The sequence below is a fragment of the Lampetra planeri genome, chromosome 1 (genome assembly GCF_965212315.1).
Source record: "Lampetra planeri chromosome 1, kcLamPlan1.2.h2, whole genome shotgun sequence".
NCBI lineage: Eukaryota > Metazoa > Chordata > Hyperoartia > Petromyzontiformes > Petromyzontidae > Lampetra > Lampetra planeri.
Window position 1 is genome coordinate 33,862,707 of NC_136107.1, and position 144,179 is coordinate 34,006,885.

General features: G+C 43.7%; 2 protein-coding genes and 1 long non-coding RNA gene across 3 annotated transcripts in view; all 3 read left to right on the forward strand.

The window, feature by feature from the left end:
- The first annotated feature begins 18,309 nt into the window (after positions 1–18,309).
- LOC144721564 (uncharacterized) lies at positions 18,310–83,893 on the forward strand. The gene is made up of 44 exons (XM_078599282.1): positions 18,310–18,349; positions 21,481–21,543; positions 21,685–21,707; positions 23,165–23,177; positions 23,651–23,684; positions 24,835–24,922; positions 27,448–27,594; positions 29,373–29,569; positions 30,701–30,789; positions 31,675–31,790; positions 35,280–35,423; positions 38,110–38,327; positions 39,509–39,713; positions 40,931–41,086; positions 42,177–42,382; positions 44,930–45,018; positions 46,096–46,205; positions 46,778–46,927; positions 47,932–48,140; positions 49,270–49,358; positions 49,458–49,582; positions 50,861–50,998; positions 51,968–52,182; positions 52,532–52,614; positions 54,644–54,768; positions 55,956–56,077; positions 56,803–56,935; positions 59,687–59,902; positions 60,888–61,055; positions 61,331–61,468; positions 62,229–62,290; positions 63,564–63,678; positions 64,638–64,714; positions 65,162–65,291; positions 67,022–67,206; positions 68,567–68,657; positions 70,172–70,328; positions 71,796–71,980; positions 75,699–75,848; positions 76,662–76,792; positions 77,041–77,183; positions 78,769–78,866; positions 79,285–79,477; positions 81,354–83,893. Exons 2-44 carry the CDS (start codon positions 21,483–21,485, stop codon positions 81,431–81,433), a joined length of 5,604 nt encoding a protein of 1,867 aa, XP_078455408.1. The 5' UTR covers positions 18,310–18,349; positions 21,481–21,482; the 3' UTR covers positions 81,434–83,893.
- Positions 83,894–92,256: 8,363 nt separating this feature from the next.
- Positions 92,257–99,444, forward strand: LOC144721572 (uncharacterized). Its single transcript, XR_013585926.1, has 3 exons — positions 92,257–92,373; positions 98,211–98,295; positions 99,371–99,444. It is a non-coding gene; the product is annotated as an uncharacterized LOC144721572 (long non-coding RNA).
- A 1,844-nt stretch (positions 99,445–101,288) lies between these two features.
- Positions 101,289–144,179, forward strand: part of LOC144717597 (uncharacterized) — a 47,711-nt gene continuing 4,820 nt past the window's right edge. The window contains exons 1-45 of the mRNA XM_078593130.1: positions 101,289–101,306; positions 101,712–101,721; positions 103,207–103,231; positions 103,396–103,483; positions 105,166–105,312; positions 106,287–106,480; positions 107,766–107,854; positions 107,974–108,101; positions 108,887–109,039; positions 109,407–109,612; positions 110,308–110,396; positions 110,516–110,643; positions 111,428–111,580; positions 111,836–112,041; positions 112,660–112,748; positions 112,869–112,996; positions 113,695–113,847; positions 114,222–114,427; positions 115,119–115,207; positions 115,672–115,799; positions 116,455–116,607; positions 117,389–117,594; positions 118,490–118,575; positions 119,304–119,431; positions 120,066–120,200; positions 120,882–121,084; positions 121,790–121,884; positions 122,588–122,703; positions 124,446–124,567; positions 125,596–125,728; positions 126,517–126,729; positions 128,027–128,197; positions 129,465–129,605; positions 130,188–130,249; positions 131,678–131,792; positions 132,802–132,875; positions 133,444–133,570; positions 135,958–136,139; positions 136,835–136,925; positions 137,788–137,959; positions 138,558–138,742; positions 139,717–139,866; positions 140,145–140,275; positions 141,418–141,548; positions 142,808–142,905. Of these exons, the coding sequence (XP_078449256.1) occupies positions 101,289–101,306; positions 101,712–101,721; positions 103,207–103,231; positions 103,396–103,483; positions 105,166–105,312; positions 106,287–106,480; positions 107,766–107,854; positions 107,974–108,101; positions 108,887–109,039; positions 109,407–109,612; positions 110,308–110,396; positions 110,516–110,643; positions 111,428–111,580; positions 111,836–112,041; positions 112,660–112,748; positions 112,869–112,996; positions 113,695–113,847; positions 114,222–114,427; positions 115,119–115,207; positions 115,672–115,799; positions 116,455–116,607; positions 117,389–117,594; positions 118,490–118,575; positions 119,304–119,431; positions 120,066–120,200; positions 120,882–121,084; positions 121,790–121,884; positions 122,588–122,703; positions 124,446–124,567; positions 125,596–125,728; positions 126,517–126,729; positions 128,027–128,197; positions 129,465–129,605; positions 130,188–130,249; positions 131,678–131,792; positions 132,802–132,875; positions 133,444–133,570; positions 135,958–136,139; positions 136,835–136,925; positions 137,788–137,959; positions 138,558–138,742; positions 139,717–139,866; positions 140,145–140,275; positions 141,418–141,548; positions 142,808–142,905 (5,847 nt within the window). The remainder of the gene's footprint in view (positions 101,307–101,711; positions 101,722–103,206; positions 103,232–103,395; positions 103,484–105,165; positions 105,313–106,286; positions 106,481–107,765; positions 107,855–107,973; positions 108,102–108,886; positions 109,040–109,406; positions 109,613–110,307; positions 110,397–110,515; positions 110,644–111,427; positions 111,581–111,835; positions 112,042–112,659; positions 112,749–112,868; positions 112,997–113,694; positions 113,848–114,221; positions 114,428–115,118; positions 115,208–115,671; positions 115,800–116,454; positions 116,608–117,388; positions 117,595–118,489; positions 118,576–119,303; positions 119,432–120,065; positions 120,201–120,881; positions 121,085–121,789; positions 121,885–122,587; positions 122,704–124,445; positions 124,568–125,595; positions 125,729–126,516; positions 126,730–128,026; positions 128,198–129,464; positions 129,606–130,187; positions 130,250–131,677; positions 131,793–132,801; positions 132,876–133,443; positions 133,571–135,957; positions 136,140–136,834; positions 136,926–137,787; positions 137,960–138,557; positions 138,743–139,716; positions 139,867–140,144; positions 140,276–141,417; positions 141,549–142,807; positions 142,906–144,179) is intronic.

Here is a 144,179-nt window from a genome sequence, read left to right on the forward strand (position 1 = left end):
TGAATAGTCACGAGCATTATAAATTATTGCCGATTAATAAAAGTATATGGACGTGGGCAGGACTGCACGAGATGATGACCAATGAACGAGACTGGTGACGGAGTGGTAGTTGAAGGAGTGAACGCGAACGCGTGCAAGAGGACGACCACCGTGGAGATGGAGCGTGGAGGAGCCAGACGGATGGTAGCAGTACCGAACCGCGAAGAACGGCGATGGAGTGGGGAGGCCTTCATCCAGCAGTGGATAAACAACGACTGCCGACGAGCATTGCCAGCGTTATTAATCGGTTCGGGAAGATATAAGGGCGGAAACATGTCAGATCTGTCCTCGTCCACCACAGAATGCCTCTCGTTAACATTTATCATCAGTGATGCGCTCTCGATGCTGACGTCAGCATTTAAAGGATCCACGGGCAGAGGAGGGGGAGGAGGTATGAATCAGCGCTCACGCCGCCGCTCACCCTCGCCGCCGGCTCATCAGCATGTCATCGACAAACAGCACGAGAGACAGGGGAAACAGATAAGTCTTCCTCGGGGCACACGCAGGCTGCCTTGTTCCACCTCGCCCTGCTGCTCAAGTTGGCTGGGCTCGGTGACCAGATCCACCACTCCACCCGGCCACTCCCCCCCCCACTCGCGGAAGTTGATTGCGAAACGAAACAAATGTCTTCTTCTGCTTTTCGGGCTACGCGAGGAATGTCACTGGAATGAAAGAACCAGTGTGGCGGGGTCGGGCAGATGGTCTCGCAGATGGCATTGCAGGCAAAACACGGCAATAGATGTATGCGCACTGGTTCGACATGAACTGATAAACACCTTAGGTGCTTCATAATTAGTTCCTTTTTGGTTCGATCCTGGAGCTGAAATGTAATTCCTCGCAGCTCCGATGAGCACGGTTGACTACGTACGGTGCGAACGAAGTTCTACATACATACATTTTTTTATCGTAATGTAATACCCGTAAGCCAACATATAGCATTAAGCAGAGGTGTGGACTCGAGTCATGTGACTTGGACTCGAGTCAGACTCGAGTCATGAATTTGATGACTTGCGACTCGACTTGGACTTGCATAACAATGACTTTGTCCCACCTATGAGATGTGGACTCGAGTCATGTGACTTGGACTCGAGTCAGACTCGAGTCATGAATTTGATGACTTGCGACTCGACTTGGACTTGCATAACAATGACTTTGTCCCACCTCTGGCATTAAGCCATCGACATGTTTCGTTATTGGCTTCTTATTGTAATAGTGCGTGACATAATGCACCAGTAGAGTAATCGAATCATATCGATGGGCATACATGGTGTGTGTTTAGAATTAATGCTTTTCCATTCCTATATATTTAATATTTTACACAACAGTTGCTGGACACAGGCCCAAATGCCCAATAAACCAATCGGCCAGCAACAAACAGCACTATCCAGCAGTGTGACGTCATGCGATGTGACCCACCCGCCAGCCACTAGCAGGCGCTATACTCACAATGTGAGAAAACCCCAAAAAAGATTTGAATACTGGAATTTGGAACAGAAAAAAACATCGCGACAATTCTTTTGTATGGCCGTGCGGGTGAATAGTTAACAAGGGTGCAGCCACTGAGGGCATCGTGGGTGTCTGGAAACTCCCAGCAGTGGCGAATACCCCTTGAAAACCAAAACGTTGGTATTTTGTCGATCTTTACCAAACAATAAACATCGAATTACTATAGGTTTCTCCCTTTTTTCTGGCAACAAAACAGGTGTTGAGATGTTAAAACACCAAACTGAAACCTTTTACAAGGACTCATATCTGCATTTTGGCGTCCTCTGGTCTAACACCGTTTTGAGACTCGGCTCAAAAGAAATCTCTCTCTGGTGTGGACCAATCAGAGTATGTTTTTAGTTGTTTTGTTTGCATTCTGACCACAAGTACTGTGGTTAATGCAGACATGATTCCTTGTAAAAGGTTTCAGTTTGGTGTTTTAACATCTTAACACCTTTACACTATGAGACCTCCTTTACCAGTGGCAAAATATAGTAGTAGGTTTTTACCCTTTTAAACTGGTACAAAAACTGACACCTTTATTCAAGGCATCATGTTTGCAATAACCACAACACAAGCAGTTAAAATGCAAACAAAAAGAAACAACTCTGATGATGATAATGATATGCACTGTCCTTGAAGTTTATTGGTTCACACCCGAGACAGCTTTTCTTAGAGCCTAGTCTCCATTGGTGTTGGCCCAGATGACGCCAAAAGGCGTACAACTCAAAGATAGCGCACTATCAGAGTATTCTGATAGTACAACTCAAAAACAGCGCACTATCAGAGTATTCTGATAGTGCGCTGTTTTTGAGTTGTACGCCTTTTGGCGTGATCTGGTCCAACACCAATGGAGACTAGGCTCTAAGAAAAGCTGTCTCGGGTGTGGACCAATCAACTTCAAGGACAGTGCATATCATTATCATTATCAGAGTTGTTTATTTTTGTTTGCATTTTGACTGCTTGTGTTGTGGTTATTGCAAACATGATGCCTTGTATAAAGGTGTCAGTTTTTGTATCAGTTGAAAGGTAAAAACCTATTACTATCTCAACACCTGTTTTGTTGCCAGAAAAAAGGGGAAAAACATATTCTCATATTTTGCTACTGGCAAAGGAGGTCCCATGAAATAAACATCGAATGTTTAGGGCCATACGTACGAAGCTTAACGCAGTAATAACCAGAAGCGGCCGCTGGATTCGAACCATGGAACCTCTGCAACAATCAGTGGCGAACGCGCTGCCACTAAGCCACGTCACCATCCATCCACGCTCGGACTCGTGACAATCTCGATCCCATTGCTTGCCATTGGTCACGACTGGCTCGCGCCATGCACACCGTGTTCACGCTTTTATTTAACTCACTCTGTCTGTTGATGTTGTATCTTCAGATCTTGTAACTCAATTTTAACCCACTTCCCAATGTGGTATCGACTGCGAACTTGGTACACTTATCCCATACTGATGACAATACTATATTCTATCATAAAAAATGTTTAAACGATCTTTTTACACGCTTTCTATTAACTCACTGTCTGTTGTTGTATCCTAAAATCTTGTAACGCAATTTTATCCCACTTCCCAATGTGGTAACGACTGCAAACTTGGTATACTTATGTCATACTGGTGACAATGCTAATTTATATCATTAAAATAAAAAAATATATATTTTTAAACAATCTTTTCATGTTATGTTTCGGCTTGGGTCTAATTGTCCACGCTCAACTGACGTTGGCTGTAAATCACCACGGCCCCCTTACGTTATGGCAAGCTTCGGGGCCACTTCCTGGAGTCGTGGAGTTCTGCCATCACGAGTACGGTACATTTCATTAAAGCGTGTTTAAAAAAAATATTTTTCAAATATTACTTCTATTTCACGGACTCGTTCCATCGCGCCCCAGCACCAATGACCAATATCGCCCGGTATGCGAGCCGATCTCGTCAAGATTTCTGCCAAGCACGCGACTTGTCACGATATAGACCCAACGTCATCAAGGTAGTACATGTAGATAATTTACCAAGCATAAAGCAGAGTCAATTTATACAGCACCTATAATAGCAAAACCCGGATTAATCGTCAGTTTAACACGCAGTAGGCTTTCGCGACCAATATCATCCATAAGAGGGTTTTTTTTATTATATTGCGTAAATATATGAATGTGTCGTTAAGGCCCGCCACCAGCCGACACAGCCAATTAGTAAGGGTTCTCACGTAAACAGGACGTGTTCTAGTTGGTTGTGTCGGGTGGTGGCGGGTTTTAACGAAACATTTATATATTTACGCGATATAACCCAAAAAACCCTCTTATGGATTAATTGTATTGGACATATTTTACTTAGTGTGTTTAGTGTAGTAAACTGATCATCATCATTAAACAAATTATTTGGTGATCCTTTGCTGGCAGTGGCTCACAAGTGCAAGTGACACAAACAAATCTCAACACATTCGTCAATAACATTGCATTATAAGTTAAATATATAACAGGTGACGTTTCGGGCAATGGCCCTTCTTGATGGCACATACACATCATTGAATGTGTTGTTGTTTTCATCATCGTCATCCGCCATGGTCAATCCACTGCTAGATGAAGGTCTCCCAAAAGCCGCCGCCACCCCTCGTGATGCTGCGATGTGACAGCTGTCCACGTGGCAACCAGCAGCACACGAGCTGATATCATAGCTCCCTCTCCTCGATGAAAGCGTTTCCCTTTTTTTTTCTCCGCTGCCACTCTCGACGTACACTGACACTGTCGTATCTTTGCAGTAAACCTCGACGGAATGTCTTGATGCATACCCGGAATCTGGTCACTGGACAACGCATGCCCGGTTGTCGGAGGTGGCTGCGATGATGAACGGCGGCGTTGGTGGTGGTTGGCCAAGGGAATGCAACGTGTTCCATTCGTGTGTTGTCACTCTGTGATCCCACCTATGTATGCACCAACCCGCACCGATCGGCGCTGGTGAAGTATGGTCTTCACGGCCCACACACAGCACGATGGAAGGCCCTCCTCATTCAGCGGTGGATTGACAAGAAGGCTGTATCTATACATTCGCTGGGTACCACGAAAAATTAAACACACTCGTCAATAATACTGTGGCATTAAAAGGGGGAAAACATTATTAGAGACACTTGTTGATAAAATTGTCTAAAAACTTTTCAGCGCAAGATCGTGTAAACTATGCTGATTCCGACTACCTTTACTTTTATAGCTTTTCGATGTCTTTTCAGATTGTACTATGTGGTGTTTTTCTGCATGGTTCAGTTGCTGGAGAAGCTCCCAAAACGTGGGAGAGGAACGTCGGACATGGTGCTGAACAACACGTGGTACAACCTGAAACTACATCCGAGAGCTAAACAACACAATACTTTATTGCTTGAGTCCAGATTCACTTATTGCGATAATTTAGCAGTTTAATATATATATCTCAACACAGTAGTTCTATTTGTTTATGCTTTATCACAATGCCTTGTCACATTGTGATATTAAACGAAACTATTGGATTTACCAGGTAAAGACCATTGGGCTAGGAGTTCTTTTTAAGAGGTGACCTGATCATACATGATAGCTGATGAAAGTGGCTTATATCATATGGTTCGAAATTATAGTCGCCAAATAAACTAAATGCACTTTTCTAAATGTGGAGGGGCAAAACCGGAGGACCCGGGGAAAAATCCATGCGACCATGGGGAGAGAGATCATGCGAACTAGAAATATATAAGCGTCAGGGTCAGGATCAAAACCATGCCCTCCTGCATAGCAGGCAAGCAAACAGGGGTAACATTTCGCCACCTAGGAATATTATTTCTGGTCATTGGTTTATACTGTTGTTTACTTGATTTGAAGCTTTCGTGACTGCAGGAATCCATACTCTTTGGTTCTTTCGGTAAAGTCACGTAGGTAGAAAAATAAAATAAATCACGACGTTTTCGGGAGCAACACAAGCGTCCGTCATCAGGTGGGAAAGATGATGGACGCTTGTGTTGCGCCCGAAACGTCGTGATTTATTTTATTTTATGCCTACGTGACCTTACCGAAAGAACCAAAGAGTATGTTGTTGACTCATCAGTATTTTTCAGCAACCTTGGTTATTCAATAGCTTAGCACTGACATTTTTTAAAATTGAAATTCTATTGTCAATCATGTGCGTTTTGCTGCTGGACCGTTTACATATTTTGTTAGATGGTGATTATTGTCGCTTCTGCATTGTCGTGTGGTGAGGCGAGTAGTGGACTAACAGGTTCAGCCGGTCCGACAATAAAAAAAACCGCATCATGCTTACTATCGGGTTCCTGTGGTCTCCTCTCCAAACATTCCAATGCAGGACCCTCCTGAAAAGGAGTCTTGAGACTCATTGCGGCTTTCTTGGGGACCAAAAGGGCATCCTTTCGATTGTAATTTTCTCCACGAATTCAAAATCCTGGTTGGTGGTCGACTCAGGCCAATCTTCTCGCTGCGGTCGATATTTTCGGCGCCTTCTCCTTTTGAGGAAGTGAGCAGTGGTCGTTTGATGATATACACACCCCGCCAATAACTACAGTACGTAGGATTTTCACCACTGGTTCGAGACCGTACACGGGAGATGATGACTGCCTCCAATACTCATTTGAGCTGATAAATAACAAGTGACTTTCTCTCCGGCCAAAACAACGAGCACCACGTGGGTGAAAGTAGACGGTGGTCGGCCTGTCCACGTGCAGCGACGGTGCAGCAGGCAAGGGGAGATGACATCGGGCCCCTTCATTGCCCAAACTAACAAAGCACAAGCAGCAATGTCCCTCTCTGACCTATTCATTTAAGTTTAACACGTACGCTTTCGCGACCAATATCATCCATAATAAAGTTTTTTTTTGGGTGAAATCGCGATTGATGTGGAATGAGTGAGGCCCTTTTCTCGAAAGTTCGCCTCCGATGTATAATGTTGTTGCTCCCTTTCATGGCCACAATGCAAACTGACGAATCAGATTGCGCGTGTTGCGATCGAAACGTCGTGATCTATTATGTTTTCTATCTACGTGACTTTACCGAAAGAACCAAAGAGAGTATGGTCTATTTGTTGTTGATTGTGCTTGTGCGCCTCTGCCAACGCAGCAGCAGCATCGGGAACTAATTTGTCACATTGAGAGCGCGTTGGTGTAATTGCTTCACTGCAGGGGTAATAGGTGCTGACCCCTTGAGCATGAGGCGCGTTGCTATCGCTCGTTCTCTCGGGGCTAACGAACGCTCACACTCTGCTGTGCTGCTCGCTTCCAGTCACGAGCAGCCGCCTTTGTGAAGACGGCAATGTCAGCTAGTTTTACACGAACTACAATTAGCAGTTTGCTAAGTTTAAAACGAGCAAGAAAATATGTTTTATTTTCCTCTATTGGGGGGCGAGGGTGGCAGGCTAAACCAGCACCTAAAAACCATCTGCTTATCCTGCAGGCAACCTGATCAGCACTATAGGAATGTGGACTCTACTTCTTTCATATATTGTGTTAAAATAGCAACAGGCTATAATTGTGTATATTTGATCTTATGAGGCATTCCAGGGGCATCGGGGTAGCTGAGTTCGGTCCGAGCGTGGAATGTGGAATTACCACCACATGACAAAAAGTGGGCAACGCCCAGGCACTTCGTTGAGGTGCTTAAGTCCTGTTGTCAGCACTTGCCTTTGTGAAACTGAACTTTATCAAGTGAAGCACCTTTCAATACATGGCTGATTTAGAAATCGGCAATATTATTTTAAGCAGGTGCAATTCGAACACGGAGAGTAAAATTATATTCGTAGCCATGGCTAACATCAGTACCTCCGATTAGCACGATTGACTACTTACGGTGTGAAAGTTCAACATACACATGTACATAGTAGCGAGTGATATCTGAATTGGTCCTAATCTCTCCCCTTCATCATCATCCCGCGGTTGACCAGCATGGTGAAGTATGGCCAAGCAATCCCAAAGACCGAACCAGTGTGGAGCAAGTGGGTTTTCAATCGGTTGTCAATGGCTTATTCAAATGACCTTGGATAATATGCGTTGAATATATATACATTTTTATTTTATTTAAAGCTTTCGTGACTGCAGGGATTCATATTCTTGGTTCTTTCGGTAAAGTCACGTAGAAGGGAAATAATAAAATAATAATAAAATAAAACAAAAAAATTCAAACGACGTTTCGACTGCAACACAAGCAATCATCATCAGGTGTGAAATCCACAGCAAGAAAATTTGAAAAAAGTGGCGGTTTCTTTAAAGAGTGATAATTAAAGAGTGATAATAAACTCATCCCATTCGCAAAAGACTGCAAAAAAGCACTTCAAATGTGTTTCTCCATATTAATTTGGCCACATTCGAGATCTGGCTTCATTCGTGCAACGATCATTACTCTTCGTGGCAGAGAGGAGGTGGAAATTGTGGACTCGTCATCACCTGTAGGGCTCTGAAAGGTAGCTTCATGATATCCACTTCCACGGACTGTTTTACACAACATGAAGGGTTGCATTGCTCTGCTCTGTGAGAGATCCGAATGCCCTCTTCGTGTCACGACACGATAATGCCGATAGCAGAATCGTGATAAAACTGTGCATCAATCACCAAAATGAAAATAACTAAGGAGGAACCTCATGAAAGTGACTTCTTCAGACTCAGTGTTGGTTTCATATGCTCAAATGTATCGCGAAATAGGCATTATCCTACTTGAGCATTTAATATCCGGCCTGTGGTTGAATTGAGGGGATTTAATCGCACCTTATCTACAAGCGATCCCCTGCGTATATTACAATCCCCTCTTATCTCTGCAATGATGTGTGCTTTCCAGACGAGCAGCTGGGGCTTACGTGAACACAAACGCCGTGGCTTGTGCTGCAGTGTGCAACCGTGCATTGTGTAATTGCGTGGTTTGCGGTAGAGGTCTATACATACAGCCCATCTGTCAAATCTACTGCTGTATTTTTGGGTCTCCACACCACAGCATGCACGTTACGTGGGTTATCTTACCGGTGTGGTTTGGTGAATGTGGAGAGAATACAGAGCAATGGATTTGGCTATCAACGATGCCGATTACCACTCGTTTATGGGCACGGTGGTCACCCATTATAGCACCATGCAGGCTCATACCCGCTTAGCTTCTTCGCGAATTGCTCTACTCAGCATAAAAGTACCTACTTGTTTTCGTGTATGAACACAAGCACTGATGACGAACGTGGCTGGGTGCGGGTGGCTGGCCAAACCAGTCAGCTCTTCTTCCCGTCCACTCTGCCCTGCGTACGGTTTTAATTCGTGCTTGCTGAAATCATGCAGCACTGGCCCCAAACATTGGGCGAGCCCTGGAATTTTATGTTTTGTTTCATGAAGCATCTGTATTATCGTAGCTGTCATAGGTTGTTGGCCACGGGCTTGTCTCTTACAACTCTATCACTAAATCGTGCGGTGAAAAAATGCAAACGGGCTGAGCTATGTGGCCATACAAGGAAATAACGTGGGTGTTTATGTTCACTGGCATTTAAAAAAGTGTTTGCATTACTTTAGTTTGTTTACCCAGATTTATTCTAATCGTGCTATCGGCGTCACTTCACGATACAGTGTCAATCCGGTACCCTTGCAAGGACGGTGTTACAGAATGGTCTACATAAGTGGATCGACCCCCTTAAAGTGACAATTGTATTCTTGCACACACCATGGTGCGCATATTTCCACACTCTCTGCTTGCGTGGCAGGTAATCCGATACTGTATTTTATAATCCTGAGAGCTGGATTCATATTGTGGTGGATTGAGACCAGCATTTCGCGAAACTTGAGAGCCCATCTTGTTTTTTGGCCGACTACCCACGATGCCAGCAGTGCTATCTCAAATGCTCTGACATGGTGGCCACTTGGCCACCAATGATTTCACTAGGACAGTCTCGAGGCACTTTTTCTAGTGTCCTATGAAATCAAGGGGGGAGGGGCTTCTACACAACCGACCAATGTGCTTGTCAGGAGAAGCAAACCATGGAGCATCTCCTGAGATCCCCTGTAGAACCGCAATGCCAACACCAGAGGCGGTGGCATGTGCAGAATATTGGGAAAAGACCATATAGTCGATGATGCAGGTTTTTTTGGGTTAGATCGCGTAGATATATAAATGTGTCGTTAAACCCCCTAGCACCCGACACAGCCAATTAGTAAGGGTTGTCACGTGAAAAGAGCATGCCAATTCGTTACTAGTGTAGTGTACTAAATCAGAAACACTAGTAGGAGGCGTTATCCCTCTCGTTTATTCCGGCTCTCACAGCCATAGGGGATAACTCCATACCGGGTCGGGAGAGCCAACATGCTTCCAGACCCACAGCTTGACGAGGCGAAGACCACGACGCCCCCAGCACGACGAGTCCCATTCCCGATGGCAGCAGGTCGACTGTGAGTCGGAGCTCGCCTTTTATTCTCTCCAGCGTGGCCAGACTCCGTCCTCGGCCACGCACCCCTCTGGATCCCCCAGAAGGCTTAGCCCACAGGTCCAACTGGTAGAGCGGGCTGCTATCCCTAATCCCATTGGCTATCAATCTCCCAGCGGCACGCGCTACAGTGACTCATTAAATGTCACTACACTAGTACAGCACTAACCGGTGTGTTGGACAGCCAAGTTACAACATTTACAATATTAGTACGACGTTTCTCCAGTAATTACAACTAGCTTCATCAGGCGACAGCCAGATTTTTTAAGAAGTCCTCCTGTTTTGTTCCTTAAATACAGGGTGCTTAAAAAAAAGTTAACACTTATATGGGACTATCGTTTTTAATGGAAAAATAACAGACAATACACCTTAACATGATAACAAATGTATCACAATAGCTTCAACAAGTCAAAGAGTCTCCACTTGTTCGCCATCATTGTCAACACATGCCTGAAATTTTTTTTAAGGTGGTCTCCAGAGCCCGGAGGCACATTTATTGTGGTATTGTTGCAAATTCTCTGAAGTGTTAACATATTTCTGAAACACCCTGTATATAGGTTGAACCATATAGGTTGGACAGGAGACATGACGAAAAAGAATATGTAACACATTATCCCATCAACATCATCACTGTTACGAAGATACAGTTGTATTTAGATGCTATGTAATTACAAATTGTGTTATATATCAAACTTGAGATATCTCGGCCTCGCTGTGCGCTGCGTTGCACCGCTAATCGAGTAGATAACCTTGCGTTCAATAAACCCTCGGAGCCAGGATGAACGTCCAACTCCAATCGTCATTTATTAATTGTAACAAGGTAAAACTGGTGAGAAAACACAGATACAGTATCTGTTATAATCCGGAAACATTAACACAATTAACACCACAGCATCAGAACATTGTCTTAGTTAACAACAGATCCTGGACAGACCTATAGATCCTGGACGGACCTATTGTTATCTAAGACAATGTTCTGATGCTGTGGTGTTAATTGTGTTGGTGTTTCCGGATTATAACAGATGCTGTATCTGTGTTTTCTCACCAGTTTTACCTTGTTACAATTAATAAATGACGATTGGAGTTGGACGTTCATCCTGGCTCCGAGGGTTTATTGAACGCAAGGTTATCTACTCGACTAGCGGTGCAACGCAGCGCACAGCGAGGCCGAGATAGTAAAAAGACAATGCTTATTAAGCTCCCACAATGGACAAGTGCGGCTGTGGTCTCACTGAGATGCGATGCGTGCCGCCATCTTGAATTATGAGTAAGATGGCCGATGCCCGCGTGGTTCACTGAAAATTTAACATCGTAACTTCCTGATCACGTGACAAAAATTAGCATAAAAAATCAGGAACTTCCTGTGTGCATATGCTCCACATCTGCCGTGAGGCAAGACATGAGACATATAATAAATCTCGCATATCTAAGTTGCGCTGAAATTCATAAACAAATCAGAACATACATTTTTTGGGCTTACAATAATAAGTAGCCAGAGAATATAGGGTAACTGAGAGCAGTGGACTTGCATTACATTTGTCACCGTTTCGATATTAAATCTTCTGGCATGTCAGTTGAAACGATGGTGAAGATTTTTCAAATGCTTTCGCCTTTGTCCACGCAGCAGTAGAAATGGGGACAACACAGTGGTTCGCACTGCAGGTCTCAATGCTGTAGGACAACGTGTGGTGGAGTATGCCCCCCCCCGCTTGCAACCTGTCTAGATAATGCGGGCTGGAGGCCTTTTCACCAGCAGAGGCGTGAGCAGGCAGTTGCCAGCCCATGAGTCGCAGTATTTGTTTCATTCTAAACTTCACTCGTGAAACATAGAAAGCCTTGAACTTTATACAGCTTAAACGTTGTAACAATTCATTAATGTGTTATTCATTCGAGTAATTTCGAGTAAGTTCAGTAATTAATTTGAGATCAATAAGTAAATGCTTTAGAATGTTTGCTCCATGGTCACTGACCTTCAATGGATGTAGATGACCTTCCACAGGTATAACATGTGTTCAACGTCAACACGGTAAAAATTAAGCTTTCATAATGGTATGCCATAGCGTGAGTTCATTTCTCAAGTATGAAAATTACCTCAACGATGGCCTGCATTTTTAAAAATCTATTATTGAAGCCCGGCATTCCGTTTGACCGTAAACTAAATAATAAGAGCCTTTTAGAAGGCCTGAATCAAAAAGTTACGTAAAGTGGCTTCCCCCCCCCCAGATGTGGGGGTAGAAAGTTTATCCAGCAGGTTTACAACAACTATCGACCCCCCAAAAAAAAATTATTGTGTAGGCATACATGCCTACACATCCTATATACCTTCGAGTCAGTAGTATCTACACATATGGAGGGGGGGGGGGGGATATCAGTGGAGCCGACGGGCAAGGCACAAACGCTAAGAATCTCTTCGCAGGAGTGAGAATAAGGCGGCCGTTAGACGCCGAAATTCTCGTAAAATAAATAGCAGCCAATGCATTACAACCAATTATCATTCATATGTTTCAGTAGGCAGTCCCGTTTCTCATGAAGCCGATTACCAGGTCAATACTACTGAGATTCTGGATTCAAATGCGGGTTTGAGCCACCTGTGATTAATATTGTTTTATACCGCTTGTTCACCCAGGAAAGCCGTCGCGAGTCTCGTTACTCTTTTCAGGAGGATCCTGCCAGGTTTTCGTAGTGGAGGGGGGGGGGTGTCGTTTGATATGTGTAATCCCAAATTAATAATTTTCGGGTATTTTTTTTTTACTTGGTAAATTTGGACCATGACGCCAGCACACAATGGCCTACCGTTGTGTATGAATTCATGGGCTTGTTAAGGTTTCACTGTGAAGCGGACGGATGCGTATATTTACTGTTTATACACCGGCAGTATTAATTACGGGGGCTGCCGTAAATTCGAACCGTGAACCCCTGCAACTGCAACAAGTTGCGAACTTGCAAATACTCGGCCATGAGGTGAAACCGGATTGACAAGTGTGTCGTGAGTTTATGATCTCAGCTGAGATGCCACTCTCTGTGCAACAATTCATTTTGTTTTGTCTATTTCATTCCAGCTCTGAAAAGTTTAAAATAGCTAAAATTTCGGAGGCCAACGGCCACCTTATTCTAACTCCTCAGATACTACTGGGTTGTACCTCAGAGTTCATTAGATGCAAAGATAAATGTAAACAACATTCTGTGAAGGTATATTACTCCCTAGTACTGATGCGCAGTACTCTTTAAAATGAGCAACACCTCTTTACCAGCAGCCCTGACCAAACCAAACCAACCAGACAGACAGACACTGAGACATGCCTAAATAGTGGAGGGGGGGGGGGCGTAGGCATATATGCCTACAAAATAAATTTGGACTCTATTGCCTGAATCAAAAAGTTATAGAAAGTGTGTCGGCATATCTACTTACAAAATAAATGTGGACTCTATTGCCTGAATCAAAAAGTTATAGAAAGTGTGTCGGTATATATGTCTACAGAATACATTTCTTTTTTTTGGGGGGGGGGGGGGAGGGGAGTTAACATTTTTTTGGGGATCGACAATTTCTGGAAACCTGTTGGATCAACTTTGTACCCCCACATCTGGGTGGAGCGGGGGGAGTCCACTTTCTATACCTTTTTGATTCAGGCCTTCTGAAGGCTCTTATAATTTACTTGACGGACTTTTATAATACATTGTTTGACTTCCTTTTGATGAATATTTCTCTGTCGAAGTGTATGGACGAAGGTGCACCCCTTCGTAATGTGGTTGGAAGAGGTAACTTGAGGGGATCTCAGAAAACGCTCTGCGATATCGGCTTCTGCCAGCTGTTCTCGAATCCAGGGCGATGCGCTATTCTGCGGGAGTGCTGCCAGCAATTAATTCTTGAATCTCTGTGTACTCATCCAGAGTCAGTGATATAATCTCCATCATTCCCGCGGCAGTTTTCTAATTTCCAGATCGCATAACCACTCTTGACTTCCTAGCAAGTGGTGGAGCTTCACCCGATCCTGCATACCGACGCCAACGCAAAGAGATTAGAGAGCGAGCACACCCTGAAAGGGAGTTTGTAAAGGGATTTTTGTGTCAATCACGTCTAATGGAGGGCGAGGGGGGGGTATAAATAGGCTGAGAGAACCATCCATTCTAAACCAGTCTTTCACCTTTGCACTGTATTAATTACACATAATACAACTTAATCTTCCAGTCCTTTGTTAGTTCCACTGCTGGATGATGAGTCAGTCTTGTAGGTTGCAGTGCGGGTTGGCGAAGGGCGTGGGGGCCGAGGAGTGGTGCGGATATCGCTCAACACCGATGTTTGCCATGGCCCAGAACGAAACTCACAGGTCGCCAGATTTAAAGTGCAGTGCGCTCACCACCAACACCACAACTCCACGCCCCTATCACGTAGAACAACGTTCCGTGAGAAAATCCAACAATTGATGATCGTATGGCATGTTGATAGATACGATGCATCGATTCACAACGCAGGCATATTCTTTCAATTCTGCTTCCATCTCACTACATCCCCCAGGAGCATTTAGTTCCATCGTCTCGTTCTTATTCGATTGATGGATAGTCATGCAATGAGCAATGCCTGCAGCAATCTCTTACATTTGATTTTAGTCATTTGGCTTCTGGCCAGTCGTGTGTGACCTTCAATTTGGATGACATTTGCACCTGATACGGGGTGCAGCCGTAGCACAGTCGGATGCACGCTGTATTATGAAAAGAGCTGCCGTGGATTTCCAAACACGTCCTATTTTTGAGGGAACTTGTCCTCGGAAATCTCTAAGGCACCCAGGGACATGGAAATCCCGGGTTTTGTCAGTTTAATAATAATATCCCGATTTAAAGCTTTCGTGACTGCAGGGATTCATCTTTTTGGTTCTTTCGGTAAAGTCACGTAGAAGGGAAATAATAGAATAATAATAATACATAATAAAATAATTCTCACGACGTTTCGGCCACAACGCAAGCAGCCGTCCTCAGGTGAAGAACAGGTCTGTCGGAAAGACAGCGTCTGAATTAGCACCACCAAGATTGGCAGCATATATTTAAGCTGGGTTAGAGGGGGAAGGGCGCCTTGACAAAGAAATTTGCATATCAAGAGGAATTTAGCATATTTGTGAAAAATGCAGATATGGGATTAGTCACTACTTTTGGAATGCGTAGGAGGTGGGGGGGGGTCTCAAAGTCATATTATGCCCGTGCATTATGTAGAGAGAGGTTCTCTGCAAGCCATCTGGCTACCATGAGAGATTCGTTCATGAGGCGCTCCACATATACAAACACAGAGACAATTTCAACTGAGAAGATGGATTCTGGCTCAGCAATCATTGGAAGGACGTAATAAACCATTTCGGATCTTAACTGATTGTGTTCACGTTTACGGTGACTTTCAGACCGCAGTCCACTCACTAGCATTGACTATATATCTTTTGTATTCTCCGCAGGGAATGGAGTCTTTTCTCCGCTGCAAGTCTCCTACCACCGCTCTTCCATTGACATATTTCGTTGCTTCCTCTTAGTACCTTTCACGCGACGGTCAATGGTATAGTGTATAGCAGATTGCATAATAATAAATAGTATAAAAGCGTAATGTTTAATATAATGTATAAGGTAATATATAGTATCGTAATTGTATAGTGAATATACAGCAGTGTGGTATACAGTAGGGTGGGTAGAATAATACATAGTGTAATATTACAATGTATAGTCTAAGGTGGTGTATAGTAATGCAGTATATAATTTAATGTTGGGTTTGTCTATGGCAGTATATAGTACGGGGTAGACCCGTGTGATGTAAGAAAAAAGTTTAGCTGGAGGCATATTATAATTTTTGCGACATAGAATTGTAATGTATGACTTACTGTTAGTAGCTCGGCTTATTGGAGAGTATATTTAGTAAATTGATGACACTGATGTAGTTTATATTTTAGTTTTTTACGTGGTGGTTTAGCTGCTGCAGCTCCTTACTATTAAAATTCCTTCCCTTTATTACTGCTAACCCTACTCCCTCCCTTTGATGCTGCTAATCCTACATAATGCACGGGCATAATATGACTTTGAGACCCCCCCCACCTCCTACTCATTCCACAAGTAGTGACTAATCCCATATCTGCATTTTCCATAAATATGCTAAATTCCTCTTGATATGCAAATTCCTTTATCAAGGCGCCCTTCCCCCCCTCCAACCCAGCTTAAATATACGCTGCCAAGCATGGTGGTGCTCATTCAGACGCTGTCTTTCCGACAGATCTGTTCTTCACCTGAGGACGGGTGCTTGCGTTGTAGCTGAAACGTCGTGAGAATTGTATTTTATTATGTTTAATTTTTATTATTTTATTATTTTCCTTCTACGTGACTTTACCGAAAGAACCAAGAAGAATAATATCCCGCTTAATATAATGATTTAACATGTAACTCTCTGCCTTCTTGCATTGTGAGTTATTCTTCTTCACATCATATGTCCCTGTGTTTTATACCGCAGACGTAGCAACCCTACCTTTGAAGTCTGCGACCTGAGTTTGATTCCTAGCCACGGCCAACATTAGTGGCAGGTGACGTCTGCACCTCCGATTAGCGTGGTTGGCTATGTACGGCGCTCAAAAAGTTCAACATACATAGTGTACATACATCTGAACTGGCCCTAACCCCCTCTAAACCTTAACCAATGCGTACTGACCGCCATAGTGAAGTGTCGTCAAACGGCCCCCACCACTGGCATGGCGTGGGGACGAATTCGTCCGGGAGTGGATTGAAAAATATTTGTAAAAAATATGAATATCTCTAGAGCTACTGTGTTTAAACAGTGGGCAATAGTTTTTGTTAACCTACCAACGGTTTAACTGGAGCACTGGTCGCAATAAGGTAATTGTATTTTAGCACTGTTAAGGCACTTCATTTAGAGTATTTGCGTATGGTATGTGACGATTACGATGCACGGCTCTAAATCCAATCACGCTGCTGCGTGGGTCGCGGTGGTCTTTGAGCGTCGTGTTGCATGGTGGGCGTGAGCCCCCACCGCCTCCCAGCGTTATTTCCAGAGTCAAGTACGGGATGAGCCAACCTTTAAGAAAGGTCACACTCGACTGGGATGGTGAAGTGTGATCGTACTTCAGCACACTGGTCACTGCAGTTTGGTGCAGGTGGGGAAGGCCCAGGACGGCCGTAGAAGTGCTTCTGAAAGCTCGCAATGCAGTGACTATCTTTGTTTGATGGCTAGCCGGAAGCCGCTGGAGTTTGCGAGATGGTTTATGCTCCTTGCCGATGTACCTTGCAACAGGTGAAAATACCTCCACTTTTTTCCACCACGCTGTCAGTGGTGTCATTGAGGTCTAATAGCAAATAATCGCATTTTTATTATAATTAATTCCTCCCTATTTCACTTCAATGACACCGCTGACAGCAAAGTAAAAACAAATCATCGATTGTACCTGATAAAATCACTGCGCAGGTTTTAGTTGTTGCTGCGGCGTAGCTCGCGTATGTCAACATATAAAACCAATTTGGATTCTCACAGGCATGACCTAAAACTCAGTAATTATATCAGGTACAATCAATGCAATTGGATTTGTTTTACTCGTCGATTTTACTTGTTAATGTTATGGCATTAGCGTATGCGCCGATGTGCCGTTTTGTGATCATAGTACCACAGATTTACCTCACTATATCTTTGGAATTTCTGGCCAGCTCAGGCTTCAGAGGTGAAGGACACATATTTATGTCAACGCGCCCTCATTGCAGTAGGTCATCTCTTAGGTAAAATCTCAATACTCACACAAGTGATGTAAAAATAGCATAGCAAGCAGGTGTTGAACAAACTCATCAAACCGTGATTTTCAGTCACGAGAACCAAAGCACACACACTGCATCTAATATCGTAAGATATTGCATTGTTAGCAGGGTTGAGACATGCATACCAGGATTTCGCAGTGGAGAAACGTAAACAGAAGCACACAATTTGCTGTACGTATATGTCCCCGTGTCTTTGCTGCCTATCTTCAATAATCAGCAGGAACTAGTGTGGTGCGCTATAAATAAATAACCACCATGACCTACACAGCGTGGAGATACCATCATTCAGCATTGCATCAATAACAGCGCTTTCCCTGTACTAATACACATTGAATATACTTGGTGGCTGTGGTCAACTTTTAATATAATCTAAGTTTAAAGCCTATTCTTTTCGCACAATGGCCAATATTCGTTTCCCCTGGCAGCTATGTAAAGGGGATATGCACAAGGATTTCGGTAATCTGCACTTTCAGGGCACGGCAGGTATTTAGCCGTGAATCTACACGATATTACATCAGCGGGAAGGGACAAGCCACACCTCAACATCTGCTCGTATCCGTGCATATTCCTATTCCGAGCACATAAATAGCAAGTCAGATGGGAGGCCCTTGACATACTGGGCAGGTGTGAACTGCAGGTAAGACGTCGCTGGACATGTCATGCTCATGATAGATTCACGTATTATTTTATTTGAGATAAGGGAAATGTGTAAGCATCTGTTTGCGTAATTGCAGGGCATTTCAAATGGTTTGTATTGATATGTTAGTTGCATATTTTGTCGATTTGACATGATCCATGACACCAGTATACTTTGTTTAACCATCATAATAAACAACTCCAGCAGTGTGCATTACACAGTTTCTCTTTGGCTGGGGCAACCTGGGTTACATTAACACATTTTTACATGCACAGAATATTTTACAACAGTTGAAAGTGAACTTATGTAGACAACATTGAATAACTATTTAAATCAAAAAGGCTAAGTAAGGAAAGTTAATTTCACGTGAAAAAAATACAAGAAAGATGATGAAATTTCTACAATTAAAAGTGCTTAGGCAGATGGAGGCAATTATGGGAAAACGCAACATGCGATGAAATGTCAACATTAGCTCTGTGTGGCTGGAAAGAATTCAAAAACGGGTCTAATAAAAAACCGATACAAAGAGTTATTGCCAAGTCTTTTCATGATTTTTTTAAAATTCAAACTTGGTCTATGGATTTCAAAAACAAAAAGGAAAAATACATTATATTTTCAAATAAAGAATAAACAATATGCTTTTAAAACATGCATTACAACAACAATGCATTTTTTAGTATTTCAAATAATATTTCGTATTAAAAAGCACGGGTACTAATTAAATATGTAACGACGCATCAATTCACTAATTAAAATAAACGTTTTCTGCTCTCGAAACATGCATCGAGTTATTCGTGCAAGGATCCATGATTTACGAGCGATGGGGATTCAATGCAATCGTTATACTAAATGTCAGAGGTGGGACAAAGTCATTGTTATGCAAGTCCAAGTCGAGTCGCAAGTCATCAAATTCATGACTCGAGTCTGACTCGAGTCCAAGTCACATGACTCGAGTCCACATCTCAGAGGTGGGACAAAGTCATTGTTATGCAAGTCCAAGTCGAGTCGCAAGTCATCAAATTCATGACTCGAGTCTGACTCGAGTCCAAGTCACATGACTCGAGTCCACACCTCTGCTAAATGTACGTGTACGCTAATTGAGGGGTATGAAAGTGGATGGACAAGTTAGAGCAGGAACAATGCCAGCAAGACGGGGAAAACCGAGACCTGAAAGTAATCGATATTTTTTAATCGAATTGGGATAACTTGTTTTTATCATCATACATGCTCTAGCCACTGCTGGAAAAAGCTCCCTTGAAGTTGTCACCGTCCCTCACGGTCTCGTGATGACACGGTCCATCTCACTCCTCCGCACGACCTGATCCCATCGCTGCATCTCTCCGTTGGTCGTACTTTCAAACGTGCCTCTCCTTCTTTGGCTGCACCCTGTCGCCAGTTTTGACCAACGGCCGTCATCTCTTCTGGAAATGTGTCCTGTGCAAGCTCTACTTACTTTCATCAAGAGGCAACATCACGCTATTTGAGCTTTCTCTGAAATTCTGAGCTTGCACCTCCCCTGCAGTTACTGCCCTATCCGTAACTACAGATTTTGCTCCTGCTGCAGAAACACTCAAAAAGAAATGTCACTCAAGTATAATCAGCCGTCTATTTATTCAAACCATAACTTGCCTTTTATTTGGAAGCAGGAGACACGTCTCGGTTCAATGTGTTTAGTTTATTGTCCTTCCCCTGCACCTCCGATTAGCACGGTTGGCTACATACGGTGCGAAAGAAGTTCAACTTACTAACATAAAACTCAAGGTTTTACAACATGGAATTATTTCTCTTTCTTGGCCACCACTTGCATTGTGTAATGTGGTTTACGTGTTTTATTTTTTACAATGGCTTCCCAATCATAATTATTATTGAAGGGAATTAATCTTGTGCAGCGTATTTCAACTTTAAATACTATTAACTACATCATAAACAAATTTCTTCGACAAAATATGATGGATCTTTACACGTGTTATCTTGTTTGCGAGTTGGATTTTTTTGGGAGGTCGTATACATTTTTACGAGTCATATTTAATTCTACAAAAAAACCCCATTAATCGAATAAACAAAAACAAAACTCAATAGCTCTGATGTTGTAATGTCATCTCAAAAACAAACGGTACCACCTGAAAACACACCAGCGAGCTATATAGGATAAGCATTAAAACTGATACAGTAGTTACAATAATTAAACAAGTTCATTGGAAACCTGGTATTTGTTAAACACTGGCACCAGGTCTCAAGTGCTGCACCTACTGGAGTTCCACATTTTTATACGTCATCACTAATATCATGCCTTCCATGCAATAATTCAGATAAGTATTCAGTTAGAAATCGATTGCAGACGAATTGTTCAGACACGATACATGATAGACAACATACACAACAAACCCGAAGAAACAAAATTTCACTGCTAAATTCTAGTTTGAGATGACTCTAGTTTGAAAACTTAATTTGAGTCATTCATCCCCTCTTTAGTTATCTGAATATAATATTTAATTCAGTTTTAAATTGATAAAATGTCAGTGCATTCATCATCATCATGGGTACACTTGTCCGCGACTTTGCTGCCAAATAACAAAGTTACGAAGAAAAACCCACTAAAGATGGTTGCAAAAAAGAAATGTTTCAAACATAAATGCAGTGGTGAACAGGAAGTTATGTGACCCTCTTGCTGGTCTGATTGAAGAGTACAAAATATGTCCCATGTACACGATTTAATTTTTTCTTCAGTGCTCAAAAGATTTGGCTATTATTACATTTAAAATGTCATGTTCTTTCTCACATTGTCACGAGGGCGTTCATACTCAAACATATTAGAGCTGTCTCGCATGGACTGCTGAATGTTTATGGGAAGATTTGGGCCCCTTCTGTCCACCCGTCGCTAGCTTCCGAAACTCTCTGCTCCTTCCTTCTTTTAAATTTCTAATCTCCTTAAAATGTTTCATTCCATTGTCTCTGCGTATCTTGCTTATCATAATCGCAACGAGGTTCCCCGTTGAAAGTCACTCGAGCCTTTGTTATCTTGGTTCTGTTTTTTTTAAATCTGTGCTGTAAAAAATATTTAAAAAATGAGAGAAAAAAAGAACGATTTTCAGTATCTATCTATATCTCTTTCTATCTCATGGGCCACGCAGGTATGGAGCGAAACGGCGCTTGGATGATCGCTCGGCTTCTGGTCGCCCTCTTGCTGCTGCAAGGTAAAGCTGACTCGGAAAAACAACAACAATTACAACAATGATAATAGTTACGAAATGAACAATTCCTGAATGGAATTGCTTATGGCTTGCGCGCGTACTAATTGTGAACCGTGTTACGCTTTGTTTTTTTTGCTTCAACAGGTCCCACTGGCATCACTGGGCAGGTATTCCACACTCTTAAGAATTTTGCAAAGTTCTTTTTAACGATCTGTCTTTTGAGTTGGGATGTCAACGCATGTTCTGATGCGTTAAAATGAAACGTATTACTTAATAAACAGTTGTATGTAATATAAATAGTTGCAAAAGACTACGGGAGGCATATGTTTAGCACCCCCCCCCGCCCCATTTCTTGCAAGATATGGTGAAATTGAGATGCAAAAACAAAGGGAGATGCACAGACAAACGTTTAAGTACAACAGTAGAATTGCCTCTAAGGGTCGAACTTGCAGTGTTTCCTACATATTAATTTATTCAATTGTGGTTATAGTATGAGAATACATTTGAGGTATGCTGTGCAATGTTTAGTGGTATGTTTTATGGTTTATCATGTCTGTCATGGCAATCACTAAACTACAGCACATACAATAATACAAACACGATCAGCAATAACACACCGCAATAACACATTGCTCAGCATTCCTCAGATATAATATAAGGACTATCTTAGCGTGTTGTGTAATATCCTTTAATTGAGCTCACAGTTAACCCCCTTCCCATCAAACTTTACTGTTAAATATCGCAAATTTTCGCACGTATCCCTCTAATGTATTACCGTGTGTGCATCTATGTGACCATTGTGTGTCTTGACCCTCTCACTCACCACCCTTGTGTTGACTATGTCTGGCTCTGAACATTTCTGTGTTTTCTGTGATGCTCGTGTATGGTCACGTCTCAGCGAGTGGGTGCGGAATCGTGTGGCTCAGTTTTTAAGACGTTGCATCGAGTGCCCTGTGGCATCGTTGGTTTACAGCAGTGGTGCTTAACCTTTGCTGCAGCTTGCAACCCCTTTGGTTGTCAGAAAGGGCATCTCGCACTCCCAGGGAGTGCGTGCGCCCCAAGTAAAAAAAAAACTGGTTGAGAGAATCGCAAGCTGCAGAGCGCAAATTTGTTTATGTATATTTTAGAATGTAAACCGCACCCTCTTGTGATGATGGGTTGTCCCCTTTTTTTCTGGCAACAAAACAGGTGTTAAGATGTTAAAACACCAAAATGAAACCTTTAACAAGGAATCATGTCTCCATTAACCACAATACTTGCGGCCAGAATGCATTGTCTTTGAAACCGATTGGTCCACACCAGAGATAGCTTTCTTTCGAGCCTAGTCTCAAACGGTGTACGCCTTTTGGCGTCCTCTGGGCTGAGTGCCATTTTTTCGAATTTGGTAAAAAAAAGCAACCTCAATATTTTACAAGCCGCAATTCTACGTGAATACGAGACGATGGTCCTGAATTAATAATGTGACGAAGCAGCAGTCCTTAAAGAGCTGCATGCGGCTCTGCAGCTGCAGATTTCCTACCCCTGAATTAGAACGCGTGCAGTGACTTGCTTTGCATTCCATGCAGTGTAGTGTTTTATAATCGCACAAACACACCTGATAGATTTTTTTTCTTATTGTTCACAGACTCCTGCCACTGGTAAGAGAACACATGTTGCAGTCGCATGTTTTTACGATGGATATTAAACAAACAAAAAACACTCGATTTAAAACTTTCGTGACTGCAGGGATTCATCTTCTTGGTTCTTTCGGTAAAGTCACGTAGAAGGGAAGTAATACAATTATAAAAATAAAACATAATTATTTTATTATGTTTTATTATTATTATTATTTTATTACTTCCCTTCTACGTGGTTATTTCGGTAAAGTCACGTAGAAGGGAAGTAATAAAATAATAAAAATAAAACATAATTATTTTATTATGTTTTATTTATTAAAACATTATTATTTTATTATGTTTTATTTTTATTATTTTATTACTTCCCTTCTACGTGACTTTACCGAAAGAACCAAGAAGAAAAAACACTGTGTCATTGCATGGCATTTTAGAGACCGCGTATTAACACTGGGATGTTTCTTGCGTCGTTTAATTTGTTTTGCCACGCTCAAAAGAAAAAGTCGACTGCAACCTCCCTGAGAACAACCCGTGAGTAAACCCTAAAGTGCCTCGTTCCAGGACACGCGTCAGCAAAAGCTACTTTGGGCAGTGCACGTTGTTTTGGGGATGCTGTCGTAGTGTAAATCGTTAGCACACTGGACCAGTTGAAACAACGAGCTTCTTTTAAATGGGTACACGCGTGGAGATGAGTCGAATGGCAGGCAGGTCGGGTGTGGTTGGGCATCGTGTGGTTTCGGCCGCCTCTTCCAAGACGTCTGGCCAGCGTGATGAAGTCTGCCAAACACCCTTCAGAGGGGGGCCTCTTATGAGCCATGATGCGTGTGACTACCCTTGGTGCAAAGGGAGTGCTCTCACCAATAACATCAGGTAAAACCAGCAGTACTCATTTACTGCTTCCGACTGTTCATGAGCTCCCAAATGGGTGAAACTGGAATTGAGCTGGTTTTTGTTTTGAAATCAAATTTGCGGTTAACATACGTTTGGAAGGCCAAATGAGCTGATGCGACTTAAATATATTGAAATATATTACGTGACATTACAGGTCAGAAGTACATTTATTTCATTATTTCACCATCAGTTTGAAGAAAGTAGTTATTATGCTTGTATAATTAAATTAGTGTACATTACAAAACTAAATCACAGAAATTAAAAAAAAAACATACATAGGTGGCAGGGTAGCTCAGTGGCTAGAGTGCTGAGCTGGCACTTTTGAAAACCTGGGTTGGAATCCAGGCAGCCATTTGTAGTTAAAACCGTCTTCTCAACTGATGGTCTCAGCCCAGTCACCAATGACTTAATGTGGATACATTCCAACCCTGAGAATGATTAAAAAGCAAACAAGCATGTATCTATCAGGGACATAAACATTATTGCTTTCATATGTACAGACTGTGGCACAGTGCTTCCTTCCCTCTGTGTGGATCAGATGTCACTTGAAGGGATCTCTGAACTAGCTCTGTGATAGCTACTTCCGTTCACCAATCTCTCACGTTAGGGGTTGCACTGCTGTGCGAGAGATCCAAAATTGATTCATGGTCTGACTCAGTGGCAAAATATGAATACATTTGGGGGGAAAAAACCCCCTCAAAAAATGTCTGTATGTTTACTGTAGGTTGGTCTATGCACATGGGAGACACTGGTCAAGTAATGTGCTGACACGTATGACTTTTTCCTCAAGGGCCCCTCTGGATACTGTCATCAATGGAGGCTCCATCACGGCAAATGTTCTGATGACATACACCCCAGGCCAGTTCGCCTGCCTGAATGTAAGAAAGCTATATTTTATTTTTTCTTGCAATTCTCCAAAGGTGCCTGATCGCATCAGGCATCAGAAGCAAAGCGGAGTTGAATTTGGCGGGTACTGTTTTGATTGGTTTGCTACAAGCATAGACTCAACTCTATATTTATTTGCCAATTTTCAATTTCATCGCTCTCATGAAACATCGTTTAAATGCACACAAATCACTCGCTTTTAGCTCTATTTACCAGGCATGTGTAGTGACAGTCTCAGAGACACTAAGAGTAGGAGGCGCTCTGTTTATTAACACGGCCTGCCAGTTAACATTTAGTAACTACGGTTCCCAGTCAGGACAGCTGGTAGACTGCCTGACTGGCGACGCCGAGATGGTGAAGACTCCAGCAGCACGACGGGGACCCCACTCCACACGACAGCCCCGAGCTCCCCTCCCGGGGCCCCTCCTATACTGCCAGCGTGGCCTGGCTCCGCCCCTGGCCACGCCCCCCTTCTGGAACCTACTAGCGGGTTCTTGGTGTGCCCCTTCCGTAACCTTTCCCCTAGATCCCTCTCGGGTCTATCACGTGACCTGCTGTCAGTCAGGGCTGCTGTAAGCTGCAGATCCCCTTCCCTGCCAGCAGCCAGCGCTATGCTACTTAGTGACCAATTCTTTGTCACTACACTTGTATGGATATATGCTATTGGTAAAGTGTTCGTTGCAACGTTTGGCTTATGAGAAGATTCGTTATATGTCTCATCTCCAATGGAGGACCCTTCTTGAGATGGCGTTATGGGATACATTGAGGCTTTTTTATATAAATACAGCAGTATAATCGTGTTACTATATATCTGGCACAACCTATAGGTCAATCGCAAGGGAAACTATAGAATTATTTTATTTGTGTTGTTTCCCTTCCGCCAATAGGCTCGACAAAAAATAAGGACAGGCAGTTTTGTTGAGAAGCCAGGCATGCCTGGATATCGTTTTGAAGGGATAATAGTAAAATAACAAGTGCATTAGCTTGCAAGTTGAAATCCGGAAAAAAATAGAACCCCCGTCACTGAAAGGCGTGAGGAGGCTTTCACCGAGCCTTGTATTTATGAAGAACTGTACATTAAATTACAACCAATTTGGTCATAGAGGGAGGGGGGTTACCATACTTCACCATGCTGGTCAGTGTGGATTGGTGTAATGAGGAACCAGAACCCATTCAGGTATCAGGAATCAAACTCAGGTAGCCGGGTTAATTGTGCTGTGCACTCACCACTGTACCAGCACTCTGCTCCAGGAAATGTGAGGCGAACAACGTTTATCATTGATCATACTGGCATTTTTCAATTCATAGACACCTGAATGGGAACAATGTGTTTACCCATTATTTGCTCAATCTTGTTATTATTGTGGCAAAAAAACTATTGTTCTGCCAGGATATAACATTAGGGAGGGGCCCAAAAAGAGAACGTTTAAAAAAAGAGACTTAAAAAAAAAGAAACACTTAAATGTATACCTACATCCTCATATTTAAGCCGTGTGAGTTGTTTAAATTGCAGTCTTTGTTTGACATCGCATGCAATGGGCTGTCATTAGACGCCCACACATGTCCCCCTCCTGGGCCCCCAGGCATATTTAGAAGCTGTGAGGCTGGTGTGGTTTTGGTTCCAGCTCGTCAAGGCGAATCGCCAGTGGAAAACCACTTGCTGTTTGTACTCTGCCAAACAACTGTGAACACATGTTACACTCTCTAAAGAAAATACCTAATTTGCACAAATGCTAGTTTTCTAATATCGACAAAAGTGCTTTCGTTATGCTTGAGTTGGCCTATTTGATGAAGTGATGAATTAATCACCAGAGGTGTGGACTCGAGTCATGTGACTTGGACTCGAGTCAGACTCGAGTCATGAATTTGATGACTTGCGACTCGACTTGGACTTGCATAACAATGACTTTGTCCCACCTATGAGATGTGGACTCGAGTCATGTGACTTGGACTCGAGTCAGACTCGAGTCATGAATTTGATGACTTGCGACTCGACTTGGACTTGCATAACAATGACTTTGTCCCACCTCTGTTAATCACTATACCAATTAGCGGGTTGACTACGCAACTAATTGGATAAGACACACAAAAAAATCTGTTTGCATGTGTGCCGCTGGGCGAGAGGCAGGGGAGTACGTGGAGGTGAGTGGCGTGAGATGAGTGGGGTAGGTAGGGGAGTCCGTGGAGGGGAGTAGAGTGAGATGAGAGGGGAGGTGTAGGGGAGTGCTTGGAAGGGAGTAGAGTGAGACGAGTGGGGGAGGTAGGGGAGTCCGTGGAGGAGAGTGAGATGAGAGGGACAAGGTAGGAGACCATGTTTGTTGGGAGGAGAGTGAGATGGGAGGGGAGAGGTAGGAGAGTGCGTGAAGACGAGGAGCGTGAGGCGCGATGAGAGGGGAGAGATAGGGGAATGCATTTGTGGTGAGAAGTGTGAGATGGTAGTGGAGAGACAGGCGAGAGTGGTGAGGCCATGGACGATCTTGAAGTAAAACCACCCTTGTTGTGATGTTTCTTTTCACAGGCAGCCACGCTGAACAAGATTAGTGCTGGCGAGCTAGCCATACTGTTTGATAGCAAATTCTGGAACAATGCATCGGTCGCAAAGGAAGTGACGCTCAAAGTGACTGATCTCCAAAAACTTGGGGATCTGTTGGCTGCGATCAAAGCGGTACGGATTCCCTTTCCACACCACAGCACAAGGAACATTACAGTCCGCGCCACCACCACTGTTAACATTCCATGACTTTTGATTTAAAGCTTTCGTGACTGCAGGGATTCATATTCTTGGTTCTTTCGGTAAAGTCACGTAGAAGGGAAAGAATAAAATAATACAAATGTATTATTTTTATTGTTGTTTCCCTTCTACGTGACTTTACCGAAAGAACCAAGAATATGAATCCCTGCAGTCACGAAAGTCACGTAGAAGGGAAATAATAAAATAATACAAATGTATTATTTTTATTGTTGTTTCCCTTCTACGTGACTTTATGAATTCCATGACTTGCTACAATTTCTAGTTGTGGTTCAAGAGTATATCTGCCTCTAGTGGCTGGAGAAGCAACTTGAAATATGAAAAAAGCATTGCATGCGGTTCGATGTTGCAACTGCATATTTTCTATAGATGTCACATATGCACCTAAACTTCAGTCTCCCACAGTTTGCTATGCTACGTTATACCGTATTAATCTATGTATCATTAAACCCTCATGCAGTCCATATTCATGAATTTTTTCCCGAAAATATCCAGTCAGTTGCACCCAAACACATCATATCTGCTTCGTAACTATTGCGCATGCCAATGAGTGAATTCCTGCAAACTCTGGGATCAGCTTGTTCTCCAGATTACAAGACATTCTGGAAAGTAAGAGACAAATAAAGCCAAAGATCCGCCCCCCCCCCTATAGCCTTGAACAGACTTGTGGGCTAAGTGCTCTTAACGAGCACCTATGAAGGTCGGTATGGCACACGAGGGGCTAACAGCTCCACGCCCGACCGCCTTTGTCTCCCGAGTGACGATGTGTGACATCACACCACGTGCTCATGTGAGGCTTGTCAACCCAGGGTCCTGTTCAGCAAATCGTCACCGATTTTGACCGTTGGCCAACTTGTATCTATGATATTTCATCTAGCCCACGTGAGAACCCAAGAGACCAGGATGAAGTCTAACTTGTTTTATTCCGTGTGTGTATGTTTAATTATCTGTGTTTGTACGTTTTATTCTGTGTGTGTACTTTTATTCCGTGTGTGTATGTTTTATTCTGTGTGTGTACTTTTATTCTGTGTGTGTTTTATTATGTGTGTATGTTTTATTCTGTGTATGTTTAATTATCTGTGTTTGTATGTTTTATTCTGTGTGTGTGTACTTTTATTCTGTGTGTTTTATTCCGTGTATTTTTTTATTCTGTCTGTGCATGTTTCATTCTCTGTGTCTGTATGTTTTATTCTGTGTGTTTTTATTCTGTGTGTATGTTTTTTTTCTGTGCGTGTATTTTTTATTCAGTGTGTATGTTTGTTTTATTCTGTGTGTATGTGTTATTCTCTGTGTGTTTTTATTCTGTGTGTATCATTCTGTGTGTATTTTTTTATACTGTATGTTTTTTTCTGTGTGTGTATATTTTATTCTCTGCTTGTATGTTTTATTCTGTGTGTATGTGTTATTCTGTGTGTTTTTTATTATGTGGACATGTTTCATTCTTATTATGTTTTATTTTTATTATTTTATTCTTCCCCTTCTACGTGACTTTACCAAAAGAACCAAGGAGATGAATCCCTGCAGTCACGAAAGCTTTAAATCGAAATGTTTCATTCTGTGTGTGTATGTTTTATTCCGTGTGTGTATTTTTATTCTCTCTGTGTGTGTTATTCTATGTTTGTGTGTATGTTTTATTCGGTGTGTGTGTCATTCTCTCTGTGTGTGTTATTCTGTGTGTGTCCGTTTGCACGCAGCCGTCGTTGGATGCGAACGTGACGGCGGCCATGATGGCTGTGGTGTGGCCCGTCTTGAACGCGTCCCTCGCGACGATGCCCGAGGCCAACGTGACTGACTGGTTCAAATTGCGACTCAGGCTTCTGCTGCCAGCCGTGACCGTCGCGCAGATTGCGGACATCCCCATCAACGTGTCCTGCGTTAACTTCACAGTCATGTGCGCGTTCACAAACACCCCCCGCGCCCACACCACTGCTGCCATTCGCCACGGCATTCTCGGTGAATGTGTTAACCCTAGAACAACAACGGCCTTTTTTAATTGTTAGAGTTGTTATTTCTTTATCAGTTCTTTTCTTGGATAATGAACATTGCTTTAAAAAAAGACATTGCCCCTCTGCTGTAAATAGTTCAAAGATCGGAAGCTTTGAACGTTTATGTTTCGAATGAAAACTTCGATGTGGATGTTTTCGTGAGAAATGTCGAGTGTTCGAGATACTGTTAGTCTCGACACTTTTAATTCCACGTCCAATCCCCAAGTGCTCCTCCCACCGCTGGGATTGTCACCTGTCCTGGTTTCCCCAGGATCATCCTCTTTATGAGGCAGCTTGTGGCTGTACATGAAACGTCCCATAATACATCGCTCAAGCCAATGCATGTGCGTGTATTTCTCCGCTCGATGTGGTGGCGTCACACGATACCATCACATCTATCCCTCTATTTAAGGAACGGAACAGGATGATTTCTCCTAGAATCTGGCTATCGCCTGATGATGCTAGTTGTAATTACTGGCGAAACGTGCTGTACTAGTAAGGAATTGGCATGTTCTGTTCACGTGACACACCTTACTAATAGGCTGTGTCGGGTGGTGGCGGGTTTAATGACATTCATATTGACGCGAACTAAGCCAAAAACGTGTATTATGGATGATATTGGTCGCGAAAGCCTGCATGTTAAACTCAAATTATCCATTTTATATTAGTCACATTGTTAAATCACGTAGTGGGCAGAAGAGGGCAGTGTAGCAAAATGTATTATTGTACTGTATGTATATGCTCTCGGCTGTCACCATTGACTAGTGTGGTGAAATCTGGTCACATAACCTCTGTGACCCACATGGCATGTTGAGGCCCTCCCCTAGCAGTGAATTGAGGCCCTCACCTAGCAGTGGATTGACACTCATGTACATGATTGCCTCGATAATCCACGCATAATCATTTACAAGTTAATATTCTTCTGAGGGGGAATTTAAGTAGGTGTTTTATTCCATACCATCATGTTGCAGGATGTGCATTTAATCTAAATGAATTTTTTCCTTTACGAATTTACTGGAATTTTTGTGTATGTCTAGATTTGGGTCTTTGAGCGCAGTCTACGACAATGTGTCCGACACTGTGAGACGAGCTGTGGTTGACAAGGTCAAAGTCTTCGTGAAGCAAGGTAAAATTAGTCGCTCGCATATTTTTTTGAAATGTATTCCGATACAGCAGAAACGGGACCATCCCACACTTCCCCCCGTGTAAGAAGTGTCTCACAGCGATATTCATGCGAAGAGCCATACGAAGCCATACGAGGCCTACCACACTTCGAATTATATTTATCCAACACTGCAGGCACCGTAATGATACCAACCACATAGTGTAAGATTATTTAAGAGAGAGACAACAAAAAATCCAGTGGGGACATAACGTAGTGTTAAACAAACATTAAACAAGCATTGAACGCTACACATACTGTAATGCATAGCAATTTGATCTGATTTTGTCTCCCATACATTCTGCTCTAGCGTTCACTTCCTATGTAAATATTGGACCAACGTGTTAAAAAAAAGTGATGACGTATGACCAAATAACCCCAATGGTTCTACACAGCATCAGAAGGCCCTCAATTGGAATGGCTCAGCCTACACCAGTCCACCCTCGATGCTACAGAGCTGAGCGACATTCGAGGGGAATATATATACTGTATACGACCGGGCAATACTCGGTTTATTATTTTATCATGCTCAGTCATTCCTGTCACTGCAAGGTCTTCTTGCAATGAGTCCATGTAAATGTGCTGCACGGGAGGCATGCTATTTATAATTGTATTTCATTTTGTTGAAATATTTGACCCGGATAATCCCGTATGTACCCACACGTGCTAATCGAAGGTACTCTGTATGATAAAATGTGGTCCGCCAAAGGTATTTGAAAGTCATATTCAGCTCCCAGTAAGAAATGTTTCCCTCCCCTGCAGTGAATAATGCATATAATCATGTACAATTATATCTGCGATGCCGATGCAATTATAACAATGTGGGGTTGTTTTTTACTTCTGTTTCAGATTCTTGTTGCAATGCTCCCTCCGACAGCAGAACTTTGCTTTCGTCCTACTTTGGGAATTACAGAAAAGATGCCACATATGCAGAGTTCCTTGAGGTGTTTTTACAGTTTAATGGTGTAAGTAATTTGTCCCATATTCTATCAATAAACACATTCACACAATATCTTTTTTTCATGTAATGAACCTCTAAGCCAAACACAACCGAGAATATAGCATACAGTTCGTTCGTTTCTCAATCCGCTTGTCCTGGTCGCGGCGACAGCATGTTGAGTAGAGAGGTCCAGACCTCCCTTTCCCTGGTGACGGACTCCAGCTCTTCCTGGGAAATTGCCAGGTCTTCCCAGGCCAGCTGAGCGACATAGTTCCACCAGCGTGTCCTGGACCGGCTCTGGGGTCGTCGCCCAGTGGGACGGGCTGCCCAATAGAGTTCCAGGGCGAGTCTATCGGAGGGCATCCTTACCTTGTGCCCGAACCGACTCAACTGGCTCCTCTCGGTCTGGAGGAGCAGCTGCACGACTCTGAGGCTCTCTTGGGTTACTAAGCTCCTCACCCGATTATGGAGATTGAGCCCGGAAACCCTGTGGAGAAACCTTATTTCGGCCCCTTGTACCCGTGATCTCATCCTCTTGGTCATTACTAAAAGCTCATGACCATAGGTGAGGGTGGGAATGTAGATCGACCTGTAAACCGAGAGCTTTGTTTGAGAACTCAGCTCCAACTTCACTACCACGGAACAGTACAGTACCCGCAAGACTGCGAATGCCGCACCGATCTGCCGGCCGATCTCCCACTCCCACTTACCATCAGGGCAACTGTTCCCCCCTCACCTGGAGAGAACAATCCACCATCTCCCGCGAGTGAACCATGACCTCAGATTCGGAGGTGCTGATCCTCATCCCAGCCGCTTCACACCTGGCATCAAACTGTCCAAGTGCCCGCTGGAGATGACAGACTGACGAGGCAAAGACAACATCATCTGCAAAAAGCAGCGACGTTACCTCCATGCCCCCGTGTTGAATACTCTCCATAGCTCGGCTGCACTTTGATATCTTGTCCATTAAAATCACAAACAGGAGTGGAGACAAGACGCACCCTTGGCGGAGTCCAACACAGCTCTTACTCGGGGAGTAGAAGGACCGGATAGCGCACAAAAGTGGCACCGGTACACCATACTCCCACAGCACCTCCCACAGGACATTGTGGGGTAATATGCTTTCTCCAAGTCTACAAAACAGAGCTAGACCAGAGAGACATACTCCCATGACCGCTCAAATATCTGTGAGAGGGAAAAGAGGTGGTCCATTGTTCCACGACCATGAGGGAATCCGCATTGTTCCTCCTGAATCTTAGACTCGACCACCAGGTGGAGCCTCCTCTCCAGCGCTCTGGCATAGGTTGAACCTGGGACGCTGAGGAGTGTGATTCCTCTATAGTTGGAACACACCCTCTGGTCCCCTTTTAGAAAATGGGAACCATGACCCCAGTTTGCCAGTCTAGAGGTAATGTACCCAGCTTCCATGCAACATTGAAGAGGCGTGTTAACCACGACACTCCTACACTGTCCAGCGCTTTCAACAACTCTGGGTGAATCTCGTCCATCCCAGCAGCTTTGCCACTACGAAGGCCCTTGACCACCGCAGTGACTTAATCAGCCGTAATCAATCAAGGGCTGCCTCCTGAAAGGAGGTCGTGTCCACCGAGTTGAGGAGCTCCTCTATAATGTTCCTTCCACCTCTAGACTATCTCCCAAGTTGAGGTCAATGTTACGCCACCCTTACTGAAAACTGCCTGGGCCACGTCCCGTCAACCCCTCCTAAGGCGTCTGATGGTTTGCCAGAACATCTTTGAGGCTGCCCAGTAGTCCCTCTCCATGGCCTCTCCAAACTCCTCCCACGCCCTGGCTTTCGCTTCAGCAACTGCTGCAGCTGCCGCCCTCTTGGCAAGTCGGTACCTCTCAATCGAGTTGAGATAACTTTTTCCGAGCTTAGCTCGGAAAGCCTCCTTCTCCAACTTGACAGCTTCTCTCACCATTGGTGTCCACCAGTGAGTCCTAGGGTTGCCGCTATGACAGGCACCAACTGTCTTCAGGCCACAGCTTTTCGCAGCTGCATCCACAATCGAGGTCCTGAACATCGTCCACTTGGACTCAATGTCCACGACCTCCCCTGGAGTGCAGGAGATTTTCCCCGGAGGTGGAAGGTGAAATCTTTATGCACTGGGTTTTCCACCAGCCGTTCCCAGACAACCCGCACTATTCGTTTGGGCCTTCCAAGTCTATCTGATCGTGCCTCACGCGTCAGATCCAACATACCATCAGGTAATGATCAGTTGACAGGTCTGCCTCTCTCTTCACCCGAGTTTTCAGAACATATGGCCTTAGGTCTGATGATACAACTATAAAGTCAATCATTAACCTTCGGGCCAAGGTGCTCTGGTATCAAGTACACTTATACGAGCATTCTTGTGTTCGAACATGGTGTTTGTTATTGACATTCCGTGACTAGCACAGAATTCCAATCAGATTTCACCATTTGGGTTCAGATCAGGGCGGCCATTTTTCCAAATCACGCCTCTCCAGGAATCTTCATCGGTTCCCACATGAGCATTGATGTCGCCCAGTAAGACTATGGAGTTGGTCGGCTGCACTCTGTTGAACACTGCATCCACCATCTACAAGAAGGCCGAATACTCGGAACTGCTGTTTGGTGCATAAGTACAGACAACAGTGAGAGTTTTCCTTTAAGAGACCAAGTCTCATTGAGGTGACCCTCTCCTCCACTGGGACAAACTACAGCTGAACAGCACCCAGCTGAGTATCCCCACACCCACCCAGGGTCTCTCACCAGGGGTTACTCCGGAAAAGGAGAGAAACCACCCCTGATCGAGAAGTTTGAGTCCAGTGCCAATGCTGTGTGTGCAGGTGAGACCAACTATATGTAGTTGGTACCTTTCCACCTCCTCCACCAGCCCTGGCTCCTTCCCCCCCATTGACGTGACATTCCACGTCCGAATAGCTAGTGTCCATCGCCAAGGTTCAGTCCATCTGAGATCATCCCTCTCCTTGTCATACTGGCATCGCAACCGCCCCTCACTCTTCGTCCTACAGATGGACCGTTATTTGTCTGGAACCTCCCCCCAGACCTGGTCGCCATTGGAGACCCTACTAGGAGTACAATGCTCCAGGCGACATAGCTCTGAGGGTCATTGGAACACACAAACCCCACCACTACGATAATGTTACAATCCTTTGGTGAGGTATAGCATACCGTTTTTTCTATAATAGCATTTTTTTAATTGAGTAGGATTTCACAGTTGTGCTGTTATGCTGTATATATCTCAGTGCTGGCATTGTGCCGAGTGTAGTCCGGCATGAGGTTCGACGTTTCGCTCCACATACTGAGAGTTTCCTCAAGAACGGAATGTTGAAGATGCATTTTGGAAGCATCTTAAGGCATTGATGAAGCTCCCAGAACATGTAGCGAAACAAGGACATCATGTTGAACATCACCTTGTACAAGTGCGACATACATTAGAGCGAACTTATTTTTACAACAATATTCTGAGGTGTCTCTGATATTGTCCATGGTGCGTGTAACGCTTTTCAGTTTGGTGTGGAGGATTTACTTACGACTGTACAAAATGCTGACTTTGCTGCCACGGACAAAGCTATACAATCCTTTGAAAGACTGAATATCGTCTTAACAAACATCACAGACCTCGAGATATTTGTGGATGAATTCAACATTAAGGTGAGCAGGGTACCTCTACAGTATTTTCAGAGTGAAACTAAACTATTTTTTTTATGTTACCAGGTAAGGCTCACTGAGCTATATAGCTCTTCTTCAGAAGTGACCTGGCCACAAATGATAGCTAAACTTAGTGGCTTATTATCTGGAAATGTATTGCAGTCAAATACTGTAAACGCATGTTTCTAAATGTGGAGTGAAAAAAATCCACGCGGCCACGGGGTGAACATGCAAACTTCATATATAGGAATTAGGGTCAAGATTGAACCCAAGACCTCCTGTATATCAGGCGAACTAGTTAACATCTCGCCACCATGTTGGAGGGAAGTTAGTTCAAATTCCTATAATGCAAATCTGTAAGCAACTTAAACAACAAAGTCCTTCTCAACAGTCAACTGCATAATTAATGCACATTTAAGATGACAGGCTTCCTACAGTCAGGGCAGGCTTAATGCCGGGGCTTTTGGGGCCTCAGCCTTGGAATTGAAGGAACCCCGCCCCCAATTATATGTTATATATGTGTGCTGCTTTCATATTGTAACACTATTATACGTTCTAATTTTGGATTCAAAGTCATAGCATGCATTTCTAACAAAGTTTGGGCCGAAATTATATCTGTACATTGAGTTAGATTTGCAATTCGGACATCAGATAAAAAAAACCAGCACTGAGTATCCATGGCACATAACAAGGTGGTATTTGCATCGGTTAATGGTGAAGTATTGGAAATGACGGCAGGAAACTCCTTTGACGGGAACACACTTCTTTTATTAAATCTTGACTTGAACGATACAACGCGTGGCCTCTCTTCTTCACAGTACGGTCACCATACAACGGTACAACTCGTGACCTCTTCTCTCCGCTCCACACTTCTCTCAACTCCCGTAGACTCTGTGCTGCTGGCTCTCTGTGCCTCGTGTAGACTCCGCGCCTCGGCTACACTCTTCTCTCGTCTCGTGTAGACTCTGCGCCTCGGCTACACTCTTTACTCGTCTCGTGTAGACTTTACACATCTGGCTACACACTCTTCAGTACCCGTCTCGTGTAGACCTTACATCTCCGGCTACACACTCTTCAGTACCTATCTCGTGTAGACCTTATACTCTCTCTGGCTACACCGTATGCATTACTCGGCTCGTGTAGACCTTACACTCTCTCTGGCTACACCATATGCATTACTCGGCTCGTGTAGACCTTACACTCTCTCTGGCTACACACTGTACATTACTCGGCTCGTGTAGACCTTTCTCTCTCTCTGGCTACACCTTGTACATTACTCTCCATTAATCTACATTACTCTCCCTTACTCTCCTCTCCGGGCTCTATCTCTGCACCTTCGTCTTCATTCCTAGATGGTTCCACTTCCTCCCTCTACTCCTCTGTGCATCACCTTATATATCCCTTCCTCCCGGGAGACGGAGCGGATGCGGACCTCAACGTCGGCACCGCTCCTCAGTTACCCAATCACCATGCGCTATCTCTACGATCCGTTTCTGCCCAGCGCGTGTTTCCACTCCTCGACCAATCACACCGCGCTGCCACCCGATCACTCCCTCTCAGCGCGTCACCGGCACACAGCCAATCAGCAGCACTACCCCCACCCGCGCTGACGCCTGCTCCTCCCCGTCAGCGCGCGTCACCACACACACACCCGTACATACGCGCTGGCACACGACGTATACCCCCAGCGCGTATCACCACTACAATGGTGGTGGTAAAACAGTCAGGCGAAGGATTTGAATAAATACAGAGGGTCCCCCACAAAAAAAAAACTATAACAGACCCAGGCCTCCATCAAACTGGATCTGTCTCAAAAGTAAGAGCTGAGGCAGAGCATGCTCTGACTATCTTATCCAGATATCCAAAAAGGGCGAGGCGACTTTATGACATCTAATGAGGTGGGGGTAGTGATATTTCCCTCGGTGGCATTAAAGAAAAAAACACCTTGTCTTTGTAACCTCCTGCAATCAGTAACTTTGTAACAAACAATCAGAGGCTACAGAGTAGAATGTAAGGGAGCCAGACGTAGGGTTGGCAGAACCCATTGTGTGATATTGATTTAGAAGCTTGGAACAGCTAAGGCTGTGAGATAACATATGCATTAATGAGGTGCAGAGGACAAGCCTCCCGTACAGAAACAGAGGGACTTTGGGAGTACTCAGGTTAACTGTCCTGGTCTCTTTAAGCAAATTAAACTTGAATTCTTCTTGGTTCTTTCGGTAAAGTCACGTAGAAGGGAAGTAATAAAATAATAAAAATAAAACACAATAAAATAATTCTCACGACGTTTCGGCCACAACGCAAGCAGCCGTCCTCAGGTGAAGAACAGAGTCTAACGACTCTGTCTTATCGACAGACATGTTCTTCACCTGAGGACGGCTGCTTGCGTTGTGGCCGAAACGTCGTGAGAATTATTTAATTGTGTTTTATTTGTATTATTTTATTACTTCCCTTCTACGTGACTTTACCGAAAGAACCAATAAGATGAATCCCTGCAGTCACGAAAGCTTTAAATCGAAATGTAAACTTGAATTATTCAGGGATGGGAACAATCAAAGAGGATTAGAAATCAATATGGCGTACATGGAATACGATGGTTTATTACAACTACACTCGACCGTCTCATGATGAAATAGCACAACTCGGATGTCTGTTTCTCTCATGCAATTGATGATTATTTGTATCACAGGCAGCGGGAAAGACGGTGCCTCAGGCTTATCAACAGTTTCTGATGAACTTAGCTTGTTCGAAGCTGTATACAAACCTGGACACGATGACCGATGCGAATGTGAGCAAGTGGTTCGTAAACAAGCTACCGCCACTATTTTTACCGGGCGTCACGACCAGGTGCCTGAGCCTCATTCGTAGCGTTGCGATCAAAATTCCATGCACGACTATGTCTACCATGTAAGTATCGCAGCACGAGCGGTGGTATTCCCACTAGCTTCCACATGCTCTGCTCTCAGTGTTGGACGAAGTGGGTTTACTAAGGTGTTTAATCTTATTATCATCATCAGCCACGACCAATTCACTGCTCAATGAAGGTCTCCCCAAAGCATTTCCTTAGCTCAAGGTCAGGCGATGTAACAAACCAACTAGCTTCTGTATGCAAGCTGATTTAACCGCTCCATCTCCTCGGAGAGTGTGCTCTCAGACGTGTTCCCTCCTTTTGCTGCCGATCCATTGTTAGTCTCGGCCATCATCACATCACGCGGTCTCCTGCCCAAGGCCACTTGCTTTTTGTTGCAGTCAATCATCTGTGCATTATCTGTAACCCATGTGTTCCACTTCATGCAATAGTAAGCATGCTTCTTTGCATAATCTTCAATGATTGTAAAATAAATATTCTAGTCAGATAAAAACTATTTACACGAATGCTGCTACGTTGTCAGAACAGCAGGGTGGATAAAAATACTCTTGTACTGCACTGTGTTCCAACGTTTAGGCTTCCTTAAAATGGTTTTGTAAATGTCATACTTAGTGTGTGTAAATATTATGTGTGCGTAATAGATGTGAATTGGAACTCAGATTTTTTAAAAAAGCTTATATTTCTACTGTTTGTGTAATTTGCATTTAGGTCAAAATTTATTATAAATAATATTAAATTCTGCATTTTATGTCTTTTAAATGTTTTGATTATTAAATGTTTAACACCTGGCCAGGTGGCTCAGCAGCAGAGCACGTGGCTCGCAATGAGAAGATGTGCGAGTTCAACTCCTGATTGGGGGTTGACTCAGCCCATCGTTTTCCCGGAGTATATAACAGTGGTTCTCTATAGGTAGAGCGGTCCCCACCATGGTAATGTGGATTTTCCACCACTTATTTAGAACTATGAACAGGGGACGAGCACTGCCTACATTTCCATTATGAGCACTAAATCACTGACTTTTAAATGTTTTACCAAGGTTAGTTTGATGTAAAAAAGTATGGATTTATTGTTTAATTACGTGACGTAGGCAACGTTGATTGAAATATGTATCTATAAATTATTGAGTGTTTTCTACTGTCAATGCAGGTCTATTAATGTTTGTGAATTTTCTGACAAACTAATGAAGTTGAATTGAACAGTTTATTTTATTTTATTCCAGATTGGGGAGTTTGAGCAAGTTATACAATAAATTAGATACAACCTTAAAGTCAGATATAACCACAGGCATCAAAGACTTTCTTCGTGCGAATTCAACTTGCTCGACTGCCATGACCAGCATCACCCTCTTTACCGATTACTTTGGAAACTTCAGTGAAAATATTATATATACAGAATTCTGTATCATATTTCCACCATTTAACGCTGTAAGTAATATATCTAACACCACACGTAAAACAAACAATTTCCATCATTGGAACCTCCTTTGCCAGTAGCAAAATATGATAATTGTTTTTTACCCTTTAATCTGGCAACAAAACTGACACTTTATTTTTACAAGGAGTCATGTTTGCATTGACCACAATACCTGAGGTCGGAATGCAAAGAAAAAACACAACTGATAATGTATGCACTGTCCTTGAAATTGATTGGTGTTTGCATTCCGACCGCAGGTATTGTGGTCAATGCAAACATGACTCCTTGTAAAAAAGGTGTCAGTTTTGTTGCCAGATAAAAGGGTAAAAAAAAATTATCAAACAATTATCATGCATAAGTATTTGCACATGAGTGCATTTGATGCCATAGTATAATACATTAGTGAAATGTATTTTTTCTATGTTGTAAAATGAGTAAAATAACAAATTCCAGACATTCTCAGTCCACCAATGGATTGAAGGCTTCCCCATGCCAAGTCGTTCATCAGAGTGCTTTTTTTTTACCATGATTCACCAGCAGTGCGAATTGGTGAAATGGGGGTTAATGGGGGGGATAAGGCTGGTCCTGATATTACTTGCAACTGATGATGTTAATAGCCATGGCCTGGAATCAAACTCGAGTCGCTGAGTGTCAGATTACCATTAACAAGACCACTGTCTTTAGCCCATCAAAAGCATCGGTGGCATCAAATAATATATTATCTTAAATCAGTACCATTCAATGGCAAAATAACTTGGAGATAAATTTAAACCATTTGTTTCTGTTCCAAAAAATTAGTTGCTTACTTCTGCAATACACTAAATGAGAGAAGTCTGTACCAACTATGGAATATGTAAAAAAAAAACACTTTTAATTATTTGTATAATACTATATATTGTTGAATTATTCCACGGTATGAATTTGTGATGTATTCTCAATTTTCAGATTATCCAAAAAATCTGAAATTTAGGCCTAGATAAGAAGTTTCGGATGGTACGAAAACATGCTAGCACAGGAAGTGATATCCTTACACTGACATCACTTCGTTGATTTTCCCACCAAGAGTGATGTCACGTGGCATCGTTTGATGACACTTGTGAGCACGAAGACATTTTTTATTCGTACAAAATGTAAACGATCTGAAAATCATAAAAAGACAGAATTTTTTAAAATTCTAAATTATATTTTTTTTTACCGAAACTCATTGCTTGCATGTGCGCGTGTGTAGGAAACGGTTCTGCCAAGGCTCACTCCTCTTCAGCTTGCCGGCTATAGTGCTACAAACAAAGTACTAAATAATGTGACTAAGTTGACGCCAATCTTTGCCAATCACCTCAACGACATCAACGCCATCAAGACGTTTATGATTGAGTTCAACAAGAAGGTGAGCACTACTATCAATCATTTAAGAGTGCACTGATCCAGCAATGCTTAAATGATAATTTATAATACATGTTTTAGCTGCCTGTGATTAAATTTGTTTCTCGGCTGTAGAGAGTTGGTAGTCTCAGGCCAGTCACGAATGACTGTGCAAATAAAAAAAAATACACTGAAATTAGCTTCTGCACATAATTCCAACTCTGATAATTAAAATATCGTGCTGACTATCACACATATATACCAATAGTGATCCCTGCAAGGACGGATATCTGTTCGTGGCTAAGAACATTTTTTGAGTAGAACTTGAAGTTTGAAGACCTTTTGTTATTTTAAATGTTAGCATGATTGTGCCATCAGCATCATGGCATGATAATGATCATCCATTCAGATCTCTCACAATGCAGTGCAATCGTTTGTGTTGGAGAATGGTCCACAGAAGTGGATATCACAGAGATACCCTGTGATCCCTGGTCCACAAAATAGAGGGCAGCACTTTCCCGGCCGTTCTGCACGTGAAAGTATTTATTCATCGCATGACAGTCAAACTGTTGTATTAATTATCTGAGCATGAATCTCTCAGAATTCAGGTCAAAACCAATTATGTTTTTGTTTTTTCGGTAAAGTCACGTAGATATTTTTTTTTTAAATAAATTCAATCACGACGTTTTGGAGGCAACACAAGCTTGTGTTGCCTCCAAAACGTCGTGATTTAGTTGTGTTGCCTCCTAAACGTCGTGATTTAATTTATTTTAATTTTATTTTTTACCCACGTGACTTTACCGACAATATCAAAGAGTATGGACCCGTGCAGTCAGGAAAACTTCAAATCTAGAATGTTTTTGTTGTTGTTGCGAAGTCATTGGTGACCGAGCTGAGACGATCAGCTTACTACACTTCAGAACCCAGTTTAATCACGGGCGGCTGCCTGGATTCGAAACCAGGACATCAGCAGTGGCAGCCCAGAGCTCTGACCACTCAGTCACTTGGTGAAGAAGTTCTAACCCACGCAGAGCCTCAAATTATCCATTTTAAACATGATTTCAAACATATCTGCAAATGCGTGTAAAGTAATTTACTTGGCATGTGTTTCACAGACAGCGGATAAGGAATTGCCTGAGGCATCTCGAGCTGTCCTGCTTCAAGGAGTCTGGGACAAGTTAATCCTTAATCTGCCAACAATGGCTGATTTAGAAGTGTCAGGGTGGTTTGGGAATCTGTCTTCAAGCATCTTGCCGGGCATCACAGCTGCAGATGTCGCCTCCATTCCTGTATCAATAAGCTGCCCGGCTTTCTCGAGAATGTGAGCAATATAACAGTGACATTCACACAATGTACTCATAATAATGGTAACAAAGGTCGGCGCACCTCGACTCGTGGAACTGAGGAAAAAATAATTACAATGAATCACTCTAAAATAAAAAAAAGTTACGTCTCTGGACATAACAAATCCAAGTATTTCTTAAACATCCATAAATCGTACATACAGTGTGTTGAACTTCTTTCGCACCGTACATAGCCATAAGCAGAGTCATTGCTCGCTTGAATCAATGCCGGTGAGCTGCCCATCTTACAGGCAAGGATCCTCGCTTTACGACATGGGTCCTCGTTTGACGCACAGGATATTTTTGAGATCGTGCTCGTCCATCTGCTGTTTATAGCCTGAGCCAGCGGTCGAAACTTCGCATTCACATGACGGGGGTGAGTCCATAGGACAACCGCTGTGTGGGGGGGGCTTCACCCCAAAGTAGTTCTTATTTTATCGACCGTGGAGAGAAAATAGGCTGAGTCACCCTCCAACTAGGATTTGAACTCGAAACCTTCCGACTGCAAGCTGCTCGCTCGACTGCGGAGCCACGTGACCGGGTTTGTGTAAATGTCTCAACGAAAATAGACAGGTGGACGTATTTCACAGTCATTGCATTGAGAAGGATGTAACTACGTATGAAGTTAAACGTGTATTGCATCGTGTGTGTGTGACTAATGGTGTTTTAAATTTGATGCGAGTTGCATGCAAGTTAAAGCTCACATTTAACCAGTTCTATTTTGTAAGTCAAGAATATTTATATGTTTATCTATGAACTGGTGACAAGCCTTGTCTGCTTTATCTCAGATTTAGCATCACACTCTTTCGAAAACTACAGGAGTATGGGGTTGTTTCAAATGTATTTGTATTCAATGTCAAGATATAACTTGCAGAATCCCAGCATACGATGTCAGAATCCCAGCATACGATGTCAGAATCCCACACTATGATGTTGAAATCCCAGAATATGACATCAGAATCCCAGGATAGGATGTCAGAAACCCAAGATACACATTATATAGGCACATATTATTTGGGTCTTTCAGTAAAGTCACGTTGATAGGATAAAAGAAAATAACCTATTTACGTGTCTTTACCGAAAGACCCCAAAAAAATCTGAATTCCTGCAGTCACGAATGCTTTAAGTCAAGATGTATAGGCACACGTTGCAAAATGAAACAGTTCACAATTATATCCCATAAAAATTGGGGATTCAAAAATAAAAAAATGTTGGCTTTTGCATTTTAAAGCCACATATATTCGAGTCTGCGTCCTTGGAGACCAGCAAAGGTGACATTTTTACCGCTCCTAATTGTGGGGGGTAAGGGCAGGTGTGGTATGAATTGACCATTTTGCTTTTTAATATGCAATCTAGAAATATGCAATATTGCTATATGATTTGAAGCTTTCGTGACCGCAGGAATTACTCTTTGGTTCTTTCGGCAAAGTCACGTAGAAATAAAATACATTCAATAATAAAATACGACGTTTCGATTGCAACACAAGCAATCGTCATCAGGTAGAAAACAAACCTAGTGAACTTAGAAATACAATGCAATCATCCAACACAGAGAGTCGGCTAACACAACAGTCAGCACCTTACCTGGTTGATTACGTTCACCCAAAGATTGCTAAATTTGAGAGGCAAAACATAGACACGGAGACACACAGACAGACACACAAGCAAAGAGAGACAACACAGAGACGCAACGCCTCTGTGTCGAGGCCTTAAATAGAACGTAATCACTATGAGACCTCCTTTACCAGTAACAAAATATAGTAATAGGTTTTTACCCTTTTATCTGGTACAAAAATGTACACCTTTATACAAGGGATCATGTTTGCAATAGCCACAACACAAGCAGTCAAAATGCAAACAAAAAGAAACAACTCTGATAATGATAATGACATGCATTGTCCTTGAAGTTGATTGGTCCACACCCGAGAAAGTGCTGGCTGTTGTGTTCACCGACTCTCTGTGTTGTATTGCATTGTATTTCTAAGTTCACTAGGTTTGCTTTCTACCTGGTGACGATTGCTTGTGTTGCAATGGAAACGTCGTATTCTATTATTTAATTTCTTTTATTTCTACGTGACTTTACCGAAAGAACCAAAGAATATTCCGACACTTTGCACTCCTATCGTTTTTTTTAATTGTTTGTTTGTGAAACTTTCTGACCGACCCCTACTGGATATATGTGAAAAAGAGCTTCATAGCTCATCAGATTCCTCCAGTATATATAACTAAAAATACAGATTCTGATTCTTATGGAAATTTTCATATGCTGATGGAAAAACATCCATTTCTCTCAAATGAATTTCATTTGCCCAAAATCTATATCCCTTCCAGAAGGTAATTAATCAGTTACTGAGTCATTTGTCAACGTGCTGTATATAGTTCAGTAAATACCAGGCTGAGCTTTAATTTAGTAACCAAGTATTTGTTTATTGATATGATATTGTGTCTACAGTCATTGCTAATGATTTGATGTTTTAATTTATTGATTGAATTTTGAAATAACGTTTTGTTCTTCCCTTTCTCAGAATCTCTGGTTTAAACGCAGTCTATGCCAAACTTAATGACACCATCAAAACAGCGGTGGTGACCAAAATCAAGGAATTTGTGAAATCATGTAAGGAAGTCACGTTTGAATTTTCACCACAAACTGTGCATGTGCGATAAGTAACTGCAAGGAACCATACTCTTTGTTTTTTTCGGTAAAGTCACGTAGGTGAAAAAAGGAAAACAAATAAATTTAAACACGACGTTTCGGAGGCAACACAAGCCTCCGTCTTCAGGTGGAACCGTCACAGCAAAAATTACTGTAACAGATTCTAGATTTGAAGCTTTCGTGACTGCAAGGAATCATATTCTTAGGTTTTTTCGGTAAAGTCACGTAGGTAAAACATCAAAATTAATGAAAATAAAATAAAATAAAAAACAAAAATCACGACGTTTCGGAGGCAACACAAGTCTCCGTCATCAGGTGGGACCGTCACAGCCGAATTAGCTGCATCTTGATGTTTTACCTACGTGACTTTACCGAAAAAACCTAAGAATATTACTGTAACAGGAGAAGGGAGCTCCAAGAGGCACGACCTTAAATACTGGTTAAGGGCAAGGGAGGAGGAGCCAGAATGGGCTGTGGGGAGGGGGGGTCCGAAACATTCCGCCTATTACAGTAATACGACGCTGTCACGTCGTTTAGCAAATACGTCGTCACTTTATGAATACCACTACCCGATGCTGGTCGCCTAAACACCACGCTAACGTCGCTGACGGCTTCGTCCGTCCTGTCTCGTTGTTCGTCACCTCTGGGCCTTCGCCTCCACCTACTTACCTGTAAATCGCTTCGATTGATGTCGTTTCGATATTGGTCGCCGCAACTTTCATGAATGCACGCCCGCCCCCCCCCCTGATGTAAACCGGTGGATTACTGAACTTATTTTCCACTGTTCACGTGAGCTGTGCTGGGGCTATGATGTATTGATAGGTTGGTAATTTGTACACATTCTTAACTTTTCCCAGTATTCTTGGGAACCATTGGCTAAAGTATGATCTTCAACTTGTAGTCAGCCAATCTCTCTGCCCTCATCCCTATGAAGAAAGGCCATTTATGAAAAGGCATTATCCGGTTGTATATTTTTGTATTATAAGGCAATGTTAATCATGTATGCCCTTAACATGTGTTTTATTTTTGCTTTAACAGCTGCTAGTTGCCCAATTGATAGCACCCAACTGATAACAGGGTACTTTATGGCATTCACGAAAAATATCACTTATGCCGAAATCGTTGATGTTTTACCATCATTTGACGCCGTAAGTATTGTAATCCCCACATTGAATCAGCATAAGAATCTGCTCAACATGACCATTTACATTTTTTAGCCAACCGTGCTAATCGGAGGTGTCTCATAAGCAGTCGGGCTCACTTGAATCAATGCTGGTGAACTGCCGATAATGTGAATAATGTGATGTCAGAGTTTTTCAGCAACATCATGGAACAAACAAAACAGGTGCCAACAAAACAAAGGGCAAAATAGAACGACAATTTTTTTTATAACATAATAAAATACATTGCGATCGAACACGTTACGTTCACACGTCCTCCACGAAAATGTTATCAGGTAGTACTGGGCGTTGTTGGGCATGATTTCCAACGATTTGCTCTACATTCTGGAAGCTTCCTCAAGAAATGAGCTTCCCTATGAAGCTTCCAGAATGTGGAGAAAAACGTCGGACACCGTGCCGAACAAACACGCGGTACAACCCGAAAACACGACGGGACGCGATACGACACAATCGTCAACTCCTATGCAGGTTTTGTACGTGATTTTGACAATGATTTATGTGCATTTGTTGTTGTGTGTGTGTGTGTTACGTTTTTTTAGGGACAAGTTTCCAGTTATCTCACTGTCGTGCAATTGGCCGATTACGCTGCCACAGACAATGTGCTGAATAACACAGCCATCCTGAATCGTGTCTTGTCCACAATTAACTACGATACACTTGGGCCATTTTTGGACGAGTTCAACGTGAAGGTATAAATGCGATGGCACCGCTGCATTGTACAAAGATGGGAAGCATGCACATTGTTCGGGGGTTAGGAAAGGAAAGAGTGTTTTTTTTTACTGGAGGAAAGATGAGGTATTTTTTTCTGTGAGAAAATGTGAATTTAAATATATAAAGTTTACAGCCCTGTGTCAATCCACTGCTGGATGAAGGCTTCTAGAAGCCTTGTAGGTCATGGCAGTTGATTGATCAGACATCACCACGATGGGCAGTTTGGGTTAGTGAAGGCATGGGGTGGTCCAGGATTGGTTTGATGTCATCCGCCTCCGTTGTTAGCCAACCGATTCATAGCGCAGTGCGCTAACCACTGCTCCAATGCTTCACCATGTTTGGGGTCAGAAGGGAGGAAAATAAACTTGCAACAACAGATGATGAAGAAACCTCTCTGGATAATGATGAAACTCAATAGGTGGAGGAGATTTGGAAGGTCTTGATTGAAACCTGGACTTGGTTAGGAGAAGAAAGCTCGCAGTGTGAAGACCGGAGGGAAGGGAGTTCCAGATATTTCGGAAAATTGCCCCTGAATTACCGTTTTGTCCCACGAGGCCATGGATATTCTTGGTTCTTTCGGTAAAGTCACGTAGAAAGGAAATAATAAAATAATATAAATAAAACATAATAAAATACAATTCTCACGACGTTTCGGCCACAACGCAAGCAGCCGTCCTCAGGTGAGCAACAGCGCTGTCGGAAAGACAGCGTCCTAAGTTCATTAGTTCATTAGGACGCTGTCTTTCCGACATCGCTGTTCTTCACCTGAGGACGGATGCTTGCGCTGTGACCGAAACGTCGTGAGAATTGTACCTTCTTATGTTAATTTTTTTAAATTTTATTTTATTATTTCCCTTCTACGTGACTTTACCGAAAGAACCAAGAATATGAATCCATGCAGTCACGAAAGCTTTAAATAGAGGCCATGGACATTACCAAAAATGACCACAAATAATGCAACCTGTGCCCATTTGTATCACAGGCAAATGGAAAGACGGTGCCCAAGGCTTCCCAAGATGTTCTGATGCAATATGCCTGGCTCATGTTGGGACCCACCCTGCCCACACTGTCCGACGAGGACGTGAGGAGGTGGTTTGTGGCCAGGCTCTCTCCACACGTCCTCCCAGGCACCAGCAACGTAGACGTGGACACAATCCCCGTGTCACTTTCCTGCCCGGCTTTCACTACCATGTGAGCATCACACGAGTGTTACATGAGCGTCACGTAAGCGTCACAGTGCAAATTATGGCATTCACACTGACAGCCAAGTCACGAGCTAAGGGCAGGACTTAGACATTTTTTTTTTTCAATATTAAACTTGTAAATGTACAGCACACTATAAGGTCACAATTAGGAGGAAGTTGCAAACACAATCATTTACATTAAGACAAATTGTGTTATCAGTGTAAATGCAAGTCGTTACACACTGCACCAACCTCCTGATTATTGAATTAATCTTCTTGGTTCTTTCGGTAAAGTCACGTAGAAGGGAAATAATAAAATAATAAAAATAAAACATAATAAAATAATTCTCAAGACGTTTCGGCCACAACGCAAGCAGCCGTCCTCAGGTGAAGATCAGGTCTGTCGGAAAGACAGCGTCTGCTTGCGTTGTGGCCGAAACGTCGTGATAATTATTTAATTATGTTTTATTTGTATTATTTTATTATTTCCCTTCTACGTGACTTTACCGAAAGAACCAAGAAGATGAATCCCTGCAGTCACGAAAGCTTTACATTGATATTCAATTAATCTCATGTTACATAGGGGGCGCTGAATATTCTATTCAATTACCCTTACCTAAATAACTAATCCTTTATTTACATGCCAGCAAAAGGCTTTCCTTGGTTTGAGCAGGGCCAATCTTAACTTACACCAGTCATAGACCAGTTATTAAGGATGGAATGTATTCGTATCACTAATTATTTTGTTAAGGGACAAATAGTTAACTCCTGCAGATATGTGAGTTAATGTTCTATTCTCAACTTGATGAGAGCTTTGAACTTCAGACCATATATCATAGTCCTTCCAGTGCGGTATGGGACATTGGGCAACACAGCTTCTCCGCAGATTTCAATCATCAAAATTAAAATGACCCTCCCACTCAAAAGATAAATGCTAACCAATGGACATGCGACGTACGACCGCGGGGATCCTCATGTCATTTCCGGTAGATGCCTGCATTTGTGCTTGGCGTGGGTTTGAAAGAACACATTCCCAGGTCAATCGGGACCACCCCAACTTGGCCGACAAGCAATAGCGCACAAAAAAAAATGCGATTCGTAATTTTTTTAACGAGACTTTTGTTTTACCCTTGCAGAGTTGGGAGCTTGAGTGCCGTCTATTCTCAACTCAACGAGACCGTTAAACCACAAATGGTTAGAAAGATCAAGAACTTTGTGAAGCCAGGTGGAGAACTCTGCGAACACACACGAATTCTTTTTGCGAAGAGCGGTTGTGTTTTCTGACTGATTTGTTTAATAAATCAATCATTCATTTATTCAACAGCTGTCGCCAGTTCCAAGTGCACACCTGCCATAACGAGCAGCAATCTGCTCACTGATTATTTTGGGAAATTCAGAGACAATGCCACGGATGCTGATTTCAAGGAAGTCTTCCCTTCATATGCTGCGGTAAAAATTCCTAACTTCAGGCATTGTAGTTTCAAACAACGGATATGCTCAGCCTTTGTATAATCTACCATTGTTAACAGTTCGTTACATGTTTTAAAAATTTCGATTTAAAGCTTTCGTGACTGCAGGGTTTTGTTTTCTTGGTTCTTTTGGTAAAGTCACGTAGAAGGGAAATAATAAAATAATAAAAATAAAACATAATAAAATCCCTCCCTGTAGAGGAGGGTTTACCGAAAGAACCAAGAAAATGAATCCCTGCAGTCACGAAAGCTTCAAATCGAAATTTAACCGCCTCTACGGGGAGGGATTTTATTATGTTTTATTTTTATTATTTCCCTTCTACGTGACTTTACCGAAAGAACCAAGAAAATGTTTTTAAAATGTTGCTTATTGCACAAGTACAATTGTAGCTTATAATATGATTTTCAGCTGCACGGAAATGGTCAAATATGAAAAAAAAACAACTGAAAAGTGTGCAACGAAGCATGTGGAATTAAATCGAGAGACAGAGGAAAATTAAAGTAGAAAACATACGCAGATGAATGATATCACCCAAACTATTCTTAAAAGCAAGTGGGCTTAATTATGTGGAGGCCGCGTGGGGAGACTTAGATAGGGCATGTTGCAAGAAGAGATGATGGACGATGGTCTAGGAATAATAACTTTCATTTGCAGTTTAAAGTATTGCTTTACCTGTGCATGTGCTTTTCCTCTGATGTTGATAACTATGCAAAATGCTAATACTGTATTCATGATAGTCATATCCACACATTTCAATGCACCCTTTAAAATGATAACTGACTGGGTAGCCCACCAGTATGGTTAAATCACCCATTCCAAATCCCAGTTGGGACTGGACTTATCCATCCATTGTCATCTCTATAAGTTGAATTTATTCAGAACCAATTCTAGATTTGAAGCTTTCGTGACTGCAAGGATTCATATTCTTAGGTTTTTTCGGTAAAGTCACGTAGGTAAAAAAATAAAAAATAATAAAAGTAAAATTAAATTAAAATCACGACGTTCATTTACGTGATACAGCTGTCGTGGCTGTGACGGTTCCACCTGAAGACGGAAGCTTGTGTTGCCTCCGAAACGTCGTGATTTTTATTTTATTTTACTTTTATTAATTTACATTTTTTTACCTACGTGACTTTACCGAAAAAAACCTAAAAATATTATTCAGAACCACTTGATCTGAATTTAGAGATATTTTAGGTTTTGATTCACGCGATGCCCATTCTTATGTTGTTGTCCACCACCCAACGCCCGAGTCAGATCGCTAATCCGAAGGAGCTGGGAGACTACGCTGCGACGGACACCGTGCTGAACGACGCCCCCAGCCTGGCGGCAATCTTCCCCAAACTCACTGACCTCAACGCTCTCGGACAGTTTCTGGACGAGTTCAACCTTAAGGTGAATTATCTCCACCAGTCAAACATTCAGAAGGAATGTCTTGGTTAAATGAGCACTGAGGCAGCACGCATCACCTGCTTACAGCCCTCAGAAGTGGATTCCACATGCCCATGGCGGGCGTGAGTCTATACATAGGACAACCACAGCTGACTTACACATATTCTTTGGGTTTTTCGGTGAAGTCACGTGGATAGGTTCAAAGAAAATAACAAAAAACTACGACGATCACAACACATGTGATCGTCGTATTTTTTTGTTATTTTCTTTGAACCTATCTACGTGACTTTACCGAAAGACACAAAGAATATAGTACCTATTTTATTTACTCCAGATGAAATAGGATAATGGGCTGAGTCAACCCATCCACTTCGAACCTGGATTTGAACTCAGAACCTTCCAATTGTGAGCCGCTCACTCTTACACCGATCCACCTGGCCAGTGGCAGCTCGAGATTAGGATCTGGTAAGGCCGGGCTCCACTTGTGAATGAAAAAAACAAACAAACCCTGAATAAATTTCGATTTAAAGCTTTCGTGACTGCAGGGATTTATCTTCTTGGTTCTTTCGGTAAAGTCACGTAGAAGGCAAATAATAAAATCATACAAATAAAACATAATAAAATAATTATCACGATGTTTTGGCCACAACGCAAGCAGCCGTCCTCAGTTGTGGCCGAAACGTCGTGAGAATTATTTTATTATGTTTTATTTTTATTATTTTATTATTTCCCTTCTACGTGACTTTACCGAAAGAACCAAGAAGATGAAACCCTGAATAACCTTTCCTGTTCATTATAAATATTAGAAACTACACATACATCGCTCGGACCCTCTCCCCCTTTACCTCCCCCACTCCCCCATTCCCCTACCCCCCGAGGGGTTCGGTACCCCACCATTGTATGATGTCCAACGTTTCGCTTCGCGTAGTGGAAGCCTTGTTCGGTTCCTGAAGCCGATCATTTTGATCACAGGCGGCAGGAAAGACGGTGCCCAAGGCCTCTCAAGCCACCCTCATGCAAGGGGCCTGGAACAACATGAACAGGAGCTCCGCCGTGAAATCCTTCATCGATGCGGACGTGAAGACGTGGTTTGTGGACCGGCTGTCTCCACTCATCCTGCCGGGAATCACGGCCGCCAACGTGGCTGATCTTCCGCTCGCGATGAGCTGCGATAACTTTAATTTTCTGTGAGTAACTTAAAGAACATGAATATGCACGCTAACATATGTGGAACTGGTGTCTGATGCATGCTGCGTTTCTACGCTTTTGTTTGGCGTTGCTGTAAGATGTTTGCTGCTCCTGTTGCTCCTGCTGATGATGAAATAATATTGTTACTTGTGATTCTTGACCAAGTGATTGCCATTGATGATGATACTGCAGCTGCTGATGGTGGGCGAAGTGATCATCATTGGTGATGAAGAAGACGGTGATGATGATAATGCTGCTGCTGCCACTGCTAGTTATGTTGATGGTGTGGTTGCTGTTGATGCTGCTGCTGTTGCTGCTCATGATAACGGCAACACATCTTATTTTCAGTGTTGGAAAACTGGATGCTGGGTTGAGCAGTAACGATACCAAACAGGCGACTTACCAGTGGATAATACGTTATCTAACTAAAGGTATGGATTTTTGAACGTTAATAATTCTCACTCGATTGCACATTCACCAATGCATGATCTACACTACTACTTACTATAATTACTGGCAAATCTTCTACCACCACCAAAGACCACCCCATATAGAGTGTTGGGGAAGTGTAGCCAGCATCACACCTGGCCACGTTTCTCTCCAGTGCTGATATTGACACATCTGCAGTGGTGGCACGGTGGTTACATGTTCATGCATTAATATGATGTTTGCACATCTGCACCGAGTTCTCCTTTAAAGCTGAGTCGACTTATGGAAGGCCCAGGGCGAGTTCCGATATCACTCACAACTAAAATGATCCATGGCCGGGAATCGAATTCAGGTCATATAATAATGCACAAACCACCGTGCCACCACTCCACTGAAAGTTCAGACTTGGCGAAATTATTTATGCTGTTGACATTTTCCAATACATTCAATTGTAATACTAACTAAGCCATACTTAAGCCGTATTGCATTCACAGGATGGAGTTTTTTTTATATATTACATGAACTGCTTCGGGAGAGTAAAGAGGTCAACTTTAATTGAATGACATAAGCGTTGGAGGCAAGAGAAATCTCTGCATTGATGGACCCTAAAAAAGCGGCTAGATTTCGATTTAAAGCTTTCGTGACTGCAGGGATTCATCTTCTTGGTTCTTTCGGTAAAGTCACGTAGAAGGGAAGTAATAAAATAATAAAAATAAAACATAATAAAATTTCGATTTAAAGCTTTCGTGACTGCAGGGATTCATCTTCTTGGTTCTTTCGGTAAAGTCACGTAGAAGGGAAGTAATAAAATAATAAAAATAAAACATAATAAAATTTCGATTTAAAGCTTTCGTGACTGCAGGGATTCATCTTCTTGGTTCTTTCGGTAAAGTCACGTAGAAGGGAAGTAATACAATAATAAAAATAAAACATAATAAAATTTCGATTTAAAGCTTTCGTGACTGCAGGGATTCATCTTCTTGGTTCTTTCGGTAAAGTCACGTAGAAGGGAAATGATAAAATAATATAAATAAAACAATAAAATTTCGATTTAAAGCTTTCGTGACTGCAGGGATTCATCTTCTTGGTTCTTTCGGTAAAGTCACGTAGAAGGGAAATAATAAAATAATAAAAATAAAACATAACAAAATAATTCTCACGACGTTTCGGCCACAACGCAAGCAGCCGTCCTCAGGTGAAGAACAAGTCTGTCGGAAAGACAGCGTCTGAATGAAACACCACCAGGCTTGGAGCGTATATTTAAGCTGGGTTGGAGGGGGAAGAGCGCCTTGACAAAATAATTTACATATCAAGAGGAATTTAGCATATTTATGGGAAATGCAGATATGGGATTAGTCATTACTTGTGGAATGCGTAGGAGGTGGGCGGGGGGTTTCAAAGTCATAATATGCCCGTGCATTATGCAGGATTAGCAGCATCAAAGAGAGGGAGTAGAGGGAGTAGGATAGAGAGGGAAAGCGGCTTGAAAATAAACTCAACATTGTTGATGTTCGGTGCATGTGGAGGATGCAAACATTTTATCGGAAAGATAGATTGGGTAACTTTAAATTTGAGAAAGATTTAGTTGCACACTTTACATGTTTCTATATCTGAGGCTGCCAAACAGTTTGATGCTTTAGATTAATGGATCAGTGTGGCTCCCCTTGCCAAGTGCTCCACTGAATACGATGTCACGTGCTTAATTTCAGCCAAAACTGTCCCGCAATGTTGTTGCTTGAATTGCATTGGCAATCAAATAAAATAAAAGAGTTTGTATTTGCTTTTAAATATGTTTTGTTTGCTTGCATGTTCATGCATTAATATGACACGTATTGTTTTAATATGATTCTAGGAATACAGAATTATATAAATAGTTATGATTGTTATGGATCGGCGCTCCTTTTACTGTTATAGAAGCAAACACTTTACTCAGATAATCTCTACTCCAGGCCAGCCTGTCACCGGATAATATGGAGCGAGAAATGAAACCATGATTCCATCTCAAATGATACGTAACTTGTGATTCCACAGCCAAAACAGGAACGCAGCCACCATGCTTTGCAAATAAGAACAGCTGGATTGTTGACAACATGGGGCAGTCTTTCCTGCTCTCGAAGCTATCTGACTTAAACGGGTTTGTCCAAGACACCACACAGGTAACTTTCCACCATCAGTCAATGGATCTTTTTCACAACAATTGAAGGCTTCTCAGAGAACTTTACATGGATAAAGTGAAGTGAATGCCCAACACATAGCCTCGTGTAAATATAGAAAACATTTAGTTGAATATATAAACAAAGCGATGTACCCGAAGCAATATAATGTAATAATAATAACAATACAAATGTATATAGTATTGCAATTAAAACCACGTAAAAGCAGATACACAGCTCGCCTCATCTTGTTGCATAATATTACAGATATTTTAGTTTCACATCTAGTGTTGTCATTCATGCAAATTGCATCTCACAACTGCCGAGGAACAACAGCATAGCTGGAGGGTAGCAAGATGGTGAGCCGGCACGCACAGTTATCCAACTTCTGCAGTGCTCTATATATATGAATATGTTTTAGCCAATTGGTGAGCGTTTATACATGTGGGCGAAACAGGAGCACCTGGAGAAAACCCAGCACACGTGCGGAGGGGAACCGCGACATTCCGTACAGATCGCACACGTGACATGAGGAGATGCAATGGAATAGTGTTTGCCCATTTGCTAATTTACTGCTGGATGAGGAATTCCCCATGACCATACTTAACCTCATTAGTCAATGCAAGTCAGTTAGGGGGGGGGAAACCCAGGACTGGTCGAGATATAATTTACCACTGATGATAACTGTGGCCAGGAATCGAACTTGGCTTTGCCGTAGTATACTGCACTCAATAACTATGACACCGCACTATCTCTGCAGTAAATATAATAATAAAAACCCAGCAAAGTTTCAGTTGCGTACTGGCTTAATTGCATCACTGCTGGCATCGTGGCCTGCACTAAAGGGAGGTCGAGAGAGACCCTACAGAGGGTATTTAACCTACCCCATGCTGCTCAGGCGTCGTGGAAGAGGTGGGCATACCCACACATTAGGTGACCGCGTACGACCTGCCGTTCCACCAAAGATGTTGAACTTCTTTCACACCGTACGTAGCCAAGTGTGCTAATTGAAGGTGCTGGGTGGACGGAAGGCAGATACGGCAAATGCCCTCATTGTTTCAATCGTCGCAACCAGGAGATCAAATCGAACTCCTGTAGTCATCTGTGAATTGCAAGTCAGATGCGCTCACCGTCACACTTGGCGCCCATTCCTGCACACAGCAAACTAACATGGAATGGATTTTGCGCAGCGGAAAACGTTTGTTGTCGACGCCAGCACGCTGAAGCTGCTCGAGACACCGAACAACATGGACATGGAGTTGAGGCGCTACTTGGTGCAGATGATGAACGAGAGCAGTTTGCCACTTTCCAGGTGAGACACCTCACAACGTTTCCTCTGTATGTACGAATGTTGAATTTATATCGCAGCGTACATAGCCAACCGTGCGAATCGGAGGTGCTTTTGCCGCAAGGCTGTGTGTGGCAACTGTGGCGATGACTTAAGTCACACTTCCGTGTAAATACCTTCAGCGGTAAAGAAATGGATGATTTTTCGATTTAAAGCTTTCGTGACTGCAGGGATTCATCTTCTTGGTTCTTTCGGTAAAGTCACGTAGAAGGGAAGTAACAAAATAATAAAAATAAAACATGATAAAATAATTATCACGACGTTTCGGCCACAACGCAAGCAGCCGTCCTCAGGTGAAGAAACAGGTCTGTCGAGAAGACAGCGTCAGACTTGTTTCTTCACCTGAGGACGGCTGCTTGCGTTGTGGCCGAAACGTCGTGAGAATTATTTTATTATGTTTTATTTTTATTATTTCGTTACTTCCCTTCTACGTGACTTTACCGAAAGAACCAAGAAAATGGATGATTGTAGAATGTGCGTGTGAATTAAATGTTAAATAGTTTAGCCAAAGGCCAACAGTGTCAGTTCATGGCAAATCACCATGAGCGTTTATTTATAACCCATATTAAGGGTTTTTTGGGATTATTTGCTGACAATAATGTTCATCACAGATGCACTGCTTGTTATTGCATTGAATATGCATCTTCATGCACGCGTGCATGTGTGTGTGTGTGTGTCTGCCGGATCAGCGTGCCGAAGCCACTTCTGTGCACATACGTTGGAGAATATGGCAGCAGCCTCCCAGTTGCTTCGTTTGTAGGTTTGGAGAGTTATCTCAGCAACTGTTTGAATTCCATCACACTTCCCAGAGATAAAGAAAAGGTACTTTTCACCTGCATATAAGTGTAGTGCATACTACACAAGTATGACATTCAGTTAATTTGTTGCTACCATGGCTTTCCCTCGGCTGCCTCTTGGGATTGTTGTCGTCTTGATTTGAAGCTTTCGTAACCGCAGGAATGAATACTCTTTGGTTCTTTCGGTAAAGTCACGTAGATAGAAAAATAGCGAATGGATCACGACGTTTCGATAGCAACCCAAGCCATCATCTTCAGGTCAAACAATACAGCAGGCGGACTGCTGAGGCAGGAGGAAATGTAGCGAGCGAGCTACTACAACCAGAGGTTATATAGGTTTGTGGTGGGTACAACCCTCTCTGAGTTGCATTACATTTCTAAGTTTGTTATCTTTTTTTCTTTTTACTCTCAATCACCTTGTTCCCTCTGTCAAATTAATTAGTTGACGTCTACTAGCCTTACGTTTGCTAGCCTTACATTGACTTGCAAATTCCATCTCTAGCCCCGCCCACTTACCCTTGGGTTGTACTCACCACAAAAAGTCTGTGTATGTGGTCAGAAGATTCAATGAAACGTCTATAACCTCTGGGTGCAGGAGCTCTCTCGCTACATTTCCTCCTGCCACAGCAGTCCGCCTGCTGTAATGTTTCACCTGAAGACGATGGCTTGCGTTGCTATCGAAACGTCGTGATCCGTTGGCTATTTTGCTATCTACGTGGCTTTACCGAAAGAACCAAAGAGTATTGTTGTTGGCGTCATCGTTGTTGACGATGATGGACTCGCTGGACTGTGGTTGCATAGTCCCCTGGGCAGTGCTATGCAGTTACTGCCTCCTTTATCTCGCTTCTGCTCACATGCTTCCTGGCCCTGACCCCCTTCGTCACCACCCCTCCCCACAACGCGACCTTCATGTATTCCCTTTGTAAAGCATACTGATCTGCGAGTGCATTGAGATTGCATTTAGGGGGTCGTGGTGGCAAGATGTTAACGACCTCACCTGGTATACACGAGGTCGTGGGTTCGATCTGGATCCTCACGCGTGTATATTTGGAGTTTGCAGTTCTCCCTGTGGTCGCGTGGATTTTTCTCCGGGTCCTCCGGGTTTTCTCTCTACATTTAGAAACATGAGTTTAGAGTATTTGGCTGCTATAAATTTCCACTTGAAAAGCCACTTCGTTGAGCTATCAATTGTGGCCAGGTTTCTTCTGAAAAAGAGCTACATAGCTCAGTGGGCCTTACCTGGTAAAATAAAAATAGTTTAGATAAACTCAAATTGTCATTGTTGCTGCTTTATTTGTCTGTGAAACTAGCTATAATTTAAATGTTGATGAGAAAAATTGTATGTTTTTCAAAATCACTTATTCAAATTACATGGAATCACTGTTTTTTTAATCACAGCTTTTTTGGCATTGCATCAGTGCAATTAACATGTCGCGGTCATCAAATCGATTTAAAATTTAAAAGCTAAAGTAAAAAAAAGTAGGAACTACGTGTCATTGCAAAATGCATGCTAAAAATAAATATATGCACTTAATATGTTCACGGTATTTTTATTTGTTTCATGTACATGTACAGTAGAACCCTCTTAATGACCACCCCTATTAAGGACGAATCACTTAACGATCGGCCTCCATAGAGCCCAATGTGTTCGGTTACCGATCATTCCCCTGTTAACAACGGGCTGACGACGAGCACGCGACCGCCAATTTCGGCCAATCAGAGAGCTCCAAAGTGTCTGACCAGGCCACGACCAATCAGCGACGTCCATTCATGAGCGTTAGGGCATTGTTTCCATTTGATGCTATCGGAACCAATTACGCCTGTAACGTGTATTTCCTATACTCGCTTAACAACCAAATCACTTCACGACCGGTTTCGTTGAACCAATTACCGTCGTTAAGAGGGGTTATACTGTATAGCCCCGTTTTCAAGTCACTGATGGATGAGATTCTCCCTGACATTGCGTTGGTCATGGGGGTTATTTGACCATACTTCACTGCGCTAGTCAGTGTGAGTTGGTGAAGGTGCAGAACGTAGACAAGGGGAGCTTAGAGTATAGTACAACTATCTTGCATCACTGCCCTCTGTTGCCCACCACATAGTTTTACCGCAGCCTATAACAATCTGTTTGTGATGGTAGGCACCCATCCAAAGCGCTATCCAGGTTCAAACCAGCTTAGCTTCGAAATAGATTAAATTGGGTGAATATCGGACAATTTGATTTGAAGCATATTTTGCATATGGTGTGATATATTTGATTGCTTTTTGTATTTGTTGGTATTTATTTTCTTATGACCCAGGTCTCTCTTGAATAACATACTTTTATTTTTCGATTTAAAGCTTTCGTGACTGCAGGGATTCATCTTCTTGGTTCTTTCGGTAAAGTCACGTAGAATGGAAATAATACAATAATAAAAATAATACATAATAAAATAATTATTTTATTATGTTTTATTTGTATTGTTTTAAAATTTCCAAAATAATTATTTTATTATGTGTTATTTTTATTATTTTATTATTTCCATTCTACGTGACTTTACCGAAAGAACCAAGAATATGAACATACTTTTAGTTTCAAATGGGCTCTCGCGTGGTTTTAAATAATGGCCTCTATACTTCTGATGTCACGTTCTCCGCAGATTAATTTCAGCTGGAGCTTGTTGGGGCTGAGCTCTGGAAAATATGTATGCAGTGGGTGGAGGGGGGGAGTTGGGAAAATATTCCATGAGAAATGAAACCCTGACTCTTACCAACTGTTTTTTCTCAATCCTTTCAGGTTTCATTGAATCTTCTGACCAAATACACAGACTTGCAACCAGCCTCGATACAAAATCTGGGATCAGCAGTCGTTTACGCTCCTTTAAATGCCATCGACAAGAATCTGAGCAGCACCAACGCTCTGCTGGTGCTGGGCACTCTCAGCAACCAAACAGGATGGAACCCGGGACAGGCACAAAACATCGTGCGGAAACTGAAGGCTGCGAACTTCAACGTGAGTTGGAAATTTGTTGCGTGTGAGAATCCCGCCAGCACAACTCTCTCCGGTATGCTTTTTGTTCAAGGCAGTGAATGAGGTCGCTTTAGCTAGCGGGTGTCTTTGAGAGACAATGAAGTCGCCCTTTGGAATTTTAGGGGGTAAAAACTCACCAGTGGTTCCCAGTGGGTATCGGTTAGATGACAGACAGGATCTGTTAAGTTCGACCACCACTTCAACACTCGGGTTGCTACCAGAGGGACACAAAAAAAACTGAGACATTGCATGGGAAGCTGAATATGTAAAAAAAATGGACTACATTTTAATGCGTTGTCTTTAGAGTCGGGATGTGTGCTGCATCTGATACAAATCCGGGATTTTTTATTGTTCTTGGAAGACTGAAAGATTACTAAGTAGAGTTACTTCGAAAACAGGATGTCCTGGGAAAACCAGGACAGCAAATATGTTGCTGGCATGAAACAGGGCCAGATTGAAGCAAAATACCCATTGTTGATCAGGATAAAAATGTGGAAGGTAAAGGTGCAGGGCTGCAATTTCTTGCTCACGGAACTGCTGGCAGAAGAGCCTCCATTACAGGGGGTACTGAAGAGGCCCCTCTAGAGGGTGTTTAGGCCTACTCTTCCATGCTGACCAGACATCTGGGAATGGGTGGGGGGGTGGGGGGGAGTCCCCGCGCCACCTGCCGATCAACTGGAAGTTTACAGTACCCGTTTATACTGCTGGGTGGGCAGAGGCCGTGAGGATTTTAGAAACTTTCCAAAATGTCACAACTGCCACTCTGGGAGAGAGAGAGAGAATCGAACTGGCGAACTCAAGAACCCTGGTGCAGAGCGAAGCGTGGCGACGTGAAGCAGGGGCAGTGGGATCAGATGGAGTTATCTTTGGCGACAGGCCGGCCCGCACTACGTGACGAGCACCACTAATATCCGAGAGACGGTCTGACTTTGCCTTGTGCTTGTCTCCACGCGACGTGTGTCCCAAGCTGAACAATGCAGATGCCCTGACCAAGCTGGGGGGACTGGTGTCTGGAGTACCAAGCAGCACCTTCACCAATCTGGACTCGAATCAGCTCCTAGCCTTTGCGACAAAAAGCAACCCCGATAACGTTGCGACCATTCCTGATGGTGTCCAGTCGGTTATCGTCAACAAGGTGGGTCCAACTGTATTAAAGGTCAAGTCTCATGAAAAGATTATTGGGCCAAGTTCTCTTTTTCTTATTTAGTCCTCTGCCATATGGCAGGTCTTTGACTCTCTCAACCTCCTGTCCGACGTTTCGCTCCACGTGTTGAAGAAGCTCCCAGCACGTGGAGCCAAAGGTCAGTCATCATGCTGAACACCACGCGGTTACAGCCTGGTGACGCATTGGAGAGTTATTGTTTTTATATATTTTTTCATACCAACATTTATTATTATTTCTCTTTGCAGCTGTTGAACAAACCTATGACGCAACTGATTAATAGTCTTCCGCCATCGTTGCTGGCCCACATTCCCGCAGATAGACTGCAGGTTGTGAATAATTCGATGCCCAAGGACCTTGCGAAAGGGCAGTGGTCAGAAGGACAGGTAAGGATGAGCCATGCCTCTGTGAACCCAGACTCCTGCAGCACATCTTTGAGCCGAAATAATCCCACAATCTTTTGGCTGGTGAATCTGACCGTGCGGTGCTACCATTGTAATACAGTAAAGATAAAGAGAGGTCAAGGTGCAGACCTACAATATCTTGGCAACACTATCGCTGGCGGAAGGGCCTCGACTAGCGGAGCCTACAGAGAGCCAGCCAGCCCCACTAGAGGGTATTTTACGCCTGCCAGATGTACGGAAAAAGGTGGGAATGTCCACTCTTTACCCCACTACACGTAACGCGACCTGCCGATTGTGTTCCTATTTACGCTGCTGGATGGACAAGTGTCGATGGGGATTTAAGAAGCTTGCATTGTTGTTTCGACTGCCACGCTTGGAGAATGAACTGGCGACCCCTGGACTGCAAGTCGCGTTTGCTCACCATTTCACCATGGCAGGATTGTATTTATTTATTTGGCTAAGTATCATGCAAGGTGCAACTTGCAGGCACCAATGTTGAGAGCATTTAACGCCGTCTCATATCTCACTCAGTCAATGAATCATCAAACAAAGAATAATCCAATCAATTTAAACAATCCACTTGGGGGAATAAAAGCCCTGACTTGCACGGTGGCCTCAGATTCCGCTAGACATCGCTGTTACCTGTAGTTTGCTTTTGAAGTGTGTGTTTTTTGCAGCTGTGTTTGTAAACACAATTGCTCTTATTCAAAATGACACATGTATACCCTCATTATCTCTGCAGGCTCTGGTTTTGGTCGGCAACATGGTGAAGACTCAGCCCGCAAACTGGACCGAAATAATTCGGCAAGTACATTATTGAATGTTTTTTTTTCTTTGCACGAGGCCATTGGTATGATAGTTTTAAGTTGTCAATCGCGCAACTCATGTGTGCCTTCCACATTTAAAAATACAAGAACAGTTGTAAATAGCGGTCTGGCAGCGAGAGGAATAATGAAAAATCCGAGATGATATGATTGCAGCTTCATACATTTTCATGGGACGAGCCACGTCATGTCAGAGGTACAGAGATGAAGATGTCACAAAGCATCCGTACATGTGACAACTGATGTGTACCTCTTGCATTCATGTCTCTCATCTCTCTCTTATTTATGTTCCATCTCACAAAAGTGCGTCTGCGGTCTTCATCTCTCAACCCTTATTCTTGGTTCTTTCAGTAAAGTCACGTAGAAGGGAAATAATACAATTATAATAATATAACATAATAAGATAAAATTCTCACGACGTTTCGGCCACAACGCAAGCAGCCGTCCTCAGGTGAAGACTATACAACCCTTGTTTATGTGACTTTCAAATCACTAAAACTTGTAACTCTTGCCAACAACTCTCCCATCCCTATCATCTCAAAAAAATCTGTACCTCTTTTTGTCTCCGATGGCCACATCTCCTGGCGAGCCGCAGCCCAGCAGGCCACTACATCTTACTCTCGGATCATCACTTAGCGAACTCTGGCAGAGTGTATCTAAGCCTTCATTCAGCAGCTCCCATTCCTTTCTGGGGTGTGGGGGGTAAACCACGCCGGTGACTTTACTAACAGAGGGCTTCATTAGCCTGCAGGAGGGTACTATGTGGTACAATTGTATATTTGTTTCTTTATGTCACGATGGTGGTGATTAAGGGATGTCTAATTTAGAGGGTTAAGCAAAGTAAGTGGACTCGAAGAGCGAACGTGGCCAGAGAGTATGACAGCCAGTTGTCGAGACTAACTGGGTTTTGAAGCCAGAGGGGACACACCCGTTATGATATCCACATCAGTGTGTTCGATATGTCCCAGCAACTCGTGTACACCAATAAGAGCCATGAGTGTGGCTAAGCGACGGCGCATAGGGATCACTATTGATCCATATCAGTATTATTGATTGGGGGGTGGGGAAGGGGGCGTGTTGGGGGCTCCGTACCGGAAAGTTTGAGAACTACAATCTGAACCCCACAAGGTGTTGCGTGAGGTGGCATGTGTGAGGTGGCATGTGTAAGGTGGTGTGTGAGGTGACGCCAGGTGGCATGTGAGGTGGTGTGTGAGGTGGCATGTGACGACAATGCTCTGCATTTTACATTCCAGAACCGCCCCGAACCTGCTGCCTGGATTTCAGTGCAGTGACCTCACGGGTGAAGAAACTGCGAAATCCTTCGTGACCCTAATTTCTGCAAACGGCGGCTCGCTCTCTCCAACTCAGGTGGCGTCTAAAGATATGATGATCCCACAGCAGTTTGACATTCGTCACCGTTCTTCTGTCAATGGCAACGCAAATGAAATATTTGTGCGGCTGCTACTTGGGATTAATGATAATAATAATACTTATATTTTTCTAGCGACGTTGATGATAATTGCATCCCATAACGCTGTACATTAATTATATATTATATGACGAAAACCTATGTACAGCAAATGAAAACCCTACAGCCTAGCAAAATAAAAAATGAATGAACAAATAAAGAAATGGCACCAAAACAAAAGGCACAAACAACAATAAAGTTATCGCAAAAAAGAAATGTCCATTACACTACAAATAGTTTTCTTTTTTAACGATAAAATTAACAAACAAAAACAAAACGCGTGTTGCAGCTGCCACACGAGCTTTTAGCTTTACTGCAAATTCATATTTTATTGTAATATTGCAAATCCTCATTATGGGTTTACTCAGTCTATAATCTCATTGGGGTGGATAATGTGGGAAATAAGCATACGGACTTAAAAACCAGGTGGACTTAAATCAAGTGGAAGCCCACTGAGGTGGCAATGTCGGCTTTTCATCGCAAACTTAGGACCACCAGAGGCCCAGTGATACATTTGAGCATGAAAATATTGAATGATGGTTATTCTGCCTCTGTTCTCTCAAATCATCTCGCTGGAAATGTTGACTTTTGAGCAGGCGGTCTAAAACAATGCTGTGTCCAGGATACACAAAATGTGTTGGTGTTACATGGCATGAAACGCATGATGAGAGGCCTGATCCTGTGTTCACAATCACGTCGCTTTTGTGTGATTCATTAATATTACTCTTCATTGGTTCAAGCCCGCACGCACTTTTTTGCCCAATGGATTTTTCCTCATTTACAGAAAGTTCTATAATTGTGTTTTTTTCTGGTGCCTCTCATAAATGATTGTGATTGCTGTGGTTTGTTCACAATGCAGGCGAGCTGTTTGGCAAGTGGCCTCTCATCCGTGGATCTGGATCAAGATGTCCCCAGTTCAGTGCTCATATATGTGGAGTAAGTACCGAGTGGCTCAGCGGTAGAGCAAGCAGCCCACAATAGGAAGGTTGTTGAAAAATAGGACTTATATAATGCATTTATTTATTAATATTTAGTGACCTGCTTGCCTTTTACTAGAAATCTGTAAAAAAAGAGCTTCACAGCTCATCGGATTCCTGAAGTCTAAAAACAGATTCTGATGCCTACAGGGTTGATAAATAGCTAAAACTATCTTTATTAAACAATTAGGATATGTCCACTTTTTATCGAGAGCATCTTGATGTACGGTAACATTTAGACAGTGCACAAACCGCCGTGCTAAATTGTGCCATCTCGCACATATCGATATTATTCTTGTAAAAAAAACCTGCACCATTCGAAAAAGTATTTTTTTATAGAAACTCTTGTCGTTTTCACTATCCACGAAGGACACTGCTGCTGTATTTTTGTCTCCTTGATTTGCAGCGCCAAAAAGTTTACCATTGAGCAACCGGCGTGCATCCCATTGTTCACGAGCCTGGGCAAGGCCGACATCAACAAGCTGCCCAAAGACAAGTCGAGGACCAGTCTGCTGACCAGGGCCCTGTCGTGCCTGGTAGGTGGCCGTGCGTCGTGTCGTGGCGTTTTACGAGTGTGCGGCAAAGGTGCAGCCCTGAAATTGCATGCTCACGCTAATTCTGGCAGATAGGCCTCCACGGAAGGGGCCCATAGAGAGCCCCTCTCAGAGTATATTTGGCCTATTCTTGGTTCTTTCGGTAAAGTCACGTAGAAGGAAAATAATAAAATAATGAAAGTAAAACATAATAATTTTTTTTTTTTATGTTGAATTTTTATTTTTTATTATTTTATTATTTTCCTTCTACGTGACTTTACCGAAAGAACCAAGAAGATGAATCCCTGCAGTCACGAAAGCTTTAAATCGATATTTATATTTGGCCGATTCTTACACACTGGCCAGGCGCCATGGGGAAAGGTGCCGAAAGGTTGACTTTTGTGTTCCCATTTGCTGTATATATATCACAAATTTAAATCTAATGATGGCTTTTATATCCTGTCGTTCATGTTAATTGCATCTCACAATCACTAAGGAAGCACAGACAAGCTGGAAGGCTGCTAGGTGATGAGCCGGCGCCAACAGTTGCTCTGCAGTTCTCGATATGTTAAGATGAACTCTTTGGTTCTTTCGGTAAAGTCACGTAGGTATAAAACTAAATAAATTAAATTTCGACGTTTCGATAGTAACACAAGCAGTCATCATCAGGTGGGAAAACCACAGCAAGAATGTTTTTGCTGAAGTGGGAGAGAGATACCGTGGTAAGAGGTTATATAGGTAAGAGAGGGGGAGGGGGGGCAAGGGAAGGGGGGGGGCGTTGCGTGGATGCGAGGAGAGGGAGACACGGGGCTAGGACGGGGGGAAGTGGGGGGGGCTGGAAGTGGGAGGCTGAGAGAGCTGGGGATGCGTGGGGGGGGAACTACAACAAAGAAGCTGCAGTAGCAATAAAGCAACAACACCAATGCAGCAGCAATGCCAAACGCTGTGGTTTTCCCACCTGATGATGATTGCTTGTGTTGCGATCGACACGTCGTGATTTAATTTATTTTGTTTTATACCTAGATGACTTTACCGAAAGAACCAAAGAGTATGGATCCCTGCAGTCACGAAAACTTCAAATCTAGTTTGAATGTTAAGATGTGTTTAGATATTTATACGTGTTTGAACGTGTGGGAGGAAACTGGAGCACCCAGAGAAAACCCACTCATGCGAGGGGGAAACGCAATATCCCATACACAAGGGACAGATGATATGAGTCGACACCTTGCTCTACTGCATTCTGCTGACAAACCAGGGGTATTGCACTTCGGTGCCCACGGGGAGGGAGGCAGATTCGACACACCTAGTCAGCCACATAAATACACCACCAGTTCATATATAATGTATACTAGATGTCACAGTTGCAAATGCTGTGCAAATGTGTTTTCATTTAAAATTAGGTGCACTTTAAGCCACATGAAGTGTCGAAGGCTCGTTGACAGGTCACGTACAGACCCCAGTGCGTGGGTTTACTAAGATGACTCGCAGATGCACCACCTGTGCTCCCCACTGTGCTTGCTGGAAAGAAGTCATGGGACAGACCTAGGTGTTATGGGTTAACTAAGATGACTGGTATGTATGTTGAACTTATTTCGCACTGTACGTAATCAACCGTGCTAATCGGAGGTGCGGTAAATGCACCACCTGTGCTCCCTGATCTGCCGTATATATGCACACATTATTCCGTGTTTAAGGTTGCACCGTGCTCTCTCTCTCTCTCCTCCTTTTCACAGAATAAACCGACAGGGTTGAGTCTGACGGCGAGTGATGTCGCAGTCCTGGGGAATCTGTCGTGCGAGCTGAGCGGTGAACAGATCCAGAGCGCCGACATCGGCATCCTGGACAATCTCAAGCAGTGCAAGGTCTACACGGCTGCGCAAGCCACCAGCATCGAGGCTAAGCTCATCTCAAAATATGGGTGTGTATCATCTACAGTTGTGGTGTGCAGTAATGTCATTTTTAGCACACTGGACTTGCAATGCAGAGGTTGCTGGTTTGATTCGATTGTCCTGGTAGAGCAGTTGATACAATTGACAAATTTTTTAAATCCTCCAAGTCTGCCCAAACGGTAGCATAAATGGGTATACCGCAGTTAAATGGAATGCCATGTGATTTAAGACATCTTGGGCCCAAAAGAACCCTGTGGATGGGGCTATCTCGGACTCCTTCCAGTGTAGGCCCCTTTGTCAGCAGTAGTGTTAGCCAGCAAATGCAGAACTGGACTTTTAGATTTTACTCGCGACAGCATTCATTCAGTTGTCTCGTAAGCAGCCCACCCGCTGGATGATTGAGAAATATGTCCCCCATCCATGCATTCATTCGGTTTATCAGCCAATGTACGCAGTCAATGCGCGTCCATGCATCGTGCAACCAATCATCCAACTGAATGTCGGTCAATGAGTTATTTACTCTGCATATCCTCTAATTGTGCACCAACCTGCATTGACAAGAATGGTGGAGTATGGTCACACAACTGACATGACCAACGTGGCATGGTAGGCCTTCTTCCAGCAATGGATTGACAATGGGGTGAAAAGGAAATACTAAATAAAAATAAATATTGATAATGATAATGGTGAATGAGTTCGAATATATATTCCACAGAAACATATAATTAGATGTTTACATCTTCTTGGTTCTTTCGATAAAGTCACGTAGAAGGGAAGTAATAAAATAATAAAAATAAAACACAATAAAATAATTCTCACGACGTTTCGGCCACAACGCAAGCAGCCATCCTCAGGTGAAAACCAGGTCCGTCGAGGCGACAGAGTCTGAATGAAACAGCACACGAGCTTGGAGCAGTTTCATTCAGACTCTGTCGCCTCGACGGACGTGGTTTTCACCTGAGGACGGCTGCTTGCATTGTGGCCGAAACGTCGTGAGAATTATTTTATTGTGTTTTATTTTTATTATTTTATTACTTCCCTTCTACGTGACTTTACCGAAAGAACCAAGAAGATGAATCCCTGCAGTCACGAAAGCTTTAAATCGAAATAGATGTTTACAATATAGCTTTTTTTTTTGTTGAACAAGGCCCATAGTTGAGATGGAGTGCTTTTGCCAATAACATCTGGCACCCCAGCAGCGTTTGTATATCAACCATAGTTCTGCTGATGAGACCCAGAAGGCTGAAACTGTTGCCGGGGTTTTTCTTTGCTTAAACAAATGCCACTGAATAATATCGGTCTGGAAAGCCGATGGGCCGATGAAGAATTTTTTTTATTTAAATGTCGAGACGCAATATACGAATGTTTGCGCCGTCTTTCTCTTCACAGTGCATCATCCACGTGGACGTATCAGAACCTCCGGGACATGGGCGACATGGTCACCACTCTCTCCAGCAACACGCTCACTGGCATAACATCAGTAAGCATGGACCAAGAAATATACCCGTGTCTCTTTGTTCTGAGTTTCAGGTTTAAAAATTTCAGTTGTTTCAAATTGTATGGGCAGCTCATATTTTTGGATCATTTACGTTGCTCGATTATATAACTTACCGAACTGCTCACTAAAAAGCAAAGTCACCCTGTGCCAGGTACGTGTGGAAGAATGTTCAGCCTCTTTTGCATTGTGTGTAGCCAACCTTGCTAATTTGAGGTGGGGGGGGGCAAACAAAAAGCAAAAAGCAAATCTAAAGAAGTTAGTTTTTAATCTAGATTTTAAAAAGGGCATAGCTCCATCATCATCATGAGGCCTCCTTTGCCAGTACCAAAATATAATAATACGGTTTTTCCCCTTTTTTCTGGCGACAAAACTGAAACCTTTTGCAAGGAATCATGTTTACATTAACCACAGTACTTGCAGTCTGAATGCAAACAAAAAACACACTGATAATTTATGCATTGTCCTTGAAAATGATTGGTCCACACCAGAGACAGCTTTCCTTAGAGCCTACTCTCCAGTGGCTTCCTAATATCGGTAGGAAGAGCCTTCCAGATGGCCGCAGAAGCGCATCTGAAAGCGAGTGATGCAATGACCGTCTTTGTTCGATGGTTAGCCAAAGTCGCTGTTGTAAATTGGAATCAGTTCCCTGGTGTGTACCGTTTTCGGTACTCATCACGGAAAGGGTATCCTATTCATCTGCCATGAAGGGGTATCAAAGAAGATTTTTTATTTGCCGCAAAGTATTCTTCACCTCCTATAAATTGTGATTGCTCTTCTTGGTTCTTTCGGTAAAGTCACGTAGAATGGAAATAATAAAGTAATAAAAAGTAAACATAATAAAATAATTATATTATGTTTGATTTTTATTATTCTATTATTTTATTATGTTTTATTTTTATAATTTTATTATTTCCATTCTACATGACTTTACCGAAAGAACCAAGAAGATGGAATCCCTGCACTCACAAAAGCTTTAAATCGAAATTTAATTGTGATTGCTGTTAAATGTTCGGCCAAATCCACTGCCGCAGGAACCTTCGCTTCAATTCCTGGAGATGCCGGTGGTACATTGTGGTGAAAGCTTGACAGATGAAATGCTCAACACACAGCTCAACCCAGAAAACTACATTTGTTTTATCATGTGTGGTTGTGAGAAGCTACGTGCTAAAGTTTGAACTGCGTTGAAATACTGTGGTCACATCTGTGGTAGAATTTTTAATCCTAAGTGACTTAACTTTTTAGAAACGAACATAAAGTATTTGCCTGCTATACATTTCAACGTGATAAACCACTCGAACAAAGATGGTCACTGCTCTCTTTCAGATGTGCTTCTGTGGCCATCTGGAAGGCTCTTCCTACCTATATTAAATGCGTTAATTGTTACATGCTTAATTAGCAGATTCAACTGCTGCCCAGGATTTGAACTCGTGTACTTTCAATTTTAAGCTCTAACCCCCCCTCCCCCCCGACCTCCCAAACTCCCCGTGCCCCTCTAGACCACGGCGCTGGGAGCTCTTATTGAATACGTGACCGCACAGACACAGGTGATGGACGTGACGCCAGAGCGACTCCGCTTCTCTCCCGACCTGACAAATATCCAAGTGAGGTTGAAATCGCAGTCCGGCACCAGCGGCAGACGGAAGAAGCGCGCCAGTAAGTCGTCCAGCTTTGTGTGTGTGTTGCGTCACACCAGCGAAAATGAGGTCAAACGCGTAAAGCAGGTCGGGAGTCGGGAGTTCAAAAGTCAACATGCTGAAGTGGGGCTACTCTAACGACACTGGCACATGCGGTTGTGGTCAAACATGGACCATGGGACATCTGTGGGTCTGTTTGCCTCCTGGAGAATGCGTGTACATAAAGGACCTCGCTGGAGCTTCAGACCAGGCCCAATGCTGGATAAACATTTGACTGTGGTGGCAGGACACAACAAGAAGAAGGGCAAAACTACCACGTGTCCCGGCTAGTGCGTGAATCGAGCCCTTTGTCTTCTTTAAGTTCAATTATGAATCTCGTATAAATTAATCTGACAATTTTAAGTACCCACGCTTACAGCACCCAAACTTGAAGCGTAATCTTTTACAAAGGGAGGCAGACAATATTCAGATGGACTAGGCACAGTCAGTGTGAAACAAACTTTGAACAAATGTTAAAATCTAAACAGAATGAGTAAGGGTAGGATCTGGTTTTGTCTCTTTGTGATTTCTTCTCTAACTCTCACCTCCTATGTACATAAGAAAAGGCTGCCATGGCCATGATTTAATTGTACCAATGTCTGTGCGTTTGCCCAGTGCCCTTCAACTAATGCAGACGGCTTCACACATTGAGTGAAGCTTGCAAATTAAATTAACCATATCACAGCAGATCATTCGCTGTCTGTTAGAGCAGTAATCACGGCGTGTACTTACAATGTGTCATTACCCCCACTGCAATGTCTGGGCTTGATGCCATTGAACTGGTGTTAAATATAGTAAAGTCACGTAGAATGGAAATAATAAAATAATAAAAATAAAACATAATGAAATATCTTCTTGGTTCTTTCGGTAAAGTCACGTAGAAGGGAAGTAATAAAATAATAAAAATAAAACATAATTTATTATGTTTACCGAAAGAACCAAGAAGATGAATCCCTGCAGTCACGAAAGCTTTAAATCGAAACATAATGAAATAATTCTCACGACGTTTCGGCCACAACGCAAGCAGCCGTCCTCAGGTGAAGAACAGGTCTGTCAGAAAGACAGCGTCTGAATGAACACCACCATGCTTGGCAGTGTATATTTAAGCTGGGTTGGAGGGGGAAGAGCGCCTTGACAAAGGCATTTGCATATCAAGAGGAATTTAGCATATTTATGGGAAATGAAGGTATGTGATTAGTACTACTTATGCCCGTGCATTATGCAGGATTAGCAGCATCAAAGGGAGGGGATATGGGAAATGCAGGTATGTGATTAGTACTACCAAGAAGATGAATCCCTGCAGTCACGAAAGCTTTAAATCGAAATTTAAATATAGTACATTGAGAATTAAGGGGGTGGGGGTAGGGGAGTTTGGGGGGGGGGTGCTGGTTAGCCCCTACAGCCCTCGGGACACTCAAGTGCTGACACTACTGAACCCATTCCGCAGCTTGTTCCGGTGCCCAGCTGACCCGGCAGGACATCCTCACACGAGGCCAGGCGCTGGCACAGATGAGCGCAGCAGACTTGGGTGGCTGTATCTCGGACGCCGTGTTTATCGAGAGCGTGGATGACCTCGGCAAGCTCAGTTTCTCCTCCGATCAGCTGACTGTATTCAAGGCGAAGATCAAGTCGGTAAGGAGATGGAGGATCCCAAATTCCAAATGCCAGACTCCTTGCCTCTATTCGTTTCACTCAACTCCCTTCAACACATTCCCCCATCTCTCCCTTCTAATCTCACTCATTCCCATCCCTGTGATCTCTTTTCTAGCAACTAGGGCGTTCAATCTTTGCTCAGTGAGATGTTGTTTGTTCTTCTCTTTGGCCCTCAATGTTTGCAGTTGGTTTGAAGTGGAATGTAGTCAGACAAGATCAGATATGAAGAGGCAGTGCATTGCAAATTATTTTTGACAAGCTGACAATTGCCTTACTTAAACTTGTACCACATCATAGATGGTCTTTGTTTGTAACTAGATAAGAGTCCAATGATTGTATAAGAAGATAGCTGTTGTTATTAAGATCACAATGAGACCAAAGAACAATATATTTTTCAAGGGAAACTTGGTTGTTAATAGATTCATTAAAAAAACAGGTAATCCTAGTGTGCAAGCAAAACAATGCAAACATGGGCTTGTGAAGTTTTACAAAGAGTAGCGTCCCGGTTTGGTTGAGAGAGTACTGGTGATTTTAAAATGACTGTCCCAGTGACCCGAAGATTTTGTTAAACTTTGGATGTTTTTTTCCGCTTAAAATAAAATACATGGCTTTATGTTCGACTCCTAATATGGGCAAAGGTGGCGGTTGATATGCGAGTGGTTGGGACCGAAAAGTAACAGGTGGAGCCAACATAAACAAAACTAAAACAAAACGTTTTATTTTACCAGATAAGGCCCACTGAGCTATATATATAGCTCGTTTTCAGAAGCGACCTGGCCACAAATGATAGCTCACTGAAGTGGCAATTTATAGTAGCAAATTACTCAAAAACGCATGTTTCCAAATGTGGAGGGAAAAACCTGAGGACCCGGAGAAAAATCCACGTGACCACGGGGAGAACATGCAAACTCCAAATACGTGTACAGGCATCAGGGTCGGGATCGAAGCCACGACCTCCTGCATACCAGGCGAGGTAGTTAACATCTCGCCACCACAGTTCCCCATTAGAAAGAGGTGCCTTGCTGTGTGGGCTGGGATAGTAGCATAATGGGCGTGGCCATGTAAAACGGGGCGGGGCTAGAAAGGGTGCAGAAGTACGATTTATTATTATTATTATTATTAAAAACGGTACAATTAACTTAAATGAACCGGTATTTCTTCTAGTGATTTTATTACGCTTTAAATCATTTACGTTCAGAATTTGCAAATAATGGCCCTGGCAGCACATCAATGCCTGTGTTCGAAGGAACTGATGCTGAAATGAGAGGCATAATATAAAGCAATACCAAATATACTACTACATTTAGACAGTGACATACAATTGGATATGATTTTATTAAGTCCTTCCCAACGTGTCATCATCGTACATGTTTACACTTTTCTGGGGTGGTGGGGGGAACATTGTCCCACCTTGCCTGTGAGCCAAATCACCCTGAATGCGGCCAATCCCGTCAGAATTCTGAAAGCGGATTCGTGTTCAGCCTGGATAGCGCTTGGAAGCACGGCGACTACCATGATAAACACCAGTGCCGGATTAAGCTAGTGCGGGGCCTGTAGCATATGTTATAAAGGGGCCATAAATAATAATAAAAACACGTAAATATTAAAACACAAATGTTTTACTTGCATAGTGAATTGTATTCATACTCTTAGTTCTTTCGGTAAAGTCACGTGGGTAAAAAATGCAAATCTGGCTGTGACGGTCCCACCTGATGACGGAGACTTGTGTTGCCTCCGAAACGTCGTGATTTTATTATTTTATTTTTATTTATTTTTATTTCATTTTTTACCTACGTGACTTTACCGAAAGAACTAAGAGTATGAATCCTTGCAGCCACGAAAGCTTCAAATCTAGAATGAATTGTATTTTTTCATTTTCTATACAGTCAAATAATACGGCAAATCGCAAACCTTAAACACCCAGTCGTTCATAAAATTTGAAGGCGGTATAGTACTATAGTAAGAGCGAGTGCAGAATCACTGAACCGGAATTGATAGCTTGAAAGTATTAAGCGCGGGGCCCTTGAAAATGCGTGTCCCGTATCATAAGTAGCTACTTTTGCTACGAGGATAATCCGGCACTGGTTATCACCCAATGCACAATACAGGTTATCATTGGCTGTTGCTGCTGCCCCTGCATGACTACATTGTGTGCAGCAGAGAGCAGTGCAGCAACAAGAACAATGTGCTTGTGTAGTGTTATCATTTGCAGGCACACTGTTCGGAGGCAACGACTTGTATTCACACAGAGCTACACCATTACACACGGGACGATATCACCTAGCTCACTTCGGACGGGGCTAGTTACACCTATCCTCTCCGCGCAGGGTAACGATATCTCTGGTCAGAACAGCCCTCGTTCTGTTAAGGGGCCGTCCATAAATGACGTCACGCGCCTAGGGGGGGGTCAGACATTTGTGACGATAGACAACACTTCTAGATTTGAAGCTTTCGTGACTGCAAGGATTCATATTCTTAGGTTTTTTCGGTAAAGTCACGTAGGTAAAAAATTAAATAAAAATTAATAAAAGTAAAATAAAAATTCACGACGTTTCGGAGGCAACACAAGCTTCCGTCTTCAGGTGGAACCGTCACAGCACGATTGCTGTATCAAGTAAAGATACTAAGTAAAGATACTTGATATAGCAATCGTGCTGTGACGGTTCCACCTGAAGACGGAAGCTTGTGTTGCCTCCGAAACGTCGTGAATTTTTATTTTACTTTTATTAATTAAACTTTATTTTTTACCTACGTGACTTTACCGAAAAAACCTAAGAGATAGACAACACGTTTTACTTAATTAAATCGACTTTTTAATAAATGTTTTCTCCTACAACATCAGAGTGCAGCGCCACATTAAATACGCACTACAATGACAATAGTTTAAAGCGATTTGAAGAATGTTTTATTTTCAAAATGGAAATATGGTTTGGGGGGGGGGGGGCAGAGCTTTGTGACATCATATTTGAGGGGGGGTCTTGTCCAAAATCGCGTGACGTCATTTATGGATGGCCCCTAACCCGACTTGTCCTCACGTGCCCCTATACCTCACCCCTGCCCGTCACGTGCATGGTACTGTACCCTGCTAGTTATCTCCACAACACACACAGCGCAAAGCGCCGTAGTGATCCGTATAACGTCACTACACATGCACAAATTTGCATACATAATGTTCGTTGATTACCATATGAATAACCCAATCGGTAATGCTTACCCATTGTAATTTATGTGCATTCATTAACCCCCCCCCCCCACTTCGCACAAGATGGGCTCACAATTGACGTCATCCCATCTATCACTCTAAGGAACGAAACAGGAGGATTTATTGGCTGCCGCCTGATGATGTCGGTTGTAATTACTGGCGAAACGTCATACTCAGATTGTAAATGTTGTGTATTTGCTCTCCAACACACCGGTGTGCTGTACTTACTCGGAACGAATTGGCATGTTTTATATACGTGACAAACCTTACCAATTGGCTGTGTCGGGTGGTGGCGAGTTTAACGACACATTTATATTTACGCAATCTAACCCAACAAAAACCCTGTACAGCATTACGGAAAAATCCATTGTACTATTGCTCCACAACTCGCTACTGATGGGCGTTTCGAAGAGCGGCCAGATGACCCCCACGACCCTCACGGATCATACGTGCGCACGAAGAGGCCCGCGACCTTCTCGCTTTTTCTTCCAACAGGTGTTCAAGTGGCCGACATCCACGGACACGTTGGCCAACATCGGCAACTTGGCATTGGCGTTCACTCCTGCCGAGATCCAGGAGCTTGACCTCAGCAGCATCGACTTGGTGGGGAAACTTTCCAAGACGCAGGGTTGGAGCGCAGACCAGGTACCGTGATCGCAGTGCTGCCAGCGATAGTGGCATAAGCTGCCGATGTTGTTAATGGTCGTGCTTGCGATTGGTGGTAGCTGTGAATTGTTTGCTGCTTCTGCTATTGATGGTAATGCTGTTATGGTGGTGGTGGTGCTACTGCTGCTTCTGCTATTGATGGTATTGGTACTGCTGTTGGTGGTGCTGTTGTCCTGCACTTGTGGATTGTTGCTGCTCATGGATGGCGATGGTGTTGGTGCTGCTGTTTGTAGTTATGGTCAAGACGATTGCGTTGCTACTATTGGTGGTGGTTGCAGTGGTGCTACTGCTGTTGGTGGTGGTGATCGTAACGATGTTGCTGCTAATGTTGTTGATGATGGTTGTGTTTATGTTGCTGCTGTTGGCGGTGGTAGTGGTGGTAGTTGCGGTAGTGCTGCTGCTAATGGTTTTAGTGGTGGTATTTCTGTTGATTGTGATGATGGCATTGGCGCTGCTAGTGGTGATGCTGCTCTTGTTGATCGGGTTTGTTTTTGTTCATTAACCCATTTCTTTATGTGTAATTGTCATTTTGTATTAATGTTTACATATCTGAACATTTCACATATCCGTCTATACCTCATATCGCAGGGAGTCAGATTTGTAACATTGTGCTGCATATTCAAATATATAACGTATACGTAGATGTACATAATTACATATCACGCCATATAATCGTTATAACACGACCTGTTTTGTATCTTGAATCTAACCTGCCTTAAATAAGGCGCATTACATCGTTATGCACGTTTTGAAAGCAGAGCGATCTGTTGGCTGTTCTTTTTCTCCTCGCAGATCCAGGCCGTAACGAAAAATTTCATGAATGGGAAAACCATATCTGGATTGACAGCAACCGACCTTAGGTCTCTCGGCGTTTTCGTGACCGGTCTCTCCGACCTTTCAATTTTGGATCCTGCAGCCTTCAAGTGAATCCCTGCACTTAACAACATCCGCACACTTTTTACATGTATAATTGTGTTTTTTTATATACTCTAAATCATAGCACAAGTAGACAAAAATGGCGGTTACAGTGAGAGTGGTGAATGAGGATCCTGATGATGATGATGGTGGCTGGCGTGATGGTGGTGGTGAAAGTGTTGATGACAATGATGGCAGTATTGAAAGCAATCGTGATGATGATGTGTTATTATCATGTGGGGTACCCGTCATGTAGGGACGCAGCAGAGGCACTTGGAAGTGTTGACAAGTACAGCCTTCCTCAGCTCCGGACACTCTGGAAAAAAGCGAATGACTCATTCCAAAGGACCCCTTCACAATGGGCAACTGGGACCATCTCACAGTTGGGAACGATTGTCGGTGCGTTTCAATTCCAGAGATGCTCTCCAGAGCTCCCTCTAGTCTAGCGGAGGCCTTTCCGCCGACAGTGAGAGTGACCGAGATATTACGTGTTTGCGCTTTCACATTGCCACACACCAGGTTAGAAAACGACCTCGTCTTCAATATTTGAAAGATTGTGAGATGATTACCGCTCCGGTTCGTACGCACAACAGGTTTTAGAAATTGCATTCTGTTCCGACAAAGGATAATGGATGCTGCTGTGGGTTGATGGTCATCAACCGTGACTTGCAATCCAGAGGCCGCAGGTTCGTTTCGATTTCCTTGTGCGGCAGTTGAAACGCTGGGTGGTATAAATGGGCACGCCACAGTTAGCTGATTGACAGGTTGCGTGTGGTGGGGTAAATGTCTGGTCAGGGTGGAAGAGTAGGCCAAAATTCCTCGCGAGGGCTCCATAGAGCTCCCTCTCTTGGAGGCCCTTCCAACAGCAGTGACGTGGGCAATTCATTGCAGGGCTGCAGCATAAAGTTTTAATAACATACTAACTCATAAAAACTGATCAGTTTTTTAACTACATCGTCTCTAAAGAGTGGCCTGAGATAGAGCACAGGGATTGGCACCTTAAAAGAAACCCGATCAATTTCGATCCTGGTCAGACAGCGCCATTCCATCGTATCTTTGTCAGAGGCAGTGATTTGCCAGGCTGCACTCCAGGGGCAGTGTTTAAAGGATTTCTGTTTCTCTAGCTCAGCAATCACGCTGCACGATGCACGACACCTGTAGCACTAATCTGACTCAGCACTTCAATTTCCAGTAAGCTTGCGAATAGTGTACTGATTTTTTAAGAATCGTTTCAATCAGTTATCTACGTTGACGACTCAGGTCATAATGCTGAGCTGTCACTGTTGATATCGAATGGTTGAATATGGTTAGCCACCCAGGGTTAAACTGGGTTCTCGAGAAGAATACTTTAAAGACTCCACGAAAATAACATGTGACCAACAAATTTGTTTTTGCACTTAACGTGGCTAAAACCTACTCTGAGATTTCAATATTACACTTTGAATGTCGTCTAATGTGTGCTCCCGAATGTGTTACAATTCGATTTAAAGCTTTCGTGACTGCAGGGATTCATCTTCTTGGTTCTTTCGGTAAAGTCACGTAGAATGTAAATAATAAAATGATAAAAATAAAACTTTTTAAAATAATTCTCAAGACGTTTCGGCCACAACGCAAACAGCCCTCCTCAGGTGACATACCTGTTCTTCACCTGAGGACGGCTGCTTGCGTTGTGGCCGAAACGTCGTGAGAATTATTTTATTATGTATTATTTTATTATTATTGTATTATTTCCATTCTACGTGACTTTACCGAAAGAACCAAGAAGAAGGCGTTATAATTCATTTAAATTGCATTCAAATGTTACTCCTGTGCCTTTGCTTGTTATTAGAAATTGTAAACATCCATTGTTGCAGGCTAGATTTGATGTGTGTATTTTGAGCATAACAATAACAATCGTCATTTTGCTAAATTGTTACACATTTTAGGTTGTGTTGTTCCTCAACCTCCCCGCCTACCCACTCACATTTTCTCCGTTCATTCACAGCTGGAGCAAGCGCTGACGACATCAACAACTTGACGTTGGCACAGAAAGCTGAGATTAAACCAGCGGCCATCCCTCTCATCCCGCTAGAAGTGTTTTCGGTAACGCATGCATCCGCTTAAAACATTACATCAGCATATGGGCAAGAGCATAATCCGAAAATAATGAATACCCTCCTAAACTCTGAATAAAATGAAATAAAAGTATAACTCCATTCTCTCTCCACCTATAAATAATAAAAAAACGAATCCACAATTCTATATCGGCTTTCTCGACTAATATTATCAAGTGGCATGAGTTTAAGCAAGCGAATTCTCAGACGAGCTACTGGGTTTCATCAGAAGGCCTGTCAAGCAAATGCTGCTCGATTGCCAGATGTTATTGGCAAGAGTACTCCATATAAAAATGTGTGCCACCTTTTCAAACCACTTTTAACACCTGGCTACTCCACCTCATTCTTCACACGGTAAATCATTCGCCATGCGCCTCGATCCTCCCCGCATCCTCTGCCTGGTGCAGGCTTTCAGCCCGGAGACAATTAGAGCACTTGGATTCTCGAGTTTGATGTCCATCACCACCCAGCAGTACAACTCCCTGAGCCCGACTTCTCAGGACATCCTGAGCACCCGCTTCCCGAACACATTCCTCGCGTACATCATCCCACCCTCGGCCGGCCCTGGACTCGTCAACGTGCCACCCTCTGCGGTCGCAGGTCAGTACCGCTGACCGTCGATGTTTAAGGTGTTAATAATCCTTTCTAGATTTGAAGCTTTCGTGACTGCAAGGATTCATACTCTTAGTTCTTTCGGTAAAGTCACGTAGGTAAAAAATGAAATAAAAATTAATAAAAATAAAACAATAAAAATCACGACGTTTCGGAGGCAACACAAGCTTCCGTCTTCACCTGAATGATATAAAATTAATAAAAATAAAACAATAAAAATCACGACGTTTCTTCAGGTGAAGACGGAAGCTGGTGTTGCCTCCGAAACGTCGTGATTTCACCTGAAGACGGAAGCTTGTGTTGCCTCCGAAACGTCGTGATTTTTATTGTTTTATTTTTATTAATTTTAATTTCATTTTTTACCTACGTTACTTTACCAAAAGAACTAAGAGTATGTTAATAATCCATTTGCTCTGTCTGCCCATCTCTCTTATTTGTCAGTAGAAGGGTGGGGTGGGGGGGGAGCCATAACTCTCGTGAAGTTGATCCAATGTAAACTAAATCTTAATGTCAATTCTAGATTTGAAGCTTTCGTGACTGCAAGGATTCATATTCTTAGGTTTTTTCGGTAAAGTTACGTAGGTAAAAAAATTAAAATTAATAAAAGTAAAATAAAAATAAAATAAAAATCACGACGTTTCGGGGGCAACACAAGCTTTTTACTTTTATTAATTTAATTTTTTTACCTATTTGTCTTTACCGAAAAAACCTAAGAATATCTTAATGTAAACTTGTATTTGAAACAAAACGACAATGTCAAACGCCATGCTCTCGCCTCCCTTTCTGATGATGTCACGTGCGATGTCACAAGATAAGGCCGCACGTCATGCACTGATTAAATATTTCCAAGGACAAATGCATGTCGGAAAGCGGTAAAGAAAGCACGCGTTTGCATGATGTATCTTGTTTGTACGTACGGATAAGACGAGGCGGAAAGATTTGGTCAAGCGGTAGCGCAGTCTTGATTTGAAGCTTTCGTGACTGCAGGAATCCATACTCTTTGGTTCTTTCGGTAAAGTCACGTGGTTAGAAATAAAATAAAACAAATCACGACGTTTCGATCGCAACACAAGCGATCATCACCTTTGCCTGATGTTGCGATCGAAACGTCGTGATGTTTTATTTTATTTTATTTCTAACTGCAGTACGTGACTTTACCGAAAGAACCAAAGAGTATGGTAGAGCAGTGTTTAGCGCACCGTGCTGTCTATGAACCCATCCGTCTGACTTCGATTCCCAGCCGCAATTCCTGGCTATGGCTAACATCAGTGGCAATCTTTGGGGAACCTCACTTCACCAAATGACACTAATGGTGAAGTACGTTCAAACAAACCCCGTCATCCAGCAATGAATTGACAAAGCCCCGAAAGTTAATACGACTGCATTATTTTCCCTTCTCACTTTACAGACTCTGTACAGCATCCCTCTAAACATTTAGGGGTCTGCCAGGCCTTGGTTGAAAAATATTCGTCCGTTCTTGCTAGTGTTGACATTCATGGTTAGAATATACTAAGTTTGACTGTGGTTGTGTAAATGAGGGGTGTATGCTACTTTTGATTCGGTATAAGAACCCAGACCCCTGTATGCGAATAAAAAAACACATTCGTTAATAACACTGTAGCCTTCAAAGGAAAAAGTATATAAGAGGTCGACGTTTCAGGCAATGGGCCCTTTTGCACAGCATGTAGCGAAGAACAAAGGGGCGTTGCCCAAAACATTGCCTGAAATACTTATTTTTAAGGCAGTGTTATTCACGAATGTTTGAGTTTTTTGTGTTAAATCTTCTTATGCACCACTGCCGTTGCAGAATGTCCTATAATATTGATCCGTGCCCTGCTGTTTTTTTATGTGCCGTTTTGTACAGCTGCCCAAGGTCTGCATATGGCCGTAAAAACGCTGGTGGCTGCGATGCTGTTGCCATCTCTGTGTCTGCTGTTGGCATAAAAGAGCCTTGCAACAACAAAAAAACCCGCATGTGAATCAAAATACACCGCAACACACACGAACTCCGACACTCTTAATCACCTGGATCTGAACTAACACACACTCTTTGCACATCAATCTCAATACGTGAACCTTAAAGCTACACACAACCCTTTTGAAATACAATGATACTGAAGTCTTCTAACAAAATTACTAAATTCGTAGCTGTACTGTACTTCTATCTTCCCCCACCTTCACCAACCTGCATTGAGCAGTGTGCTGACGTCTGGTGAAACGGCTCCTATGACCAGCACGGCATTGGAAGGGCCTCTTTCAGAAGTGAATTGTCGAAAGGGCTGTAAGTACACATCGGTGGAACCTGCTGATTAAACCTGACCCCTGCTCTACGTTATGGTTTTGCAGAAACACCAACCCCTGGTTATGGAAATCACACCTTCCCATTTCATAACCCACGCTTCCCCAAACACCCAAACATCGTTCCGTTATATCCCCAGGAAGCTCAGCCACCCTCACACATTTTCTCTCGTTTTTTTTACGTTAAAGGTTTTTGGTCGTAAAAATATACTGATTTAATCATACTCGGGATTATAAATGAATCTGTATTTGGGTAAACTACAATAGGGGATATTCATTACCTCCGAATAGCACGGTTGGCTACGTACGGTGCGAAATAAGTTCTACAACACGTTGCAAAAGTCTGTGCTCGGCGCAGTAGCGGCTCGTGACGTTTCCACGAGGTGGGGCTGTTGTGAGTGGCCTCTGATAATATGGTGGTCTAATTAACAAAAACCTCGTCATCTTAATGACCTTCCCGTGAAAGTGATGTAACTGTCTTATCTACCAACGGTAGGCATTTATAAACAATACGAAACAAAACAACAAAGCACTCAAATGCTGTTCCCATGCCTCTCAAGTTCACACTCCACAACCCCTTTCACACTGCCTCCTAGAGCGTGTAGGCCGTGACCCGCTTTACTTGCACAGCGCAACCTCGCGTTGTGACATCGTCTCATTACAGCCAAGGGCGCCTTTTGCAACGGCCCTGAATGGGTCTCGAACGGCGTGGCTACAATGCCAGAAGCTAATCGCAATGAATGAAGGGATATCTCTCACTCGGCCACCCCGAGACCTCCACGAGGCACAAATCAGACTGTGGTGTCGCAGCGGTTTCTGATACACGACAAAAACTTTATCCAAAAGTTTATTTTTTATTAGAAAAATAATTTCTCATCTCCAGCTGCTTGGTGGGGCGACGCCCCCACGCCCCGAGTGGACGAACCGCCACTGTGTGCGTGTCTAAAATGATCACGAACCTCATCGTCTGCATGCCTCGTGCTTCCGAACCAGAAGGATATAATTCGGAGCAGGTCTTTCATCTGAGCTGTCAAAAACACGGCGGTCAAAACTTACACAGCTCCTACATTGACAGCTTCCTGTAAAACGCCAAGGGATGGTATCGACCGTATCGAGTTACGTTGAAAAGTGTACAAAGTAATAAATAACTTTACCCTCATCGATAGCTCTCTGATGTGTTTCCGGCTGGTAACCGCGTATAGTTCGGCACGATACCTGATGTTTCACTACACGCATTGCGAGCTTCTTCCAGGAACTTCACAAATACCTCACTTCACGTGGAGTGAAGCGTCAAGGCATCTCTGCCAAACGACACGCGTTATAACCTTGAAAAAAAACACATCAGAGAGCCGGACGGCGCAATAAGGAACAACCTACGTGGTCGTATCGCCTTCATTTGCCTTCTGCTCAGCACGCCGTTACCTATGAAATCAGCCACTAACGTTGGTGCTTTTAAAAGCTGTCACTCAGACCCCTTCTCGATAAATAGCCAGTGGAACAAAAACCACCCGTACCTTGAGGATTTGGCACTGCCTCGGCTCGGATGTGCCAGTGGGAAAGGGGATATGCTCGTTCAATCGCTATTGCCAGTTTCGTTCTCGCAGGCAACCTCACCTCGCCTTGACCCTTCAGCATCTGCAATACCGCTGTTGGCCTTCACAACCAAACCGCGTGCTGTTTACCCTGCTGTCCATTCGCTACTTCGATGCTTAATGGCCGTAACGGAACGGTTGTTGATCAGTGTGTTTTTCTCGGTTAAAAACTGGAAACACCTGGCAACGCATTCATGCCAACGCTTGAATACACTGCCCGCTTCCAAGTTTGATGCACTCGTGCCAGAGAGCTATTGTCATTGGGAGTCAAACTAATGTGCTTTTGTCAGATCATTAGTCATGTCGAAAAAAGAATCCCCCCAACGTGTGTTCCATTGTATACCCACACTCTAAACTACATTTATATATGTGCTGTATGTGTATAGGTGATGATTTTACGTGATGCACATAATGAAGTAGAGCAAATCTGATGTGTGTATAATGAAATATCTTGCATGAATTGGTGATTATGTTCAATGAATTTATGAATAAATTTCGTATGCTACCCCCACAATTCAATGATCTATTTTGTTTCATGTGCAACTGATTCTCGGGATTATTTGGGTTCACTCAGAGAGCTGACTTATCTTAAACAAGTTAACCTAGAACGCCGCTTCTCAAACTTTCTGGACCCACGGACCTCTATAAATCCTCACGCATTTTTAGCAGACCACCGTGCAAACAAATAATGCACTTTTCTGAATGAAATCTACTCGAAATCGTAGCGTCGTCTCAAACAGTTCCACGGACCACTCCCCATAGCCTTGTGGACCACCGGTTCTCCAAGGACCACACAGCTCTGGAACCGTTGACATAAAAAATAGTGTACTTTTAAATAGGTTACGATTTCGATACGGGTGATGTTCTCAGACTGCACGCTGCTTTTAGAAAAGATGACGTTAGAACTTAGCATAATGTGCAGGCTCACTGCACATCATGGACAAAAAAAAACATGTGAACGTGACTATGAGCGAATGCATTGGCTAAGAATATGTTAAAACGTGTGTTATTATCGCAGCGATGATGTGTAGAGTACTTTTCATGATGTGGAGATGTCATGCAAGGTTCCAGTAATGTAGACACGTAAAGAGTAGTCATCGAAAGTACGTGTTATAATCCATAAATCACCTGTAATATTAATATATGCACGTGATGCTAACGTATCAGCATTATCAATGAGAGGTGAAAACCCGGTATTCACACCTGAAAAGACGGATATTTGCCATCACACATGAAACAACACTTTATCACACTTTATGCTGCTAGTATTCTAGGACTTCCATTAAGGTACACACTCATTCATGAAAGCACATACATGTGCTACGAAGAAGGGCAATTGGCTTTAATTATGAACTCTTTAAATGTGTTGTAAAGTAGGGCAATTGCTCAAAATGTTTCCTGGTATATTTGTTTTATTTTAAAGCCGCAGCGTTATTAATGGATGCGAGTTCTGTAGAATACAGAACGCTAATGTGCACATTTCGCACCCAAGACAATGTCCAGGGGCATTGGCCTTGTGTGAATCTTGCAGGTGAGCTCTCCATTGTGGTTTTGGGTTGTACACCATCTTGTTTGGCATGATGTCCGACGTTTTGTGCCACACGCTCGGAGCGTCTTCAGGAACTGAATTCGTGCGGGCTGTTACCTCTTCTCATAGTCCACCCTTCAGCACAGTGTGGACCCACTGCACCTGGCACACAATGCTCCATGCTGGGGGACGCAGCGTTTCTTCTCTGTTGCAACATGACATCAAGACAACAACTGTGAGTCAAATGCCAGCACACACACAAGCTTGCCTTTGTGCCAAAAAAAACTTAAGTTTGGATATCTGATGTTGCAAGAATTGTTCCGCTGTGACTAGGATTGCCACGTGATATATTGTACGATTGTACGCTCCAATATAATTCTATTGGCCGATTTGCTAAATATTGTTACGTCTTGATGATTCTCGGTTACTCTTCTACACAGTCCCAGGAATTGGTTTGGATGTCACTTGCCACTGATGTCGGCCGTGACTAGGACCGTGTTCACAGAGGCACCCTGCCACCACTGTACCCCCATGTCCATGATAGCTCGGATTAAAGTGATGGAATATCTGATAACATAAAATCATAGCTGTCAACCCATACAGTTTTTCCGTATTCTTGTACAGGGAAATTGAGTTTTCAGGTCGAGACGGTGTACAGCCGTTTCAATACGGACATATTTTTTTTTCATAATCACCGTTTTTGGGTTTAGATCGCGTTATTTATAAATGTGTCGTAACCCTCCATTTGTTTGTGTTTCTCATCCCTTGTGATGGGACTTTGTAGGTTGAACGCTGAGATGTATAAGGGGCACGGGTCGACCAATACGTTCTGAATTGGTCTGTAACAAGATAGGCACTGATACTGGGTTGACAGATATGTAAAATGTCTTGTGAAAAAGTTACAGCAACCACATTTCAGCAGTGTATTCATGCATTAACCTTCTCGAGTTGTAAATCCACTGATGGATTTCCCACCTCAACTTGTTTTTACCTTACCAGAGAACACGCGCACACAAAGCTTTAGACTGACTCCTCAAACATTTTCGGTCAGCGATTGAGGATATCGATGATAATTATGACAACGATTATAATGATGCACTCAGTTGTCAAATGGAATTGTTATTGGGCCATTAAAAAAAAAGTTAAGTACCTCATTAAGTCAGCTAAAAATAACAACCTGATGCTGAAAATTCTCGACATACCTATAGAAGCCTCTTTGTCAAACCACTGCTGTATGAGTCCCCCCCCCTCGCAATGACCATACTTCACCAGCGCGCAATGCAGAACATAGAATGTAGGACAACAATTGTTTTTTTATGCAGGGCGCTGTGCTGCCCGCAATGCCTATTACACACGTGACCTGTGAGCATTTGGTGATGCCCGACCCATCCCAGCAATCTCCGGGCCCATTTCCAAACTCGTCTTCCGAGAGGAGGCGAATTCCCGCTGATTTGACCATAAACCCACTGCTAAGAGTGCTCAAATCCACGCGCACGTTGGACCAAAAAGCCGCTTCGCCCGTTGTGTGTCCCTGTGACAAAGAGAATAACCCACAAAAAAGGCGGTTGCCTGGAAATGCCAGAGATGGTGTTACCGGACAAGGGGAGGTGGGCGGTCGACAAAACTCGAAAGTTCGCATTGACGACGCATGACGCCTCCAATGTGGAGAGAGCCACAAGGTGCGGCTCAGACAGGTTCGGTTGCATTTCTCAAAGCACCTCTTTCGTGAGTGAGGTGCACATCAACGTGGCTTATTACTTACACCTGCCACGCGGGTTTTAACCCCCAGCACGCTGTTGCGGCTCCAAAATAACGACTGCTGTGTTGTGGCATGGGAGTAAAATAACGATATTCTTAGGTTTTTTTCATTAAAGTCACGTAGGTAAAAAATGTAAATTAATAAAAGTAAAATTAAATAAAAATCACGACGTTTCGGAGGCGGAAGCGCGTGTTGCCTCGGAAACGTCGTGATTTTTATTTTTATTTTATTTTACTTTTATTAATTTTAATTTTTACCTACGTGACTTTACCGGAAAAAAAACCTAAGAATATGAATCATTGCAGTCACGAAAGCTTCAAATCTAAAATAACGATGTCAAATCCCTTGTTCTACTGTGCTCTCTATGCTCCCTTGTGGATGCTTCCCACCTTCATCGACACACACACTGAGAAGCTTGTTGAAGAATGGTCAAATAGGCTGTGTAGGCTTTCGCGGGTTGGCTCTTTCGCTCTCCGAAATGTGTTTGGGTTGTCTGACGTTTTGCTCTCGAGTCTGATACCTCCTCTGGTTGCTGCTCCATCACGAGTCTTGGCCACCAGCCATGATCCATTCCAGTGGCGTGTACTGCCCAATCACACTTGCTTTTCGACGCAGCCAACGGGAACCTTTACGATTTTGCGTTTCTTTTTTGTTGCCTATAAAAGAACACGTTTATAGCCAGCATGTATTAACATTACGCGATGTGACAAATTGAGCAGAAACGTGGACGTTGACCAAAGGAAATGGAACGCTTGAAAGGCAGTGGCGACGAGGGAAGACGACTTTTGGTGAAGGATAAAAGGGCTTGTACTTGGTAGTTGCTCGCCACGTGGCCTGACGGTACGCGTGGGATGCCAGAGTACGAGGAGAAAACCCACTCGGCAAGCAGCGATGACATTCCAATCCTTTGCCGACAGGTCAGGCACTCACCAGGCTACTCCTGGCTCGCTCGCCTTGACGTGACGTTACCATTGCTGCCATACAAATGGAGGCAAAGCAAAGCTCTTTGCGGTGCTCCCCTGAGTGACATGCACCACCACGCCCTCATAGCCCTGGAGGTTTAGAGTTTCACGAGTGATCATTCCGGGGTGATTCACCAAGCCGGTTTTCCACAGTGCTGAACTTCAAATGTGACCCACCACGCCACAGACATATCCCTTCTAGGACCGCCTGTGCGTGCGCACGCGAAGTCCCTTTTCTCAATCCGCTGGTGGACGAGGGCCTCTCCTGAGGTGCGCGGGCCGTGGCGGTTATTTGATGATACTTCACCACGCCAGCCAGTTCGGCTTCGTGGAGGCGGGGGAGCGTTTCACGTTGAAATGTTTTTGCAAAGCTCTCCGCCCCTGCAGCTGCCTATGACAACCCGGCCACGCACGATGGTCGTCCCGTCTAAGCGCTATCCAGAGTCGTGCCTGCTTCGCTTCCGAATTTTTGCGAATTCTTGTTTTATCGGAGAGTCACATGCGCCAATTTGAACGCTGTCGTGAGCAACATTTCTCCGCGATATTGTTTCTGACCTGCGCCTGGCGTGGTACATCTGAGGCCGCCGGCCTACAATGTCTTAAACTCGCTAATTTAAAGAAAATAAAATTGCCACGCTCCTCTGTGCCCCTTGCGAACTAAGCTTCACACCACACCACGTCACCACACAGAATAATGTGGGAAAACAGGAACGGAGAAGCTGTTACTCCCCCACACACCTAACCGGGTAGCCTAAGAAGCATACCCCTCGAAAACTGTTGAAAAACAAAATAAAATCACAAAGCTTTCCAAATTCAAAGGCACAGCTGACATTTACGGCCCTTTGTCAATCCACTGCTGAATGAAGGACCCCTCCCCACGTCATGTCAGTCACAGGAGTAGTTTGAGTATTTTCAGCCGCGCTGGTCAACTCGAGTTTTGAGTTGGCGACGGGGGTCGGTAGCCAGGACAAGGTTCAGACTTCACTCACATCTGGCGGTCACCACGGCTGGGAATCGAACTCGGCTTGCTAAGTCCGTGGCACGGTGTGCGAACCACTGCCGTGTTTGTCGGTTTGGAGGAACGGCTGTTATATTAAAGGTGCGCAAAGAGGGCACTTTACCAGTGATGATGAGCCTAAAGGAGGGCGAAACTGGTCCCCAGAGTTTGTGTTCAATCAAAGGTTGGTTAACAGAAGTCTGAAATAACTGCGGCCTGGCGATTGAGTCATTGCGGTTGTGCCCATTTACATTGTTGGAAGGACAGAGGCAAGGGGGGATTTAATAAACTTACCCCTTTGTTTCAAATGCCATTCATAGATACCACACCACTAAAATAATATGGCTTTTATTATAGAAAATGCAACATTTTCTAAAGGCTGTACGCGTCACCCACCGACCTCGATGTACGCATTCAATCTTTTAACACTCCTCTGACGCACTTTGTGAAACGCAGCTGTCTGAGCTGGACAAAGTGTTTAGAAAGAAGTCAGAGGTTAGTCGACATCATTGGAGTTTCTATAAATGGATCACCCTGTACTTTATTTTTGCTGCCGGAGGGCAAGCAACGTATAAGTATACATATTACGAGTGTTTAATATGTTGCACACTGGAAATATAACAAATACGTATAAAAATGCGCAAACATTCCTTCACGCATTTTAAGCCCCATCTGATTAAAATGTGCGGAATGTGCATTCCGACAAAACCAGAGGCCTTGAGCCTTTTAGGAGCATACGGAAGGGAACTTGAATCCATCGTGTTCATTTTCGGAATAATTAGGCAGGTAAGAATCATTGAAAAATAAAATATTAATTATTATGTTCATAATTAATCTTCTTCCGCGGGTCACTTCCTTGATGTGGCAAAGAAGCTTGTGAGCCTTTACACCTCAGTGGCTGTACTGGGTAGGAGAACTGGTGCCAGTCAGGTACTAGTCATCGAGAGGAGGACCAACATGCTCTGCCTTCACTAACTCACACTCATTAGCGTGGTGAATTATCGTCGGCGACCGATATATCTAAGCCACGGCTCCCATTCCCCACCAGCCATGTGTCCGTAAGCCTGCGGTGTCGGCTGAGTCGGTGAAGGAGCTGGGAGCTTTTATAAACGTACTGGGCCTATATAGGGCCCTTACTTTGATTTGTTTAACGTTTTTTTTGTTTGGTTTACGTTTCATTCATAGCAGACAGCAGAAGGATCAATGCCTAAAATGCCACATGATACCCATTTATGTTTCTGTTGTTGTGTTGTGCACCACTGCCAATACAGTATCACTGCTTTATTTTTTATTTCACGAATAAATTGTGTGTGGCGTGTGTTTCGAAATAAGCGTGCATGCGGCCGCGTAGAGGGTTGCACAAACCATGGGATAGGTGAAGCCTTGGGACGCGGTACCACTCGTACTCTGGGTTGACTGAATTATTTGGGTATCACGTCCTCACTTTTGGAAAATGTCAATCTTAAATGTTGCATTGAAATAGCAGACAGCTACTTCTGAGTGTACTAATGTGTTACACAACACATTCAGTACGTTGGAAATAAATGCCATGTTCTTTTCAACATTTACAGAAATAGTTCTGGGAGTTTTATAACTTTTTAATTAATACGTGTTGAGGCTGTGTCCATTGTGTGTGTGTGTGGGTAGTCAAAACACAAACCTTGTTAAATATTGCAGCAATAAAGATAGTAATGATACACAGCCCAACACAATGGTGGATGAAAGGCACAGCTAAGTTTTTACGTTTCATAGGTTGTTTGACCATACTTCACCAGTGTGGGTGGGTGATCAGCGACCGCCCACGACAGGCTGAGATATCACTGGCCGCTGATGGGTTCAGATAGCACTGGCCATGAATCGATCTCTGGTCTCCAGATTCAGAGTGCAGTGCGTGACCCACTGCACCGCTACTGTCGTGATGGTGTTTGAACGCTGTCTGTGGTAGTGCACCGATGATGGCTGTATGCGGTATGATAAAGGTAGCGCCACAGTTATTATGGAATGAACACAATACTCGATGGACGCAGACAATTTTGTCAATCCACTTCTGTGGTAGGGCCTCCCCATGCCGTGCGGGTATTGGGCGGTTGTTTGACCAAACTTCACCACGCTGGTGACCAGTGCAGGTTGGTGAAAGTGGAGAACAATCTAGATTTGAAGTTTTCGTGACTGCAGGGATCCATACTCTTTGGTTCTTTCGGTAAAGTCACGTAGGTATGAAATAAAAAGTGGAGAACATCGAAGCGTAATATAACATTGGATTTGCGTTGCGATGCACAGATGTAGCGCAGGCCTGTGGCTTCCTACAACAACGTGGTTGTCACGCTAATCCAAGTATTGTCCACAAAATAATAATTTGGGTAATTGTGGAGAATATAACTAACAAGATTGATATGCAGATAACATGTCACATTCGTGAAAGGTTTCTGTGGGTTAGATCGCGAAAGAACCAAGAAGATGAATCCCTGCAGTCACGAAAGCTTTAAATCGAAATTTATAAATGTGTCGTTAAACCCGTAGAGAAAACCCACAACATCTACATGGGTTTACTCTCCACAACATTTACATGGGCTTACTCTCCAACACACCGATGTGCTGAATTAGTAACGAATTTGCATGCTTTGTTATTGTGAGAAGCTTAACAAATTGGCTGTGTCGGGTGGTGGCGGGTTTAATGACACATTCATATTTACGCAATATAATCCTAAAGAAACCTCTCTTATGGATAATTTTGGTCGCGAAAGCCTTTGTGTTAAAATGTCTCCTTCGAATATCTGCCTCCCCACAAAATGTACATATATATAGAAAAGTATTTCTTACATTACTCATTGGCCCGCGGCTTTCTAAAAGTGCATAATTTTTGCAGCACTTAACCAGGACTAACCATGCAAACTTTGGACCGGTTTTGACATACAGCGTCTCAGCGTCATGTTTTCTAGAATCTACACCGGTGCACTGCCAGACGTTATTGGCAAATACCACACCTTTAAGATATGGGTTTAATCAAATTTAGTGACGAAAGGGGGGGGGGGGGGGGGTTGAGAAATGTGACGTCACATCAAAATGCGCAACTTTAAATACATATAGACAACACGTTCTATTTAATTAAATATACTTTTTAATAAATGTTTTCTCCTACAACATCAGTGCAGCGCCAGATTAAATACGCACTACAATGACAATAGTTAAAAGTGATTTGAAGCATGTTTTTTTTTTTGGGGGGGGCAGAGCTTTGTGACGTCATATTTTAGGGGGGGGGGTTTGACTTTTTGTGGCGCCGTGACGACGTGGGGGGGGGGGTCAGAAGTCGTCCAAAATCGCGTGACGTCATTTATGGACGGCCCCTAAGTCCAACAGAAACGTGCCATTAAGTCCGATACAATGTACCTTTACTTCAACCCAAAACATGTACGATCATAGCTGTCTTTAGATTAAAATAATAAATCCGTGTAAAATATTACCCTCCAGCGATGTGCATGCAGTATGCAAATCCATTGCCACCCTGATTAATGTTGGAAGGTTTTTTTAACGTTTTGGATGAAACTTGTTTTTCCTGTCCACGAGCCTTGCCTAAACACTTGTTCAGACGGGGCTCCTCCCCCATGCTTGACGACCTCATCACCCACCCACCTTTATTTGTACCTTCAAGATCACCCATCGTCTCATTCAACGCCTGAACATACACGCCAAAGGTGTTTAAGTTCTCGGATCGCGCATTTCCAGACCTTCAACTCTTGCTCGGCGACAGGTAAGAATTCAATTTGTGTTGTGCCCCTTTGCGAGAGATTTATGTTGTTTGTATCTTGCTTTGGTGGGTTCGTATCGCGTTTCGGTGCGGAGTGGTGGCACGGCAGTTCAGCGCGTGCTGCCCTGTGAGCCCGGTACCCACCCACGGCTCACATCAGTGGCGAGTGATGTCAAGAACCAGGACTATTCCTGGGCCCCCCCAACTCCACCAAGCCGTACTTGAAAAGCGTTTTGAAGCATGGTAACAAAAAAACCCCTTTCATCCAGCAGTGGATGGAAAAGAGCCGTAAAATATTATTGTATTATTATTTTTAGTGTACTAAGCAGCGTAACAGGGATTTCCTTGAGCACGTCAAATTCGAAATGCAGCATTTTAGTTCATCAGCCGATGAGACCTTTTGGAACCAGCGTTTTCTGCCAGACGTGATGGGTTCAAGCACTATCTAGGGTCAATCTTCGCTTTTGAGACATGAAGAGATCCGGGCACATTAAGGGTGATTTAGTTATATGCATATATCTGTATACGTTTCACTGGATCCATCATAAACTTACCCTTAAGTCAGATACAACGTACCCTTCAATAAAAAAACGCGTACGATCATAGATGTATTGAAATTAAAATAAGAAATCCATGTAAGATCTAAATAACATATTGGACAATTATGTCTTACCCTCCAGCGATGTAAATGCAGTGCGAAAATCCAGCGTCATCCAGATTCATGTCTGAAGGGTTTGAACGTTTTGGATCCGACTTGTTTTTTCCTGTACCACGAGCTGTGACTAAACACTTATTCAGACGCTTCTGACTTGAAGCACCGCTGAACAGGAGAGAGACGTGGTCCAAGTAGCTGTGATGTAGCGGTGAGCGAACTGCCCTGTATTGAGCCTGGCGAGCTGAGTTCGATTTTCAGCCACGGCTAACACCAGCCATAAGATATATCCCGCACCTCTGATTAGGACGATTGGTTACGTACGGTGCGAAAGAAGTTCAACACACAGACATATCGATATTTGAGCCGGTCCTGGGTCACACACCTACTTCACCAACCCGCGCTAACCAGTGCGGTGAAGTATGGTCGAACTTTCTTCATCACAGCAGGGTCCTAAAGTAATATTGGCCAACTAGCGCGCGAGGTTTTTAACGATCGTGAACGAAACACACGCGAGTCAAAACCAGTGCAAGTGTAAGATGAGAACATAATAGTCTCTATTTCTGTCTAACAAAGGCAAAGACCCCCCAGTATAGTCGTAACAGGCTGTTGAGGGAAGGGAAGTGCTGTTTGCGGGCACCTTTGAAGGCCCGGAACTGCACACGAGGGGGTGGATGGCCGGCATAACGCCAGGCCGCCTTTTTCTCCCGAGTAACGATGATTACACATCGCAACATGTACTTATTTGAGGCTGAGTCGAACTAAAGGAGGCCCAGAGCCGACTCAGATAATCGTCACTGGTGATAGCCGAGAGCGGGAATCGCTGCACCACCACTCCCCGCTTCAGGCTCACGGTCACATATACAAACGCAAATCGAAGCTTTGGTGATGTATTTGCTATAGCCTTGTTCACACGTGTCGATTGCAGCAAATGATCTTGCTATTTAAAATTCAAGCACGTAGAGATTATGTATGAACATGTGTATTCATGTATTACGCTTGTTAACTCAGGAAATCCTTACGGAGTCTCTTGACTCATTTTTAAAATCCTTTATATTAAGTTCACTTGCTTGCTTGCTTGTGCGCTTACGACCGTGCAAATCTTTCGGTCGTTTTTTAACCCACTTCTCGTGATCCAATCGAGCTGACATTTTGCACACAGACTCATTGTACGTGACAATTTATTTTCGTGAAATTTTTTTTCCAAAATTTTACACTTTTTAGGATTTTTTTTTTATATTTAATTACCAATTTCTTAATGGTGGCAGGCAATCATCTGACCCATAGGTGGCAGCCATCTCAAGCCAGAGGACGAGAGGACTCTAGCCGCCACGCATATAAAGGATTTATAGTGAAAAACTTTGTTTTTACGGGTTATTTTTTTGCAGGGTCCCGCCACGTTTTTTTTTACAGTCGGAGCAATGATTACCGTGTCGATTTCAACTCGAATAATATTTCAGGTGATATTTGTCAAATGTGGACAGATTTTGATCGTGCCACTGGCACACAATGGCTAACTCTCGCGAACGACATCACTGGATCTTTAACTGCCACCCTGAAGCAGATGGCACGTTGTCTTGCTTTTACGATTATTCCACCTGCAGTATGGTCGAAGGTAAACCCCATGACCGACACAGTCTCAGGGAAGTCTTTCGTTCAGCAGTGGATTGACAAAATTGTCTCTCTACAGATACAAATGGTAGATCATCTTTAGGTTGCCCATTTAACTTCACTCTTGAACATTTTAGTGCACATGTTGTTATAATGGCCCAATAAAAAAAAATCCGACAAATTAGAGGTGACTTGGTGTGTCGAAATCACCATCGTCATGATCATCAGCCCTTCCCGAAAGTTACTTTACGATGTTCCTGTAACGCGTCGTGCGAGTAGCTGTCCAATGACAAAAGGTCGAGGAGCTACAGCCCTGGTTGAGAAACTCAACGAATCGTTGTGCGCGAGCAGTTCGTGTGGACCTATTTGCGTCTAAACGGCACAGCAGTTGATGTGGCCAGAGCCACACCCTGCATCCTTTGTCCCCCACAGCGCAAACGAAAGAAGCACTACCGCATTTGAGGCTAAGTCGACCCATGATAGTTGTCGTCCGCCATGATTGTCCCACCGTAATAAGCACAGATGTTAGCACACGAGGCTATGAACCTGACAATCTGAGTTAAATTCCCGGCCATGGACAACGTCAGTGGGGAGCTTTTTCTTTTAATCCAGTCGAACCTGTCCTGCCATGTTCCTCCCCCCCCCTTCACCAACCTGCATTGACCAGCGCGGTGAAGTATGGTCAGACAACCGACATGACCGACGTACCGGGGGGGGGGGGGAGGGGCTTCGTCCAGCAGTGGATTGACTTCGGGTTGTCAATTTGAGTTGTAATTATCAGAACGAATAGAACCCAAGTCGTAGCTGGGCTCAGGAAATCTGGGCTCAGGAAATCTGGGCTTTCCAAAGCACTGCGCCACTTTTGCAAAGGGATAAGGGGTTAGGGGGACGTTGGAACTGACTCGAGAATGAAACACATACTTGGTGCTGCTGCTGCTGCGTCCGCAGTGATGCACAAGCACAATCGACGAATAAAACTCAACACATTTGCCAATAACACTGTTGCCTTAACAGTAAACATATATAACATATATATGGTAACATTTCGGGCGAAGGGGCTTTCTTCATGGGCCATTTTCCGAAACATACCCTATTTTTTTTCCCTTTTTGAGGCCAAGGTGGTATATAGACCGATGTATTGAGTCGTTTTCCCCATCGATAGTGGAGTGAATTGTGTGTGATCGCATTGAACTCACACCTTCGCACGTACCTGTAGCGTGACCTCGTTCAGAACACAGCAGGGTGGGGCACACTACACGGTTAACATAAAGGCAGGGGAGTTGTCAACGTTCGTGCCTTTTGTGACATCTACCCCAGGGTTTAGCCCCCGTGAATGTGAGAAAAAGCTGCGGTCACCGTGTGAGTGAACAATCATTATTACTTTGTTAACTGTTGTGAGGGGGGGGGGGCTGAGCCTTCAATAGGAGCGCTGTGGTACAATCAAAGTGGACTGCGAAGGAATCACCGATCTTGCTGATATTAGCCAATCAAATGAAGGGGACACGTGTCGCATCATTACTGGATCCATGGATTGATTGGCAATGAATCGACGCGGCGATTAACTCGTAAATAACGATTAACAGCGTCGCAGTGGCGAGATGTTATCTACCTCGCGTGGTGTGCAGGAAGTCGTAGGTTCGATCCCGAACCCTGATCCCTGTATATTTGAAAATCACATGCTCTCCTCTCCCCGTGGCCGCGTGGATTTTTCTCCAGGTCCTCCGGTTTTCCCCTCCACGTTTAGGAACATGCATTTCGAGCGATTTGGTTGCTATCAATTTTCACACGATACGCCGCTCCCTTGAGCTATCATTTGTGGTCAGGTCGCTTTTGAAAAAGCTATATAGCTCAGGGGGCCTCAACTAGTTTTAGTTTAGGAGGGTGGAAGGGGCAGTGTTCAGCACCCCTCCAGCCCCCCCCCCCCTTCAACGCCCTCCCCCCCACCAATACAACTAGACTAAGATAATGGGAAAATGAAGTGAATAATGAGTGGTGGGAGCTAAATCATACACAGGGTGATGCCAAAAAACAAAAGGTGCAGCCCTACTATGTCTCGCTCGCATCACTGCTGGCGGAAAGGCCTCTGCTAAAGGGAGCTCTTGAGAACCCCTTACAAGGGGCTGTTTAGCCTTCTCATCCATGTTGTCTTGCCGTCTTGGAAGAGATCAACCCTATTGAATTCAAACCAACCCGTGCATGCAGTGCCAGATTATCCTAGTAGCAAAAGTAGCATATGTTACGGGCCGCGCACTTTCAAGAGCCCCGCGCTAAATGCTTTCAAGCTATCAATTCCGGTGCAGTGATTCTGCACTTTCTCTATTACTATAGTACGATACTGCCTTCAACTTTTATGAACGACTGGGTGTTTTAGGTTAGCGATTTGTCGTATTATCTGGCTGTATAGCAAATGAAAAAAATACAGATACTTTACTATGCAAGTAAAAAATGTATGTGTTTCAATATTTACGTGTTTTTATTTTATTTAGGGCCCCTTTATAACATATGCTAGAGGCCCCGTACAATCCTCATCCGGCACTGCGTGTATGGGGTTAAATAAAGAGACTCTGCAATGAATAGCTGATGGTGTGAAGTCCAAATTTGCACCAATGTCTAAATCGTCGCCGATTATAAACATTTATTGCCGTTTTAAGCCAGTGTTATGAACGAATGTGGTGAGTTTTTGAATAGCTGATGGTGTGAACCAGTGGCGGCTGGTGATATTTATTTTTGGGGGGGCGCATTTTTTTTATTTTATTGAGGGGGGCAAATAAATATAAATCAGTACCAAAAACCATTTTGACTACTTGAATATAAATTTTGATGATCTTTATTTACATTTCAGACCAAAAGAAGTACCAAAAAGCATGTTTCCTACTTGAACATAAATGTTTCTCTTTTATATACATTTCAGACCAAAGTACCAAAAAGCATGTTTCCTACTTGAACATAAATGTTTCTCTTTTATATACATTTCAGACCAAAGTACCAAAAAGCATGTTTCCTACTTGAACATAAAAACGTTAGTTTCATGCTATTATCAATATGGCTGCGGCTACTTTCATGACGTTTGCATTTGTCAGAGAGATGTTTGAGGTCTCTTACCCCCGTCGTTGTCCACACAACTTCAGTGCCGACACTACGCTCTGGCCCAGAGCGTAAATTTGAATGACAGGTGACGAGAACCAATCAGATTGGATAAAATAACATGTATCCAATTCTGATTGGCCAGGGACGCAACGACTTGCGCCCCGAGGAGAATCTTTAAGAAACCAATTAGAGACCAGCTTCAGGTCACATGCTGTCCGAAATTTTAAAGTCTCACATAGACATCCATTTGTCCGGCGCCCCGCATGAAACACATTGAAAAACATAGAAAATAGTTGACCGATTAAAGCCAGTTTTTATTAAATGCTGATGCTTTTCTTACTACCAGCCGGCACATCGTATGAAAAAAATATTTTATTTATGTATTTTTATATAATTTTTGTATATGTATATTCTTGAATCGTGATGGGGGCGGCGCCCCTGCGCCCTCTATTGACGAGCCGCCACTGGTGTGAACTCTTCTTCTTCATAGGAAACCCGTGCAGCTGTAGCGATGGGTGGAACCTGTCGAGTGGCGCTGCTGGCGGCGCTGGGATTTGCTCTGGCATTCATTCAAGGTGGGTGAAGTCACCTCGCAACCCTGTCAACCGTCACTAACGTTTCGCCTTTGGCTCCAATGAAGCCCCGACAGCATCACGGGCCCAAGGCAATCGCACTGGCTGCTTAAAGACGTTTATAATATCCTCGTTGTTGATACCTCGGGACATAGCAATCTGTTTGTTGTCTTCTTTGAAAAGCACCGTATTTAAAATCGGTGGGTGGTGGCACAAATACTCGTGCTGAAACTGACATGGCTTCTGAGATCTGGCGTTGAGCCATTGGTGCTCATCTCCTGTTTACAACCCCCAAACCAGTAGTGGGAATTCCACAGTTTTTTGGCCGGGGCAGGGGGGGGGTCTGTACAGACAACTACTGTTGACTTGTCCACAAAGTGGTACTTAATTTATCGACCCCGGATAGATGCTGGGCTGGCAGAGTAACCCCACCACCAACCAAAATTTGAACTCTCAACCTTCCACTCGCTCTATCTACCACCCAGCCACTTGGCTGCATCGAGGGTCATGTGGTTCTACAACGCACTGTGTGTTTGAAGCCATGAAGTGTCACAAGTCGTCCTCGTTAGACCTGAAAGATTGAAGTCAATAAGTGGATTAAAGGAGCATAGTTTTCCATTGGAGCTTTAAAAATCTACTTCCTTAATTTATTGAAGGGGTGAGACCCCAGATGCTAGTAACTCAAGCATGGCTTTTGTCTGTCGTCAGAATGACGGTAAAGATAAAGGTGCAGACCTGAAACTGCAATGCTCACACCACTGCTGGCGTAAGAGCTCTAAAAAGCCCCTCTTGTGGGAGCTTTGGTCTATTCTTCCATTCTGGCTAGATGCCAATGGACTAACTGCGGTGTCCCCTTTCATCCTCCTGGGCGGACAGAGGCGGAGGGGAGTTTCAGAATCCTGTGCCATTGTTTCAGCTGCCACTCCGGGATATCGAGTCGAACTGGCGACCTCAATTCCAGCGTTCTAACCATACCACCACTGTGACAGCATCTTCAGAATACGTCACCACAAACACCCTTGGCTGCTCCAGATGATGAAGTAAAGCATTAACCATTTTTTTTTCTTTGCATTTCTAGGTTCACAGCATGCGGCTGGTCAGGTAAATATTTGCTTTATTTTATGCATGCTTCAAATTCATGGACACTCGCATTTTTACAATTCATTTTTTTTCATTTAAAAACCATTGGCAAAAAAAGTGACTGTCATGCCAAAGACAATCTTGTCAAAAATCTTGACAATAGTTTGAATTCGGTACCTGTTCCTAGGAATGTACTGGCTGTCCAAACACACATCACACCTTATTCATAGATTCTAGGCATCGGTTTTCACTGCGTGGTTGAAAAGTATGCAGCAAATTTCTTTGTAAACTTACGTTTTTTTTTTACTGAAGGGCTTTAGTGATCTTTGACATCGCGCAGCCGAAGCAGTCATAACTATCGCAGGCGACATGCCAGTCATCTGCGTCTTTCAAATGGCGTTAGGAAAAAGCAGCAGCGCAACAATTGCATTGCTTATGTTGAGAAAATAAGAATAGGCTTTCTGGCAAATAAGAATAGGTTTCGTCTATGTTCAAACACCAAATATATACCCTTTGCAAGGCATCAAGTCCGCATGAACCACACACACTTGTGGCAAAACATACAAAAGAACATGCTCTGATAACATATGCATTGTATTTGAAACTGATTAGCTTACACCAGAGACAGCATTTGTCATGGCATTGTCTCACCAGTGTTAGACCGGAGAACGCCTAAAGGCGAACAGTGCAAAGTCAATGCAAGTAGCAGTTATTTTCTCATCATTCTGATGCTGCCAAAAATGCCCAATAGATATTGCTAACGTGAGCCATTCCACAGCATCCGGGGTAGAGGCTGAGTTGAATCGACTTGCTCCGCCAGCACAACGCTTGTTGTCTTCTTGGTTCTTTCGGTAAAGTCACGTAGAAGGGAAATAATAAAATAATAAAAATATAAAACATAATAAAATACAATTCTCACGACGTTTCGGCCACAACGCAAGCAGCCGTCCTCAGGTGAAGAACAGGTCTGTCGGAAAGACAGCGTCTGAATGAGTCATTCAGACGCGTTAAATTTTTTATGTACGTGGGGAGTGGTAGTGTAGCGGTCAGCACGCTGCACTACGAACCCTGTGGCACAAGTTCGATTCCCGCTTACGGCCAATACCAGTGACGATTATTTTAACCGGTCCTGGGCCTCCCCTAGGTTGACTCTTGTCTAGAAATAGTACCTGGTGCGATGTGTAAACATCGCCAATAGAGAGACAAAGGCGGCTGGGCATGGTTGCTGGCCACCCACCCCATCGGGTGTCGTTCTGGCCTTCATAGGTGCTCGCTAAGAGGACTTTTCCTAACAGTTTGTAAAGACTATATGGGGGCGTTTTCTCTTTTTGTACTTGTATGTGATTTTATCACCCTAACCCAAGCTCTATTCTTGTTTTTTGTTGATGGATGATACAATGTTTAAAGGACACCCTGGGGTATTTTTTAAGCACCTAACTATTTGCTGGTGAACTTGATAACATTTCACAAATGTGCGTACTTACGCCCACGGTATTTGCATTGCACGGTGTTCGAGTGACAGTTTTTCAAAGATTTGGCAAATTGTATTCAAAGATTTACATTAACACCGAGATACAACAGCGCACACGACAAAAAATGCAATAACAAAAAACATCACCTTTGCCGAGCACATTCAAAGCAGTCGGTGACAAACATCACCATCATAGCTGCAATTGATACGAGTTTAACGCGTTTTATTAACGTGGAAAAGTATTTTTTTCAATAAAATCTTGTGAATATTCGATGATGGGAGGGAATTGGTTCTTTCGGTAAAGTCACGTCGGTAAAAAGAAATACAAATAAAAAATACAAATAACAGATACAAAAATAAATACATTTAAATCACGACGTTTCGGGTGCTAAACAAACGTCCGTCATCAGGTGAATGGAAGAGTGAGGTCACCCGCATTGTACGCATGTCGGACTTTCTCACCGTACGTTGCCAGTTGTGCTAATCTGAGGTGCGGGCGGAGGAGAAGAAACTTAAACGCAAAACAAAAAGCACGTTTCACAGAAATGGTGCCTTGCTCCAGTGTGGTGGTTGAACGCGGTGTGGGGGGGTCAGATGATAGAGTCGATGGCCATCGGACTGAGTCTGCGTGGGCGGTGGAGTCCACGAGGATGGACAGGATGGCCAGGTCGTCATGCTTCTGGTCGTGGTTGCAGCGATCGAAGCGTGGATATGAATTGGTGATTGAATCGGCTGCGCCAGTGCTGACGTTTCATTTCATTTGTGATGGGACGGATAGTTATGACAAAAAGTGTGACTTTTGAATGTTTCTTTTACATTGTTGTTATTATTGACATCTAATTTTGCATTGTCTTTGTTCGTATTGCAGAGTTTGGAAGGTATGTGATTTGCTTTTTTTATGTGATAAAACGCAGTCCACACATATCGATATGCATGTCCTAAACACGTTTAAACGAAATGGCTAGTCAAATTTCGATTTAAAGCTTTCGTGACTGCAGGGATTCATCTTATTGGTTCTTTCGGTAAAGTCACGTAGAAGGGAAATAATTAAATAATAAAAATCTAACATAATTAAATATTATGTTTTATAATAAAATAATAAAAATCAAACATTATAAAAGAGAATGTTTTATTTTTATTATTTAATTATTTCCCTTCTACGTGACTTTACCGAAAGAACCAAGAAGATGAAATGGCTAGTCATTTGGGTCAGCATCTGGACATTTTAAATCTCAGCCAATCTCTATCGACACATCTCTCGGTGCCGTTCTATGTTTCTCTGCGGTAACCTCTTCTTCCATCGACCAATTATTTGTACTCCACACACATTTGCCTACTAATTTCTCATGTTGGGCCAACAACGTTGATCCAACAACGTTGATCCAATGGCTTCAATGACATGCTAATGTTTGCCCAACTTTACATGTTGACTGGGAAGGTTGGTTCTGGCCTCCCTAGTACATCGTTGTGTAATCCTCCTGCGTGGGATGTCGTGATTGTGCCGTTCAGCCCCCCCCCCCTCCAATGGGCGTTCCGCTTGTGCCACCTCTTGTTTGGCACGATGTCGTTGTGTTTTTTTATTTGTTACACGGATGATCCCGTTCAGCCAGTTTCCCCGGCTATTTGACACGGGAGATCTGCGTTGCGAGTCACAAATAAGATGATAATGCGAGCAAGAGGCGACATGAAGTGAGGTGCACGTACGCTCTATAGTTTAGTCTATCAGTGACACAAACATGTGCGATGTTCTCCTCCACATGCTGGGAGCTTGATTCACATAGTCAAGTTCAACAACAACAACAACAAAAATCTCCCAGAACGTGGAGCGAAACTGATTTAATCGTAGGCACTGAGAGCCTCTGATGTTGGCTTGCCAATGCTGTTGAAGTTTCTTTGTCGTGGTGTTTTTAGTTTTGTTGCGTTCAGACATTTTGAAAAATTTAATAGTTACCCTACAAAGTGTCCTTCATGTAATGTGTTCCATCATAGAGTTTTTTGGGTTCAATAGCGTAAATATAAATGCGTCGTTAACCTGACACCACCCTACACAGACATTTAGTAAGGTTTGTCACGTGAACAAACATGCCAATTTGTTACAAGTTCAGCACTAACCGCTTGTGTGTTGGAAAATAAACCCACGACATTTACAATTCGAGTACGACGTTTCGCCAGTAATTACAACGAGCATCATCAGGCCACAGCTGTGTCGGGTGGTGGCGGGTTTAACGACACATTGATATATTCACGCAATCTAACCCAAAGACCTATATTATGGATAACATTGCTCGCGAAAGCTCACTGCGTGTTAAAGTGACGTGTTAAAGTGACGTGTTGCCCTTGCCTTTTCCTATTCTCTCAAACAGTTGTCAACTGTACAGGCAGAAATGTGTAAGTGCTTTTTTTTTACCATTCAAGACATGCATGAACACACGTTTTTTTGTTATATTTACAAATACGACGTGCTAATTGCGATGCCGATGCCAGCGACGGTAATCGGTTTCAATGTTAACATTTGTTGTTGTCGCCGTGTGTGTCTATATGTGTTTATAAAGGACTGTGCTGGGCAATGCGTTGTTGGCCGTAAATATCACCGCCGCACAGCTGGAAAATTTCACAGCAGAAGAGTTCGCCTGCTTGAACGTAAGTCCCCGGTGTTGTATTCGGAGAAGGTAAAAGGTGCAGCCACCGTAGTTGCTTATACTCGGCGGCAACTGCTGGCAGAAGGGCCTCCACGAGAGGGAGCTCGAGAGAAGCCCCTCTTCATGAGAGGGCTTTAGGCCTACTCTTCCACGATGGCCAGACACCTCGGGAGAGGTGGGAGTAAATTTCAATTTAAAGCTTTCGTGACTGCAGGGATTCATCTTCTTGGTTCTTTCGGTAAAGTCACGTAGAAGGGAGCTTGTTGAAGGATCTCAAAGTTAACTTTGAGAAAGTCACGTAGAAGGGAGCTTGTTGAAGGATCTCAAAGTTAACCGAAATAACCAAGAAGAGGTGGGAGTAAACTGCACCTTACCCTACCTAACCCCCACCACACGCAAACTGTCAATCGACTAGGCTGGGGCGTACACATATATACTGCTGCGTGTACACAATTTAATGATATTCTACTTGTACGTCCATCTACGATGTATGCAAACAAAAACTTGATATTGTTTTTAAACTCGAATTCCAGTGGTGTACAAAACACACGCAAAACAATGCCATCACATTCTTCAATAGCATTGCCCTAAAGAAGAACATTATAACATTTAAAAAAATGGTGTCATTGTCCTTGATATGATTTTCACTTTCGAGAGAAGAGTTATTGATGAAAATAAGTTTTCGTTATTCGTAACGAACCGTGCTAATTGCACACACAGCATGTGGTCAAGTAATCCCCGTGGCCTGCATGGCATGGGGAATCCCTCTTCAAGAAGTGGATTGACAGAAGGGCTGTACTTTAACAGTTCTACATCACATTGTTACCCAATATATAACCCACAATCCACCAAGATGCCACAGGTATTTAATATATATATATATTCCAGCCTTGCATCTGTATTCATTTTGCATTATCTGGTAGATCGCAGTTACTGAACACTTTCAAAGTGGCCCTTCTCAGTTTGTCATCCAAATGTTAACCAATTTCATAGCGGAACAAATACAAATGAGTGCTCACTTACACACGTGGCCTCACAAGCAGAGGTCGCAAACGGGTTTTGATTCCTTACCCGTACCCGTACCCGGCCGCACCAGGGTCGCAAACGGGTACCCGTACCCGTACCCGGCCGGGTAAGGGTAGGGTACGGGTATCGGGTACCCGATTGCGACCTCTGGGATGAAGCCACGTTGCAGGCGCGGGTGGGTTGATTCTAGGAACTTGAATTGTGAGAAGAGACAAGACGTTGGGAAATGAGTGACAAACAGTTACTCACCAGTGACTCATTGCCTACCCATACCTGGCCGCACCAGGGTCGCAAACGGGTACCCGTACCCGGCTAGGTACGGGTAGCCGGGTATCGGGTAGGGTACGGGTATCGGGTACCCGGTTGCGACCTCTGCTCATAAGACATAACATCTGGCTCGGGGCCAAGCAGGGCCAAGGGGCGGGACTAATTATGCAGTTAATGCGTGTGACTTCAGTACAGTGTGAGGTCACGGCGTTATATCCACTCGTCTCGACTTGTCTATTGCTTGTGACACTCGTGTCTCGGAGCGGCTACTGCAGTGGAAAATAATACAACCTGCTAGGCTGGCCTGGCATGGCTTGCCAGGGTTCGGTTTTGGGTTGGGCGTGGGATTAAGAGATGTTTGACCGCACGTCGGTTGTGTTTGGTGTGCAGGATTCTACACTGTCCCTTATCCCGGCCGACCAGCTCGCTCAGCTCTACATGTCAAAGTTTCTTAACAGCACAATTGTCAGTCGATCGGTGACGCTCAACTTGAAGAACCTCACCGTGCTGGGCAACGTTCTGGATGGAATCAACATGGTGTGTGGCCTCCACTCTGGACCCCAATCTCCCCATGTCCCCCTGCTTGATGTGCATACACTGTTAGTTCGCTTGCTCGGTCCCATGATGGTGTCTACCTCTCCTCTCGCATCACACTCTACTCCCTTCCACACACTCCCCTAATGCTCCACTCACATTCACTCTACTCCCCTGCATGCAATATCCTACACTTCCCCTCTCATCTCACTCCACTCCCCTTCACACACTCTCCTGCCTCACCCTCTCATCTCAACCTAAAACGGGTGGGAAAGTGCTGCACCCTACGATCACGTGGACCAGAGATCACTGAAGGCGTATAAGAGTTAGGTCTGTGATGTCCACTTTTGTGGGACATTCTCTAACGGGCAGTGTCTGCCTGTCTCTGTGAGGAATCTGAATGCATACTTTTATCTCATGACATGATACCGAGCGGGCAATTGAGATTACATTGTGAGAAAATTCAGATGTAAAAATGTAAATACTTCTGTAGGAAATGGATATTCCACTGTGAATGCATTTTTTTTAGAAAATTAATATCTGTATGTGTGTATGGGTTTTGAGGAGTGAGAATCAGCGATGCAGCGGTCCAGACAATACCACCTGTCAATGTGCTCTGCCGGCTCGAATAAGTGCTTGCTATACAGCGCTTGCCTTTGTATTTGTGCATATGTGTGCATGTGCATGCATATGCATGTGGGGAGTGGTAGTATCGTGGTTGGTGCACTACGCTCTGAACCTGACATCTTGAGTTCAATGCCCCACCACAGCTAACATCTAAGCTTGTCCTGGTCCTCCCTGAGTTGTCTCAGCCCAAAACGAGTACCTGGTGCGGTGCGCAACCATCAGCAATGCAACCCACTCGTATGCTGTACTGGCCTTCGTATACATTGCTCGCTAACAGCACTTGCCCCAACAGCCTGTGTAGGTTACACGGGTGATCTTTGTCCGTTGTGTATGCGTGTGTTTGCGCACAGACGATTTCAGCTGACGTGAGGACGGCCATGATGACTGCCATCTGGGACACCCTGAAGCCGTCTCTTGCGACTTTGTCGGATGCCGAGGGAACACAGTGGTTTCAAACGCGACTCGTCCTTTTTCTCCCGTCCATCACCGCGGTGGAGATAGCAGACGTCCCCATCAACGTGTCCTGCGTCAACTTCGTCACGATGTGCGTGCTCACAAATAACCCCCACGTCCGTTAGTGGCAACATCCTTGGTGTGTTGCGCACCAGATTCACAGCAACGTGCCCATCGTTACTGGCACGCGGCACGTGTCGCTCAATGTCGTTTAGAGGCAAGGAAAGAGTGGAGAAAATTAACATTCGTGACATTTAGTTGTCAATACACTGCTGGATGAAGACTTCTTCACGCTGTGTCAGCCATGGGGTTGTTTAGTGATCAGAACAAATTGGTGATGTGTGTGTGGGGGGGTTGGATAAGATATCACTGGCCACTGATGTTAGCCATGACCGAGAGCATTGAACTCGGGTTACCAAGTTCATAGTGTGGTACGCAAACCAGTGTGCCACAGCCACCCCACCCCTTACCAAACTCCCCCCCCCCCCCCCACAAGGCATAAACGTTATCATTAAAATCAGATCGACGCGATGAAAATATTGGATCTGGAGAATCTTGGATTGGATACTTTTGGAATTGGATTTAGATCACGGTCAGCTTGTGGTGATGGGCTCCCACTAAACCCAATCCATGCACCCGTAAGCATTACATTAATGCTCCTTTAATATCTGCTAGAATTGTCTACAATTAATACTGTAAATTTCCCCGGTCGCTGCATCGTGCGCTTTCAGATACGCTTCTGTGGCCGTCTGGAACACTCTTCCTTCCGATATGAGGAAGCCACTGGAGCTATGCACTTTTAAATCTAGATTGAAAACGAATTCCTTTAGAACGATTGTGTTGTCACCAGACGAAGAATACATTCAGATCTCTCACAGTTGCAATGCAACCTTTCGTGTTGCAGAACGACCCACGGAAGCACTTATCACAGAGCTACCTCTGAGATCCCTTCAAAGGACCTCTAGTTCACACAGTAGAGGGCACCATTTCCCACCTGCTCTGCCAATGATAATGATATTCAAACGACCGTCAAGCTGATACTTATTTCTCACGAGCTGGAATTAGACAACTTTCGTTCAGAAACAAATATATTGATATCAGTTTTGTTTTGTACAGTGACTGGGCCGAGGCCTTAATCTCATTGCACTTGATAATCCAGTTTAATTACTAGCGACTGGCTGGATTTAATTCCCAGGATGTCAGCGATGTCGACTAAATCCTATCACATCTGAGTTACGTGGTCACCTCGTGAAAATGAACTTCGTTTCATATTGACTATATTTTTTTCAAAGAGTGGAATATTTTTGTAAAAACACATAAACACAGTGTAAACGTGTGCAACAAAGTATCGGTGTGTCGTTGTTCTTGTTGCACAGGTCGCAGAGTCTGAGTGGAGTTTATGGAACTCTCAGTGAAAATATCCAACTTGCTGCACTGAATAAAATCAACAATTTCCTTGTCGCAGGTGGGTCAATTGCTTAATTTACATCTTTTAAAAATGAGCTGAAACATCCACGACTTTTTGTACTTCATTTTCATGAAATTACAGCAATGAACCCGATACCATCTTGTCAATTCCCACAGATGTGACAATGATGAACAAGAACTGCACACAGAACATCAACAGCTCCACGCTGCTCAACACCTATTTTGGAAAATTCAGTGCCCTTGCCAATTATTCTGACTTTGAAGTTTTCCCAGCTTTTAAAGGCGTAAGTAATGTCACACACCACATGCGTAAACTGTCCACGTGTTCCAACAAAACCGATTTCATTCAATGTTAGCGTTAAGGAAAGGAACTATTTGCATTATGGTTTTTGACTTTGGAAATGTGAATTATTTATGTTTTCAAACACAGCCCTTTCTGTACATCGTAAGAATGCCTATCAAAATAGGAAAATACCTTCAGACTTGTAACAAAGAAAAATAACATAATGCAAAGGTGTTTTCATGAACACATCTTTTTTTAGTTGGTGGTCTAGACAAGGTTGAGAGCATTTAACATCAAACCTAGTGATCACATGATTTGCACTCGAGGTGGATACACCTTTACACGTTTTTTTTGTTAATTGATCGCTAGTTAATCACTCCGCATGGAATGAACCCTCCCCCAACGCAACCGTCTCTATTCTGGGATTTGATGAATTTTCATCATTTTGGGAACATTTACAATTCTTTAATACTCTTTGGTTCTTTCGGTAAAGTCACGTAGGTATAAACTAAAATAAATCACGACGCAACACAAGCGTCGGTCATCAGGTGTTGCGCCCGAAACGTCGTGATTTATTTTATTTTATACCCACGTGATTTTAGCGAAAGAACCAAAGAATATGGATTCCTGCAGTCACGACAGCTTCAAATAAATTCTTTAATACTTTTTTTCTCGTGGCATTTTGCTCCGTTGAAACTCGTAAAGTGTGAATTCTTGGACGTGTGACTTAAGCACGTAGTGCGAGTGTGCAACTGATCTCATGACGGTTTCTCCCGATGGCTCTAGGCTGAAGTCCTCAACCTTCTTTCCCCTGCACAACTGGCGGACTACGCTGCCAAGCCCAACGTGCAGAATAACGCTACCCTGCTGTCAGAGATCTTCCCCAACATCAACAACATCAGTAACATGGCAACATTTGTGGATCGCTTTAACGTTGTGGTAAGTGCGTCAGGACGCGCGTTCGAACTATAATGTGGTACTGTAGAAGCTGGACACACTGGCATTGTTGACTAGAGATCACCAGTTTGACCCCTTGCGGAAACACAATTAAATGTTGGTAATTTATTCGCTCATCTTGTAGTCCTGTGATGGATTTCTCCTGTATATTAGGCCGAAGCATTTCATGTCATCGTCAGACTCGCCACTGATGAGCAAAATAACTCCCACATTGTTTTTTATTTCTGCTTTTCCACAGTTGTACCTTTGCAGTAGTGGCCTCCGAAATGTTATGAGGCAGCGATGATGAGGAATGTGACGAGTTGTTTTTACGTGAATTAAAGCGAGGCGTTGATCTTGTCATCCACAGGCAAACAAGTCGCTTGATGCCCGTGCCCGGGAAGCGGTGATGGCCGGCGTGTGGACAAAGCTGCTGCCTTCGCTGGACGCTATGTCTGACGCGGATGTGTCCACGTGGTTCAATCAAAGGCTGTCCCCTCTCATCCTGCCGGGCATCACCGCTGGCATGGTGGGCAACATTTCCACTGGACTCAACTGCACTGCGTTTGCAAGCATGTGAGTGTCCTATGCGCTATGCATTCACTTGTGTGGCAAGGTGGCATATTCATGGATCATTGTGTTCGCTCTGTGATGTGAATTTGGATTGGACCGCATGTTGTTTGGAATGATGTCGGATGTTTCAACACCACGTGCTGGCTCCTCTTTCAGGAACTTCATGGAACATCTCATATTGTCTTTAAAACATTTATCGCAGTAATTAAAAGATCCTTCATAACAGATTGAGGGTGGTATTTCCGAGATGTTAGGCAGTTCTAATGTCTCACGCGTTTTCATGTAATGCTCTCTACATTTTGCATAACTTGAATATATTTTGTGTCAGTGTGCACATTCGCTGTGAAATTGTATTATAGCGTAAATTAATGCATCAGTACTCTATGAAACAGCATTCATAGAACAAATTGGCATCTGTACCATTACATTGTGCCCATTAAACAGAGCCTAACAGCTTATTGGGCACTTCCTGCTGAGATAAATAAAATACATTTTGATTTCTTACTTAAAAAGAACATACAGTAGGTTATTGTATTTTCATTAAAATATAAGAGATCAATTTAAATGTAGATTACATTTTGCTCATTTCCATCTCTGTAACGTCTACATTAATACACAACGTAAAATTTTCTTTCATATTTGATTTAATTACTTGACTATTTTATAATAAAATATTCTTGTTTGTTCTTGTTGCACAGCTCACAGAGTCTGAGTGGAGTTTATGGAAATATCGGTCAAGCTATCCAACTTGCTGCACTCAATAAAATCAACAAATTCCTTGTCGCAGGTGGGTCAATTGCTTAATTTACATCTTTTAAAAATGAGCTTAAACCACCACGACTTTTTGTACTGCATTTTCATGAAATGACAATACTGAACCTGATGCCATCTTGTCAATTCCCACAGATGTGACAATGATGAACAAGAACTGCACACAGAACATCAACAGCTCCACGCTGCTCAACACCTATTATGGAAAATTCAGTGCCCTTGCCAATTATTCTGACTTTGAAGTTTTCCCAGCTTTTAAAGGCGTAAGTAATGTCACACACCACATGCGCAAACTGTCCACGTGTTCAAACAAAACCGATTTCATTCAATGTTAGCGTTAAGGAAAGGAACTATTTGCATAATGGTTTTTGACTTTGAAAATGTGAATTATTTATGTTTTCAAACACAGCCCTTTCTGTACATCGTAAGAATGCATATGAAAATAGAAAAATACCTTCAGACTTGTGACAAAGAAAAATAACATAATGCAAAGGTGTTTTCATGAACACATCTTTTTTAGTTGGTGGTCTAGACAAGGTTGAGAGCATTTAACATCAAACCTAGTGATCACATGATTTGCACTCGAGGTGGATACACCTTTACACGTTTTTTTTGTTAATTGATCGCTAGTTAATCACTCCGTATGGAATGAACCCTCCTCCAACGCAACCGTCTCAATTCTGGGATTTGATGAATTTGCATCATTTTGGGAACAGTTACAATTCTTTAATACTCTTTGGTTCTTTCGGTAAAGTCACGTAGGTATAAACTAAAATAAATCACGACGCAACACAAGCGTCGGTCATCAGTTGTTGTGCCCGAAACGTCGTGATTTATTTTATTTTATACCTACGTGATTTTACCGAAAGAACCAAAGAATATGGATTCCTGCAGTCACGAAAGCTTCAAATAAATTCTTTAATACTTTTTATCTTGTGGCATTTTGCTCCGTTGAAACTCGTAAAGTGTGAATTCTTGGACGTGTGACTTAAGCACGTAGTGCGAGCGTGCAACTGATCTCATGACGGTTTCTCCCGATGGCTCTAGGCTGAAGTCCTGAACCTTCTTTCCCCTGCACAACTGGCGGACTACGCTGCCAAGCCCAACGTGCAGAGTAACGCTACCCTGCTGTCAGATATCTTCCCCAACATCAACAACATCAGTAACATGGCAACATTCGTGGATCGCTTTAACGTTGTGGTAAGTGCATCAGGACGCGCGTTAGAATTATAGTGTGGTACTGTAGAAGCTGGACACACTGGCATTGTTGACTAGAGATCACCAGTTTGACCCCTTGTGGAAGCAAAATTAAAGGTTGGTAATTTATTCGCTTATCTTGTAGTCCTGTGATGGATTTCTCCTGTATATTAGGCCGAAGCATTTCAGCGGTGATGAGGAATCTGACGAGTTGTTTTTACGTGAATTCAAGCGAGGCGTTGATCTTGTCATCCACAGGCAAACAAGTCGCTTGATGCCCCTGCCCGGGAAGCGGTGATGGCCGGCGTGTGGACAAAGCTGCTGCCTTCGCTGGCCACTATGCCTGACGCGGATGTGTCCACGTGGTTCAATCAAAGGCTGTCCCCTCTCATCCTGCCGGGCATCACCGCTGGCATGGTGGGCAACATTTCCACGGGACTCAACTGCACTGCGTTTGCAAGCATGTGAGTGTCCTATGCGCTATGCAGTCACTTGTGTGGCAAGGTGGCATATTCATGGATCATTGTTTGCTCACCGATGTGAATCTGGGTTGGACTGCATGTTGTTTGCAATGATGTCCGACGTTTCAACACCACGTGCTGGCAGCTTCATCAGGAACTGAATGGAGCATCTCATATTCTCTTAAAAATTATCACAGTAATTCATTTATTATTATTATTGACAGACCAAGGATGATGTTCCAAGATGGTAGTGAGTGTCAATGTTCTGTGAAACGGTATTATTGCATATAATAATGCATCAGTACTTTCTGAAAGAGCATTCGCAGTACAAGGTAGCATCTGTACCATCACAGGGTGCCCATTAAACAGAGTCTAACAGCTTATTGGGCATTTTTTGCTGAAATAAATAAATGCATCTTGATTGCTCACCCAAAAAGAACATACAGTACGTTTTCATTTTGCCATTAAAATATAAAAAAGCGATATGAATGTAGATTACATTTCGCTCATCTCCATCTGTGTCACACCTTTACATAAATATACGACGTAAAATGTTGTTTAAATTGCCTCTGTTTTATAATCTCAAACAAAATATTCTTGCTTGTTGTTCTTGTTGTACAGCTCGCAGAGTCTGAGTGGAGTTTATGGAACTCTCAGTGAAGATATCCAACTTGCAGAACTGAATAAAATCAAAAATTTTCTTGGCGCAGGTGGGTCAAATGCTTAATTTACATATTTTAAAAATGAGCTGAAGCATCTAATGACTATTTATACCTCATTTTCATGAAATTACAGCAATGAACCCGATGCCATCTTGTCAATTCCCACAGATGTGACAATGATGAACAAGAACTGCACACAGAACATCAACAGCTCCACGCTGCTCAACACCTATTTTGGAAAATTCAGTGCCCTTGCCAATTATTCTGACTTTGAAGTTTTCCCAGCTTTTAAAGGCGTAAGTAATGTCACACACCACGTGTGTAAACTGTCCACATGTTCAAACAAAACCGATTTCATTCAATGTCAGCGTTAAGGAAAGGAACTATTTGCATGATGGTTTTTGACATTGGGAATATGATGCATTTATTTTTTAAAATACAGCCCTTTCTCTACATCGTGATAACAAATATCAAAATAGGAAAATACCTGCAGACTGGTAACAGAGAAAAAACATCATGCAAAGGTGTTCTCACAAACAGCTCTATTTTTAGTTGGTGGTCTAGACAAGGCTGAGAGCATTTTACATCAAAACTGGTGATCACATGATTTGCACTCGAGGTGTATACACCTTTACACGTAATTTTTTGTGTTCGTTAATTGATCGCAAATTAATCACTCCACATGTAATGATCCCTCCCCCACTGCAACCTCCTCAATTCTGGGATTTGATTAATTTTCATCATTTTGGGAACAAGTTACAATTCTTTAATACAATTTTTGTTTTCTCATGGCATTTCGCTCCGTCGGTCATTTGGATTGTTTTAATTTGAAGTCGAATTTTCCTCAAGCGCTTCATTTGCATAAAAGCAACATTTCCGCACACATTTCATACAATTGGTGAAACTCGTAAAGTGTGAATTCTTGGACGTGTTACTTAAGCACGTAGTGCGAGTGTGCAACTGATCTCATGACGGTTTCTCCCGATGGCTCTAGGCTGAAGTCCTGAACCTTCTTTCCCCTGCACAACTGGCGGACTACGCTGCCAAGCCCAACGTGCAGAATAACGCTACCCTGCTGTCAGAGATCTTCCCCAACATCAACAACATCAGTAACATGGCAACATTTGTGGATCGCTTTAACGTTGTGGTAAGTGCGTCGGGACGCGCGTTAGAGCTATAGTGTGGTACTGTAGAAGCTGGACACACTGGCATTGTTGACCAGAGGTCACCAGTTTGACCCCCTGTTGAAACAAAATTAAAGGTTGGTTATTTATTAGCTTATCTTGTAGTCCTGTGATGGATTTCTCCTGTTTATTAGGCCGAAGCATTTCATGTCATCGTCAAAGACTCCCCACTGATGAGCAAAATAACTCACAGATTTTTTTTAATTTCTGCTTTTCCACAGCTGTACCTGTCCAGTAGTGGCCTCCTAAATCTGTATAAGGCAGCGAGCGATGATGAGGAATGTGACGAGTTGTTTTTACGTGAATTCAAGCGAGGCGTTGATCTTGTCATCCACAGGCAAACAAGTCGCTTGATGCCACTGCCCGGGAAGCGGTGATGGCCGGCGTGTGGACAAAGCTGGGGCCTTCGCTGGCCGCTATTCCTGACGCAGATGTTTCCACGTGGTTCAATCAAAGGCTGCCCCCTCTCCTCCTGCCGAGCATTACTGCCTTGATGGTGGCCAATATTACTACGGGACTCAACTGCACTGCGTTTGCAAGCATGTGAGCGGCATATACGTTACGCAGTCACTTGTGTGGCAAGGTGGCATATTCGTGGATCATTGTGTTAGCTCACGATGTGAATTTGGGTGGGACCGCATGTTGTTCGGAATGATGTCCGATGCTTCAACACCACGTGCTGGCTCCTCTTTCAGGAACTTCATGGAACATCTCATATTGTCTTTAAAAAATTATCACAGTAATTTAAAAATTCTTCATAACAGATTGAGAGTGGTATTCTAAGATATTAGGCAGTTCTAATGGCTCACGCGTTTTCATGTAATTTTTTTACATTTTGCATAACTTGAATCTTTTTAGTATCAGTGTGCACATTCGCTGTGAAACTGTATTATAGCGTAAATTAATGCATTAGTACTATATGAAATAGCATTCACAGAACAAAGTGGCATCTGTACCATCACATTGTGCCCATTAAACAGAGCCTAACAGCTTATTGGGCACTTCCTGCTGAGATAAATAAAATACATTTTGATTTTTTACCTATGAAGAACATACAGTACGTCATTGTATTTTCATTAAAATACAAGAAATCAATATAAATGTAGATTACATTTCGCTCATCTCCATCTCTGTAACGTCTACATAAATACACAACGTAACATTTTCTTTCATATTTGATTCAATTACTTGACTATTTTATAATGAAATATTCTCGCTTGTTCTTGTTGCACAGCTCACAGAGTCTGAGTGGAGTTTATGGAAATATCAGTAAAGATATCCAACTTGCAGCACTGAATAAAATCAACAATTTCCTTGTGGCAGGTGGGTCAAATGCTTAATTTACATTTTTTTTAAATAAGCTGATACATCGATGACTATTACACATTTTCTTTTAACTCTGTCTGTAGTTGTTGTTGTATCCTCAAAGCTTGTAACTCAATTTTAACCCACTACCCAATGTGGTATCGACTGCAAACTTGGTATATTTATGTCATACTGATGACAATACTATATTCTATCAAAAAAATTGATATTTTTAAACATAATTTTTCATGTTATGTTTCGGCTTGGGTCTAATTGTTCACGGTCAACTGACGTTGGTTTTAATTCACCACGGCCCCTTAAGTTATGCCAAGATTCGGGGCCACTTCCTGGAGTCGTGGAGTTCTGCCATTACTAGTACGGTACATTTCATGAAAGCGTTTTTTAAAAAATATTACGTATTTATACCTCATTTCCATGAAATTACAACAATGAACCTAATGCTATCTTGTCAATTCCCACAGATGTGACAACGATGAACAAGACCTGCACACAAAACATCAACAGCTCCACGCTGCTCAACACCTATTTTGGAAAATTCAGTGCCCTTGCCAATTATTCTGACTTTGAAGTTTCCCCAGCTTTTAAAGGCGTAAGTAACGTCACACACCACATGCGTAAACTGTCCACGTGTTCAAACAAAACCGATTTCATTCAATGTTAGCGTTAAGGAAATTAACTATTTGCATTATGGTTTTTGGGAATGTGATGCGTTAAATTTTTCAAATGCAGATCTTTTGTGTACATCGTGAGAACAAATGTCAAAAAAGAAAAACACATCATGGAAATGTGTTCTCACAAACACCTCTATTTTTAGTTGGTGGTCTAGACAAGGCTGAGAGCATTTTACATTAAAACTAGTGATCACATGAATTTGCACTCTAGGTGGATACCTTTACACTTTATTTTTTTTGTTAGTTGATCGCAAATTAATCACTCCGCATTGAATTATCCCTCCTCCCCCGCAACCTCCTCAATTCTAGCATTTGATGAATTTTCATCATTTTGGGAACAATTCTTTAAGAATTTTTTAGTATTCTCGTGGCATTTCGCTTCGTCATTCATTTGGATTGTTTAAATTTAAAGTCTAGTTTTCCTAAATTGCTTCATTGGCATAAAAACAACATTGGCGCATACATTCCATACAATTGTTGAAACTCGTAAAGTAGGAATTCTTGGACGTGTGACTTAATCACGTAGTGCGAGTGTGCAACTGATCTCATGACGGTTTCTCCCGATGGCTCTAGGCTGAAGTCCTGAACCTTCTTTCCCCTGTACAACTGGCGGACTACGCTGCCAAGCCCAACGTGCAGAATAACGCTGCCCTGCTGTCAGCGATCTTCCCCTACATCAACGGCACCGACAACATGGCAACATTCGTGGATCGCTTTAACGTTGTGGTAAGTGCGTCGGGACGCGAGTTAGAACTATAGTGTGGTACTGTTGAAGCTGGACACACTGGCATTGTTGACCAGAGATCACCAGTTTGACTCCCTCTTGAAACACATTTAACCCATTGGTTATTCACGAGCTTACCTTGCAACAAAACGGACACCTTTTTTACAAGGAGTCATGTTTGCATAAACCACAATACCTGCAGTCATAATGCAAACAAAAAATATAACTCTGATAATGTATGCACTGTCCTTGAAGTTGATTGGTCCACATCCGAGATAGCGTCATCTGGTCCAACCCATGTGAGACTAGGCTCTAAGGAAATCTGTCTTGGGTGTGGACCAATCAACTTCAAGGACAGTGCACATTATCAGAGTTGTGTTTTTTGTTTGCATTATGACTGCAGGTATATAGGTCTATGCAAACATGACTCCTTGTAAAAAAGGTGTCAGTTTTGTTGCCAGATAGAAGGGTAAAAAACCAATGATCATATTTGTTTTTACTGGCAAATGAGGTTCCAATGGAGCTTACCTTGATTGAATATGAATCAAAATTATAGTCCTCTCATTGATTTATTCTGTACATTAGGCTGAAGCATTTCATGTCCTCGTCATTGACTCCCCACTGATGTGCAAAATTACTCCTGGATTGTCTTCCTTTCCTGCCTTTCCATAGTTGTTCCTGTCCTGTAGTGGCCTCCGAACTCATTATAAGGCAGCAAGAATGAGGAATGTGGAGAGTCGTTTTTATGTGAATCAAGCGAGGCGTTGTTCTTGTCATCCACAGGCAAACAAGTCGTTTGATGCCCCTGCCCGGGCCGTGATGATGACCGGCGTGTGGACAAAGCTGGGGCCTTCGCTGGCCGCTATGCCTGACGCGGATGTGTCCACGTGGTTCAATCAGAGGCTGTCCCCTCTCATCCTGCCGGGCATCACTCCTGAGATTTTGGCCACCTTTCCCACGCAATTCAACTGCACCGTGTTCTCGAGCATGTGAGCTTCCAACGAGTTAGAGTGACTTCTCTTCCTAGTCCTGTGCACTGGTTCACAAATACAAGCAGCGGTATACTCGTGGACTATTGGTTTGAATTAATTTGGAGTAGATTAAAATAACACAAAACTTGAAAAGGTATTTTTAATGACCATGTTAGACGAGGATTTTATTACCAGATGTTATGCCAAGATTTTCAACAAGCTTTCACCACAAGGTGATTTGAATGCTTTTAATGTGCTGATGCCCCCGTGCTGTTGTGGTTAGCACCCTGGACTTGCAATCCAGAGTTCGCAGGTTCGATTTCCTGCCACGGCAGTTGATCAGTGTAAAATATTGGGAGTGGGGTATTGGTGAAGCGGTGAGCACACTGCTGTAGACATCCGACGAACGGCATTAAATTTCCCGCAAACTTAAAACATCTGTGTCTAATAACCTTCGTGATTGACACTGCTTGGGAGGGCCTTCATACAGCAGTAGATTGTCAAAAGGGCTATACATTATTATATAATAATGATGTGATATTGTTACTAATAATGCTGTGGCCGAAAGTGAATTAAAAACTGTTCATAATGTTTTGATTTAAGCTTTCGTGACGGAAGGGATTCATGTTCTTGATTCCTTCGGTAAAGTCACGTAGAAGGGAAACAATAAAATAACAAAAATATAAAATCATAAAATTGTCACGACGTTTCGACTGATGATTGCTTGTGTTGCAGTCGAAACGACGTGATAATTTTATTGTTTTATATTTTTGTTATTTTATTTTTTCCCTTCTACGTGACTTTACCGAAAGAACCAAGAATATGTTCATAATTTGTTGTGTGATACACTCTTGCGAGAGACTGTCCATTTAAGCAACGCATCTGTGTGTGTGTGTTCTCTTTTCCGAATCAGTGTTGGAAGTCTGGATGGTGTCTCGATCTCCAACGAGTCAAAGGTCTCAACGTACAAATGGATAATCAAATATTTGTCATCGCATGGTAAATCCTCAGCGCAAAGACATTAATTCCACTTACACCACTGGGAAGCGAGCAGTGTGTGTGTCAGTGAAATCTCCGAGAGGCCAGGTGTTATTGATCATGCCGGGAGGCTGAAGAGCAGCCAAACCATGTTTACGAAGCAAACATGTTTGAGCGTCTCACAGAGTTTTCTATTCTTTTTGTTCTTAACTCACAATATATCCCTTGAGATGGAACATGTGGGTTTTAATTTAATTGTACATTTAATAACCGATGGTTGTCCATAACATATACCTTGTAGGTAATGGGTTAAATTTTGATTTAAAGCTTTCGTGACTGCAGGGATTCATATTCTTGGTTCTTTCGGTAAAGTCACGTAGAAGGAAAATAATAAAATAATAAAATATATTTTTTTATTGTTTTATATCTTTTTTTGTTTTATTGTTTTATATTTTATTATTATTTTGTTATTTCCCTTCTACGTGACCTTACCGAAAAAAACAAGGTAATGGGTTACTTTGACCCCTGCTGCCATTAGAGAGGGCTCACTTCCACCTATAACTGCCTGCCTTTCTTCATAAAATAAATGTCCACTGCTTCTGTACAGCATCTTGAGATGACATCGCATTTGGACGGTATATAAATGCACATTGCAATGTCTTCTGGATGTGCTTGTATTTGATACACTTTCTAACTTTTGTTATTAATTCCTATTATCACTGTTATTGTGTACCTAATGGTTTTTGCAGGCTCCAGCCCCAGGTGTTTCATCCCTGGGAACACGACCACCCAGTGGCTGGATTCCTCCCTGCGTGGCTTCAAGAGCAACCTCATTCTGCCCGACTTACTGTCCATCCTGAACAACAACGCAAGCATCGTGCGTGACAATTCTTGCCGTTTGGCATGAACATTGCAATTCATGCGCAATCAACTCGCAATCCATGTGAAATGCCTGCACAATCCATGCCCAATTCATGCAGAGTCCCATGCATATTGCCAGTGCAATTTTACGTGTGATTCATATGCAATCCATGCACAACACACGTGCAATTCATGTGCAATTCCTGCACAATCCATGCAATCAATGCACAATTAATTCGCCATTCGTTGATTATGTTGCTAGGGGAGGTGCCATTTGAAATCACATTCATTAAGATTGGTACATTGCCATAGACGTGTGTGCACTCGCACACAAGTAAACATGCTGAACATATGCACCCAAACACGTACATGGTGATTAATACTCTGTCTGATGCATTTCCTGTTAGTACCGAATGTTGTTTGGGCGTGCTTTGTGACGCTTCACCCCCACGTACCGGAGTTTTTTCGGGAACTGCATGAATTCAGTGCTTGGATGGCGTTAGCAAGCACAATTTAACCCCTACTCGGAAAAGGCAAGTCTCCTCTTTCAAGGGCGATGAAAACGCACCGGGGAGAGCGACACGCGACACAACAGCGGAAACTCTACCGTGCAGTAAATGACGATCATTTTGCTTTGCTCCGCATCTCAGGTACCTGCCAATGAGCTGCTAGCGCTGCTCAACGTGACGACGTTTTCCAACTACTCGGGCGCGATGACGCAGCTGTTTGACAACTACTCTCCAATCGACGTGCTGCTCGAGTCTTACAACAAAAACTTCTCGACCGTGAGTGGGAGCTCACGATGGCCACTTTCTGACAGAGGACAGGCTCATGGATGGAACGGAAAATGAACCAGAATGCACCCCGATCACACGCTATTATCTCGGAAGATTAACCGGGGTTGCCTGGGAATGAATACCACAAGTTGGAAAACTTTAATATAACCCATTGGGACAAAGTAAATTTTGTTAAGGTGACTCGGGTCAATGATTGACTAGAATTTCTGAAAAGAAATGCAGTTTTTGCGAATAATGTTCAATCATCGACCTGTGCTGCATCAACCAATGATGATGTTCAAAATATCACAGCAGTGTTGAAAGCATATATAATAAAATGCTGACATCTAATGCTCATCAAATGCTTCTAGTCTTAAGTAAAGATTCTGAAAATGATGACCTTTAAAATACACTGAAATTGATAACGACTTGTGCACAGAGGTCACTCAGCAGTGGTGAGGGATGGGGGGGGGTGGCAACGCACAAAAGAGAGCCCCTTAACCAGACCTCTTTTCTTTTTGTCGCTAATCGATAATGAGGTCCCAACATAGCATTCTGCCCTGGGCCTCCAGGAACCTCTGGGCGGTTCCGCTTGCGGAGGCTTTCATGCAGCAGTGGATTGATCATGGCCGATGATGATAATAACCATGTTACACGTGCTCGGCCTGTCCTCCTCGTGGTTGTCAACAGTCGTACAATTCACTCGACGGCGCGGTGAAGAGCGCGGTGGTGACCTCGGCGTTCGGCAGGTTTGGGAAAGAGCTCAAAAGCAGCCCCAACGACGTGACGTCCACAAAGTGGTTCTCGACGTACATGCCCATGTTCCTGCCGGACGTGAACAAAGGCGCGCTGGATTTGGTCTCCCTAAGCGACTGCAAAATCTACGCCTCTGCGTGAGTGAATTTGCACCAGGGGCACAGAAGCACAGTGGAAAGTTTGGGGTGTCCTACGCGCGAACGGTTTCCGTTGTGTTGCAGTATTTGGTTATGTAATAGATGCCCAGTCTGTGATGTATCCCATGCTAATCCTGAGAAGATTATAAGAGAGTGAATGAGGGCGCTGTAGCTAACCATTTTCTATGAGATTTAATGAGGTCACTTTAGTTCACAGATCTCTATGAGAGTGAATGGAGGTCACTTTAGCTCACAAATCTCTACGCAGTGGGGGCATATTACCAAATTACCCAGAATTCACCTGACCTCATAAGTGTGACTTCCACAGTGTGCATGAAACAGGTGAAGTAGGCTTTGTAGGCTGGAGAGTGCAGTGTAGCAAAATTTATTTCCGTTCTGCACACTTCCCCCCACCTTCACCAAGCCGCACTGACCAGCATAGTGAAGTATGGTTAAACATCGCCCATGGTCAACAAAGGCATGGGGAGCCCCTCATCCAGCAGTGGATTGACAAAATAGATGGACAATGTAATGACAGTGAGAGGCTGGAGGGTGTTTGTTTGATATATTTCACTGTTGCGTTTTGGATATTGTTGCACCCAACCCAATTAATTATTAAATAATGTGCAATGTTGCTTTCTCATCAATTGTCTGGCAGATTTGCACCGATGATGCAATTTTCCCATGTGTTTTTTTGCCTTTCAGTGTGGATCCATTTAAAAACATCTACACCAAATTGACGGTTGACAATAGGATAGCTGTGCATGATTGGCTGGTTGCCAATCTCAACCGTACGAGCGGTGAGTGAGATTTCTCAGTCTTAATCGTGTCAATTAGATTGTGTTACAAATGTGTAATAAAGGACTCGACCACTGTGTCTGTCTTCGTTGTCCTTTATTGGGGTTCTTTACACTTGCCCCACACGGCTCTCTCTCCGAGACTCCCCCGCTTGGCAGCCCGATGCTGCCGTCGCTCCCGTAGCCTCTCACTCCACTCTGATGCAGCTCTGCTGCTGATCTCCTCGTGCAGGCCTCCGGCTGCCCTCACTGCAGCCTCAACCGGCTCCCCGTTCCTCCGTGCTCGGTCACCGCTGGCCGACGGTGCCGAGACTTATCCTGGGTGTGTGGCGATCTCGCCACCCTCCAACCTCCGCCCTGCGTGGCCTCACTCTATATTTCTCTCCAACAACTCCTCCTGCTCTTCCGGTTTCTCCCCCTTAAGACTTGATCCCTCTCTCCCACGTGACCTAACTCCTCCCCCCGTGACGTCACATCCGCGAGGCCGTTTACGCCCGCATTACAAATGCATGAAAAACACATGACGACAAAACACATGCTTTTTTGACAGCCATTTATAAATCCACGAATGCATAGAGGCTTCTTCATACCACGTTTGAGGATGTTAAGATGTATTTTCCTCCAAAGACGAAGTACTGTTGTCAATGCCAATGATGATGTTACTTCAATTAATCCTTTTTTTTTCTCTCTCAACTTTGTCGAATAGCATCCAGACCGCCGTGCTACGTGGACAAGAAGAGCTATCTCACGGACAACTTGCAGCAGTACTTCCTGTTGACGAACAAAGCTGAGCTGGAGATGCTGGTCACCAATAATAGTCAGGTAACGCTCCGTCCGATGAACACGACATCCAGCAGGTGAACGTCTGCGTGTTTATAATGTAGCGCAGGAGGAGACATTAATGCGAACGGAGTGACAAAAGCACACGTGGGGCTTAAAGGTAAAGTAAGTCTCATCGTGATATGTTTCCTCCTGAAACGATTTCATCAATGCATCTGCCAGAGGTCGCAAACGGGTCTTGATTTCTTACCCGTACCCGTACCCAGCCGCACCAGGGTCGCAAACGGGTACCCGTACCCGTACCCGGCCGGGTACGGGTAGCCGGGTATCGGGTAGGGTACGGGTATCGGGTACCCGGTTGCGACCTCTGGCATCTGCTGAGAAACGTAAAACGGTGAAGGTGCAACCCTGGAGTTATTTGCTCACGCCACTGCGAGCAGGAGGGGCTCTCGCGGAGGGAGCTCCAGAGAGCTGCACTCCGCGGTGCTGTGGTCTGCACCGTCGGCTTAGTTATGGTGGGAGTATCCACACTTTCTGTTTACGCCATCTCAACCCCCCCCCAAACCCCACCCCCCCCCCCCTTAATTACAGATAATATTGGTCGCGAAAGCCTACGTGTTTGAAACTCTTAGGTTTTTTCGGTAAAGTCACGTAGGTAAAACATAAAATTAAAAATTTATAAAAGTAGTAATGGAAATAATGATTTATTATTTTATTTTATTTCCATTATTACTTTTATTAACTTTTCATTTTATTTTTTACGTACGTGACTTTACCGAAAAAACCTAAGAGTATGAATCCTTGCAGTCACGAGAGCTTCAAATCTAGAATTACGTGTTTGAAACCAACACTTTACTCTTCCATTATTTGACTGTTATTCATCCATTTTTGCTGCTGGGTGGACAGAGTTGGGGGGTGTTTGAATAGACTTGCACCACTGTCTTGATTAGCGTGCCAGGTGAATCAACTGGTGATGTCTGCATTGCAACTCCAGGGTGCTGCCCATTACTCCACGGGAGCATTCCCCCGTATCGTCTTGTTACGTGAATCTGAAATGGTACAAAGGTTATTGGACCAAAAAAAATGCATCATGTGTTTGCTTTTCATGTGGTGCATACATTTAGTAGAACTTTCAGATATGCTCGGCGGGTCATGCACTAACAAAGACACACCTATAAGACAACAAAGAGCATGCCTGTCGACTGAGTATAAAGATGCTTCTTGCAGTAAAACAAGTTACTGAGCGTGGTAAAATTAGAAACACGGTGTTGCCAGACATTTGCAGTGACGTACAAATATTATTTGCGAGCAGTTTCAAAGCTGTAGTCCTCGTGTCGCCGTGGGTTGTATGCTCCCCCCACCCTTCCAATACATACTTGAAAATGGAAACGTAACTCGTTCCATCTGAGAATAGGTTTTCCCCTTTTTTCTGGCAACAAAACTGGTGTTAAGATGTTAAAACACCAAACTGAAACCTTTTACAAGGAATCATGTCTGCATTAACCACAATACTTTTGGTCAGAATGCAAACAAAAAAAAGGGGAAAACCTATTCTGGTTCAATCTGTTTGTCTGTCGATAGTGGAAGGTCACGATAATGCTTCTAAAGATGATCCAATGTAGATGAAACTTAAGTAAAGCATTGTTTTGCTATGACAGACTTTACCACAGATCGGCCAAATTGATCAAAAGGGTCGTTATTGTCGATAGCATGGTTGTTTTTTTGTATTTAATGCATTACAGAATCCATGCACGTTCCTGATTGTCTTCCTTGTTTCTGTGCAGCTAGTGGAGTTCTTAATCCATCAGAGCACCCTGGACCAACTCGCAAATGCAAACAACCTGACCACTGACATGAACAATTACCTGGTGCAGCAAATGCATGTGGGAAAGATAAATTTGACGAGGTGAGTTTTATCTATAAGCCATGCTACCCTCATGTCTTCCTGTGATCAAGTCAACCTGAATATAATACATCTCCCCAGGTCTCAGTAGAGACTGCTTGGGACTAATGTGTGTAGCAGGTCAATCCTACAAGCTTTTTCAGAAACTGTTGTCAGGACAGCATTTCATTCTTGAATTAACCTATATGCTGCTTTCCAGTTTCATCCCCTGATATGTGTCGGTTTTCTCCCGTTACTCTGGTTTCCTCCCGAATGCAAAACACACTCATTTATGGAATTGGACAAATATCCCAATGCAGGAACCTCCTGTGACCTCAGTCTTAAGACTCAGTGGAGTTCTCCTGCAATTAAATACAATCCATTAACATGTAACAGGTTGACCACAGCCAAATGCCTTTGAAGCAAACGTATCAAAATTGTGACCCTGAATTGTGACTATTCATGAAATTGCAGTGTGTGGGGGAAGGGGGGGGGTTAAAGCGGAATAAAAATCACGCATATGTATGGATTCTGTAACGATTACGACACGTGCTTGTCCCCCGGAATTATTTATTTACCAATAAAAACGCAACCTCCTGAGCCGAGCGGGAGGAGTTCACACGGCTCGTGATGCACGGCCGTCATGAGCGGAAATAATAATCGACGTAGCGCTGTTTTCTTTTTTAATCTCCATGTCTTTGGCAAAACCCTCGGAAAAATGAATCCAGTTTTCTGTAGAATGAGTTCCTAGCAACAACACAACATTATCCTCGTGCTCAAGTCATATTGCATCATATCTATAAGAGTAATTACCGTCACCTGCCCCCCAGCCCCCCTGTCCCACTACAAACAGACAGACAGAGCTAAAGCACAAATGCTTTCAACCTTAGATGAAAAGCGTAAAAAATTATTGATATTTGAGACAAATCACGAACCTGAATCCTAGGAAAAAATGTAATTGCCGTCGGGTTGAGTTAATGCAATCCTAGCTAACAGCATTTTCTTTGGTCACTGCTAACGTGGGATGTTTGTGTGCTCGTGTGCGTTGCCAGTGTGCCGAATCCGCTTCTGTGCTTGTACGTGATAGCATACAGCTCTGAACTCACCGCGGACAATTTAAATGTGTTGCTGGCAAATCTCACAACATGCGAAGCATCCTTGACAAACACCAAGGATAAGGACAAGGTAAAACAAATCTGTCACATACTCTTTGGTTCTTTCGGTAAAGTCACGTACGTATGAAAATAAAATAAAAATAATATATCACGACGTTTCGATCGCAACGCAAGCGGTCGTGCTCAAGCGGAAAAAATAATCCAGCAGTGGAACTGCTGAACCAGGAAGAACACAGCGGGAGAGCTGTTACAACAAGAGGTTATATATGTTGGCGAAGGGCATATTACACAGCACTAGCATTTTGGGAAAATGTTACAAACCCACAAATACGTCTAAAAATATATAATTCCCGGAGGTGGCCATGAGGCTCAGAGGTCAGAGCACTCCGGCTGGCATTGCTAACATCATGGAGTTCAAATCCAGGATCTTGGTAGTCGTGATAAACCGGTGTGCTCACGTGTCGTGAGTTGATGGTCTCAGCCGGTCACTATTCACTCTTTTTTCCCTATTTTTCTACGCAGAATTTGGCTAAATTCCAGTTCTCATAATCGATCGCCAGTCTTAGTGTCATGTGATGGACATTACTCTCGCATGCAAAGAGGGTGAGCGTATGTTGATCCATCGACTGTGTGAACCAGAGGTCAGTTGAAGGGATCTCACGGGTAGCTCCGTGACATCTGCTTTCTTGAGGCATTCTCGAACACAAAGGGATGCATTTCATAATGTAGGATACATTTATGATTTCATGAAGTTACATTTTTTTCATATATTCCTTTTTTGTTTTCCAAAAACCAAAACGTCACTCCCCGGGTCATGTCCTGTCTGTGTCTCCCTGGCTGCCGTGCGTGCGTGTGCAGCTGAACGCGATCATTTTGAGCCACTTAACGAACTACACGCCGGAGGTGATCAAGAGCCTGAGGGGCGCCGTCGTTGCAGTTCCGTTCTCCGACATCGACAAGAAATTCACATCCGAATTGGTCCTGAACACTTTGCCGCAACTCGGACGTCAGTCGGGCTGGAGTCTGGGACAGACACGCCAACTCCTAAAGAAGCTGGGCGACCAATATCCAGTGAGTACTTAAAAGGGATTAGACCAAAGCTTTAACACCGACGGCATGTCAATACGCATCCTTTTGTGAACCAGGAGATAAAACAATGCATTACTACAATGAGAGACATAAAGAGGAACACGTGGATGAAACAACATACGGAGGTTAATGGCATGTATGTATGTTGAACTTCTTTTGCACTGAGCTTTCAAACTAAATTTAAAAGTGCATAGCTTCAGTGGCTTACTAATATCAGAAGGAAGAGCATTCCAGACGGCTGCAGAAGCACGTTTGAAAGCATCTTTGTTTGCTGGTTATCCAAAAAGCCGCTACGAGGATGACTAGAGTTCGTGTGATGGTTTATGTTCCTTGACGAAATCAGCAAGGCATTGTGGTTAATTTGTGTGTAATGAGTGCAACCTTATCATCCAACCTGTTAAGGAAAATCATTGGGTTTGGGTAGGGCATGTCATGGCTGGAAGGAGGGCTGCCTCGATGGTCAATAATTATAGCGGAGTGGCAAACGAGGAATGGAACACACCCGTAAGGACATCCACCGAGGAGATGGAGTGATGAACTCGGTTCGTGAGCTGGATCAATTGTTCCATCGTAAGATCATGAGGGGTGGTGGTGGCTTGTGGGGGGGCTTTATCGAGAAGTGGAGTCAATCAAGCGATAATGTAGTGGTTAGCACGCTGCACTAAGAACCCAGCTACCCAAGTCCATTTCCTGCTCACGGCCAACGCCAGTGATGATTATCTGAACCGGTCATGGGCCTCGCCTAGATTGATTCCACCTTAAATGAGTATCTGGTGCGGTGTGTAAAAACATCGGCACTAGGTAAATAAACGCCACTGTATGTGGTGTTGACCACCGACGCTCTCGTGTGCTGTGCCGGCCTTCGTAGGTGCTCACGAACAGCACTTCCCCCAAAAGTCAGTTCAAGACTACACGAGGGGATATGTGTCTTTGTGTGTGCATCCACACGTGTGGGGAGCAGTGGTGAAAGGGTGAATGCCCTACACTACAAAACAAGGAACCTGCATTGAATTCTCCGCCACCGCTACCATCCGTAACCAGAGATATCAATTCTAGACCTGCCCCTAGTTCGATTCAACCTTGAAAGCAACGCCTAGTGCCGTGTTTAACTTGCGGCACTGGGTAAACAAAGGGAGCTGGGCATAGCGGTGGTCGCGCCAAAAGCCTTCCGTGTGCTGTGCTGGCCTTGTTAGCCTCTTGGTGGCAGCACTCGCCCCAGCACTTTCTGTCGTGCATAAGGTGAGGCGCCTTTACTTTTGTGTCTGTGTGTCCCGTGCAGGTGAACAGCTCCACAAGCTTGGAAGGCCTGGGGACCCTGGTGTCTGGAGTTTCCAGCGACACCTTCAAAAACATGAACGGTGACCAGCTGAAAGACTACATGATCAATTCCAACATGAGTGTCAACATCCAGACCTTGCCACCTGGCATTCAGTCGGTCATTGTCAACAAGGTCAGTACGGCAAATCTCACCCGCGGTTTCACCACCACCACCACCACACGACAAAAACAGGTCCTGAGCAAACCTAATAAGAATAGGTTTTGCCTATGTTCAAACACCAAATATATACCTTTTGCAAGGCATCAAGTCTGCATAATGAACACATACTTGTGGCAAAGCATGCACACAAGCATGCTCAGATAATGTACGCATTGTGTTTGAAACGGATTGGCCTACACCAGAGACGGCGGCCTTCTTCATGGCCTTGTTTCACCAGTGTTCGACCAGACAACCCTAAAAGGCAAACAGTACAAAGACAACGCAATTATTAGAGCATTTATAGCATGGATAGGGCAGTCATATCTACGAGACTTTTTTGCCGGTATCAAAAATAAGAATGGGGTTTTCCCTTTTCTGGAAACAAAACAGGCATTAACATGTCCCATACATACCTGAGCAAACCGTGACAGCACAGGGTTAAATATCACGAACAGAAAATACCGTGAACAGCAACAACTGTTCGATAGTGCTAAGGGTGAGATTGCGGGTTTAAGCAAAATCACACCGCACCTCGAAATGGAATGCACACAGTCTTGCTTTGGGCTGACAACTCAAGAGAGTCAAACTTATTTTAAACAGCAGAAGCAGCAGCGCAATCGTATTCCAGTTTCACCCTTGTTCGGAGTCATCAGTGGAGTGTAGCCATCATTTCCTCCTGCTACCTTGTTCCTTGGGGGCTTTGTGTCCTCAATCAATCACTGTCTCACACGTGTCGTTCCTTTGTAACAAAAGCTCGTGATGGATGACTATAACACAATTAGCATGCGTCTATCATAAATTAATAACGGGTGCAGTTTTTTTGTGGTTAATATTATAAGACAATGAAACGTATTCACTTATTAATTCAGATATTGAACCTGTAAAAATCACCTCGGGATGGAACGTTTCGTTTGGGAGGTTGTCCATGCAGGGCGTCCAGCGCCACGTGTGCAAAAAAAACACGTGTACACGGACATTTTGAAATCTACAACGTGTTGAGTCGACGTTTGTTCAATGTCGGATACAATTACAATCGGGAGCAGAGAAACAAGACCACCAAGGCCCCCGCACATGAGCATCACAGCGCAGTCACACACGTGAATACGTGGTGCAACACCGCCGGCTCGTACAGACATTGTTCTTCATCTGAAACAGTCGCACATGCATGTGCAAGTGTGTTTATATGAAAGGTTTAATCGGTTGAGACTGGCGGCACTTGTTTTTTTTGTTGTTGTTGCAGTTGCTTGGTGAGAACAAAATTTCCATCGTGGAGTGTATCAATCGACTGCCTCCGTCTACTGTGACACAAATTCCACCCGAACGTCTGAGGTCTTTGGGCGGTAATAATATCTTCTCAAAGGGACAGTGGACTGACGGCCAGGTGAGATGAATCGCACACAACCTGCAATGCAACCTTCACCTTACCACTTCAGCAATTGGGCCCGTGCAAGTGTCCCCTTGGATCAAATTGGCTCTTGATTCCACTCACGTTTATCAGCAGCTCTTAGCCAGTGGTGGAAATTACACATTTCCGTGGTGAGAGTGAGTGTATTAGCATAAAAAACCCACTGCGAACTCCCTGCAAAAGGTGGTACATATTGCATTCACCTCAGAGGGATCTGCAATTTCCCCCGAAAACAAATTCACCCAGAATGCACCTGATTTCATTGTATTCCAAAAGCTAGGCAGGGTTGAGCGTGGTTCTGAACTAGCATGGGAGAATGTCGGATAATATCCGGTGGCATAGGGTATGGTAGTGCAGCAGTAGATGCTTTCATCTATCTGTGCAAAGATTTTAATAGTATCTCGTCATCTGTGGGTATTCTCTGGTACTCCTTTCACAAGTTGAAAGTCACATAACAGCATGAATGAACGCTCTGCAAAGTAACATTTAAACATTGATTTAAATAATATGGACACGTGCACAAATATCATATTTGTTTGTTTCGTTTTTCTCTTTCAGGCTGTGATTTTGTTGGACGCATTGAAAAATAATAATAATAATGACATTGGATCTATCATTACGTAAGTGTGTTTGTCCCATGTCTGTTGACGTCACGTGGGCTTAATTGGGCAGATTCAGCAAATATTTAGTCCATCATCATCAATGGCTATGGCAAATCCACTCCAGGATGAAGGAGCTCCCTAAGCCACTGCCAATCACTCACGGTCCTTTGACGGAACAATTTTTGCTCAGAGCATCGCCAATTAGACGAACTTACATTACAATGCTGTTGTACAAAGAGGAAGTAGTGGTCAGGTGGGGGGAGAACTGCACCGTGAGCCTGGCGACGCGAGTTTGATTTGAATGCCCATCCAATGCCCATCCAATGCCCATCCAATGCCCACCCCCTTCGGCAAATCTGCACTAACCAACAGGGTGAAGTATGGTCATACAAACCCCATGATTGACATGGCATGAGGAGTTATTTATCCAGCAGTTGATTTAATGTGATTTCCCCTGCCCACCAACCCCCTCTGTCGTGAAGAAAGAGACTTTGCCCAATATCACCCATATCAGTGGCGAATATCTCATTCAACTCCCCCACACCTTTCCCCGGTCCTCTCAGCCTTAATTGAGTACCAGGTGCCGTATGTGCACATCCGCAATAGGGAGATGAAGACGGCCGGGCATGGTGCCGGCCACACCACCCCCTCGTACGCTGCACCATTGGCACTCGCTAACGGCACTTGCCCCGTACAGAGTTACGGTCATTTGCGTCTGTTAAATATTGTGCGCGTTACAGATTGCATCATCGTTAATATTAGTATTATGAGCCGTTTGCCCATCCAAGGACGGGTGTATTGCATGAAATCTGAAACTTGCAAGCGAAAAGCAGACCGCGACGTGATATTCATTGCATCCATTCGTGTGCAATTTGTAAGGGCACGGTGACACAGACCTATTTCATTTGAAGGTTATAATCCCTTGTTCATCATGATGTCCTGTTTACTTTGATGTCTCAATAGCGTTATGGAGATCGCGTGACGTGGGGGTTCTGCCTTTGTAGTGAGGGTTGTAAGTTGACGCCGAGGAGGGGGGAGAAGGCACCTCGGCCCCCCATGTGGAGTGACGTCAGCCGCTAATTATTACTAATGGAGCGGGGGGTGTCCATTTGGAGGATGTAACCTGTTCATGATTATTAAAAAGGGGGGCTGGTCGGCGTGGAGTGACGTCACGAGCATTGCACACATATTCTTGGCTCATTATAGTAGGTAATAATAATGGGGGGGGGGGGGGGGGTGTCCATTAGCAGGACGTCACCTGTTCATGAATATTATTAAGGGGGGATGGTCGTTGTGGAGTGACGTCACGAGCATTAAGGACAGACATTCCTGGGTGATTATAGTAGGTATTGTCGTTAAAGAGCCTGTGTGTTTGGTCATTATTGTGGTTTGTCATTGTGGTTTGCCATAATTGTGGTGTTACGCCATGTTTTTTTCAACTGACAGCGGAGCACCCAACCTGTTGCCAGGGTTTTCGTGTGGACAACTCAAACCATCTGATGACGTGAAGAACTTCCTGACTACAGTTACCACCGTCAAAGGCCAACTGACCGCATCCCAGGTGTTTATGATTATTCATGAGAAAAACACATGGGCACAGTCACCGACCTCCATCTCACGTGGACCTCATCTGTAATTATGATTGAATAATGTCGCAGCGTTTCCGATCACGCTGGCGGAGAAGCATCAGGGAAACGTGGACGTTGCCCGCTGTTGGATTAGAGATCATGTTGACAGAATAATGAAGTAATAATATTATTACTTCTATTAATTTTTATTTTATTTTTTACCTATGTAACTTTACCGAAAAAAACCTAAGAGTATGAATCCTTGCAGTCACGAAAGCTTCAAATCTAGAATTAATGACTTCCATGACGTGTTGTGGCTCATCGGTAGAATTGCCACCTCCCTGAGGCATAATAAAACTAGCACATATCATGGGAAGAAGCAGAATAATGTTTCACAATATCGGAGAGAGGGGAGACCTACAGTTGTGTTGTCTTGAGTCGCGGATTATCACTACTTGTCTGATAAAAAAAATGGAACTTTTAATGTCCTGGGAAGATTGACAGATTTCCCAGTGCAGGTGGTAACCCTACATATTTTAATTTAATAAACAAGTAATGTCAACAGCGGCGAGGAGATTTCTAGTCGTCGTGTGGAATTTCCCTCCAACGTACCAATCGATTCAAGTAGGCACCAAACCGATCTAAAGGGAGCGGAATGACCGTTTGAACTTGGACCGTGCACTGCACTGTAATCTCTCTCACTCACAGAGAGAGAGAGACATTCGGAGGCACGAGGAGCCACAGCCAAGTGGGAAGGCAGCCAGCCGGTGAACCGGCGCCAACAATTGCCCAATCTCTGCCGTCCTCTCTTTATATTCAGCTGCTTTCTGCCTCCTAAAGTACAGATATGGAGTAGGCAGCTAAATATACTCCTCCATTTCAATACAATGCTGTCCTCTGAGTCTCTGGTGATCAGGCTGTGATGCACCGGGCTACGTTGAATTGGGCTTTGATGTGTCACCTCAAATGCCTTGCCTGATAAACCTTTCTTTATTCTTGCAGGAGAGTTGCTTGGCCGAAAGACTGGCATCTACTGCGGATGAATCTGTACCTTCGACTGTCCTCATGTTGCTGCCGTAAGTGAGGGAGGCTTAACATCTTTTGTAATAATAATGATGATTGGGAATCTATAATACACACTATTTCCGTTCACTTTCAGAGAGAGCAAGAGAGTGATTCAGAGATGTGGGAAACCACATACAAGTGGGCAGGCAGCCATAACCAATGCAAACAATTGTCCAAGCTCTGTGATCCTATGTTGGGATGTTTTGGGCAACTCTCATGTTTAGAAATGTAGGAGGAAACTGGAGCACATTGAGAAAACCCCTATATCTGAGGGGATAGGTAACACTCCACCCCCGTACAGATGGAGATTAACCCACTTGCTGTACTGCCATCATACCCTGGTTGTAAGCCAGGAAACGGTGACCTCGAAACCCACGGGTAGGGAGGGAGTTTCACGAGTTTGTGTGCGATCCACCCAGCCTCGTCCCTCAAGTGCTGGGTTACATACATGCATAGACACCACCAGTACCCATAATAGGATGATACATTTATGGATTTTTTGGAGTCCGAGTCCGTGATTTACATCCAAACATGAGCGTTATTAACAGAGAGACGTGTGATGATCCCTTGCTTTTACAGAGCGTCGCGTCAGGACTTTGGTGTGAATTGCAAAAAGATGTTCAGCAAAATGGGCGAGGGCAACATCAACAAGTTGCCCATGGACAAGACCAGGAGCAATCTGCTGACCAAAGCCCTGTCGTGCCTGGTGGGTGGCCGCGTGGCGGGGGGGGAAGGGCGCGTCGCGTTGTGGTGCTCGGCGAGTAAAAGGCCAAGGCGCGGAACACGTGCCACCCGTTTTAGGCCTAATGGGGAAACAGAACATTTGAATGCCTCGAGTGTAAAGACAAATGGTCCCCCGTTTGCTCGGAGCTTACCGTAAGGTGCATGTGTGGTGGGGTCAGGGGGGAGGAGACGAGTGCTTGGGGTTGTTACTTCTCCCCCTTTTAGGGGATACACGGGAGTTGGTCACTGCCCCGCGGGACATTTTCTGATAATAAGTTCATTGCGGTATTCCCGAACAGGCTCCCCCCCCCACCCCCGCCTTTGTCCCTCCTTCCCTTGGTTTCCCCCCTCCCCATAATAAACCGAAACCGCTGCTTGTGCCCCCCCCCCCCCCCCCACGTGTGCGGGGCAGTGAGCCCAGATTATCTCCCATCTCTGGACCCAGGAGTGCTGAGTTGGGTCTTTAGTCCACGGAGTTTTTGTACCCAGCAGGTCCTCCCCCCCTTCGTTGCGGTTTATCCCTGCCACCGGGCTCTAGTTCTGTGGCAAACAAAACAATATAGAAAGTTTCAACCATGCAAGTGCTTGCTTACACTACAGCTGACGGAATGTCAACTCCTCCACGCTCGCCATACCGTCTTGGGGGAGCTGGGAGTCCCCACACTTTACCCCCCCCCCCCCCCCCCCATCATATGCCACCGATTGTGCCATACCCAATTATAGTGCTGGATAGGCAGGGGCTGTAGGGGGCGGTTCAAGAGACTTGCATCATTACGTCAACTGCCGCGGCTGCACACCAAAGCAAACGAGGGAACGCACGCGCAGCTGCAGTGACGGTTGGAGGAGAGGTGCGCTGTGCCCAGGTGGACACACGGCCGAACGATCATGCCCCGATTTAACGCTGCGCACTCGTCAACAGGGAGCTGCCATCGTGTAATGGTTTAATACACGGTCACGTTTTGGCTTAGAGTGCGCAGTAGTGGAAATGGGCCGGAACGCCATGACGGGAGTAGAAATTGTAAACCGACTGCGTTCCGGAAGGAATCAAGGATTCATCTTTATTGATGTTTTCATATGAATCTCAGATAGGACCCCTAAAGTAACGGAGACCCACAGACACTCACTGAGGGGGTGGGTGGCACGGCACACAAGAGGGTGGGTGACCAGCATCACGCCCGGCCCCCTTTGTGTCCCAATTGATGAATTTACACACGGCACCATGTAATCATTTGAAGCTGTGTCGACCTAGGGGAGGCCCAGGCCCGGGTCAGACACTCCTCACTGGTGTTTGCCATGAGCGGGAATCAAACTCTGGTCGCTAGGTTCCCCTGACTGGTCTTACACGGACACAAGCGTAAGTCGCTAACAACAGGGACAGTAAGTCTTGAATTTGGAGCTTTCGTGACTGCAGGAATTACTCTTTGGTTCTTTCGGTGAAGTCACGTATAAAGATAAAATAATAAATTAAATAATAACATACGACGTTTCGATTGCAACACAAGCAATCATCATCAGGTATAAATGAAATAGCAACAAAAAATCTAACCAGAAAACTATCGACAGACATATAAGCAGACAGATATCACCAAGATACATAGAGAGAGAGAGTAACACAGGCACAGAGAGGGAGATTGTCTCTGTGGCGAGGCCTTAAATAGACAGAGGGGGCGGAGGCAGAGAGAGTTGAAGGGGTTAGAGAAAAAATGTACATGTCAATGAATACGGAGAACGCCTGGTAAGTACGCAAGCTTGAACATTAGGTTAGATTTTTTGTTGCTATTTCATTTATACCTGATGATGATTGCTTGTGTTGCAATCGAAACGTCGCATGTTATTATTTAATTTATTATTTTATCTTTATACGTGACTTTACCGAAAGAACCAAAGAGTAGTGACAGTAAGATCCGACTGCACGGTTCATGGCCCGTCGATTTCGATAACGAACACGAGGCCCAGGACCGATTCAAATAATCGTCACTGATGTTGGGTGCGCTAAAACCGCTCCCCACTCGTGGACTTGCGCACACACACCCACTTTTGATCATCATCATTGGTAAGTACAGTATTTAGTCAGTAATTATACTCTATTTATTGTCTAGGAATTATTTTTGTTAATGTGATTTTACCGCGTGTATTTCAATGATGTATTTTGAGGTTATTTGGCACACAGTACGGTGCTTATTTAAATGATGCCGTGTCTTTTTGGTTGCCATGTACCTCACCCCATTATTTAGGCAAGGCTTAAGTATTTAATGTTTTGGCTTTTGCGGTACTTTCGAAGAGTGTAACCCCCACGATTTTCCAGGACCTCCTGTGTACGTCACTGTGGTTTTTCAAAGCTCATCCTCTGCCATGCTGTCGCCTTCACAGAAATTTACAGGGGGGAATCTGGCTCCAGATTCAATCGCTGTCCTCGGGAATCTGTCATGCACGCTGAGCGCCGACCAGATCAAGAACGCTGACCAGAGCATCCTGATGCATCTCAGTCAGTGCAGGGTCTACACAGATGCTCAGGCCACCAGCATCCAGGAAAAGCTCATCGTATATTATAAGTGTGTACAGCGATCTACCCACACATCCACCCATCTCCCTATCTACTCGCTCATCTACCATCGATATATATCTATCCATTTATCTGTCTGTCCACCGATCTATCTATCAATATATCCATCCACCCACCTATCTATCTATCTACGCACCTCGCTACACATCCATTCATCCATCCATCCACCCACCCACCCACCTACTGTATATATACACCCATACATTAATTCACCCATCCATTTGCATGTGTGTGTATATATACCAAACCATGCATTCATCCCCATACATCATTAAACCCATCCATCAATCCATCCATCCAATGATTCATTCATCCATCCACCCATTTATATACCCCACCATCTACTCCTTCATCCATCTATCCATCCATTCATCCATTAACCAACCCTCCTACCAATACAATTTAACCCACCGGTTAACAAAAAATGTTGAAATTGAGGTGAGCGAGAGAATGATGAAGTGCTTTCAGAACATTGAATTCAATAATGAAAAGCAACGTACCAATCTGCCTCAGGAAGGAAGTTTTCAATCAGTGCGTATTTCCAAACATGACATTTGACAAATACAAAGGAAATGGAGCATGGGACAAAAACTACAAATCACTCAGCCGTGGAATAGATCAGGGCACAATATTAAAATCTGCACATTAAGCATTTCAAGTGCGTTTTGTCTGTCTCCCTTGCAGGAATTCTTCCACGTGGACATCTCAGAATCTCCTAGAAATGGGCGACATGGTCACCACCCTCAGCTCCACCACGCTCTATGCCATCAATGAAGTAAATGTCATCTACAACCACACCACTTCCCGGCGCATTTGTTGTTTAGCACCATGTCCGACATTTCTCTCCACCCTTGCTGGGAGCTTCTTCAGGAAGCTGAACAAAAAAAACGCGGCACAACCCGGAAATGCATCGGAGACCTATAGAGCACAACCACACAAAAAAACAACGCCGAGGCATCTATGATCACACGTTTGCCATATTTGCCGGGCAGGTGGGTTAGATTTGAACCTCAGGAGTCTGTCGCTTGCCTGTTGAATCTTCTTGCTGGCTGCGGGCTTCGCTCTGCCCTCAGTTCGGCGTTCACCATGGCACCGAACGGGCAATCGACACGCAGCAGCCATGATCCCTTTGTACTCTGCCGAGTTTACCCGGTTCTATTTCAGGAGCTCCGAAAATAAAAATGGTGAAAAAAATGTACCACCCTGGAGCAACTATTCACTTGCTTCAACAGATTACGGGTCATATAGATACACGTGGTCAATTTACATGCCGGATTGAAATTATCTTGATGTAATCGAGAAATGAGAGGTTCATTTAGTATTGTGGAGAAATGGCTCCGGGAGCTAGGAGGGTGTAAAGGAGGATACAAAGTGAAAGGCCTCCCCGCCAATGACAAACATGAACGTGTGATCGAATTTTCACATCCTCATGGCAGTGTGTTGGGGGGGGGGGGCTGTATTCACGTGACGATTCATTCAATATAACGGGTTCCATGGCTCACGAAATACTGACTTGTGCATCACCATTGATTCATGTACGGTGCCATGAGACGGTGATGACTTCGGTCGGTGAGCTGTTGACCACAACTGCCTCCCCATCCCCCCCCCCCCCCCCCCCACTTCGACTTCTCGCGCAGTCCCAGCTGGCGCCTCTCAAGGATTACGTGACTGCCGTGTCACAGGTCACGTACACGGGTCCTGCTCGACTTAACTTCTCTCCCAACGTGACGTTGATCAACCTCAGATTGGAAGCGTTGATCAACATCAACGGCGGCGGCGGAGCACGGAGGAGGCGCGCCGCCACCGACAGTAAGTCGCCCCACCTCGTGTCGCGTCACACCGGCCGCCCGCTTGCACCGACGATCTCTCGCAGCCGAACGGAAAGGTCATCCCGTGTGGGTGGGTGGGGTTGGGACCTTCCGACTTTGGGCGGGTCATCTCACGTTGGACTTGGAAGAATCGTTTCGCTCGGGATTTTGATGGGAATGTTTTGGGTTGCGTTAACAAAATGAACAAATCTCGTGAAAAATTTCAATCGCAAATCCCAGGTGTCCTGGGACACCTTTAATGAAGGTGTCAAGTTTGGTGGGGGGCATTGCCCCCCCAACCCCCACAAACTCTGCCCATGCCCAGCTGTGTAGTGACAAACAGGTTGTTTTTGTATGCAATGAAAATACAAAGACATAGCGAAAGGGGTAATGGCACACGTACAGACAATTTTAAAATCTGCAGCATGTAAAGCACGGTGTACGTGTACGCGATGGCAAACACATGTATCCATTTGTACAGTTCATCTCGTGTGTGTGCGTCATTCCACGTGGATGACTCGGCTTTACAGTATGGACATTATACAACCTTCCGCAGCTTTCCTAACAACAACAATACACCTCACATTCTACCTGTGTAGCATGCCCAGGTGGTAACCTCACACGACTCAGCATCGTCGCTCAGGGACAATTGCTGGCTCTGATGACGGTGGCCAATCTGAATGCCTGCCTGCCACTCGACGTGTTCAGTCAGAGCATCGAGGATCTGGGAAAGGTCAAGTTCCTTCCCGATCAGCTGACTGTCTTGAAGGAAAAGCTCAAGTTGGTAAGAGTTTTGGCCTTCGTTAATGTCATGGTACACAGTGTGGTTATACGAATATATACACAATAGTATATATACAAATAATAAAGATTATATTAATAATAGGGGTTTTCCCCTTTTTTCCGGCAACAAAACTGAAACCTTTTAACAAGGATTCATGTCTGCATTAACCACAATACTTGCAGTCAAAATGCAAACAAAAAACACACTATGATAATGTATGCATTGTCCTTGAAACTCGTTGGTCCACACCAAGGGACGGCTTTTTTTTGAGCCTCGACCCAATTGGTGCTCGACCATGGGACGCCAATAGGCGTACAGCTCAAAGACAATGCAATATCATAGTAATGAGGGCTCGGGGCGAGCATCTACATCATTAGACCTCCTTTGCCAGTACAAAAATATAATAATAGGGTTTTTCCCCTTTTTTTGTTGGCAGAAAAAAGGGGAAAACCCCTATTATTATATGTTTGTACTGGCAAAGGAGGTCTAATGATAATACAGGTTTTTTTTTGGGTTAGATCGTGTAAGTATAAATGCGTCGAAACTCTCCACCACCCGACACGGCCAATCAGTAAGGGATTTGTCATGTAAACAAAACGCCAAATATGCTACTACTTCAGCCCACCGGTGTGTTGAAGAGTGAATCCACAACGTTTACAATCTGAGTAGTACGACGTCCCGCTGGTGATTACATCCAGCATCATCGGGCGATTTGCCAGAATAGACAAATCCCTTACTGATTGGCCGTGTCGGGTGGTGGAGGGTTTCGACACATTTATTCTTACGCGATCTAACCCAAAAACCTTTATTATGAATAATATTGGTCGCGAAAGCCTCCCGTGTTAAACTGAGTATATATATATACACAACAGCATACATCCTTGAAGATATCACGTTTTTTAGCTATGGCTAGATCATCCCGAACTATTGAAACAGCCCTCGTTGATTGAACGTCTCCGTTTCTCTGTTGCCAGGTGTTTCCGTCGCCAGTCCCTCAGGACGTGTTATTAAGTTTGGGCACCTTGGCTCTGGGGTTCACTCCTGAAGAACTCAAGCTGCTCAACCTCTCCAGCATCGACACCGTTGCAAAGCTGGCCCAGACGCCAGGATGGAGCCCGGACCAGGTACAGCGACCACAGTGCTGCTGGTGACAGTGTCGGCGCTGCTGCTGCTGCTGCCCCTGCTATTGCTTGCTGCTGCTGCTGCTGCCCCTGCTGCTGCTGCTGTTGCTGCCGCCCCTCCTGCTGCTGTTGCTGTCGCTGCGGCTCCTGACACTGCTACTTCTACATGAAGTTAAAGCGTAATGTAGAGCTGAGTAAAAAAAAAAAACCCGTTTCATCTTCCGTTATCTTTATTGTCTTTTGTTGAAAATCGTAACGGCGTCCTGACTTACGTTTTGCAGATCAAGGCTGTGGCAGCGAACTACGAAACCGTGAAAGCTGTGCCCCAACTCACGTCTTCTGACCTCAAGTCCCTGGGAGTGTTTGTGTCCGGGCTCTCAGATGTGGGGCAGATTAACAACGACGCATACAAGTAAGATACCAGCCATGCTGTGCAAGCCAGCAGTAATAAAAAAATATATATATAGATATAATTTCAACAACGTAGGCGTAGGAATACAGAATTCTAGATTTGAAGCTTTCGTGACTGCAAGGATTCATACTCTTAGTTCTTTCGGTAAAGTCACGTAGGTAAAAAATTGAATTAAAATTAAATTTTTTCTTTAACCTACATGACTTTACCGAAAGAACTAAGAGTAGGAATACAGAACCATGACACACGAGGGATCGACACGACCTTTACAAGCGAGCGGCTTTCGAGGAGGAACCCCGTTGTGTTTCGAACCCTGCGACTGCCCCTGGTTAAGACTGCGAGCAGGTTGGTGAAGGTGATGAAGCAATCACCTTCACTGCCCTGCTTCCGTTCCTCAATGTAAAACAACCAACCATCCCTTCTCCCTAGCCCGTCCTACTGCTACTGCCTGTCCCAGCCACCTGGCTATGACCAGTTCTACTCCCACTCCTATCACTTACCCCTACCCCTCGTCAACTACTTCCACCTGTCCTCATGTCACCATACCTACACCGCCACTTTTAATAACCCCCACATGAAATAAGAATGATAACTATCACTCAGAGTTCACGTTTGTAACTGTCTGCATATACAAATACATACACATATGCACGTGATTTCATTTGAAGACGAAGATCCCCCGTGTAGCCTGCACAAGCTGTTGGCTAAAGTGCTGTTCACAAGCATCCATGAAGGTCGAAACAGAGCAGGAGGTGGGCGGGGGGGGGTTTGGCCAACACCACGCCCGGCCACCTTTGTCTCCCCAGTGGTGATGTTTACACACCGCACCAGGTACTCGTTTCAGGCTGCTGAGTCGACTTAGAGGAGGCCTATCACCAGTTCAAATAATCTTCACTGGTGTTGGCCGTGAGCGGGAATCGAACTCTGGTCGCCGGGTTCGTGGTGCAGAGTGCTAACCGCTACACTACCGCTCCCCGTACACACACACACATTCACACATCCTTAACACTATGCTTTATATATATACACATAACGACACAGCAAATCCAAACGGTCAATTAAACTATTTTCTCGAGGTATACCGTGCCTGATGAGAAGCCGAGATCCATTTGTAGTATTTATTTTCTGTGCGTGTAACACAGGGACGCGGCAGAGTCCATCGGAAACGTGGCAGCATACAGTCCAGACCAGCTCACAAAGCTCTGGATAAAAGCGAATTCATCTTTTAGTGGATTTCCAAACGGTACCATCACACAGATCGGATCTGTTGTCGGTAAGTTATGGGGACATTGCTGGGCAGCACAAACTTAATCAACGTCACTGATTCCAGTTTAATGTGAACGTGTCGAGCTTGTAAACCTGAAGACTGCCGTATTATTATTATTTCTACAAAACTTTGGTATCGCGAATGGCACTTTATAATTGTGTTATGTACACCGTGGTGATTGTTGTTTATCGAGTTGTCATGTCGGTGTGCGATTGTTCAAATGTTTATATGGAGCTGTTGGGGTTTGGGTTAGGGGTGGAAATATTTAGTCCATCACAGGCAGAGGATAAGAGAGAGATATTCATATTCTTAGGTTTTTTCGGTAAAGTCACGTAGGTAAAAAAAATAAAATTAAAGTTAATAAAAGTAAAATAAAAATAAAATAAAAATAAAAATCACGACGTTTTGGAGGCAACACAAGCTTCCGTCTTCATATACTAGTATATAATCAAGGACTGTTTTCTTGGAATTTCTCTTACTTGATACAGCAATCGTGCTGTGACGGTTCCACCTAAAGACGGAAGCTTGTGTTGCCTCCGAAACGTCGTGATTTTTATTTAATTTTTTATTTTACTTTTATTAATCAAAAAAATTATGTACGTGACTTTACCGAAAAAACCCAAGAAAATGAATCCTTGCAGTCACTAAAGCTTCAAATCTAGAAAGATAAGAGAGATATTTTGTTCCAAGGGACTTTGGTGTCTGGGGGACGGGAGTTCTAGACAAAGGGGACAGCAGAGGAGAAAAAGCGACCACCAAATGAGTGAGGATTGACGAGGGTGGTTTGGAAGAAGGCCTTGGTTGCTGGAGTGTGGAGGGTGTGAAATGAGAGTAGAGCCAGATGAGAGGTTGGCAAGCACGTGGAGTGGAGCTGAGTGAAATGAGAGGGCTGAGAGGTCGACAGGAGTGATCTAACCCAAAAAAAACCCTCTTATGGATGATATTGGTCGCGAAAGCCCACGTGTTAAACTGACAGGAGTGCGTTTGTGGATGCTCTTGAAGATGGTGAGCGTGATGTTGAATTGACTGGTGATTGGATGTCTCGGTTGCTAGTTTGGGTCAGCAATCTGGCAGTAGAATTTTTTGATCATCTGAGATGTTGGCGACGAGTTCTATTAGGAGGCCATAGCGTAGAGAAATACAGTGGACGACTCGTTGTGAGGATGGCATGGTGTTGAGGGTCTTGGTGGCAGTTGTGGTAAGGAAGTGGCAAAACATGTCAACCTAACGCTGGTTTTGTCGGAAATTGTTCTTACATTTTACAGCTGGAGCCTCAGCCGCTGAAATTAATAATTTGGGTGCATCACAGATTGGTGAGATTAAGCCGTTGGCAATTCCTCTCATCCCCCTGAACGTGTTCAAGGTGAGTCCATTTCTCACACATTCTTTCGTGCTGGCAAGGCGGTGAGTGAATATAAGTGCTCACCGCTGACTTGACTTGCCAATGCCTAATAGTGCGATGATCACATTAATAATGTTTGCGTTTCACGTGTTTTTTTTTATTGTCGCATTTCGTGCGGATATTCTACAAACAGCCCATGATTCCCCTAACTTGATTGCATGATGAACGTTGTTAGGTCAATCACTTAGCCAATACATTTTACAGAAAAATGTTAGTGTATTCAACAGAGGTGTGGACTCGAGTCATGTGACTTGGACTCGAGTCAGACTCGAGTCATGAATTTGATGACTTGCGACTCGACTTGGACTTGCATAACAATGACTTTGTCCCACCTATGAGATGTGGACTCGAGTCATGTGACTTGGACTCGAGTCAGACTCGAGTCATGAATTTGATGACTTGCGACTCGACTTGGACTTGCATAACAATGACTTTGTCCCACCTATGAGATGTGGACTCGAGTCATGTGACTTGGACTCGAGTCAGACTCGAGTCATGAATTTGATGACTTGCGACTCGACTTGGACTTGCATAATAATGACTTTGTCCCACCTATGAGATGTGGACTCGAGTCATGTGACTTGGACTCGAGTCAGACTCGAGTCATGAATTTGATGACTTGCGACTCGACTTGGACTTGCATAACAATGACTTTGTCCCACCTATGAGATGTGGACTCGAGTCATGTGACTTGGACTCGAGTCAGACTCGAGTCATGAATTTGATGACTTGCGACTCGACTTGGACTTGCATAACAATGACTTTGTCCCACCTATGAGATGTGGACTCGAGTCATGTGACTTGGACTCGAGTCAGACTCGAGTCATGAATTTGATGACTTGCGACTCGACTTGGACTTGCATAACAATGACTTTGTCCCACCTATGAGATGTGGACTCGAGTCATGTGACTTGGACTCGAGTCAGACTCGAGTCAGACTCGAGTCATGAATTTGATGACTTGCGACTCGACTTGGACTTGCATAACAATGACTTTGTCCCACCTATGAGATGTGGACTCGAGTCATGTGACTTGGACTCGAGTCAGACTCGAGTCATGAATTTGATGACTTGCGACTCGACTTGGACTTGCATAACAATGACTTTGTCCCACCTATGAGATGTGGACTCGAGTCATGTGACTTGGACTCGAGTCAGACTCGAGTCATGAATTTGATGACTTGCGACTCGACTTGGACTTGCATAACAATGACTTTGTCCCACCTATGAGATGTG

Bases quoted from the DNA above. Each gene is read 5' to 3' on its own strand.
- LOC144721564 (XM_078599282.1), top strand. From the start codon at position 21,483: ATGGAGCGAAACGGCGCTTGGATGATCGCTCGGCTTCTGGTCGCCCTC. The intron at 35,424-38,109 runs GTGAGCAGGGTA...TTTGTATCACAG, and splicing joins TGGATGAATTCAACATTAAG to GCAGCGGGAAAGACGGTGCC. The intron at 48,141-49,269 runs GTGAGCATCACA...TTACCCTTGCAG, and splicing joins TGCCCGGCTTTCACTACCAT to AGTTGGGAGCTTGAGTGCCG.